The sequence below is a fragment of the Syzygium oleosum genome, unplaced genomic scaffold (assembly GCF_021117445.2).
Source record: "Syzygium oleosum isolate NSW1041296 unplaced genomic scaffold, Sole_v2.1 Sole_v2.47, whole genome shotgun sequence".
Lineage (NCBI taxonomy): Eukaryota > Viridiplantae > Streptophyta > Magnoliopsida > Myrtales > Myrtaceae > Syzygium > Syzygium oleosum.
In genome coordinates this window covers 40,731-165,290 of record NW_026607531.1, presented here as the reverse complement: position 1 = coordinate 165,290, position 124,560 = coordinate 40,731, and the positions used below count along the sequence as shown (strand labels likewise).

General features: G+C 39.3%; 10 protein-coding genes, 1 long non-coding RNA gene and 1 pseudogene across 20 annotated transcripts; 5 read left to right on the top strand and 7 right to left on the bottom strand.

The window, feature by feature from the left end:
- Nucleotides 1-9,981: 9,981 nt before the first annotated feature.
- Nucleotides 9,982-10,929, bottom strand: LOC115664645 (GDSL lipase-like; annotated as a pseudogene).
- Nucleotides 10,930-11,989: 1,060 nt separating this feature from the next.
- LOC115666261 (uncharacterized) lies at nucleotides 11,990-12,934 on the bottom strand. Its single transcript, XR_008815446.1, has 2 exons — nucleotides 12,752-12,934; nucleotides 11,990-12,603 (listed from the first exon to the last, which is right to left on the bottom strand). It is a non-coding gene; the product is annotated as an uncharacterized LOC115666261 (long non-coding RNA).
- A 2,885-nt stretch (nucleotides 12,935-15,819) lies between these two features.
- On the bottom strand, nucleotides 15,820-16,602 carry LOC130136676 (GDSL esterase/lipase 2-like). Its single transcript, XM_056306781.1, has 2 exons — nucleotides 16,387-16,602; nucleotides 15,820-16,251 (listed from the first exon to the last, which is right to left on the bottom strand). The coding sequence occupies exons 1-2, from the start codon at nucleotides 16,565-16,567 to the stop codon at nucleotides 16,007-16,009; spliced, it is 426 nt and encodes a 141-aa protein (XP_056162756.1). The 5' UTR covers nucleotides 16,568-16,602; the 3' UTR covers nucleotides 15,820-16,006.
- Nucleotides 16,603-20,862: 4,260 nt separating this feature from the next.
- Nucleotides 20,863-25,828, bottom strand: LOC115669771 (disease resistance protein RPV1-like). The gene is made up of 4 exons (XM_056306787.1): nucleotides 25,054-25,828; nucleotides 23,620-24,715; nucleotides 23,121-23,405; nucleotides 20,863-23,026 (listed from the first exon to the last, which is right to left on the bottom strand). The coding sequence occupies exons 1-4, from the start codon at nucleotides 25,809-25,811 to the stop codon at nucleotides 21,095-21,097; spliced, it is 4,071 nt and encodes a 1,356-aa protein (XP_056162762.1). The 5' UTR covers nucleotides 25,812-25,828; the 3' UTR covers nucleotides 20,863-21,094.
- Nucleotides 25,829-27,694: 1,866 nt separating this feature from the next.
- Nucleotides 27,695-62,635, bottom strand: LOC130134344 (DExH-box ATP-dependent RNA helicase DExH7, chloroplastic-like). 3 transcript variants are annotated; one of them, XM_056306752.1, is made up of 34 exons: nucleotides 62,318-62,635; nucleotides 61,758-61,863; nucleotides 61,444-61,634; nucleotides 60,902-60,955; nucleotides 59,877-60,027; nucleotides 59,406-59,797; nucleotides 57,998-58,216; nucleotides 56,025-56,136; nucleotides 55,666-55,839; nucleotides 54,266-54,345; nucleotides 52,640-52,762; nucleotides 52,376-52,462; nucleotides 50,524-50,624; nucleotides 44,220-44,277; nucleotides 43,717-43,782; nucleotides 40,882-40,964; nucleotides 40,592-40,775; nucleotides 39,492-39,638; nucleotides 39,305-39,406; nucleotides 39,063-39,215; nucleotides 37,851-37,955; nucleotides 37,287-37,427; nucleotides 37,098-37,187; nucleotides 36,952-37,008; nucleotides 36,639-36,722; nucleotides 35,821-35,919; nucleotides 35,603-35,731; nucleotides 35,128-35,198; nucleotides 34,955-35,024; nucleotides 33,345-33,437; nucleotides 31,267-31,479; nucleotides 29,994-30,086; nucleotides 29,412-29,534; nucleotides 27,695-28,318 (listed from the first exon to the last, which is right to left on the bottom strand). In XM_056306752.1, the coding sequence occupies exons 1-34, from the start codon at nucleotides 62,615-62,617 to the stop codon at nucleotides 28,244-28,246; spliced, it is 4,326 nt and encodes a 1,441-aa protein (XP_056162727.1). In that variant the 5' UTR covers nucleotides 62,618-62,635; the 3' UTR covers nucleotides 27,695-28,243. The 3 variants fall into 3 exon arrangements, with proteins under 3 accessions (XP_056162727.1, XP_056162726.1, XP_056162725.1); XM_056306751.1 differs by lacking the exons at nucleotides 27,695-28,318; nucleotides 29,412-29,534; nucleotides 29,994-30,086; ... (3 more) ...; nucleotides 35,128-35,198; nucleotides 35,603-35,731 and having other exon boundaries at nucleotides 35,758-35,919; nucleotides 60,902-60,958; XM_056306750.1 differs by lacking the exons at nucleotides 27,695-28,318; nucleotides 29,412-29,534; nucleotides 29,994-30,086; ... (3 more) ...; nucleotides 35,128-35,198; nucleotides 35,603-35,731 and having other exon boundaries at nucleotides 35,758-35,919; nucleotides 37,098-37,427; nucleotides 60,902-60,958.
- Nucleotides 62,636-63,661: 1,026 nt separating this feature from the next.
- Nucleotides 63,662-66,437, top strand: LOC115668260 (nifU-like protein 2, chloroplastic). 3 transcript variants are annotated; one of them, XM_056306705.1, is made up of 5 exons: nucleotides 63,662-63,827; nucleotides 63,933-64,044; nucleotides 64,637-64,947; nucleotides 65,931-66,128; nucleotides 66,235-66,437. In XM_056306705.1, exons 1-4 carry the CDS (start codon nucleotides 63,747-63,749, stop codon nucleotides 66,117-66,119), a joined length of 693 nt encoding a protein of 230 aa, XP_056162680.1. In that variant the 5' UTR covers nucleotides 63,662-63,746; the 3' UTR covers nucleotides 66,120-66,128; nucleotides 66,235-66,437. The 3 variants fall into 3 exon arrangements, with proteins under 3 accessions (XP_056162680.1, XP_056162679.1, XP_056162678.1); XM_056306704.1 differs by having other exon boundaries at nucleotides 66,213-66,437; XM_056306703.1 differs by lacking the exon at nucleotides 66,235-66,437 and having other exon boundaries at nucleotides 65,931-66,233.
- A 1,365-nt stretch (nucleotides 66,438-67,802) lies between these two features.
- Nucleotides 67,803-75,508, bottom strand: LOC115687977 (ribosome biogenesis protein BOP1 homolog). Of its 2 annotated transcripts, none has more exons than XM_056306761.1 (19): nucleotides 75,271-75,508; nucleotides 75,072-75,167; nucleotides 74,866-74,949; nucleotides 74,412-74,534; nucleotides 74,170-74,324; nucleotides 73,446-73,563; nucleotides 73,256-73,357; nucleotides 72,570-72,726; nucleotides 72,314-72,422; nucleotides 72,131-72,233; nucleotides 71,843-71,993; nucleotides 71,627-71,759; nucleotides 71,429-71,535; nucleotides 70,733-70,806; nucleotides 70,572-70,632; nucleotides 69,565-69,792; nucleotides 69,398-69,482; nucleotides 69,008-69,186; nucleotides 67,803-68,247 (listed from the first exon to the last, which is right to left on the bottom strand). In XM_056306761.1, exons 1-19 carry the CDS (start codon nucleotides 75,415-75,417, stop codon nucleotides 68,162-68,164), a joined length of 2,298 nt encoding a protein of 765 aa, XP_056162736.1. In that variant the 5' UTR covers nucleotides 75,418-75,508; the 3' UTR covers nucleotides 67,803-68,161. The 2 variants fall into 2 exon arrangements, with proteins under 2 accessions (XP_056162736.1, XP_056162737.1); XM_056306762.1 differs by having other exon boundaries at nucleotides 74,859-74,949; nucleotides 75,271-75,415.
- A 2,005-nt stretch (nucleotides 75,509-77,513) lies between these two features.
- Nucleotides 77,514-83,714, bottom strand: LOC130136597 (ATP phosphoribosyltransferase 2, chloroplastic-like). Its single transcript, XM_056306698.1, has 11 exons — nucleotides 83,231-83,714; nucleotides 82,953-83,012; nucleotides 82,236-82,349; nucleotides 80,941-81,006; nucleotides 80,724-80,831; nucleotides 80,497-80,580; nucleotides 79,068-79,169; nucleotides 78,857-78,970; nucleotides 78,270-78,350; nucleotides 78,023-78,142; nucleotides 77,514-77,893 (listed from the first exon to the last, which is right to left on the bottom strand). Exons 1-11 carry the CDS (start codon nucleotides 83,540-83,542, stop codon nucleotides 77,798-77,800), a joined length of 1,257 nt encoding a protein of 418 aa, XP_056162673.1. The 5' UTR covers nucleotides 83,543-83,714; the 3' UTR covers nucleotides 77,514-77,797.
- A 9,648-nt stretch (nucleotides 83,715-93,362) lies between these two features.
- Nucleotides 93,363-102,231, top strand: LOC130136685 (protein EI24 homolog). 3 transcript variants are annotated; one of them, XR_008815465.1, is made up of 12 exons: nucleotides 93,363-93,572; nucleotides 93,739-93,804; nucleotides 95,251-95,401; nucleotides 95,969-96,021; nucleotides 96,814-96,948; nucleotides 97,048-97,111; nucleotides 97,720-97,805; nucleotides 97,886-97,968; nucleotides 99,589-99,665; nucleotides 100,491-100,606; nucleotides 101,655-101,802; nucleotides 101,928-102,231. XR_008815465.1 is itself a non-coding variant. In XM_056306788.1 (12 exons), the coding sequence occupies exons 1-11, from the start codon at nucleotides 93,451-93,453 to the stop codon at nucleotides 101,719-101,721; spliced, it is 1,020 nt and encodes a 339-aa protein (XP_056162763.1). In that variant the 5' UTR covers nucleotides 93,364-93,450; the 3' UTR covers nucleotides 101,722-101,760; nucleotides 101,928-102,231. The 3 variants fall into 3 exon arrangements, 2 of the variants coding, with proteins under 2 accessions (XP_056162764.1, XP_056162763.1); XM_056306788.1 differs by having other exon boundaries at nucleotides 93,364-93,572; nucleotides 101,655-101,760; XM_056306789.1 differs by lacking the exon at nucleotides 93,739-93,804 and having other exon boundaries at nucleotides 101,655-101,760.
- Nucleotides 102,232-105,435: 3,204 nt separating this feature from the next.
- On the top strand, nucleotides 105,436-111,948 carry LOC130136687 (zinc finger transcription factor YY1-like). 2 transcript variants are annotated; one of them, XM_056306790.1, is made up of 6 exons: nucleotides 105,437-105,743; nucleotides 106,750-106,808; nucleotides 107,907-108,106; nucleotides 109,392-109,481; nucleotides 110,657-110,800; nucleotides 111,147-111,948. In XM_056306790.1, the coding sequence occupies exons 1-6, from the start codon at nucleotides 105,652-105,654 to the stop codon at nucleotides 111,687-111,689; spliced, it is 1,128 nt and encodes a 375-aa protein (XP_056162765.1). In that variant the 5' UTR covers nucleotides 105,437-105,651; the 3' UTR covers nucleotides 111,690-111,948. The 2 variants fall into 2 exon arrangements, with proteins under 2 accessions (XP_056162766.1, XP_056162765.1); XM_056306791.1 differs by lacking the exon at nucleotides 109,392-109,481 and having other exon boundaries at nucleotides 105,436-105,743.
- Nucleotides 111,949-114,580: 2,632 nt separating this feature from the next.
- LOC130134445 (transcription initiation factor TFIID subunit 7-like) lies at nucleotides 114,581-118,538 on the top strand. 2 transcript variants are annotated; one of them, XM_056306706.1, is made up of 8 exons: nucleotides 114,581-114,853; nucleotides 114,930-115,046; nucleotides 115,143-115,217; nucleotides 116,202-116,318; nucleotides 116,740-116,873; nucleotides 116,951-117,070; nucleotides 117,407-117,478; nucleotides 118,066-118,538. In XM_056306706.1, the coding sequence occupies exons 2-8, from the start codon at nucleotides 115,001-115,003 to the stop codon at nucleotides 118,225-118,227; spliced, it is 726 nt and encodes a 241-aa protein (XP_056162681.1). In that variant the 5' UTR covers nucleotides 114,581-114,853; nucleotides 114,930-115,000; the 3' UTR covers nucleotides 118,228-118,538. The 2 variants fall into 2 exon arrangements, with proteins under 2 accessions (XP_056162681.1, XP_056162682.1); XM_056306707.1 differs by lacking the exon at nucleotides 114,581-114,853 and having other exon boundaries at nucleotides 114,936-115,046; nucleotides 115,151-115,217.
- Nucleotides 118,539-121,160: 2,622 nt separating this feature from the next.
- Nucleotides 121,161-122,336, top strand: LOC130136606 (zinc finger transcription factor YY1-like). The gene has a single exon (XM_056306715.1). The coding sequence runs from the start codon at nucleotides 121,634-121,636 to the stop codon at nucleotides 121,979-121,981; it is 348 nt and encodes a 115-aa protein (XP_056162690.1). The 5' UTR covers nucleotides 121,161-121,633; the 3' UTR covers nucleotides 121,982-122,336.
- The last annotated feature ends 2,224 nt before the right edge of the window (nucleotides 122,337-124,560 follow it).

Genomic DNA, 124,560 nt, shown 5'->3' with positions numbered 1-124,560 from the left:
ACATTGGGATCAAAGACATATCTGACGCCCATCGCAATCATAATCTCCATAATATATTTTATGAGGATCAAAATGACTGCATCTTGAAAATATGAACTCATTTTTATATGGAAGTGATGTCCATGATAAGAAAACAATTAAGCAGAGACCTTGTTTTTCTCTCTATTTTGTTAGTACAGAAAGAAGCAGTGTCTTCGGATCTTTCGCTGTCTATGGTCCCTGGCCAGGCCATACAATGTGTTGTTTTGTGGTAATCTGGCCGGTCCAATAGTAACTGCACCTCAGGCCAACAACAATCGTCCTATTATGCATAAAGGTCTATCGAAATCTATCTAAGATCATCAGTACCCCAGCTCTTGGCATGATCTCGTCAAATACATGAACGTCTAAATTCCTAATGATTCACCATTTTGGTAAAGTCATGTTAGTGTTGGTGTGAGTTGTCAATTAAGACTAATTGGAGAAATTATAGGGCTGATTAGTTGCTAAAATTGTATTGCGTGATGTCCTTATTTTGACAATCAACCAGATCCTTAACCTAAGATAGTGCAAAGCCTAAAATAGTTTTTTTGGTAGTTTTTCTCTATGCAACTATATATATTTTTGTATTCATTCAGAAAAGAAATAGAGAGAAAAACTTCTGTGACATTCTGAATTTCGACCCACTTTCGGAATTTATGAAATGATATTATCATCAATGCACTTTCTGTTATATCTCACTCGGAATTGGCCATTCTTGATAATACTAACCGTTAGGGAATGGCTAGTTAGGATTTCGGTACGCACGACCCAAGAACTCGAACCTGGATCGACACTTCGACCATAAGGATTGACGAGGGGATATTTTGGGCCATTATAGGCCGATCCAAGAATGATTATGGAATAATTTAACAATGTTCTACAATTGAGTCACGGGTGATTCCGTTTAATAGTTGTATGCATTCGAACGTTCTAAAATCAATTTCTAACAATCGTGTCATTCGGAACTAATGATTGACCCTCGTAATTACATGACAACCGAAGTCATCATGGCTCGAGTAAACTTAAACGTGGATTGATATCAAATCAACTACGGGTCGACACGCGTAAACCCTAAAAGCCGCCCGTTAGTTTGAGATACACGAAAGTCGCGTTTGATCGATTTTGACCACGAATTGGAATCCGAACTTGGGTATCGAACTTTCAAGGATGTCAAAATTATTATATTAGACGATGCCACGTTAAGCTCGCTTTATTATCGGTTTGCTCAGAAATTCGCGAAAAAGGGAAATTTGGCTCGAAAATTGGAAAAGACGATTTTACCCCTGTGTGTTCTAGAGTTTATTTATTGAGTGGAAGGACATGTTGGTCTTTTTCCCCTAGTGGCCGAAAATCCTCTTGGACAACTTTGCCCTTGCCCTTTTTGGTTATCTACATAATTGCCCTTCTATAAACCTTTTTGCTAGATGCATTCCTAGCCCTTAGATCAATACTTGGGCACCAAGGATTCATCCTAGCCCTCCATTTTGAGAGATATGTTCAGCCCTCTCTCTCTCTCCTCACTTCTCCCTTGCTCTTTCTCTCTCTTCATTTTCTTTCTCTCTCCCTCCCCCCTTGACCGAGACTTACTCACCACCGCCGCCCACCACCCTTGCACCTCATGCCACCACCCTGGATCGCCGTGGATCACTGTGAGCCGCCCCCAAGATGCCGATCACGCCCGGATCGCCATTTGGGTTGTCGCCGTTCGCCAGAAATTTCAGATCTGGCCGTGACTTGTGCTGCTGGTTTTGGCTTGGTTCTTAGCTTAAATTAGTGGTAAGTAACTCCCTAAACCTTGATTAGGTTAGTAGGTTACCAATGGATAGTGTTTAGGGGTTGTTGGGTAATTTAGGGGTTATTTTAGGGGTTAATTTAGGGGTTATGGTAGATGCTGAATTAAGGATTTGTTGGTGGCTGGATTTGATGATTATATGGTTGATTTGAATGTTAAGATAGGTAGATTATGTGACTTGAGCTTCAGCATATGTTTAATGTTGCTAATTGTGCTTAATTTGGCTAATTATGATTATTTATTGGTTGTTTTAATTAAATTCATGGGTTAGTCTTGTGGCTGCGATAATCATGTGGTAGTGGCTGAGTTGGATGATTTGGACATTGATCATATGTCCCCCATTGATTCTAGATTGGTTAATGTTAATTTTAGGGCTTAATTAACATGATTATGTGCTAATTTTAATCGTACGGTTTAAATTAAATTAGGATGTGATAAAATTTGATCATATGGCTTATTAGAGATTTGAAGTTGATCGTGTGGCTTTGATTGACATCGCATGGCTAATTAGTCGATTATGTGCCGATTAAATGTTTAATGACGATCGTGTGGTGGATTAGTTGTTTAATGCTGATCGCATGGTTAATTTATTTAATCATGACTGAGTAGTTGACTATGGCTTGATCGTGTGGTTGGAATGATGATTTTATGGCCTAGAACGAAGATCGTATCGTTGAAATTGATGTTTGATACAAAAACAAGTGCGATTCATGGCATATTTATTCGTAGTAAATTGTACGTCATAAATACTTGCATTGGCTAATTAAGGAAGATTAAAATTGGTAATGCGTGGTTGTTTACGTGTATGGCCATGATGAGTTCCGTTTAAGACGAGTTCTAGACGATGCCCGGCGGAAGTTCGGATGCTGTCTGGTACCCGACTTGTCGCGGGGGGGGGGGGGGGGTTCAATCCCAGACATTGCCGATTGCGGTGGAGGCTAGATCGATACTCCTAAATGGAATGCCGTCCGGTACCTGACTTGTCGGGGGGGGGGGGGGGGTTTGATCCCGGACGTTGCCACGCCCAAAGTAGTGGGGTGATGCCTGGCTATGCCGGAAGACCGGCGGGAGTTCGGTGTGACCTATGGTGGGTCGTTAATAATCTGGACAACTTCGAGTGTTATATGCATATGGCATGCTTTGCGCTTGATTATGGGATAAAATCGTGAGGCACGGTATGGGACGGGCCGAAGTGATTTCATCTTATAATCGAGACTCGTGTGAATGATTGAGTATGTCTGGATTATTATTATTGCTGTTATGCATATTGATAGTATGCCATGGTTGTGATGCAATTCGAGACTTTGCATAGTATGTGGTACCATTGTTCGTTTGATAGGAACCTACCCTATTGGTTAGAATTGCATGATTAGGGTGCCGGAGGTACGTATTGCCCTAGTCGAGGCTTAAGCAGTTTACTTATTGAGATTTTATCTCATTCCCCGTTGTTAAACATTTCAGTCCCTCGACCTTGATTATGACTGAGCCTCCGTTACGTTTCGGGGTGCTAACGGAAACGGAGCATTGGGTGACTGAGTACCCAGTTGGTGAGGATAAGGAGTATCGGAAGTATGAGAGTACAGTTTGGGTCGATGATGGTGAGCAGTACTTGACAGCTCACAAGTATATGGCATGGTTTCTGAGGGATGGAACTCAAACTTTTGGTCCTCTCCAGGGGTTTGATATTCCCCCTGATGATGGTTTAGGAGTATGGGATCTTATGGAGATTGATCCCCCTGATGGAGCTATTGTTAATCCTGAGTCTGAATCGATGGTTACGGAACCCCGAGCGTGGTCCGAGGAGTTAGACCCTGAACCGGAGCCTTTGCCGCCTGATTCTTATAGCGAGGCATCTGACCCGACTTCCCCAGGAGCACCGCCAGGATGCTGTGGAGGTTTTTGATAGGGTTAGAAATCCCTATCTTTTTGGAGCTCCTCTTTTGAATAGAGTAATGGAGCAGATCGACCACCCTATCCCTTTTTGAGTATGCGTGGTCTGAGTTTGTGGCCTTTAGGAAGGCTTGTATATGTTATGGATGTATGTGACGTTAAGTTTATAAAATGGTTTGTTGGTTTGTTTAAATTGTCTCTCTCTATTATCCCGTTTGAATGTGTGTTTAATGGAGTGTTCGTTTTGCTTCCGCGTATATTCTCTTATTCGATGGTAAAGGGTCGGCAACGAATCCTGGGAGTCGCATTCTTAACGACCGCGGCGGAATGTTACGTGTCCGTAGGGTACGGGGCGTGACAACTTCTCTGTTCATTACGGTATCAGAGTAGAGATCCTAGGGTTTTTTGCTATGATCAGACCTCAACCAAAAAAAATTAGAAAAGGGAGGAACTAGACCTGATAAGAAACTATGGAAGAAACAACTGATATAGCGGCACACCAACAACAAGGCGAGGGTCCTTCTACAACTGCCATCCTTGATGACTTAGCGACCCGAATGACACAAGTCTTGACTCAGAATCAGACTCAAACCCACACGTCAAACAACGATTCTTCCGTTGCACAGATTGGCATTAAGTTGGACGCCACCAACTATGCCTTATGGTCCCAAGTTGTTGAGAAGTATATCTCTGGCAAAGACAAATTGGGATATATCAATGGAGAATTTCCACAGCCTCAACCGACAGATCCAACCTTTAGGAAATGGAGAACTGAAAATATAATTGTGAAGGGATGGTTGATTAATTTCATGGACCCGGCCATGATAAGCAATTTTATTCATTTTCCAACCGCAAAAATGGTATGGGATTCAATTGCTACAACTTTTTTTGATGGAACCGACACCTCTCAAGTGTATGATTTGAAAAAACGTGTGACTAGAATGAGACAAGCTGGAGGGCCCATTGAGGGCCCATTGAAACATATTATAATGGTCTTCAATATTTATGGAGAGAAATTGATTTCTGTCGCCCTAACCCGATGGAATGTCTTGCTGATAGAGAGAGGTATAACTCGACTCTTCAGAATGATAGAGTCTATATTTTTCTTGATGGGTTAGATGATCATCGGGATAAAATACAGGCTGATGTGCTTCAGATTCGACCATTCCCAACGATTGAACAAGCTTATGCTCATGTTCGAAGGGAGGATGTAAGACAAGCGGCTATGATGTCGGGCACGGAACTTACACATGCCGCTGCCATGGCCTCTAAAGGAGTCAAGACGGAATCTCAACAACCATCGACGCTCCAAATGTTCAAAACCGGTTCCTCCTCTTCGGGAGGTGGAAAGATGAATACAACCTCAAAGGCCAATGCACAATTAGAAGGAGGCTGTACACATTATGAGAACATGAAGCATACTCGTGAAACTTGTTTTAAGTTACATGGGTACCAAGAATGGTGGAAAGAACTTAAGGCACGGAAAGATGCTAATAATGGGTTGGGACGAGCTTCTTTGGTAAATGCAGAACCTCACTTATCTTGGATTCCACAAGTGGAACAGTCAAGTGATTCAACTACTCTTAATGATCAAGGTAATCGTGGCTATGCATTGCTTAGTTCTAATTAGGATAATTACAGTGGTTGGATTGTTGACTCGGGGGCAACTAATCACATGACTTTCTGTTCAATTGAATTTGTCAAGATTACTGAACCAAGAAGAAGTAGTATTGCAAATGCTAGTGGGGTTGTATACCCTGTTACAGGAGCTGGGACTGATGCTCTCTCTCCTTCTTTCTCATTATCTAATACTTTGCTGGTTCCTTCTCTCTCGAGTAAATTGATATCTGCGGGCCAAGCCACTCAAGAGCAAAATTGTGTTGCTCTAATCTATTCTACTTTTTGTCTTTTCCAGGATGTTCTCACAAAGGAGATCATTGGGCGTGGTAATAAGAGAGGGGGGTTGTACTACATGGATGATTTTAGTCCTGGTAAAGCAAACAACATGCAACACTCAACTAGTATTAGTATCAAGGAGAGACAGATTTGGCTATGACATTGTCGTTTGGGACATCTATCATTCAGTTATATGAAGTACCTATTTCTTGATTTATTTTCCAACTTACAGAATTGGGCTTTTAAATGTGAAACTTGCATTTTGGCTAAAAGTTATCGTGTACCGTTCCCAATAAGCTTGCACAAAAGTGACATTCCCTTTTACATTAATTCATTCTGATGTTTAGGGACCTTCTCTAATTACTACTGTTTTCGGAATTCGTTGGTTTGTGACATTTGTGGATGATTGCACTCGAATGACTTGGTTATGCTTGTTGAAACACAAAGATGAAGTGTTGGGTGTGTTCCGAACATATCTTAGAAACTGCTTGTGCATTATTGATTGGTGTGCATGTGCCAAATAGATACCGGGGTAATGCTGTGATCACAGCAGTACATCTATTGAATCGTATGCCTTCAAAGGTGTTGAATTTCAAGACTCCATTACAAGTCCTTTCCAACCATGTTTCTCTACCCTCTGTTTTGTTGATTCCTCCTTGAGTGTTCGGATGTGCTGCTTTTGTTCGTCTCCATAAAAATCAACATACTAAGCTTGAACCTTGCGCAATTTGTTGTGTTTTTTGGGTTATGGCACACAAAAAAAGGGATATCAATGTTACAATCCTTCTACCAAGCATACCTATGTCACCATGGACGTAACCTTCGTGGAGTCTAAAAGTTTTTTCTCGTTATCAGTATCCAATTCTTCCTCTAAGGGGGAGATACTAGTTGAGAGGTAGAATTGTTGGGATTGTGTTGTAGTACAAACTGAAATTGGACAACCTAGGAGTCTAGTGAGTGAAAAAAGTGAAGCAATGGTTACTAAGAAATATAAAACTGATATTGAGCAGCATACATATATTGAGGAGGAGACTGAGCAGGAAGCTGGGGAAATAGTAGGAACTGACATTGGTACTACACAAATTGTTGAACCCCCTCACTCTTCGGTACTCAATGACCCATCTCCTGAGAATATTCCTGAGGTAAGCTCTCCTACTACACCTTCTTCTATTGATGACTTGGATACCTCTGTCAGTTATCACTTACCTTTCAGGCATAACCGTGGAAAGCCCCCAAATCGGTACTCACCAGATTTTGAGGAAAGGAGAACAAAATATCCTATTACAAACCATGTATCAACTTGGAGATTATCAGAACCTCTCAAGGCATTTTTTACACAATGTGTCTTCAGTCCATGTTCCCAATGGAATACAAGAAGCTTTAGCAGATCCAAAGTGGATTCAATTGATAAAAGAAGAAATGGAGGCGCTACAGAAAAATAAAACATGGAATCTTGTTCCACTACCAAAAGGAAAAAAGACAATTGGGTGCAAACGGGTTTTCTCCATTAAACATAAGGCGGATGGATCTATTGAAAGATACAAGGCAAGACTTGTGACAAAGGGATATAGACAAACCTATGGCATATGCTATCAAGAGACCTTTTCCCCGACGGTGAAACTGAACACTATCAGGGTCTTGTTGTCTCTTGCTGCAAATTTAGACTGGCCATTGCACAGATTTGATGTAAATAACGCTTTTCTTCATGGCGACCTTGAGGAGATTATTTATATGGATATTCCACCAGGGTACACTGCTTCCTAAAAAATAGGGGTTGTGTGTAAGTTGCAATGTTCATTATATGGTCTAAAACAATCACCCCACGCATGGTTTGGATGATTCGGCTTGGCTATGAAGAAGTATGGTTTCTACTAGAGTAATTCAGATCATACTCTATTCTTGAAACGACAACAGGGAAAGGTAACAGCTTTAATAATCTATGTGGATGACATGAGATTAGCAACCAAGTTTGAAATGAAGAATCTTGGGGGTCTCAAGTATTTCTTAGGGATTTAAGTAGCCATATCAAAAAATGGTATATTTCTTTCTCAAAGGAAATATGTGCTAGATTTATTGTTTGAAGTGGGATTGTTAAACCGCAAGCCAGCTGATACTTCGATTGTTTAGAATCACAAGCTTGGGGAGTATCCAAATCAGGTTCCAACTAATAAGGAGAGGTATCAAAGATTAGTGGGTAAGTTAATCTATTTATCCCATACTCTTCCAGATACCGCTTATGCCGTAAGTGTAGTCAGTCAATTTATGCATTCACCTAGTGAAGATCATATGGATGCGGTAGTTCGAATTCTTCATTACTTGAAGTCTGCTCCAGCGAAAGGACTTTTGTTCTCAAAGAATAATCATCTTAATATTGAGGATTATACAGACGCAAACTGGGCAGGAAGTGTTTTTGACAAGAAGTCTACATCAGGCTACTTCACCTTCGTAGGAGGCAATCTTGTCAAGTGGAGGAGCAAGAAGCAGAAGGTAGTGGCATTATCCAGTGCTGAGGCCGAGTTCAGAGGAATGGTCAAAGGACTTTGTGAACTTCTTTGGCTTAAGAGATTGTTGACTTAGATTGGTTTTGCTCCCAATTCTGAGATGAGGTTATTTTGTGACAATAAGGCGGCCATCGATATTTCTCATAATCCAGTCCAGCATGATCGTACTAAACACATCGAGGTAGACCGACATTTCATCAAACAAAACCTTGATGTCAAGATAGTTCGATTTCCATTTGTTAAATCTGAAGACCAACTGACGGGTATACTCATGAAGGATGTCTCTAGCAAGATCTTCTACAACTCACTTGACAAGTTAGGCATTAGTGATATCTATGTACCAACTTGAGGGGGAGTGTTGGCGTAAGTTGTCAATTAAGACTAATTGGAGAAATTATAGGGCTAATTAGTTGCTAAAATTGTTTTGCGTAATGTCCTTATTTTGAGGATCAACCAGATTCTTAACCTAAGATAGTGCATAGCTTAGAATAGTTTTTTGGGTAGTTTTTTCTCTGTACAACTATATATATTTTTGTATTCATTCAGAAAAGAAATAGAGAGAAAAACTTCTATGTTCATCAGTTAGCTCGTTACACCACGTCAATAGTCTAATCTCGTCAAATACCATTTTCTAAGCATCGAGGTGGGTCCAAACTCCGTCCATCTCGACGGATGAAAAACCTGTACAGAATTTAATGGGCTGCATAATGAAATCAATTAGTATTACAGGACCCTACAATCCTCGATCTTTTTTCTTAAATGTTCTTCGCAATGAGATAAACTATTGACATTTCATTTTAAATCGTTCCTATGTTTTGTCGCCCCAAATGGAACTCAAAGCATAATTAAAATCAAGTGATGAATTGGTCTAATTAATTTTACTATCAACGCTCAAGTTACCTTTATTTCCTTAAGGGTCCAAGAAAAGTTCATGTTTGCCCGAATTTGAACAGCTCTTCTTCATTATAAAGCCCGATTATGCTTGAACTTCCATTCCATATCAATTGGGCAAACTGTTGATTGGCCCCTTCAGTCAGATGGTTGTCAAAAAATAATTATTTTTCGGGACGACAGCACAATGAATATTCTTTCACTCCTCTCTTGCTTTCGCAACTTGGATTCGCTCTATATAGATCCGAACCACAACGTGCCATTTTCGCCTCCACAAAGCCTGAAATTAATTTTAAACTAAAAGACGCTCTCACTTTTTCATTGTCTATATAAGATGTAAGCATGTTTAAGGTTAGAAAGACTAAGACTTGTATTACCGACCGTATTTCGAGGGTTTCGGATTCTATTACGGGCTGAAGCGTGGAAGTCAAAGTAGGAGTACTTGAATCCTCGTAGTTTGAGCCTCTAGCTATGTGAGAATCGAAACGAGAGCTATGTTGGGAAGCTTTGCAAGCTCATTGGCAATACTTGAGCGAGTTATGTGAGGTCGGTGGGTTTGATACAGCCAATGAAGCAATGTCAAAAAAGAAAGATCAATATTTTAGATGGATCACACGTTTGAGGTACTTATTTGGAGAGGGCTAAGAAGCCCGCCGTCTTCAAAAGAGCGATGCTAAGCAACCTAAAACTGGTCGACAAGATGGATATATTAAATGGGTTACACATTCAATACCCAATAAGAATCTGTCCCATCAATTAGTATACTAATAACATTCATAGGCCTAGGCTCGGTCCATCTTGGGGGAATGAATGGATTATCAATCTGGCCTTTAATTTAATGGGCTGCATAATGCAATCGGCGCTCTTCCTTCTTCTTTTTTTGAGTTTTCGTTGGTAATTTTTCTCCATTTCAGTTGCTTAATGTTTAACCTCATCTTAAGAACACTCATTGTGTTGTGGGCCTTTGAAATGTAGTTAGAAACATAGAACAAAGCAATAATCAATCGCATTTATTCGAACTTTTCCCAAAACTTTCAAGGAATTCAAGTTTGTCCACCTTTGAACAATGCTTGAGCTCATTTGAACATCCCTCGTTCTTTAATGGAAGTGCAACCATACATCAATCCAAAACTATGCCCCGTTATTCATATTTGACATTTGAGCTGGTTGTGGTTATTCACCAACATTTTCGAAAAAAAAAATTCAAACACCTCGTATTTGAACAATGCTTCTAGGTTGTGAGGTCTAACAACACTCAGACTCCCATTCCACATCAAGTGTGCAAATTGCTGGTTAGCCCTCTCACTTGGATGGTAGGTATCAAAGAATACGTACTTCTTGGGATGACGACATAATAAATATTCTTTCACTCCTCTCTTGCCTCCACAGGTCGAATTCGCCCTATAAGGACCTGAACCCGCAACACGCGTTTTCCGCTTCCTTAAAACCTTGATCGATTTCACATATCGAAAATAAGGACTTCTATTCAGTACACGAGCGATGTAAAAAGTACAAATCCACAAGCGGTATAGAAGGAATGATGATTAAACTAAAGCAAAATTAGGTGCACCAGAGCATAAATAACTTACCATATTTCGATGGGTATTGGATTCTCTCACTGCCTGAAGTGTAGAGGTCGAAGTAGGAGTACTCGAATCCTCGGAGTTGAGTCTCCAACTTTGTGAGAATTGAAGTAAGAGCAATGTTGTGAAGCTTGGCGAGCTTGATGGCTTCACCTGAGCAAGAACCATTTCTGGTTAATGGTCTCATACCTGGCACACACCCAAGTGGCCCTATCCCAGTCATTGCAAATTTTCTTCCTCCTACTTTATATATTCCCTGAAAAAACATTATAAATCTATTCAGTATTCATCCACTTTGAAAGATTGGTTAATGGACATAGAGTTTGGTTAATACCTTGAGCACGGTGGTGATGTTACGGTAACATCAAGCTCAAAATGGAGTGATTGGTAACAATTGAAAATTTATGAATTATATTGTATATTTGTTCATAATTCAGAGACGATTTCTATTATTATTCTAGGAAACAACGGTACTGGACTGATGACAGTTGCATTAATTACACTGATTCTCTACTTTTGTTGCCATCTTGAGATGCGACAAAACATAGGTATCACATGTCTCGTGAAGAATGCTGTTGTTGGCATGTGGTGCAGTTATTAGACTTGCCAAATTGCCACAGAACGACTACTACGCCCGGCTGGGCGAGGGACCATGGACAGTGACAGGCCAATCTTTTCCCCCCTGTTCCGTTTGATCGTGAAAGATCCCAAGAGACACTGTTTTCCTCGTGTACTAAGATAATTAAAAAGAGAAAATGTGTGTGGTTAATCGTTTCTTATTATGGACATCTGTGCATGCAAAACAGAGTGCATATTTCGAAAATGCAGTCATTTTGACCGTGATCAAAGATCATATGAAACAATTAACCACACACATTTTCTCTTTTTAATTATCTTAGTACACGAGGAAAACAGTGTCTCTTGGGATCTTTCACGATCAAACGGAACAGGGGGGAAAAGATTGGCCTGTCACTGTCCATGGTCCCTCGCCCAGCCGGGCGTAGTAGTCGTTCTGTGGCAATTTGGCAAGTCTAATAACTGCATCACATGCCAACAACAGCATTCTTCACGAGACATGTGATACCTATGTTTTGTCGCATCTCAAGATGGCAACAAAAGTAGAGAATCAGTGTAATTAATGCAACTGTCATCAGTCCAGTACCTTTGTTTCCTAGAATAATAATAGAAATCGTCTCTGAATTATGAACAAATATACAATATAATTCATAAATTTTCAATTTGTTTAATGTAATCTTTAGACTTTAACCCAATGTGCAATACGATCCTTGAACTTTTAATTTGTTTAATGTAGTCCATGAACTTTTGATACATATTCAAACTAGTCCATGAACTATATGAAAAGTTCAAAGTGAAAAAATTAAAGTTCATGGATTACTTTGCACATTGAACCCAAGTTTAAAGAACATTTGTGTCATTTTCTCTAATTTTTGCCCAATTTCGATCAATGCTTTTATATTACAAGGCCCAATGATACTTGAACTTTCGTTCCACATCAATTGGGCAAACTAGTTATTGGCCCTTTCGGTCGGTTGGTTATCGAAGAATAAGAACCTTTCGGGACGACGGCACAATGAATATTCTTTCACTCATCTCTTGCCTCTGCAACTTGGATTCGCCTTATACGGGCCCGAACCACGGCATGCCATTTTCGCCTCCCTGAACCCTGAAATTAATTTTAGAAGAAAAGATCCCTCGACTTTTCACTGTCTGTATAAATATGTAAGCATAATGAAGGTCAGAAAGACTTGTATTACTGACCATGTTTCGATGGGTTTCGGATTCTATCCCGGGCTGAAGTGTAGAAGTCAAAGTAGGAGCACTTGAATCCTTGTAGTTGAGTCTCCAGCTTCGTGAGAATTTATATGAGAGTTCTGTTGTGAAGCTTTGCGAGCTCATTGGCAATGCTCGAGTAAGAACCATTCCCGGTTGATTGTCTCGTGGATGGAATACATCAAATATTTCGCATCCCAATCATTCCAAATTTCCTCCCTTCAATTTCATAAATATCCTAAAAAAAGGAAAAATTCAAATAGTTATTGGTTAGGACAATTAGGAAAGGTTAATTTAGTCCACATTAGAGGATAAAGTTCCATATGCTTAGCCCCGGATCAAGAAGTAAACCTTCTAGGAATGTATGAATGCTCAAATGTGCTTACCTTGAGCAAGCTGGTGAATTGGTGATGTTTCCAATCACCATCCCTACATAATCTTCCATTGAATAGGACTCAAACAGAGTGAGATTGCGATAAATCGGCATCTAGGTAATCGTTGCTTCTGATGCTAATCAAATAAATAGCCTCACCTACTGTTTGCAGACGACTCAATATTTTTCTTGGATGGGACTAAGATTCTGAATAGGTATTGCTTCGCTTCAGGCCAGGCCACTAACTTAAACAAATCCTGGCTGTACTTCAGTAAAAATTACCCCTATAGACTCCGACAGAATCTGCTGGCAGAATTGCGTGTCCCAGAAATAGAAAAAACTCGGAAGTATTTAGGAATACCTTCGGATTGGGGTGAATCGAAAAAACGGATGTTTGCCTAGATATTAGCTAGAGTGAACACGAAGTTAGAAGGATGGAAGGAAAAACTGATTTCAAGGGCAGGAAAAGAGACCCTCATTAAAGCAGTAGCGCAGGCTCTCCCACAGTATGCCATGTCAGTCTTTAAAATTCCAGTTTCTATTTGCCGGAGCATTGAAAAGAGAATTGCTAATTTATGGTGGAAAATTAGTGAACGGAAATCTGGATTACACTGGAAAAAGTGGGATACACTCAAGACTAGAAAAGATAATGGAGGGCTAGGCTTTCATGACCTTACCTCGGATCTGGAAAGGCCCGGGGTCGGAGAATCCCTCCAAATTAATATCGACGGATCTTTTTCTACCAGGAACGATGGAAGGAGCTATCAGTTGCGTCTGCAGGAACTGTCACGGAGAGATGGTGGACGGCTTTGCAGAGATGGTCAGGGTGCACCCAGCCGAGCAAAGCCAAGACTTTGGCCATGATCGAAACCCTCAAATTTCTGTCAACTAGATCTGTGGTCGAAGTATCTAGCAGCTCTGGTCAGCGAGGCCATAAGCCTTCTTGCGGGGTTCGCTAACTACTTAAGCCTAGCCCCATTGCAAAAGGGAGGAGAATAGGGTCGCGGATTGGATAGCAAAATTCTCGTAGGATTGGGTCTCTTCCTCTTAATTGGTTATCGAGCCCACCGGAATCCCTGCGGGCCTTTACTTTGTTCTGATTCATGTCTTTTGTTCTCAAAACTCTTTAAGTTAATGCAATCGTTTTTTTTTTCCCGACCAAAAAAAGAAATTTCCCGACCAAAATATATATATATATATATATATATATATATAAGTAAATAGCCCCCAAAATTACTTGCTTTTTGCCTACTCATTCGCTAATCTCTTACTTAAACTTCTTCTCTAGCTTCTCAAACTGCATGCATCATGAAATTCGTCACCTAAAAACCAGCCCAAAGAAAATAACTCGAAATTATTTGAATCTCGTGTAAGAAAATAGAAGAGAGATGGCATTATTACATAAAAATCGTTCATACGTATCAATCAAAGCACTGGCTCCTCTACTCCTAAACCTGTTGATAATCTTTCAATGTAGTCCATTTAACCAATTTTGGCCTAAAAATCGATGATGTGGTAATCTAACCAGCACCGGCTGTCCTATATGGCACGGCCTGTGGCTAACCAGTGTTGAGATGGATGATCTTTGCAATTTCTTTAATATTTTAATTTTTTTTCCTTCTCTTTTTTTCTTGTTTTCCTATTCTTTCTTGTTCATCTTCCTGAAAAGAAGTTCATCGGGGTCTCGGCAATGGCCCGCTGGCGACCCTCACCACAGCCTTAGCAAGGGTCGCGGCCCTCGCTGAAGAGAGATCTCGTAATTGGTCGTATTCTCCGGCGGCATGTTCGTGATTACTGTCTCCATAAGCTCTCTTTGTTTGCTCTTCGAAGGCACCGAAGAAGAGGACAACAACAATGGCAGCTTCCATTGTGGCTCGCGGATATGTCACTTCTTTGGATGATTGTTTGACAAGTAATGTGAGGTGGGCGTGCTTGATAAAGCCAATGACGCAATGACAAAAAAATTCGTGACTAAGGCTCCGTTTGTTTCATGAAGACGAATGATTTAGAAAATATCTTCCTAAAACTTATTGCTTATATCGTTTGAAATAATTAGTCGATAAAAAATATTTTTATTATTGACAACAGTTTATAACTAAACATTTTCATGAACAATGAAAATATTTTTCGTTCTTTCACATTAATAAACTATACAAGTAATCATTTTAAAAAATATATTTTTTTTCAAAATCCTTTATTTTCTGTGAAACAATCGGAGCCTAAGACAAAATTGGCAAAAGGAGCACAAAGGCTATAGAGTTTCAAGATATAACAAAAATCAACCAATGAGAAAAATGATTAAAAGACATATTTAGCTCGTATAAACAGTAACTACAATAATATCCGCTAAATTCATGCAAACTAAATAATAATAATAAAAATAAAAATAAAAATAAAAATAATAATAGTAATAAAAATAATAAAAAATAATAATAATAAAAAGCTGCAAAGTATAACAAATCAGATAAAGGTTCCAATTTTCTGGCCCAAAAAAAAGAAGGCAAAGGTACTAATTTGAAGAGGGCTAAAAAGCCCGCCGTTTTCGGAAGAGCAACACTAAGCAACCTAAAACTAATCTACAAGATCGATATATTAAAGAGGTCGCACATTCGAACCAAATAGCAGTTTGTCTGATCAATTAGTATACTAATTTTATAGGTGATTTTAACATAAATATTGTTTCTCGGGAGATTTCATGAACTTCCTAAACGTAATAGTAGGACTGGGCTCGGTTCATCTAGGAGGAATGAAAGAATAATCAATATGACCCATAGTTTAATGGGCCGCACAACGCAATTGACTCTCTTCCCTCTTCCTTTTTCTGAGTTTTTTTAATTCTTAATTCTTTAGGACTGATTTTAAGCATAAATTTTCCGTTGGCTTATTTCCCTAAGCGATCCAAACGCCAGAAAATGAGGAAAATGTTTTTCCAGAAGATGTTTTTCGCGAAACAAACATAGCCTTAATATCAGTTCTTTATCATTTTATTTTTACCACATCTTAAGAATGTCATCATGTTTTGGCCCTTAGAATGCGTTTAAAAGCATGGAATCAAGCAATAATCAGTCTCATTTTTCGGACTTTTCCCGAAACTTATAAAGCATTCAAGTCTATTGCCATTCGAACAATACTAGGACTCATTTGAACATCCTCATTCTATATCAGAAGTGCAAACATACAATCAATCCAACATCATGCCTCGTCATTCATAGTTTGATGTTCGAGTGGGATGTGGTTATTTACCTACAATTCTAGATAATTATAAAATTTAAACACCCTCAAGTTTGAACAATGCTTCCAGGTTGTGAGTTTTGATTACACTGAGACTCCCATGCCACATTAATTGCGTAACTTGCCGGTTAGCCCTCTCACTGGGATAGTTGGCATCAAAGAACACGTACTTCTTCGGATGATGACATAATGAATATTCCTCCACTCTTCTCTTGCCTCCATAGGTCGGTCCTGCCCTATAAGGGCCTGAATCACAACACGCAGTTTTCGCTTCCTTAAAACCTAAATCAATTTCACATTTCAAAAGTAAGGACTTCCATTTAGTACACGAGCGATCTAACAATTATGAATCCATAAGTGGTATAGATAAAATGGTGATTAAGCAAAATTAAGTGCACCTGAGCAAAAATAACTAACCATATTTTGATGGATTTTTTATACTGTCACTGCCTGTGGTGTAGAAGTCGAAGTAGGAGTACTCGAATCCTTGTAGTTGAGTCTCCAGCTTTGTGAGAATTGAAGGAAGTGCAATGTTGAGAAGCTTTGCAAGTTTGTTGGCTTTGCCTGAGCAAGTTCCATTTCTGGTCAATGTTCTCATGGCTGGCACACACCCAATTGGCCCTAGTCCAATCATTGCAAATTTTCTTCCTCCTGCTTTGTATTTTCCCTGAAAAGAAAAATCAGAAAGCCAAAATCATCCCTCTTAAAATGCCATAACAATTGACAGATAGTATATGTAAGTAGAGGAGTGTGCCTTTAAGATTGCTCGGGAGATGAACTAATCGAATACACTCGGATACCACCTGACTATTAGATAAAAGGCACCCAAATAATTACGCAATCCTATACTTGTAACGCACACGGAGCTATATAACTAATAATCAACTAAGTGATATTATAGATTTTTATTGGATATCAAATCACGGCCTAGATTTATATTGGATCGCATTTCGTGTTCACTAGTCAATTTGGATTACAAACTCGTGTTTGATTATGTCATCATAATATATATATCTCTATTGAACATAAAGAATATCATGTAGTTCAAACTGTGCCATTTTCGAATATGCCAATTTACATCAGCTTTTGCATGTAAATATGTCGGGAAAAGTGTCAAAAAATCTTAAACCTTTTACATTGATGCCAATTTAATCTTAAATCTTTTTTTTTTGCCAATTCAGTTTTAAACAATTTGTCTTTGTGCCAATTCAGTCCTTTCGGCTATTTTTGGCCGGATTTTGCTGACGTAGGCGCCGGCCGGCCTACGTGGCACCGCCGGCGATGACGTGGACAACTTTAAATAATGTTTTAATATTTTTCGATTTTTAAATTTTTTAAATTTTTTTTTTTTTTTATCCTTTCTTCTTCCTCCAGCTGGCGAGCCCCGCTGGCCAATGGCGAGACTCGCCCCGCTGGCCACTGGCAAGGCTCGCCCTTGCCAGCGTTGGCGAAGGTGAGCCATGCCAGCAGCTGGGCGAGGCACGACCTCACCGGATCTGGCGAGGGTCGGGCCTCGCCTGCCATGGGTGAGGCCTGACCTCGCCAGATCCGGCGAGGGCAGGGTTGCGAGGGCTTGAGCCTCGCGCTGGGCTAGGCGAGGCGCGACCTCTCCGAATTTAGCAAGGTCGGGCCTCCCCCTTGGCCGGCAAGGCTTAATCCTCGCCAGATCCGGCGAGGGTCGAGCCTCACCGCCCTCGCCAGTGGCCGACAAGGCGGGGCTCGCCAGAGGCTGGCGAACCTCGCTGGCTTTGGCCTCCAGCCGGTTGCCGGATTGGCGACCGGCTGGAGGAAGAAGAAAGGGTAAGAAAAAAAAGAAAAAGAAAAGAAAAGAAATTAAAAATAAATAAATAAATTCGAAAAAATATTAAAATATTATTAAAATTTGTCCACATTATCGCCGGTAGTGCCACGTAGGCCGGCCGGTATCCACGTCAGCAATATCCTGCCAAAATTAGCTGAAATGACTGAATTGGCACAAAGACTAAAGGTTTAGGAGTGAATTGGCATAAAAAAAAGGTTTATGACTAAATTGACACCACTGTAAAAGGTTTAGAACTTTTCTAATACTTTTCTGCAGTTTTTTTGGTCGGTATTCTAAGTACAATTAAAAGTCCAATTCTTTCGAAATTCTTGACATGCTATTCGTATGCTGACAATCATTATCCATGAGGAGTTGTAACCTCCAAGGCCGCTGAGGCGATGGACCGTCATCTGGTATATTTGCCTTCTTTTGACATTTCAATCCATATATATTCACTTTTCTTCAACATTTAGCTGCATCTCAAGATGGCTAACACTATGCACATTTCGTCGACGAGCTTTGCTGCACTTCTCAACTATTCGTCGACGTTGACATTGCGTATCTGTCGATTTCTGCACATAGATGTCAATGTCCATAGTTGTCAACTATCCGATAACATTATTTTCATTGACCAATCTCAATATATCGATTAAGCCCTATTGCTCATCGATCACAAAGATTTATTCATTTTTTTGTGTAAACAAGTTGACACGTCACTCCCCCATCAATGGCCTTTGAGATTCACTTGTTGTTTCTTCAATCACGCCAAGCCAGACAAAGATAACTTAATTAAAAGACGCAAAAGATTACCCATGATAGAAAAATATCAAATGTGAATTTCTCTTTTATTTTTCAGTTGATGTTGGTCTATATTAGGAGAGACCGTAATGCTAAAGGGAGCTGAGTCGTGACTCGGATGAATTAGCTATGAAGTAGAGTTGCGTTTGAGTTTGAGTTCAGTCACGGTGGCTAATGAAAAAAAAATTGGACCGAGGAATCAAAACTACAAGCTATATAAATCATCAGCCAATGGATCTACTAAAGAAAATGACTCTGATTTATCCGTAGAGCCTCACACCTCATAAAAAATGTAAATGCTACTAGACCAATCATGCCAAAGATAACAATAGGCCCGTTTGGTTCAGTATTTGGCCTAGCATTGGCCAAATGCTAGTATTTGGAATGCCGAAAGCCCAAAGCTGGTCCGGACCAGCTTTGGGCTTTCGGCATTCCACAAATACTGAACCCAAATTTTTTGTCCCCAAACTACCCTCACTTATTTTGGTTTATTCCAGTTTTGCCTCTCTTGTTACTGTTCATCTTCTTCGCGAGGGAGGCCGGCGAGGGCGGTCGACACCGAATCAGGCCGGCGAGGTCGCACGACCCAGGCGACGGCCGCTTGAGGTCGTGCGACCACAGGCGGCCGTCGCCTGGGTCGTGTGACCCTAGCCGAGGGTCGCCTGGCCTTGGGCGACGGCCGGCGGCCGCAAATCTGGCTCGCCGAGGGTTGCCTGACCTCGGGCAACGGCCACCGGCGCCAGATCTAGCTTGCCGGAAGGCCGGCTCTGGCTAAGGGTAAGGTAGGTTTTTTTTTTTAAATAAAAAAGATAATTCCCAAAGCCCTTTTGCAAAATAAAATTTACCAAACATTACTTGGCTCAAAGTAGCTTTACAAATGATTTTTTTACCAAACGCCACTTGCATTTCTCCAAGGGGCTTTAACCTAAAGGTATTTGCATTCCCCAAAGTAGCATTTCAAAAGCTGAACCAAACGGGCCCTATATGGATTACATTCGGATCTAACAAAAGAACTGAGTCCTGCAATCTGTAAACAAGCAGGCATTGTACTGTAGGCTCATATGGGATTATGTGCACAATTGCATTTGCGCCCAGTGTGCTTGGGGAGACGCGGCTTCACTTCATATGCTTGAGAGACGACACGAGAACCTTAACTTTGCAATCAACATCGAGTTCCGATGATATGCTTAAATCGGATGCATCGACCTCCGGACTGCCATGGATCATAATGTCAAAGACTCCTTGGGCAAGTAGAAACATTGATGAGCATCATAATTGCCATGTTAAAAGGCAAAAGAGTTTGCAAGAAACGGCTTGCTTAACTTAATATAATTGCCATGTGAAGCGAATTATATGGAAGTAAGCTTCCCTCTGAAAAAAGGATTAAAGAGTGCAGTAGCATGTTAAACCTTGAATTCCAAGGGGGCCATATGAGAATTTAGAAACCTAGTGCGTTGATAGAGAAAATGATCCAGAGTGGAATGATTTCAGATATCGATTCATTAGTAAAAAAATTTCTCCTACTTTTGAATTACCGAAGCAAGTACTTTATGTAAGAATCGAAGCGGACCCCTCGTTATATGGTCCACTTAAGATATAATACTGGCTTGCCTGAGTTTGTGGTGACAAGTTGTGAATACTGTGATTCCAGGTTCTATCTGGGGAAAGTATCTTATTACTAAATCCCATAGCACTAATTTGCCATCTTTCTTAGCGTGCATAGAGTTGAGTTGCGCTGAGTCACTAGTTACATGATGGCAGGATTGGTCCAGAAATGGCAATTGCCATCAAACAGAATTGTTTCTGCTTCGATTCTCCTTAAAGCTCTTATATGAAATAACAATCAATCGACTCTTCATTAGTAGTCAAAACTCGTAGTAAGAGAAAACTTGACTTGAGGACTGCATGACGTGCACTTCGCGATCAGTTATCCAGATTATGCTGGAACTAGAATCAGAGATACAAAATAAATCCTGAGAAGAGTTTGTACTGGGCTTAAACATCGAGTACGGTAATTATTGAGATAATCTATTTGATAGAGTCTGCATAAGTTGCATTGATGAAATTAAACAAGGAATTAACATAGACTACGGGAGATCATGCTGTGACTATCCTATTTACTTTATAGTGTCATAACCTCAGAATCATATAGCTGCAAAGAGAAATCACTACGCTGCTAAGTGCTGATAGATACACTGATAGATATAAGTAGGTTCATACATTGAGCTCTCAACTCCATCACTGTGCTTATATATGACGAAACTGCAAGAGAAAAACTCCCACGAACCAGTGAGAAAGGAAAGGAAACGTAATCTTATTAGCACCTCAGAACTTACATACAGTAAAATTATTTCATTACGTTAACAAACCTGTTGCATCTATAGCTGAACAAACATGGAGGACACTATCGTTTAAAAAGAAAGAAAGAACAAAAGAAAACAACATTCGAGTTCTTTATTCTTGCCTATTTTCCTGCACAAACAGCTTACCATTGCTTAATTTGAAGAAAATAAAGCAGAGCCATTCCTAAAAACAATTATCTCCTTTGATGGATCTGAGGATCCCAAGACCTACAATTTCACGTATCTTTTCACAATCTTCAATGTACAGAGATTTCAGGCTTTTGAAGTTCGATAGGTCTGGCAACTTTTCGACAGATTTGCAGCCAATAATTCTCAAGTTCTCCAAGGACTCTAACTGGTCAAGGCCTTCAATGTCAGTTATCTTCTCGCAACTCTCGATCTCCAAGTCCTTCAGCTTCTTCAAGTTTGACAAGTCTGGTAGTCTCTCCAAGGATCTGCACTCCGAAATCTGCAATTCCTCCAGGGATTCCAATCTGTCAAGCCCTCCAATATCCTTGATCTTATCACAATTCTTAATTTCCAGAATTTTCATCCTTTTCAAGTTTGACAAATCAGGTAAACTCCCAATGGATCTGCATTCGGATATCTGCAGCTCTTCCAATGACTCCAATTTATCAAGTCCTTGGATCTCGAGCAACTTCTCACAGTCTCGCAGCTTAAATTCTTTCAGCTTCTTCAAGTTTGAGAGATTGGGTAATCTGTCGAGGGACTCACAGTTACGTAGAACCAAGCGTCTCAGGGATTCCAACCGTTCAAGGCCATCAAGCTTTTTCAATTTGCAGTATATCACATCGAAAACTTGAAGCGACTCCAACCCTTCAAGGCCCTGAATCTCTGATATAGCCGAGTGAAGGAGCTCCAACTCTGACAGATTTCTCAAGTGTGAAAGATCAGGAACAATCGTCATAGACTTGCAGTTGCCTATATAGAGTGTAGATAAACTAGAGGGAAGTTGAATGAAGGATTGCAGATCCACACAGGACAATACCAGTTTCTTGAGTCGATCAAGTGAACCCAGGTTATCCGGTAAGGTAGTGATTTTCGAGAGGGACAGCTGCAATGTCTCCAATTTGGATAACATTCCAAGCCACAAAGGGTTAGGATCTTCAACCAGCTTGGTTGGGTCGTTGGTGGGAAATCCCTGCAGATGAGAGCCGTCGGACAAATACAAATGCCTCAAATTAATCAGATTGGAGAGATCTGGGATTTTCTCCATTGACTGAGAACTAACTCGTAGATTAACCAAGCTACTAGGAAGCTCTGGAAGCCCTTTAAGCTCTTTGCATAACTCCAAATCAAGGGTCTGCAGCTGAGAGAGTCCGCAAATAGTTTCGGGTAAACTACAAATGCGATTATCTGATAAGCTTAGGATTCTAAGATTTGCAAGTTCCCCTATATCACTAGGAATGTCACCCTCCAGGTTGCAACCCTTGGCATATATCTCCTCAAGCTTTTCCAGCATCCCAATAACAACTGGTATTTGCTCTATGTAACTTCCCTCGACTTTCAACACTTTCAAGTTTTTCAGATTGCTAATCGAATCGGGCAACTCAGTTATCCCTGTGCTGGATAGATCCAGCTCGACCAATGACTCTAGTTGGCCTATGGTGTCTGGAAGTTTGTTTATTGACCTGCAACCTTTCAGAGATAAGCGCTCAAGTTTTACTAGCGCTCCGATAGAGTCTGGAAGATGAGTGATTTTTGCATTATCTAATGCAAGGTATGTGAGAGATTCCAGCTGGCTGATTGAGCTCCTAATTTGGGTCAATGACTTGCAATCACGGGCACTGAGAGTTTCAAGCTTCTTCATACCTCCAGGCATGATGAAAATTTCTTGTACAGAGGTTCCATCAACAATGAGCTCTGTCAAAGCTTCCATGGATCCCAACTTTTCAGGCAACTCTTGGATTGAATGGCAGTCCTTCATGTTTAATAAAACAAGATGCTTTAAGCCACCAATGGATGCATCAATTCCCACTAAACTTTCACAGCCTTCAAGAATCAATATCTCGAGAGCTTCATAGGGAGAAAAATCAGGGTTCCTATATAAGCATGTACATCCCGTAAGATTAAGAACCTTTAGGTTCTTTGACATCTGCAAGGATAGCAACAGCAAGAGCAATAAATACATAGGTATACTGAAATATTAACCTTGAATAAGATCATGGGAGTCGCAAAGCATGTCCTACCTTGAGTTGATGCCAGCCCTCCCAGTATTCGCTGATCTTGCTCCAAGAGAGATCAAGTATGACTAGATTTACCAGATAAAAGTTTGTAGGCAAGAAATTTGAAGGGCAATAATGCCAACAAAGCCACCTTAACTGTGGAAGAAGATTTTCAAAGTTACCAGCAAGGTTCACGCCATTGACCTGGAGGAACCTTAAGTTTGATAGACATGCAAAGTCAACTCGAGTGAAATAATACTGTGAGTTGCTATCAAACTTAAGACAGAGGGCTTCAACCATTTCAGTACCCTACAAATGCAACACAAAACGGAATAAGGACAAAAGCCACGATAACTCTACAGTATAGATCAGCACAATAGCTTGTTCCTACTTTGGAGCAATTTAAGGAGGCCATTGGTAATAGCTCGTAACAGCATTTGACATCATGCAAGTAACGTGTGTAAGCCCCTAGAAGTGAATGGTTATTTACTTATGGCAATGGTCAACAAGGAAACTTTTTTACCTTCTGATTTATTAATGTCTGCAATGCTTCCTCATGGTTCCATAATCTACTGCGCTTCCTGAATTCCATGCTACTTTCTTGTCGAACAATTTCTCGACCGAGGTCTCTAAGCTGGTCGTGCATCCACAGCTTATTGTCATCACCAATCTTTATCATAGACATGAGACGAAGGACTTCAATACCTTCCTCTGGGAAATAATGAGCATCATCCCATAAGTGAACTACAATTCTCTTGTCAAATCCAATGAACAAACATGCTATGTCAAGAAAGATCTGCTTCTGCCAGTGATCTAGAGCATCGTAGCTTATCCTCAACTTTTTCCCAACTTCATCGCGAGGTACTTTTTCCAACTTTTTCAATGTGTCCTCCCAGACTTTTTTTATTTTGCCGGACAGAAATGAACCTATGGTCTCAAGAGCTAAAGGAAGACCTCCAGTGATGTCGACCACCTTATTCGAGTAAGCCAAATAATCATCAGGAGGCCAGTCCCTTCTGAATGCATGCCTACTGAAAAGTTGAATGGACTGATCTTCATCCATCCTTTCCAGTTCATATGCCCAATCCACTTCAGGCACATTGAGCACATCTTTGTTTCTGGTTGTAACAATGATCCTACTACCTGGACCAAACCAATTGCGCTTTCCCGCGAGCGCATTTAACTGAGCTCTCTTGTCAATATCGTCAAGAAGGATAAGGACTTCCTTACCGGAGAATCTCTCTTTGATTGTGTTGATGCCTTCATCAACATTAGTAATTTCTGGACCCTTCTTTTTAAGGATGTGTGAGATCAGTTGATTCTGCAAAAATTCGAGACCCCTGTTCTGTGATGTTTCTCTTACATCTGCTAGAAAGCTACAGTACTCAAAATGACTTGAAAGCTGGTTAAACACAACCTTGGCAAGAGTGGTCTTTCCAATGCCACCCATTCCATGAATCCCAATGATCCTTACATCATTGGAACCCACATTCAGCATCCTCATGAGTCTATCCACGTGATCATCGATCGCAACTAACTGGTCAGTTACATTCAAATGGTGCACCTTCAGGCTAACCAGAACTTTTCGAACTATTAACTCTATGAGTTTTCCTTCATGCCTGCATTTTGTGGATAGTTGACGGCAAGAGAGATGAGAATACTCCAATAAGAAAGATCATCAAATTAAGGCAAACAGAATTTCAGAGAATGATTTATGCCATTCTAGTCCATCCAGTCACTTAACAGTAAGATGAGGTTAAAAGCTCTAGTTTGACACAAAGAAAATGACAATTTCAATAAACATGAGTCGAGACTGAAATTCTGGTTGTACTTCTTTTTGGCGGATTCCCCAATTTTGTTTTGTGTCCGTCATTAAGAGAACAAAACTAGAATTCCTATTCCAAATAAAATTCACAAGTAATGAAATAAATTAGCATCAAGGGCCTGAGAAAGTTACCCATTAGTGTCCTTTTCTAACTCCCAGCCTTTGATCTTTCCAACCTCCTTCAGAGCCTCTTCCCATTGGTGCACAAGATTGGGCTTATTCTTCTTCTTGTGTTGACGGAGGGCTTCTAAATATGGTCCCTTGTTCAGCTTTACTTCTGACGGATCCGCATCATAGAATATGGGCAGAATTTCCAGCCCAGTTAGTTTACTGCATTCCACCATCTGTGCCAACTCGCGCAGACACCATTCACTCTGTGCATAGTCTTTAGAGAAGATGGGTATGCATATCTTTGAGTTGTTGATTGCTTGGAGTAGCCAGCTGATCCTCCCTCCAACTGGGAGCTCATCATTGTCTCTGAAAGCACGGATTCCGGCATCCATAAGCCCGTGATAGAGGCAATCCACGAACCCTTTGCGTGTATTTGGGCCTCTGAAGCTTAAGAAAACTTCATACTCGACACCCGGTAAATCTGCAGAGCTATAAGATTCTAGATCCGAGCTTTCCCCTGTATCTGAATAACTGCTTTGCGGTCTTTTTCTCCGATAAGAATTTTCATGAAACCTGGTGCTCCAATCAAATTTCTTTTGCGAAAATTGTGCTGGAAGAGCACGAAGAGTTTCCCGGATGCCTACCTTCAGAGTTCTACGATTAGATCTCTGAAGAGCTTTCCTGGGAGTAAATGGATAATGAATACCAGAATTAGCAATGAGGTGTCTACTAGATACTTGATTTGGGGTCGGAAGATTTAAAATTGTTTTGCACATCATGATGAAGATGCACCAGAACAAAAACCAGGGAGGAGAAGTTTTTGATCCTTATATGAACAGGCCAAATGAATGATAGGTTTGAAGGAGTTCTCAGCTGAGGCTGCTGAGCCCCCTTATATAGCTTTCCAAAGCCTTGTTTCAATTGGTCACACCACCAGAAGTCAAATTTTCTATCTTGATCACCGTCACAACACGGTCTTGACCTTCCGGACCAATGACAGAGATCCGTGGGGACGAAGTTTTAGAATTTCTAACAGTCAGCCCATCGGGCGGCTGCGCCTCCAATGACATTTCTTAAACTTTTCCTCCAAATCTCTTGACAAAATTTCCCTCACAATGTCGGTCTCGAAAATGAAATTGGCTTATCCATTTGCACAGTCACCAAACAAAGTACAAAAAGTAGGATCTCTACAGCAAAACCTTTTTGCGCCCCTTTAACAACCTGCAGAAAAAAAAGCCTGCCCCAGAATCTGTTGAACTGATACGCAACATGACTTTCTTTTACTTTCCCGGAATCTACCTTGCAATACACCATATGGGATTTGACTTTGAGAGAGAGAGAGAGAGAGAGAGAGAGAGAGAGAACAAATGTTTACTTTTATCCCATGATTGCTCGTTCAAACCAACTACTTCAGCCAAACCCCACCGTCCTTTCCTAAATTATTGTGCTGGAAATTTCACGTGCCATGTTCATGAATGCTACAAACAATGCAATTTTCTCGGACAGCTCAGATACTCGGGACACAATTAAAATTCACTTCTTTCTTTGAGAAAGCAATAAAACAAATGTCTCCCCAACCATCCGAAAGCAAAACATCTCTCAACCGTATGCCAAGAAAGGGAAACTTCGCTTCAAATGCTTCCGACGTGGGAACAGCATGGGCGTTAAAATAGAATATCCTCGGAATCCTTCGACTTCGCATCACTTTACAAATCACGTCACTGCAAACGAAATGAAGTGGGTCCAAACGAAGAGCCAAATCCCAAGAAGCAATCCCGCAATCAAATGAAAGAATGAGGCCGGCGCTGGAGGATCCGGGAATTTTCCCGTAAACCGTCGCGAACTTCCGGACTCGGACGGCTCCCCCCGTGCTCGAGCTGGAGTGGAGTACGGGGGGTAAGCGCTGCTGGAATTTCAGCTGCTTGGAAGCGCGTTGCCATTGCCGGTTGCAAGACGAAGGAAAGCTCAACGCAAAGACCGACCGAGGAAGGGGGAAAATAAAAGAAAAATCGAGGAAATTCCAATCTATATATATGTGTGTGTGTATTTATATGACATTTAGAAAGGATTGAATTTAGGATTAAAATATTTCGAGATTTGAATATTTTTTTGGGAAGGTTAATAGATTGCAATTAGGAAACACGTGAGAGATTATAGAGAATTGTAATTCGCGCATTTGCTTGCAAATTCAGTACTTGCAAAATAAATATTTTACGGTATTTAGAATCCTTCAAACGTAAAATACTTTCTGTAATACTATAGGTCATGACTAACACCAAAGAATTTAATGCATGTGGCATTGCATTGCATCGTCGATTTCGTACAAATCATCAATCGCTGGATCGAGTAAAGAAAAGAGCAATTGAAGAAAAACTCCTAGGCATCAAAATGGTCGAAAGAGGCCACGCCATGGCGGAAATAGCGGCTGTCTTCTCAATGACAATCACGGGTGCGTAATGCATATTGACTTTGGTAATTTATGAGCTGAAACTGTGCAATGTTTACCATATTTTCGGTTCCAAATCATGTTACGTTAGGACTATATTGAAAACTCCTCAATAGAATATTTAGCTGCTATTTCATAAGGACAAGAATTTTATTGGATGACAATATAAACGAATTCAAATAAAGAAAATCAGAAAAGAAAGACTTCGTTCGAAGATTGATATAACCTTAACACTTCAATTGACTGATATAGCGATATAGCATGCACAGATACTTTAGAAATACCAACATTTTTCTTAGAACTCTGATTTATTCCTACAGCCTCACCTTCAACAAAGGAAAAAAAAGCGAAGCCTATTAGACCAATCATGCCGGCGATAACATATTGGTTACATTCAGATCTACAAAAGACTAGAGTCCTGTAATTTGTAGCCGCGTAGGCATCGTACTGTAGGCTCATGGTATTATGTGCACAATCACATCTGTGGTGAGTGTGCTTGGGGAGACGCATCTTCACTTCACATGCTTGAAAAACGACATGGAAACCTTAACTTCGCCCTCAACATCGAGCTCCAATGATATGCTTACATCAGATGCATCGACCTCCAAACTGCACGGATCATAATGTCAGGAAGCCACAGGCAAGTAGCAACATCGTCAAGAATCATAATCGTGAACATCACACTACAGGTTGGAACTGACATTTTGGCATATAATATGCCCAATTGTGAACAGGAGAAGACTGCTGAGATGCCATTTCAAAGTTTCAGTTTACAGACGTTTGCTCCTGTAGCAACAAATGAATGATGGAGCTGACGACTTCATTGCTAGCAGACGTATCCTGAAAAACATAGAACTGCATCAGCACGATGTGTATGACCAAGTGCAAGAATAAAGAAGTATAGATCAGAAGGATACTCTACAATCTGCATCTATGCACATCTAACGAAACTGCATAGTAGATTCTGAGCACAAAATATGTATATGCTTGCAACTAATTCTTGCAATTCACGTGAAGAAAATGTATGATGCTCGTATGTCCATGTCTCTAGTGAAACGTATTCAGCTTTAAAGAAAGCAATAAAGGTCATTTCTTCCGACTTTTGGTGCAATAGACCAAAAATGAGTGCTGTCCAAATTTTGCTGCGGACATCATTGCACAGGTTTCTTGTGCAATGATTTAACTGTGTAACAGCCAATCTGAATACATCATATGAACAGTAAAGTGGTTGATGCTATACAAGGCAAATGACGTCCACTTTGTCACGGTCAGCAGCAGGATAAGCTTCCAAATTCAGACAAAACTCAATTTGAATCAAAGCCCTGGTCTGTATAGGCTATCTCCTAAAATGAGCTAAAGAGTTGAAAAAGTCGATGCATCCGTATGGTCTGGCCTACAACTTCACACTGAACTCTTGCGTTTAAGAATAATGATGAGCTTATCAGATTGTTGAGGAAAAGGACTAAGCAATGAGTAAAAAGGAATAAGCAATAATTCCATCTTTGGCATTATTGCCCCGAGAAAAAAGAGGTTTGTATTCGACCAAAAAAAAAAAAAAGAGAGAGGTTTGTGGCAAACTACGGAATTACTATTATCAATTGTACTTAAGTAGTGTGGTATCCAGTTGCTTACTTTTTCAGTTGATACCTCATTATTTATTTTGGAACTCACTAAATCTTGTTTGAGCATGCTTTGAAACATGAGAATTTTGGATAGACTTCACCAATTTAGAAGCATAAGTGAACATTCCACAAAGATAAACTCCTTCAAAGGCAGTGAAGGTAATGACTTGGAAAGTGGTGACTTAAATTGAAATTAAAGGATTCACTCAATCAGATCAGATGACATCAAAAGAGTACTAATCTTCATAGACATATACATCAACTTCAAAGTACTCCATAATTTCAGATGAAAGGGAAACAAACAGCAGTACCTCGGGATTTCTGATCAGCGACTTCAACACAGAATGAAGCATCAATCGAAGTTCCTTGAATATGACAGCTGTTTGAGCCGGTGCCATCAGTTTCAACCATCCATCGATGATAAGGACTCCGGACTGAAACAACCAAGCATCACAAGCACTTAACGTGAAGAAAAATTACCGAAAAATGGAGAAATTCTCGACAGGTTGGAACTGTATGAGTTTTTCACATGAAAAGTTACATCACGGAATACTACAAGTCAATCCCAAAAGTTACCATGGACAACATTTTTACAAAACAGTAAAAATCCATCAGGCATGTTCAACGAGTGTAATTTTGCTATTCGAGGAGACATAGGACATTGATTACAGGCGCACATGCACCCATCAACATGGACACACTATCTCCTCTTGGTTCATCTTATCACTACTGAATCCTGGTGAACTAAAAGTGGGTTACTGTCAATATTAACCAGATCTTTTATGTGTCTTCTTTCTGAAAGAAAATGGAGAGGGGAGATTCTGATGTATTTCCTGCTTCCTAGTTTACAAATACATGCAAATATTCAGAGAGAAATTCAACAAGAAGACTACCTTATGCTGAATATCAATGGATCCCCCAAAAAGCAAAATCGAGTAAGGCGAAACAATGGTCGTATCCCGCAGAAATACCTTGCCGGTTTCTACCTGAAAAATGACATTGTAGTCATCAAATTAGCTAATAACAAGAAGGCACCGAATATTTGTTTCTTCTATACAGAATTGGAGTTCAACAAGGCAAAAGTGTCAGCTTGACGTGACCCATAAAGCATATCTCACTGCCTACAGTGTTCTAGAGCTCAAACAAAAGTTTAGACATGTATACCACTTGTGAAACGAACTGGTTGTCACAGAACTAATTTCATATCTACAAAAGTACTGACCTCCCTACACTCTTCAAGAATACGTGCTTTACCATGAATGTGTGAATTACTTGACCCGATTATAATGAAAACCCAGATAAACTCCAGGTTTCAAAAGTTGGATCTATCATTCTCAATTCAAGAAAGAGCACTCTATATCAGCTTACGCTTATTAGACATATAAAAGCTTTACGCACTAACCAGAGAAACAAACTGAGCAAACTGTCCATCATGACACTGTTATTCTATAAGGTTTATGGCAAACCTGAGCATTGCCAACACAGAAACTGAGTCTTGTGACATCTAAAACTCCAGGACCTAATTTAGGTATCAGATTATGTGCTGCCAGAAAGTACTGCTAGACAAATTGAATTCCTTAGAGTTAATATATAACTATTTATCTGACCAATAATACTAAATTCTAGCTAGATCAGCGTGCCCAAAAAAAATTTGCAGTCTTCCTCACCGAAGTATGCATGTAGATCAGGAACTTAGTGCATTTCGAGGTTGGAGGCAACTTTTTGAGCTCTTTCTACCAGCCTTTCCCAATAAAGATTTTAACAATTACGATTTCCTTACTGTGACCCCCTCTTGAACCCCTTTTTCGACATGGACTGAACTAGATCATGTGTACATCTCCCATTGAAGATAATGAATGTTCAGTGTTTCATGACCAAACCTCGCCAGTTATCCAATAATTCATATCAATATAGAAAAAGAATGAGCTAATGTTTCTTATGATCCTAATTTTAATGGCTTAACGATAATAGAGAATAGCCAGGGGAGAAAAAACAGGGAAAAGGTTGACAATAAGACTAAGAGGCGGAGGTCAGAAGAAAGAAAAAAATGGTATCAACAAGTCATAGAGCTGAGCTTGGAAAAGATTTGTATAATTTGGGGAACAAATACAAAAGTAGAAGATTAAGAAAACATCGATGCAATTAATTAGCTAGAACTTCACAAACCTTCTCAAGAAAGACCAGAAATGGGTACTGAAATGATCTAAGGTTACTGTTGATGGACGTATGATGTATGTAAACTTCCCTTCTTCCATCATACCAGGCTAGACTACCCTTGGACGACAGACCAGCCGACTGTTTAAGATTGCTGAGAGCTGCCCCAGCCATTCCTACCTCGGTGGCTGCCACATTGGGGTACAGACCTGCACATAGAATTGCCTACAAAGATAACATAAATTAATAAAGTACCATGATATCATCAGACTGAAAAACATATGGTCTAGAGTCTGTGAATAATAAAAAGCTTTCGATGTAACATATGAACCGGAAAACCGAACTCGTATAAAAATGTCTCCAACCTAATAATAAAAAAAGAGCCAAATGTTACTTCAACCCATTCAACCACTTGAACACAAATTGATATAATACCGACATAAAGGAAAATGTTGACTTAATGATTCCAAATGTTCTTCCTTCTTCCAAGAAAGAGGTATGTTGCATTCATCTCTCAAAATGGAATTTCATTCAAATAAGAAGGTTGCATGAATCCGCCAATGTGAGCAGCCACATTTTCATGATGAGCATTAACTAGGTATAAAAAGCATAGGTGCAAAGAGTTTTGACAAAGCTTAAGGAATATGGAAACAGCATAATCAACACAAGGCAGCTTAACACTGGCATCTAACTGAAATATGGTTATTGAAATCAAGGTCTACACTTATTCAAGCATTGACATACATTATTTCTCTCAATGTCCAAAGTAAACATGAAGCTCATCTGTCAAGGAGATGTTCTGTGCATCACCATGTCTCTAGCAGTCAAGTCATTAATTAAACCATGGATGAACCATCCCTAATCTTCAGCTTGGTGAACAGCCCTTTATTTCTTTTGATGTTGCTCCAACTGGTTGGTGGGATGGTTTTCATATGTTCTACTCAAGGGGATGGTTCCTCCCTACTTCTCTACAGTTCTAAAACTTTACTAACGTTAAATTAAGTGCCCAACACTGTAAAATTTTATTGTGTTAGAGGTTCTGAAGAAGATTGGCACTGATCAGTGTTGTCTCTAAAGAAGTTGGATTAAAAACCACGTTTACTTTACTCTTTTACATTTCTCTTGATTGATATGTCAAAAGTACTTATGGATGAGAGATTTAAATCCTAGCTATATGAATTTGACTTCAGATAAATCCACAGTATGCATAGTGAAATGTATGGCGAATTTGATCAACTTGCAGGCAATAATGCTCCAAGTTCCTTTCTTTCACGTTATCTAGCCTCACTGAGATATTCAAAACCATGACTGTTGTGCTTGACTTCTAATGGAAAGCTAGGTATATATTTAACCTCAACTTCCTATAATTAGCGGCCAAACTAGGTGGGATGATATTTCACTTCTAGCAATTAGTTAGCTTGATCTTATGATTGTGCTGTCATCAGAACATTTGGTCCCAATGAAGACAGACGATCCTAACTGGAATCATTCTTTTGTAAACTAGACTAGACCGGCCAATTCAACTGGCAGCCAGAAGTAATTCCTGTCTGGTTGAGTAATTCAACCATTATAACCCACTTAAAGTGGTTCCATGACTTAAAAAATGTTGTCAGGGCCCCTCTTCATTGATTTCAATGATTGTAGAACTTCTTCCATCCAACACTAGCCATGAATTAGTCCGTTGCTGGCGCAAGGTGAGGGATTTACTAGGTTGAAACTTGAATTTTGAAAAGAAGAGACTTAGACATGAGTGAGAGAAAAACAAAGAGTTGCAGGATTCAACAAGGAGTATTGCTTAAATGTAACGTAGATTGTCAGAACGTGATGATTTTGACTATGTATGATCTGAAAAAAGAAAATTGAGAAGAAAAAAGATAATGAAATTTGACGATAGGAAAAAGGAGTCAAAGCTTTTGAGGAAAAATCGTTTTGTCACTCAACCATTGATTGCTGCTTAAGGTGCATTTACTAGTATATGGTGTCGTCAACAGTGGAATACATGTCAAACCAGTTCAATCGGCCTCAATTTGAAATTATAACTAGAACTGAAATTGCATGCCAAATTCAACTGAAAGAAATATTTTTCTTACCTTTACAACTGATGAATGATGCGAGTGCCTATTGAAAGGCTGTGATAAATCAGAAAGCCAACTGTCAAGATTTTCCTTCTTTCTTTGCATAACCTGAGCCACATAATCATGTCACTGTTAGAACTTATATAAAGATGGTTCCTTCATTATGATATAATGCACCTTTTACCACCTAATGTATAAAAGACTTGAAGCTAAATTCACCGTGAGCACACCATAAGACTTATAATGAACAAGTTCCGATATAGTAGTAAGTTAGGACTATATATGAAAATTCTCCTAAGGGAAACCATAGGTTAAACGAGTAAAAAACCCTTAATAGTGGAAGACGATGTACATTTTCTGGCAAGAAAATCCTACGTGAACCTAGCCAATGAGACACAGGGAAAGTGGTGAGGGAAGGACACAACAAATCCAGCCAGGTCAGATTTAATTGGTGGGTGTTTTTCTTTTTTTTTTTTGGGGAGGGGGGGGGTTGCCCTAAATTTTTGTGGTTGGATGATCTGCCCATCCATATGTCCTTCAAGTCTATCCACCTCACTGGATCCACAATCCATCTTAAAGGACATATTGCGCATGCATGCGTGCCCTTCCTTTTTTTAATCTTTTGCATTGGTTTTTATCTGGACTCCCATTGTTGGATGAGAAGAATAATAAGATTACACTAGAAACTAACGTGAGCTCCAATGTCCCATTTCATTTCAGTAAAAAAGTTATGCTTTTGGCATAAGAAAAATTATAGTTTGAATTTCGAATTAAGAAAGTAAATCTTCATGCTATTTGCACTATTTTTCTTCTAAGATCTGATTTGTCATTGAGCACACTGATGATAAAGTGATCTGCTGCACATAAAAACAACCCATTATCCATAGGTGACACCATTTGAGAGATAGACTTCTGTTCAAAACTTAATATTTTGGATATCTTAGAGTCAATTATATACTCTTTCATTTAATCACAAAGAGAAATAAATAAGTAAAGGACTAAATATAATTCTCTACAGATACATGACATTCTCCAAACTAAATACCTTGACCAATTCTGTCGTTGCTGTATTTACTCCTTTACCAAGATTAACAAAGAAACAAAATTAAACATTTTCTGTTATTTTGAGTAGCTAGGTGTCAATTATGATTCTTTAATTATATCACCAAGAGAAATTGTTAAGTAAAGGACTAAAGATGATTCTCTACAGTTACATGATATGGTCCAAGCTACCATAGCATAAGTCATGTATCAATTTTGTGGTAGCTGTAATATTTTTTTAATAAGAGAAAAATGGAAATATTGCGAAAATGGTGATATTTCTGATAAACAATTTCTAACTTCACTATAGCATTAAATCTGATCTATAAAATCACCTATGATAACATTAATTTAATGTAAAATGGTTGTATTATGAAACAACGGTTACAGCTGCTTTAGAATGTAAGGATAACAATGCTTACAGCTACCCGATAATGTAAAAATATCGATCATTGAACATCTCATATTAGCATCCTAGTTGTAAATAATGTACTCCAACTTACTTTAAAATGCGCAATAGTTTAATGAAGATAATGTATAATATACAGATCGGCTAGTGCATTAACTGCAGGTAGAACATCCACCTGGTAATTCTTGGGAAAACTGATAAGCCCAATATCTGCTAGCAGAGTTCCAAACTGTACTCTCATGTCCCTACAGATTAGTACCTCCATCAGAAAATCAGACGCGAAAAAAGAAAAGTAGGTGTTGGACCGGTTGGCTTACTACCAACATGAAAAGTTAAGAAGACATTCACCTTATCATGAACATAACTGGACTGCTCAAAAAGTATGAATTGCAAAACTGTTGAGCAGCTTTGACTCCTTTCTGCAGAAACAACATTGGTACAAGTATTGAAGAGCATGCTTTGGATAGACATGGTTTTGTTTGAAAACTACATGTATTATATTAACAGCAGAGAATTCCTTCATTTACCGAATTTCAATTTGCAAAACAAAGGGAAATTGCAAAAAACGAAAAGTAACTGGAAAATAAAGTCTCCTAGGTACCATCGAGCATGCGAATCCCAACTTACAAAACAAACTTACATGCAGGAGATATTCAAAGGGATAAAAGAAAGAAAGAAAGAAATGAGAACATAAAAGGAGAAAACACAGTACGACCCCATAATCAGCGTCCCGAACAGGCATTACCACTACTTATCATGAAATTCATAAGTCCTGGTTTTGGAGAGCTATTTGAAGACCTAATTAAAGAAAAAGCCAGCAAACCTCATTAAGAACTTTTTCCCATTTCTTGTACACAACCATCATTAATAGATGGTCGGACTGCCGGTCACCCTCATTTAGATCCGTCTTATCAGTCAGCAAAGCCAGTTTTGCCCTTTCAACGATGTGCTTCTGGAGATGAAAATACAATGTGGTCATGGACTTGCCCAAGTTCATGCACAAAGACATAAAACAGAATATAAAAGAAATTTGGAACAAACCTCATCCTTTGGGTACACAAATGGGGATTTATAGCTCAAAAAAGCCGATATTGAAAGAATGGGCGACAAGCAGCCAAAAATTGCACCATAAAGCATCATCTGGAATTTGAATGAAAAATGAAAATTCTTTAGCAAAGTTACCAATGAAACATATAAAATGACACAACCAAGCTTCATCAGCAAAGTCAGGATCTCCCTGCCAACACCTCACCATATATGAAATTTGAGAAAATAGGCTATTTGGAGGAGACAGATCATAATTATAAGAAACTGCAAAGTGGAACGAAATATACTGTGGGCATTGATAAAGCATATCCTAGGCTGCAATAATGAATTGGTCTAGAAAGAGATGATGTGTTTGTACACTCACGTTGTTTATCTAGTCAATAGAACACTTTACCAATTCAGCTTCTGTGATCAAGATAAATCAGATTGAAATTGTTCCTGAATTATTGTATTCCTTTGTTCCACTCTATTTTGTCAGAATAACTTCCAAAGCATTGCCAGATAGATCCCGATAATAAAAGACTTTCCCATTAGGGGTATGTCTCAATCCATCAACAAAATTGAAACAAATAGGAATCAAGGTACTTGTCCCCTAATAAGATCAGTTTTACAGTGTAAGGCAAATTTGCACATTTTACTTTCTATTGGTATAAAGACTTACTAGTAGACATGCCTATTTTTTTTCTCATGACATGAGAAGAAGTGGACAAGCTTAACATTTCAGTAACACTCTGGAGTAAAAAAAGCTACGATTTGTACTTCCGATGTACAAACTTGGACACACAGAGTATAAGTGTTGAATTCGTTCAAACCTTCCCTATTAGAACGTCAACTGGAAGTTTTGCAAGATGATATCCGAGAGGAGTCAACTCTTCATTCCCTTCCAATGCACCAACCTATAAAAATAAAGTAATAAATAAATTTGCAGGGATACCATAATTTACAAAATACCTGAAGTCAAAATTAATGGTATAATAGTGAATATCTCTTTATGAGTATGATACCCCATCAAATGATTCTGCTAACATCATCTTTCTGGCAAGTTTTAAGGTAAAATACAAACTCTCCTTATGGTTTATTCAGAACCAACACTTATAAATTATATTCCTGATGGTCATTAAGTACCTCATACAACAATGAAATTGCTGAAGTCATAGCCTCTTCTCTTGGAGGTTCTAAGGCCTGCAAAGCAGAAAAATTGAACAAAGTAAACTAATATCATTACAAAATAAGAGGAAAAAGACACTTGATCGAGAATCAACACTAATTACCTTGAACAGGAAGGGTTTTATGTAACCCAGAGAAAGTAGCTTGATCTGTAAACATAACTCTACCAAGGGCATTCGAAGCATCTCAGGAGCCTTCCAGCATAAAACAATCAAGTGAACACAAAAAAAACAAATAGAATTGACTGTCCAAGCAAATAGAAAACTATCAGAAATTAATTCGACAGTAAACACCTGAAAAGGCCGCATTAGCTTCTCAAATCTATGATGTGTATATAAGCAGAAGCACGTTCCTGGTTTCACACGCCCAGCTCTTCCTCGCCGCTGTTTTGAATTTGCTTGAGATATCCAATCTTCTACCATGCTAGTTAATTTCTATACAAAAAGAATCAAGCCACTGTAACAAGTCAATAAACTCCTCAAAAGTTACAGTTTCTCCAATTATCGTGACCCGCGCCGTTAGGTATCAACTATACCCAAAACTTTTTACAAGCATAGACTACATAAAATTTAGTCAAACAAAGGTGCACGGATGGATTAGCATATGAACATTCACACTTTACAGAACAAGATTACAAGCTCATTTTACTTCACCGACAAGTGAGCCACAAACAAAAGGTAATTTTCAAGCAATAAGATTATGAAAATAGCAGGTGTTCACATATGAATAAAGGTATTCTAAGCATGCCAACTGCTGCATTATTGAGGATCTGCCACGAATAGTAAACCATCTTGCACTACGCTCTACATGTTTGCAATGCAATGCAAATTATAATAGAAGAGGAGTGCAGCACCAACCTTTTGTGGGTTATACCGATTTTCCTTGTGCTTTCCACTGTCAATGACATAAACAACATCATCGATTGTTATACTTGTCTCTGCTATATTTGTAGCTACAATGACCTATGAAAATATGATAGAAGAACTTAAGTCATAAAAATAACCAATATATCATCAACATGAGAAACAATTCTCTTCCAAGTATGATAAAAGAAATGACTTAAGATTCCTTCTTTCCAGAGAAAGCAAATGGTAAGACAACTTCTTTGTTTTTTCTGAAAATAAGGGCGAAATGTATTCCTGGCATCTGCCAAGCACATATGCAGCCTTTTTCTTCCGGAACTTTTGGACCAATCTAACTTCATGATAAGCAGCATCTACTGTCTAACCTTCTAACTCCACCTCATTACAGAAGTTTCACTCAATTAAAATCCTTATTTCCAAGTCATTTTGGTACAGAACATCTATATTGCCATGTCTCCTGTAAAAAACATGTGTAAATTTCTTAAATCCGCTTGGACAGATATAAGGAAATACATGAACAGAAGTCTTTGATATTATTACTTCAATGGATTCATCTAGAAACCACTGTCGATGGAGTCATTTCCTTACGAGTGGTCTTAAGACCAAGGCCCTGTACATGTCCAGGCTAATTAACCCGCAACCCCCCACCCCCCGAAAAAAAAAACAAAAGAAAAAGAGGTGGAGTTTCGAGACCACTTGGGTAAAAACGCCGGTGTATGGTATAAAATTCCTACTTTAAATGTCATACAAGGTCTTCTCGCTTATTTCATCTGCCTGATAAGTCATTGTCTCCCAGGAATTCCATGCCCATTTGGATAACTACGTCCAATATATGATAACATGTCAAAAGAAAAAATTCTAACAACCCCTTTAATGCATTTTCTATTCTATCTTCACAGTGGCAAAAATGAGTGTCAATTTAATCTCTTGCTTCAATCAACAAATCTACAAAACTTGATGTACTGCAACTACTCATTACACAGGAATATCATGGGTAAGATGCAGAATCAAATGATTAGACAGGAAAACTTTTCCCTTCTCCAAGTATCTACTTTTCATCATGTATATCTGTTATTGAGCAAGCCATTATCAAGTGCATCGCCATTCGAAAAACAAGAAAAGTGATTTTATGCTCAGAATCAAGGTGTACCACAGTCAGAAGAGTGCTTAATCTCAGGAACTGGGAAAATTATAACAGAAGCATACCTTGCGTATATTTGCAGGAGGCTGTGAAAAAGGTTTCTTTTGGTCATTTGGTGCCAAAGATGAATGTAAAGGAAGAATCCAATCAGATGATGGCCCACTAAAACGATAAGAGGCAGTCAACTTATCAACTAGCTGATGAATTTCATAGACTCCCTGTGTATGTGGTGAAAGAGGAGTATTACAGTTTTTTCAAAATGAAAACATCACAAAACCAAGTTTCCACAGTTATTGAAGCAACTTACGGGTAAAAAAATCAGTATTGCTCCCTCACCACAAGTTTCATCAACATGACACACCAAGTCTTCAAGAAGATCATAGTCAATGATATCCTCATTTAATTTTCTCTGTATAGAAGGTTGTGAAGTTGGATAATAGTAAGTGGTAAGAAAAGTAATCCATTATTGATAAGTGGATTCTATAAACATTTACCAAGTTCAAGCGAGTTTGCTCGCTATAAGCTTGGTAATTACTTGGCTCATAATATGGATTCAGACAGTCTTCTGACAGCTGAGAATCATCACCCCATGCAGACAAGACAAGATTCTTCTTCCCTCGATGGTTGTCCACATGACCTCTCTGAAATGAAAGCAGATCCATGACAATTAGGAAAAAAAAAAAAGGCTCTGCACGATGTACAGATAACACCCAAGTTTCCAAAACGTAGGTTGATGTATAAGGAAGAAATTCCAGTAATGAGATTTTCAATATCCTTGAAAAGCAGATGGTAAAAGAAAAAAGGAATTATGCAGGAAAGAAAGAACAAAATTCAAACACTAAGTTATTTTCCAGGCAAAAATAAAAACCGATGATGGTTGTTCAACCATACAGGCAGCCTAAATAATTGGCTAATGATGAACGACAATGCCATGCATATATACAGCTTAGCAGATCAAGAAAATCAAGCCCATGGATTCTGACAGAAAAATTACTATGTAATCATGTTTCCTACCATAATTGCTTATCCACATTCTTACTTGTGCATTATTCGAATGCATTAAATTCAACAATAACAAAACATGTACAGCTAAACGCATTCACCTTGTCCGGAAACAGAACATATGTTACAGCTAGTGCTTGTTCTCTCTAAATGGAGAGGGCATGCAGCTAGCCATAGATGTCTACCTTTTAGCAGAGAGGGCATTCACTTTACAGCCATTGTTTGAACATTATTTCAAATCTTTAATAAGTACCGGAGGTGCCAACATAGAACTAGAACCCTAAGTGTACGAAACTTTAAATGGTGAAAATGACAAACAAAGTTTGTTTGATAGTAGCCATCAATTGAATACCGAATGCAATCAACTTTTCAGTGAACACAGAAAGCAAATATATTCGGTAGAAATAGTGCTGCTCATATTCCAATACTACCGAAAGCCCTCCAGTCGAGAGACTTAAGTAGCTTCTTCTTGAAAGCATTCGGTGATCTTTTTTGAACCTAATCTTTCTTAATAGAAAACATTCTCGATCTTATTCAGGGCAGAACGTCGAAAATTTCAACACAGAAGTTGCACGTTTCACTACTAGGATACCTTGTCTTTAGAGGATGTTTCCCATCTTATAGAAGCTGGAGAATCTGAAGCAAGACGATACTCAAGTGTTTCATGTATATCCTCCAGAAAGTATGTTTTCACAGGATGTGTCCGGCCTTGTGCTGTTATTACAGGGCAGTTACCAAAGTACCTTGAGAACAAAGCTGAATCAACTGTTGCGGACCTGGTAAAGGAAAATAAAGCAGATGCTAGGGGTTACCCGAAGCTCGTCAATCATCAAAAATGAATTAGTTCAGAATGATGTTGTCCAATTTAAGAGGTCAACTTACATTAGAATTACTTTCAGCACCTGCCCGTTGTGAGCAGACTGTCTCTCAAGAAGATTCTTCAAGACAATAAGTAGAAAGTCACCCTGTCATGGGGAAGAAACTGGTCAACGTTTTCCAGGCCATATCCCTCATTCCAGCAGTACAAAGAAAATGCTAAAGTTACACAGACAGAGATTCGACAACAAGGAAGTTAACATAATTGTCAGAGGAAAGGGGATCAAATAAACATATTTGTTAACTGTGTGATCCCGTCATTTGTTATTCACACCATAAGAAAAGTTTTCCCACTTCATTTACTATTCACACCATAATAAAAGATTTCCCATTTCATCCTCGTTAGGCCACAACTTTACGGGCAACTCCTATTACTCACACTACCCCAATCTTTAATATTTCAACCTCTCGTGCTTCCTCTTATGCAAGGGTGTCTTCAATGTATATATCAATGTGCCTGGTTAGTCAGATGCGCAATGTCTAGGTACAGGGAACCAGTCAAAGAGGCCAAAACTTGCCTTCGCATATTCAGATAAGACTATGCAACAACAGAAAAGAATGTGTTTTAAGAAAATAAGGATCATTGCCCTTCTTACTTTCATCTCACTCAAATTTGTCCATTTCACTTCTCTTGTCAAATGTTTGAAACAATTGAATGTCCATTTAAATCGCCTAATCAAACTACTCTTTGTTCGTAAGAACCACTAAAGTACTTCATGTCATTCTCCATTAGAGCAACAAGCTGATGGGAGGTCCAACTAATCTGCAAATATGTATCTCTTAATATGGCCTTAGACAGGAAACTAAGGTACTATAGGATATTATATGAAAGAAAAGGAGATTGTAATTCTACCCCTCACCAATGCCGACAATGGCATTTGGAAATCTAGATGTATCCCTTAATTTTGGAGGAAAGCTCAAAAATCAAATGAACCGAAACTTAGAATGTACAATAGCATGACCTAAATTGACAACTATTTTGGTTGAAATTTAACATGAAAGCTGCCATTACAGCGACTCAGAAGAGTAGAAGGCATCATGACAAAGCTCCAAATTCAGAAGAATGCACTTAAAGAATAAAATCAGATCATACAGTTTAAGTGCAAAGAACAACTAAAAGTACTACAAATCTCATTCACCATTGGACAGGAAAACTTATAGTCACAAATATGAATAGAGTGATTAAAAAAATAGACAGAAAGATGCATGGATTGACAGACAACAAATAGATTGGCCAATCAATCCTCTTCCAAGCAGAAAGGAAACTCACATAGAAGGAAACCAATTAAACAAGATCAATGATAAAGTTCCAAATCTACTAGGCTAAGTTCTAACTGGGTTAGGACAAGCATCCTAACATAGCTAACAAAGTCAAAACAATTTAGTAACTCTGCGAGGACACCTGATTTGCATCATGAACAGATGCATTACTCCACCTGCACTAAGCTTAAGATATTCTGTAGAGGGAGATCACATGTATATAAGTCCATTTTTGATATAGAATACTTTACCGCCCCCTATCACATGCAAACTGGACAGAGAACAACACATGGAATAGAAGAACAGGGAGCCACATGCAAAACAACCATAAAGCAAACCTCCCTCCAAAGAATGTTACAAATCCAACCTAAAAATTTAAGCTATTAGGTGGAGGGAGCAGGTATATTTAAGGCCATTGTAGACCTTATATACAAGCAATGTCGATAGTTTAATAGTGTCAATACATTAATATTTGGAACATCTACTTCTCTATTATTTACCCACAACGGAGAAATCTTGAACTTGAGATCGCAATGTTAGATTCATCCAATTAACCCACATCATCATTAACTTCAATTAACTACAAGATGATAACTTTTGTCCGCATATGCTTAGTGCTTCACCACAACCATATCTACTCGTTTATTTTGCTCCCTTCCATGTAAACTTTCTTCCAATCAATTATTTCTATTATCGAAATTCTTTCTTCTCAAGCATGATAACGTCAGTGACTTGAAGATCTCATAATCATTCTAAAAAATAAAGGTTCCCCTTAAGCAGATGATGACTAAAGAATACGAACATATTTATTAATTAGACAGCGGATTTTCAATGAGGAATAAGAATAAAATGCAGGCCTGCAGGGTATTAAGATAAGAATTTAACTAATTGGTCTTTTGCCAAAAATTTCCAGTCCATGATTTTTCAACAGCACAGAGATCCCTCAGCGGCACCTTCTTCTTGTAACGAGAACACTCTAAAGGATTGAACTAATATGGCATTAAAAAAGAGTAGATTGAATTTCGTTTACGTCTGTTCAACTCAACTCGATGGAAACGAAGAAAAACCCCCACCTTATGATTTTAAATTAATCACACAAGAGTATTTTGCAATTAGGGTGTTAGAAGATTCACCCAAAAGCTTAAGCTAGTAGGTAGAGGAAAACTATATGAATATAAGGCCCTTAGAAACCCCATAGACAAGCGATGTAGGATACCATGTGCAAAACCAGATACGGAACATGTGCAGTTCACAAACAGGGGCTGCACAGGCAAAAGAAACTTAGAGAAAAACTAGGCTCAGAAACCATATTAGAAAGTCCAATCCAAAAATCTAAGCCAATAGGTGGAGGGATAGACTACATGAATATAAGGTTCATAGAATCCCCACAGGTAAGCGATGTGGGACCCTTTAATAGATGAAAACCGTTAGAAACATGAGGATAGACGAAACAGGGGATCCCATTTTGTTAGTTTGTTAATGCTCAGGATCCTAGATGAAAACCGTTAGAAACAGCATATTAGATCATACAGACACAATCTCATTAACACGATACAGGCTGTGAAATTGTTACCAACTCACCAACAATGACCGCTCATGCACTTCATCAACTATCACGTGGGTAATGCCGGTCAAGTTTTTGTCTCCCTGTAAATCAAAAAAAGAAATGAGGAAACAATCAGATAGAATCAGGAGAATATCCTGATGACATCTTTCAATTAAAAAACTTCTTATTCATAAAAGAGCATCAAGGGTGCCTCCTAGTACAAAGCTCTAATCCCTATGAATTTTCCTTACACCTAATAAGCTCTTCAAGTACACTGTCATATTCCGATCAAAAAAAAAAAGTACACTGTCATATGGTAAACAATTGCCGTTCAAAAGCTTAAGTTGTCAAAAAAGAGGCCCATAATACATATAAATCATGTTTCTTAACATCTCCAAGTACACAAATGTGCAGTGTCAAAGGCTGTTTAAAAAACATGCTTCATCAACCAAAGTACATGATTGCACACATAATAGCTAGCTGCACAGCTCCTTACCATACAAACTACATATATGAAATTAATGATTAGACAACTTACAGAAATGCTCCTTAGAAGAATTCCTGTCGTGCAGAAAAGAAGCTTTGTCTTTTCATTCCTGAAATATTCGTGAACAATAACCATTGTTAGAATTATGATAATAAGGGTAGAATTGTAATATTGTGTTTAGAGGGGTTTACGTTATGTTAAGTATATATATATTGTAATCCCTCATTAAAACATAATGAGAAACATCTTTATCATCTCAAACATGGTATCAGAGCCGGTTGAGAAACCCTAATTTACCGCCATTGGCGGAACCTTAACTCTCCGGCGAAACCCTAATTCTCCGGCGAACCTCGACTCTCCGGCGAACCCAGACCGGCGACTCAGTCCGGCGAACCCAGACCGGCGACTCAGTCCGGTGAACCCAGATCTGGTGGCTCACACTCAGTCTGGCGAACCCAGATCGACGACTCCCATCAAGTCCTGTCGCTTCTGTTGGTGACTTCCCAGATCTACTTCTGTTGACGACTTCCCAGATCGCGGAACCCAGGTCAGCGATCTTGCTTGCATAGAGACCCGGCGGTCTCGCTCTCTTGCGCCAATCTCCGTCGGCCCCATTGAAGGTTCAGCTGAGCACTACCATGCTCTGCTCTTCGAACCCAGTTGAAGCCGCCACTGTTCGTCGTTTGTTCGCACGATGAAGGTGAACAGTATTTTTTTTTTTAAAAAAAAAATCGAAAAAAAAAAAAAAAAAATTTATGTTACTCAGTGCAGCGACGTTCACTGCACGGTGGATGCAGTAGTTTCAAGTGGTCATTCTTCGATTTTGACTTGATGGATATATGAATTTTCCATCGGTCATTGTGACTAGTTTTGATCCGGTTGAACCCTCAAAGTGATGATTATATTTGGCTGGTTGTGTTGTTGGAGACTCTGGTGATTATATTTGGCTGGCTGTGTTGTTGGAGACTCTGTTCTTCAGGTTGACTACTTGTTTTCTTACGACATTATTTGTGGGTTCAATCGTATCTTCCAGTTACTGATGGCTGCTGTTGCTGGAACTTCTGCTAGTTTGCCACATTTACAATTGACTTCTGTAAAGTTTGATGGTACTAATTATGCATCATGGTCTAAAGCTGTTGAAGTTTATCTTACTGCTACCAAACAACGCGATTATCTTACGTCTACGGCCCCATCAGATCAAAGTAAGGTAGCTGATTGGATTGCTGGTGATGCATTGATTCGTACATTGTTATGGAATAGTATGGATTCCAAAATTAGTCCCCATTTTATTCAGTGTAATACTGCTAAGGAGGTTTGGGATAAATGTGCTTTACTATATTCTGGCCAAAATAACATGACACGGGTTTGTGATACATGGGAGGCACTATTTGACCTTAAGCGTGGAGATCAGTCATTGACTGAATATTATGCTCGTTTCACGACACTATGTCGACAGCTGGATACTTATCTTCCCGCTTCAGATGATGCAGCCACTCTTGTCAAGAGACAAGAGGATCTTCGGGTTATTCTGTTTCTAAAGGCGTTGGGACCTGACTATTCTTCACTACGTCAACAAATTACTTCTCAGAGCTCTCTTCCTTCAGTGGATGAGGTTTTCTCTCAAGCTCTTCGTTCGACACCTACTGAGAAGATGTCCGCCACAACTTTGGAGACAAGTGCTATGGTTTCTCATAGCACTAGCGGACGTGGAACCCGGGGTCGTGGTTATAGGGGTCGTGGACGAGGTTTTGTTCCGATTGGTGGTCGTGGTGGTCGTGATGGTGGTATTGGTGGCCGTGGCTCTCGCTATTGCAACCATTGTCAGAAAAATGGACATACCGAGGCTTATTGCTATACTCTTCATCCTGAGCTTCGACCTACTGTTGCTGCCTATGTTGATTCTCCGGCATTGACTTCATCAGAATCTCCTATTGCGTATGGTACAGGTGATACTGTTACTCTGTCACGAACTGAGTATGATACGTGGCTTCGTTCTCAACAGGTGACAGGCTCTTCAGCTCCTACTGCAACTCTGGCACAGACCACCAAAGGTAGTTCATCTTGTTTACTGTCTACACTATCTGACTCCTGGGTTATAGACTCTGGAGCCACTCATCATATATCTGGTAACCATAAGCTACTGTCTTACTTTCAGTCCACATCTTCTGAAGTGTCTAATTCTGTTACATTAGCTGATGGTTCACAATCTCATGTTTCTGGTACTGGAGTTGCTCGTTTAAGTCCTTCTCTCTCACTGTCTTCTGTCTTACACCTCAAATCTCCCTATAATTTGATTTCTGTTAGTTCATTGACTAAGGAACTGAACTGTTCGATCCACCTTTTCTTCGTCTCGTTGTGTTTTTCGGGATCCGAGGATTTGGACGGATGATTGGTGGGGACATGAATCAAATGGCACATACTATCTTGACAAGGAAATAATGGGCTGCTGCGGTGTGAAGCGCACATTCTACGATGTGTATCGAATGCATTGTCGTGCTGGTCATCCACCACCGAACATTCTTCGACGTTTATTTCCTAAGTCTGAGTCTGTGAGTACTTTTCAATGTGAAGCTTGTCAGTTTGGTAAACATCATAGGACTTCTTTTCCTTCTCGTTTTCAGAGTCGTGTGTCTAGTCCATTTGAGTTAGTTCACTCAGATGTTTGGGGTCCGTGTCGTGTTTCTGATACTTCTGGTTTTAGATACTTTGTTACATTCGTGGATGATTTTTCTCGAATGACATGGTTGTTCTTAATAAAAGATCGTACTGAGATTTTTCATTGCTTTCGCCTATTTTACTTTGAAGTATTGAATCAGTATAATGCATCTGTTCAAACTTTGCGATCAGATAATGCTAAAGAATATCTTGCCTCCTCTACTGGTTTTCGATCTTTTCTTGAATCTCATGGTATTCTTCATCAAACATCGTGTTCGTACACCCCACAGCAAAATGGTGTAGCCGAACGCAAAAATCGTCATCTTCTTGATGTTGCTCGTTGTCTTATGTTTCATATGCATCTTCCTAAACTTTTTTGGGGCCATGCTGTCCTTACAGCATGTTACTTGATTAATCGACTTCCAACCTCTGTTCTTCAAGGGCAGACACCATTTTCTGTTTTACATCCCAACCTTCCTCCCTTTGCTTTACCTTTACGTGTCTTCGGTTGCATTTGCTTTGTTCATCGTCTTTCTCCGGGTCTTGATAAATTAGATTCTCGTGCCGAGAAATGTGTCTTTGTAGGGTATTCTCGAACTCAAAAGGGCTATAAATGCTATAGTCCTACTCGTCGTCGTCTGTTTGTGTCAGCTGATGTGACTTTCTTTGAGGATCAAGCCTATTATGAAACTCAATCAGATCCTCCGGTGACTACTGAGGGTGGCGAGTGTGTCCTCCCAGCACTTCCTCCCCTCTCTGTACCTCCAGCACCATCAACTGGATTTCAATTTGCCGAGCGCACATATCATAGACGTGCTACAGCTCCTCCCACGGGAGTACCGGTCCCACAAACATCTGATTCATCTGTCCCTTCATCAGTTGCGCCACCATCCTCTGATCCTGATCCACCCATTGCTCTTCGGAAAGGTACACGTTCTTGTGTTGGTCGTCCTGTAGATCGCTATGCTCACTTTTCTAACCTTTCTTCTTGTCTTCGTACTCATCATCCCATATCCAATTTTTTATCATATGCTCGTTTGTCTCCTACCTTTTCTACCTTTGTCTCGTCCTTGTCCACTATTTCTGTGCCCAGTAATGTTGCTGAAGCTCTTGCTCATCCTGGATGGCGACAAGCCATGGAAGATGAAATGAAGGCTCTTCTTGAGAATCGTACTTGGCAGCTCACATCATTACCTCTAGGCAAACAACCCGTTGGTTGTCGTTGGGTTTTCACTGTTGAGGTTCATCCTGATGGTTCTCTCGATCGATTGAAAGCTCGGTTAGTTGCCAAAGGATATACTCAGACATATGGTATTGATTATGATGATACTTTCTCACCTGTCGCCAAAATTCCATCTGTTCGTGTTCTTATTTCCCTAGCCGCACAATTTGGTTGGCATCTTCATCAATTGGATGTCAAAAATGCCTTCTTACATGGTGATTTGGCTGAAGAAGTCTATATGGAGCAACCACCTGGGTTTGTTGCTCAGGGGGAGAATCTGGTATGTCGTTTACGTAAGGCCTTATATGGACTCAAACAGTCTCCTCGTGCTTGGTTTGGTAAATTCAACGATGCGATTATCAAGTTTGGGTTAAAACAATGTCAAGTAGATCATTCGGTGTTTAGTTCTGTTTCCTCAGTGGTTGTGTTCTTACGGTGGTATATGTGGATGATATTATTATCACTGGTAGTGATTCTGTTGGTATTCAACAACTTAAGCAGTTTTTGCAAACAGAATTTAATACTAAAGATCTGGGACGTCTACGATATTTTCTTGGAATTGAAGTTGCCTACTCACAGGCAGGCATCAATTTATCACAACGAAAATATGTGATTGATATTCTTAATGAGGTTGGATTTCTTGGAGCAAAACCAGTTGATACACCTATGGAACCTAATGTGAAACTTGATGCAGAAAATGGAGAACTGTTACATGATCCAGCGAAATATCGAAGATTCGTGGGTAAGTTGAATTACCTTACTGTTACAAGGCCTGATATATCCTTTGCTGTGAGTGTAGTGAGTCAATTTATGAGTTCCCTCGTACTACTCACTTTGGAATCTTTATCTTGCGAATTATTAAGTACTTGAAAGGAACACCGGGTAAAGGACTACTTTTCAAGAATTATGGTCATCCCGAAAACTACGGGATACTACGACGCTGAGGGCTGGATGTCCCTTGCGATAGGAGATCTACATCAGGGTATTGCGTATTTCTTGGAGGTAATTTAGTTTCCTGGAAAAGTAAGAAACAACATGTGGTTTCCCGGTCGAGTGCTGAAGCAGAATATAGAGCTATGGCACATGTGACAGGTGAATTGATCTGGTTGAGGATGTTATTATCAGAAATTGGTGTGTCAACATCAGATCCATCAACATTATATTGTGATAATCAATCAGCCATCCATATTGCGAACAATCCTGTCTTCCATGAGCGAACCAAACATATTGAGGTTGATTGTCACTTTATACGAGAGAAGGTCCAGAAGGGGGAAATCATTCTTCAACATGCAAGGACAGAGGATCAACTGGCAGATATTTTTACAAAATCCTTACGAGGGAATAGAGTGGATTTTTTATGTAACAAGTTGGGACTACTTGATATCTACGTCCCAACTTGAGGGGGAGTGTTAGAATTATGATAATAAGGGTAGAATTGTAATATTGTGTTTAGAGGGGTTTACGTTATGTTAAGTATATATATATTGTAATCCCTCATTAAAACATAATGAGAAACATCTTTATCGTCTCAAACAACCATCAATCACTGAAGTCGAATAAAACGAAAATGACCATAAGGAACCTATCCCGCAGCTTGATTCAGAAATAAACATGCCAAGAAATGCAGATTCGCTGGCACTTGGTTAAGCCAATTAAACTACTACATCCTAAAGGACTGGATCTACGGTTACATCCCTGGGCCTGTTCATCCTGAAACAAACAAGAGCATTGAAGGCCCTTTTCTTCCACAACTGAGTTTCAATCAATGCTTCCCTCAAAGTCAAACCGATTATTAGTTCGCGCAAATTACATTGCTAAAAATAAAATTATATAAAATCAATTAAAGCTCGAATGGAGGGAGGCTAAGGTCCCCAGCAGTGTGGGGGCTTGCTTTTCCTAAAAACTGAGCATGAGGATAGATGCGTACAATGTAGCAGATCCTCTTCATTACAGAAGTTTCAGCCCCATGCATAGACTGCATCACTTCCACTCAGTGAAATATTTCTCAATTAGATAAAAGGAGATAGGCGAACTAACATGCTGAGTGTTAAAGTGAGGGAGGAAATTTGCATATTCTCCTCCACTCGGGAATCTCCAATTTAGTTTCTTCATTATTGTTTCATTTTCAGTTTCCTTTAAGTTCTTAATGCCCTAATGCTTCATTTACCTATCCTATTGACTACTCCTCCCTATTTTAATGCCAACCAATGTGATTTCTCTTCATCAAAAGTGGTCATTTAACATTAAATAGCTATTTATCATGATAATTTCTTGCTGTCAATGGTACAGCATCGAAGGTTTAATTCCAAAAGAAATGAGCAAGTAAAAAGATAGCAGAAAATCTCATATTGAAACGAAATTCGGTACCGGTGAATGATCAACAAAGCATTACCAGTTGACCTCCCCCACAAGAACCTTAAATTAAATTCGTATTTACTTAGTAGGCTAAGGGAAGGAGATAAAGAATAAACATTATACCGAGCGCTATCAAGCCTAACTTGATAACCAATTAAAGAGCCCTTGGAACCAGGGGAACCTTCACATCGCTCATCAGCAACCCTTTCAGCTACAGAAATAGCCTACAATGAGAAATCAGAACAAAAGTGACTTCTCCACAGCGCTCCACTATGTGCTAAGTTTAGAAATGCAAATAAAATTTGATGACAGGAATAAAAACGAACAAAAGTGACTTCTCCACCTAGGTATTTGCTATTAATTTGCAGTTAAGATGAAAGTAAACGAGCTAATGCTTAACTAAGTAGTGCTGGGGTAGAAGACAAGATTTTAGAAGTATAAAGACACAGAATGAATACCAAAGGCTGAATGCTGAAAGAAGCATGATAAAAGGTATGTTTCTACTACTTCCCATTCTAGCCCCTTCAGGGTCCTTGTACATAGAAGAATACATTAGGACATCTAGTGGAACATTGTTAAGTCCAGTACGCGAGATAAAGATAGGTCAGATCAACACTAACATTAGCCAAGAGAAATTGATCTATTGAATCCTGAGTCCAACCTGCAAGCTTTATCACTTTAAATTAGGGGCCACATACTACAGATATCATGAGGCATGAGATTAGGAACAGGGTATGCTGCATGTAAAGAGCACAGCATGTAAGGAATAGCCTTTGGTTCGTTAACTAGGTTCGGAGGTACTTTTTGAAAAATAGTTGGGCAATTCCCTCTGTGTCAGAGGAACTTAACAGTTTTGTGTATTTATATTTGCTTTAAAGTTACAAGGTGCAGTTTAATCAAATAAAGGAGGCCACCACTCATTGAACTTGCTTCCAACAAATCCAAAATCTTAAATTAGGTCAAAAGAATGTTCTAAAATAAGCTATAAACATTAGTTGTCGTCTTTTTATACGACTTATTCACATTTACGACTCAATCATATGAGACAGAATCATTTGAAGGGTTAATCAAAGAGTCAAATCGAGTACCATGATTATAACACTGCCAATTCGAATTGCTCAATTTTGACAACATTGATGTGGAATACTGGGGTATGAGGAAGGAAGTGTTATGAGGAGAAGGAATGGTTCGGAGCAAAGAGGATAAGAGGAGATGAGAGAGTTGTATTTATGAGTTGGAATGGAGCTTACGATCACTCCGGTGAGGATGCAGCAGGAGTGACTGCGAGGGATAGCACAAGCATCTTGTTAGCTGGAGATTGCAAGAGAATACATCTGCAGATGAAGAAGTAAATCAGGCTTAAGCAATCAACATCAGAACGGAGCTAAAGGGAGGATGAAAATCGAAGTGAAAGGATTATTCGGAAATATTTATACTCACTGCGAAAGGGGAAATGAAGATTATTTGAAAGATAGATGTCCATCATTCAGCAATCAACAAATACAGATACAGAAAATTAAAGAAGCAAAATTTTATGTTGGAAAAACAAAGCAAATACATGTGCTCATCAGGTTGCTACTAATTGTAGGACAAGGATGTACTCCTTGAATTGGGTTTCCGACCCCCAACATCCTTCTTCTTTGAAGAAGATGACGCCAAAGGCTTTTCTGCCATAGTTGGGATGTAAACTGCTGGGTTTTTGCTCTTTCATAATAAAAGTGTATTCCCTTGTGCCCCAAACTTTTAACAAAGAAATCACCACTCCTCTACACATGGACAATCTATCAATGCTTGAAAGTTTAAGCACTGACCTCACGACTCAGCTTCAATGAATGGTGTTAAGAAACCACAGCAACCATAATAACAATGGAGCAGGCATAGAGATAAAGGGAAACCACTAATGAAGCAAACATTAATAATCTATTCTCCTGTTAATAATTGCAAGGTCACCAAGTTGAAGAAATTCTAAACTTACCGCTATTCTTCTTGGCTGTGTGCATATGATGTTACAACATCCACCACATCCTGATTCAATCATGTCATCCAATATATATTGGGGAACCTACAATAAAGGCCATTTGAAAGCACATAAGGAAATGCCCGTCAAAGATCACATCACCGCTTGAGAATAATATGGTAAAAATCAGATTCAATCAAGCACGTCACAATCCATCCACAATCATGTTTTTTAAATCATCAGAAAGCAGACAATCTTTCAGAAAACTAGTATAACTTTCACCTGAGTTGTCTTGCCAGAACCTGTTTCCCCACAAACAACAAGAACATTGTTCTCCTTCAGCAGTTGCAGAATCTCATTCTTTGAAGCAGCAATAGGCAGCGCAGCTCTAGCTCTCAGCATTTCCTAAATGATACAACAACACTGTTTATGTCTACTGAAGTTTTACTAATTGAAGAAAGGGAAATCAGTTGAGGTTTTGCTATTGGATAATCAACAAGAAAGATTGCAAGGTCTCAGTGTCAAAACATGTATATGAAAAACATTGCAACTCTTTTTATGACATGTTCATATTTTCCTGCACATGCTCACTTATATGTTAATTTCCTAGCTTCTTGTGATATCAAGCCAACGATGTGCAAAGTGAGTTACGCCAGCCAGTTTATTGGTTGAACCAGGAACCAGACCGAGATCTAGACCTCAAAGCAGTTATGGTCAGAAACAGGGTTGTGATCCAGGCAGTATGACAGATCAACTAAACCAAGAACCTCTTTAGCCCTGTTTATCAGAGAAGAAATGCAAAAAATAAAAATAAAAAATAGCAATAGCAGTGGGGACTATTCAAACCAATAACAGTACTAGAACCATAGTGCCACTATCCAGCAATGCGTCACTTTCACTAAGGTCTCAATTAACTTAATAGATGACCAACAAGAATGTGAAGCGAATACATCAGAAGCCTTATGAATGGCTTGTATGAGAGCATTCCCTGTTCTTTACAGGTCTTCTGCTCTCCATGTTTTTACTTGACTCTCTGTTTTTTCTCTCAATTTTTTTTCTTTTGATGATTTCACTCAATTAATTGAAGACAGTTTCTTCGAATTCTCTTTCTCAAAATAGAGTTCTGATGGAGCTCATGAAAGTGGGATAAATATAATGGAGCAGAAGTTCCGAGCACCTGGAGGGAGAGATTAAGATTCTTTTCGAGAGCTAGTTTTTTTTATGGGACAATGGGCTGACAAGTCCCGTGGGTGGGAGAGAGAAAGATGGCAAAGAAATCATATTAAAATAAGAAGCAAGAAAGCTAAAATCCAAAAAAGAACTTTCCCTGGTATTTAACGCTGCAACCCGGCAATAGCTAAACCTCTCCGATTTTGAAAACAAACAATAAAATGGTCCAATACCATCATCGCAAAACCTTTGGAAAATTTCTGTATTCTGCCTTCTCAAATAATATATCAACAAGTCAAAGCCGCCATAGATCCTACTTCCACTTAAAACAGCAGGTAATTTCTATGACAGATGACTTCTCGCAAATCCTAAAGGATTAATGACCTGGGTGCAAAAACTGTTCGCTCCAAGTATGTGAGAACATTTTTACATGCAAATCAAACTTTTAACTAGGAAAAGGAAAAGTGAACAACTAAGAAGCCAGTCCTGAATTCGTCCTCTGAAAAGGCAATCAATTCCACAGAAAACAATAGATTTGAACCATGAAACTGATACGCACTATGAAACTTGCAGTCCTCATGATTGATTTTACAGATGATACCCATAATTAGTTGAGATGAAGATGATAAGTGGACAGGCACAATATTATTGAAAAATAGGGTGCAGAACTGCAGATATAAATATTTCGGACCAGATCAACGTTTGCATAAGAGTAAATAAGATAAACAATCTACTGACCTTGTATTTCTGCATTTTCTTTCGACTCTCGTGTTGCTTTCTCAGGTAAGAACTCTCTGCTTCTTTAGAGAGCTCTACTCCTGTAAATCGATAAAGTTAGACCATATTAAATATCTCTCCCATGCTCTTCTCCAGTCATTGTGATCCCACTTTTTCATGAGATAACAAATGAAAGCATTGATGTATGCTTTGTCATGACAAGATAAGATCACTAAAATAGCACCTGCTTTTCTATGCATAGAAGTCCGTGGCACCAAAATTCTCTAAGGCCGATTAGCTACATCCTTTATTGTGAATTATCAGTAGCACTAGTTACAAGTAAACAACCGCCCATCCAAAATCCAGAAATTCAAGACATGCACAGATACATTGAAATGCTAGTACCTAATCAGATATTCTCGGCCCATCCGCAATCTAAAGGTTCAAATATGCTCAGACGTACGGACATGCTAGTACTTAGATTAGATGATCTTAGCGATCCGCTTTAGCCACCTTGACATATAACTATCATACTCTTAAAACAAACTTTCATAGAAATTGAATGGAATAATCATAGGTTATGTTTCTTTTCTCCTCTGGGCCTATCCTGCCAAATTTGCATTAAATTGGAAGCAGGGAAGTTGGAGGAGTTCTCACAAAGAAGAATATGAAGATATAAGGGTAGTTATCATACAAGGAACTCAGCATCCTTTCTATTCTAAATGTCCCAAAATCAAATGTGTTAAAAGACGACTAATACATCATGTGGCAGGTCAAGCAGTTCAAATTCTCGCATCATCATCAGTTCTACACAAAATAAATACAATCGTCAATCTTAAAATCTCAAAATTGTGTCCGGCACAAAAGGCCAAAGCACTATGGCAGAAGGGAACGGTTCTTTTTCCCATGTGAAAAACATGTAGCTTTAACTTGTATTATTGCCACCACAACTGACAAAAAGACAAAAGGACCCAAATACAGAAGGAAAGACATGCATATACAAAATCATGCTCCAATAATTTCTATGACCAATCCAAGGTGAACTTGAAAAGTCGAATGACGTCTGTATGAACATTGGCTGATAAAACTACTCCAACCCAGATGAAACAACTGGTAGGTAGTGAAAAACGTAAAAAAGAGCTGGACTTGGCTTGGGCCAGTGTTCAATTCAAGAGAACGTGTTCATGCCAATTTGTTTTGAAAAATCATAAAGTGCAAAGAAGAAAAGGCTGTAAACAACAAGTTCCATCAAGTTGCCAAACAACATTAGAACATGAGAAGACAACAATGGAATAAATATGTGGGAATGGGTGGAAGGGTGCCGAAAAAGGAACTCATTAGCATACCAACTAAGAGAAAATGCAGTTGACAATGCACATTTAACACAGAAGTAGACTACTGAACGCACAAGAGGAACATACTTTGAGTATCTTCATCGCCATGCGCACTTCTGTTTTCTTTAGCATGAGGCTCTTGAGACTTTTCCTTGAGTGATCTATCAGTGACATCCGCCACTTCACTTGATCTCAACAATGAGTTTACAAAATCAGCCCTTCTATCTTCCTCACTAGCTTCATTGTTAATTGCTGGTTCCCCTGCATAATTTAAGATGTCAATACAACAAGTATTGCTGGTGAAAACAACAGTTACGAACATCCTGATTTCAAATGGGATTGCCCAGTATCATAGGTGTGCTGATATAGCTCATTATGCACAACAGAATATAATCCAAAAGACTTAGTCTTCAAACAGAAACAACTTAGAATGGAGAAACGCTGACCTTCCTTCCACTGCAGAACAAGCGAGGCATAAGGCTCTATGATTATAAGATGAACAGGAATATCCGGAAACATGTGACGGAGCGCGTAGGCTGCAGCTTTATTTTGCCCATCCTGTCAAAAGTTTGAAAGAGGTTATACAAGCAAAGAGCAGCACAATTATTTACATGATCTAAAAGCTCTTTCTGCAAGAGAATAGGACCTTGGGTCAAAATAAGAATATGATTGAATCACTAAAACAGGCTTCCAATAGCATCAAAGCAGACACTAGATGAATCAACCAATGCTGGAGGAAAGAACATATAAGATGATGCAAATAACGTATAGGCAAGAGGTTGCTATCGGAACCCAATGTCCCTCTGTCACAGTATTAGAGTTCAACCGCTAGGGCATCAATGACATTCAGGACAGCAGGTACACTATCAGATGAATCAACATAGCTCCTTATATGCTATATTGAAAGACGAGCACCACTCAAACCAGCTAGCTATTTCTTAAATCCCGATACCGACTATAACATATAAGGTTTTCTTATCTGATTTTAAGATCATGCAAGATTAGAAATAAAAGGATGAGCGTGGCCCTCCAAAACTTAACGTAGATCCCACAAACAAAAGAATTCTCTGTTTTTGAGAATTGACTCTTCTCGATGAACCTATTCTAGGTAAATGGCTTCTGAGTTTCTCTCAGGAAAGAAATTCTCTCTGGGTAAGCATGATTAGCGCCACATACAGCTCTATTTTTAGTGGTTGGCGCAAAAACCAATGTGAACTCTCCGCGAGGGAATGATCTTTCCGAACATATCAGGAAGGTATGAGATTCTTTCAGCGGTGGATCAAATTCCAGATAGGTGAATGCATGTACAGTTTATTTCATCTCCATTGTTTGGTGCAGCAACTCTCCTCTTTGATCTAGGCTTCCTTCTCTCTTCTCCATCGCTAATGATTAGAAAATGTGATGATTTCCGACATTTAGAGTGTCAGTTCTGGATCCATCACACGGGCTCCTATTTTTGGCAGTAAGTTTACTGATTGGTTATGTTTCTTCCTTCCTCTCTGCCCTTTACAATATCAAACTTGGCGGTTCAGGAGAAAACAAGCATCTTGGGTGTCTCTCCAGCAAAGTCTTCTAGGTTAAAGCAGCACACCAGCATTTTCATGACTAAAGAAATAAACTCACATGAGAGCAGACATATCTAGAAATAAGCCAAATCCGCATACTTGGCTAGTTTCCCCAGCCAAAGTGAAAGTTTGGGAAAGTAATTGCATGAATGCACCTCAACATACTCATCTCAAGACAAGAATATGCATGTACAAGAGAATAAGTAGGGAGACAGTCAAAGACAGAGAGACAGATTGAGGTGGAGAAAACGGCAAAGGCACAATAAGTTAATGAAGGAAGGGTCCAGATGGTGGACCAAAAAAGTTCAATGATTCTTAATAACTAGATAGACAAGTGAAGCTGGTTTCAAAATAAGTTCGATGATCCAACAAAAAAAATTTAAAAAAGTTCATGTGGATTTTTACTTTTTTATTTTTTGTTATTATGTTTATCCAGTTTTAAGATAAAGAAGGCAAAGGAAATGAACAAGTGTGCAACAAAGATAAGACATAGTAAATAACATCAGCTGATGAAAGAAGGAAAAAAGGCAAATCAAGGAACAAATCGCTCAATAAAGCCCCAGGAGCGGTTCATGCTGCAGAAGGATTTAAGTGTTTTTCTTTCTTTGTTTTTGGTTCTTTGAGCTAGGCAGGTATTGAGAGGGAGGGTCAAAATTGAACTCGAGATCCCCTGGAACTTTGTAAAAGTGGAGCACCAATTAGACCAAGGCCCCATTCCACATACCAGCCTTTTTTTTTCTTTTACTTTTTAAGGGAAAGCCACTCCTTTAATGGGCTCACACACAGTACCTTAGCCAAATATAATATCCCCACACAAAGAGGCAGGAGTGTAAGTGACCAGGAAAAATGCATACCTCTGCTGATTCCAAAACTTCATCCTGGTTAGGAAGCTGAAAAGTAACTAGTCCTCCAGCTTTTCTGCTTTTGCCTCTACCGCTGGCTTTACGGACCACACTGACAGCATAAGAAAATGCTTTTGATTCGCCAAGTACTTTATTAAACTTCGGTGCTTCCCACCCTGATTTTTGACATAGTTGATGCAACACAGCTTTTGGTATTTTTGGTGGGTCCCCCTGACAAAATCTTGTCTACATCAAAATTTGCAAAATAACTGAGAGACAAAGTTGAACCAAAACTCTATCATTGCCTAAGGACCAAGGAGCCAACTTGTTTCATGTAAAAAATCTCAACAATAGGACAGCCGCAAATTCAATGAATTAACTCTACTACGCATGATAGAGTACATATCCATCCAAGAATGAGTAATTCCTTCTCATTAAAGTAACGTATACTTCTTTCTCTAATTACCCAGAGAATGAACCTCTAGAAGCAAGTTCCTAGCCAGCAGGCTTTACAACTGCCCAAAGCTACTACTAGTTGCTACAACAACAACTGAACCTTCTCCTGCAAAATGGGATCGACGCACAAATTTCTTCGAGTCATAACACTATCTGGTAGCACACCCTCCCACAGATCCATACACAAATATCCTCTGTTGATAAAGAATACCCAATCGTCGCATCTAACAATGACCAACAGAAAGATACTCTTCATCACAACCATTGCAAAGAAAATCATATCACAAGACAATGTCCCTGACTACAATCATCAGTATCCAACCTAGAAAAAAATAAACAGCACCATAAAGTAAAGCAGCATTTGTGGACACCAATTAGATCACGTTTTATCCCGTCAATCATCAAGCCACCCTATATCAGACATTGCACTTCTTTTTAATCACAATTCGAAAACCCCAGCCTATAATATCATCAACAAGTTATAAGCTAAACTATAGGCAAACATCAATTAGATTTTTCTGTTCTTAAGATGATACTAAGAATCGATATCTATAATGTGTAAAAGTGAAGACAATGCAAGCAAGCAGAAACACTTAAGAGTTGAGTTCAAAATTGTTGTTCCATTGATTTGCTCTTGATGCACTCAGTGATCAGTCAAGCTAGTTCATCTGGAATATGACAAAAAAGCCAGAAGGAGAAATTTTTTATGGTGAAACTCATAGTATTAACAAAATATCAGTGCACTTAAACATCAGATCTGAAGCTATCAAGAATTTCAAGCAAGCTTTTTAACTTCATTTTTGTTCGAGTTGGAAATAATGTTCATCTCGGAAGTTTATCTGTTCCTAGTGAGCTACATCATGAAATAATACATTTTCCGTACGATAGATAGCAAATTCATCACTTGATAAGGAATTTTGTAGCCTTTACGTAGCACCACAAACAAACCACAATCCGGCATTACCTTTCTCCAGATACCCTCCAAATTCTTTTCACTGCATAGTTCTCTCATTCTTTCTTTCTTTTGTAGTCTCAAAACTTCCGAAGCAACCAGTTCATCCGCCGGTGCATCATCTGAGAATAGCCCGCCAAGCTCTACTTCCCCTGATTCTCCTTCTATTGTGTTCTCTTCACGGATAGGTAGAGTAGGGAGGGTAGGTGTCTGAAGAGAATCTTGGGGACCCAGGGAAGCCGCCCTCCCGTCAACTTCGGTAACATCCACATGTGCAGACGAAGAAGACGAAAGACTGATATCTCTTGATTCTGTCTCCAGGTGCTCTGAGGGAAGAGAACCGGTCACATTCTCAGAAGCATGTTTGTAAGCAAAGTCCAGTGCCAACATGTCCTCAGATAATCCTGCTTTTAATGGTCAAGAGAACACAATTATTACAACAAAATCAGAAAAGAAGACGAATCGTAAAAGCAATAAACGGACCTAGAGCAGACAACTCTTGCTTGAGGTTACGGATAATTAAGCCCGCCTTTTCCTGGCTGCTCTTATCTCTCTTTTCTTTGGCTCTTGAAGCTTCCAAGCGAGCAGCATGGTACTCTCTGGCAATGTCATCATAGGACCTTGGTTCGCGTATCTATAGATTTCCAAAGAAAAACAAATGTAAAGATAACAAAAAGTAAGCATTGCCCAAAACGACAGTCAATCTGAAACTCCTGGCACTTAATAAAAACTTCTCAACTCAGTACCATCTAATCCTTAAATCAGCTCCTTGTTTGTAAAGATACTAAAATGTCACAAGCATGGCCAGAAATGACTTTGTAATCTGAAACATCTAGCATTCAATCAAAACTTCAAAAAACAGACAGCAACTCACAAGCAATGAACATCTATATCATGAAGATGACAAGTGAAACTAGCAGGAGAAAACACATATAAGTACAAAATTATCTTGTCGAAACTGTGAAAACATATGCATTACATAATTGAGAACCTCTGAAGGTCTCAACAAACATTTCAGATCATGACAGCAACGTATTAGCGGTGCCTTAAACACAAAGATTTCATCAGAGCAAAAGAGCCTTTAAAAGAGATTTGACTGAAAACTTTTTGGATAGTGGAAACAGGCATGTGGATGTAAAATGAATAGATTGACACTGTAGATGCTTTGTCCTATATTTGAGCTCCTTTTCATTTGTTTTCTTGAGTTCTTCTTGTACTTGGGTTTGGACCCCTTGGTGCCTTGTAATTAAATTAATTTCCCCAGAAAAATATCTAGTTTTTCCCCGATAAAATATTTAGTATGCAGGATGGCAAGAAAGCAAAAGAAAACACCCCCCGAATATCACATCAATTCGCTCACGAGTATCTCATTTCCTTGAGTTTTTAATACTCAAAAGTTGTCTAAGCATAGTTGATAATTTGATCAGCATTAATATTCAATGGTAAAAAAAAGCAATTTAAACTGCATTATAAGATAAAACAATTAGAGCTACAAAGCAAATACAAACCTTTTGCAAAGGACCTCCATCAGCCACATGATCTTCCCAGGTATCAGAACTATCCTGCTGATGCAATACAGCATTAAGAAACAAAAATAAAAAGGTTATGACAGCCAAAAAAACCTGTGAAGATAACATAGAAAAGTAAACACGTGTAACTCCATAATTTCGGCAGGGGAAAACTAAAATTTGAAACATTGTCATCCACCACCAAATAACAAGGCCAGGGGTGATTGATTCGCAAGTGGCTCGATTCCATGGCAGAGACTAGAACCACACCTGCCAGTTAGAAACCAGCCAATACACTCGGCCAATCCACAGATGTACTTGGAAAAGAACTAGATAGTAGCAGCACCACATGTAAAAGAAATAATCCAATTTGAGAGGTATACAAGAAAAAATTTCAAATTCAACATCAAAAGTGATTAAGCTGTTTTGACTTAATTTTTTTTCTAATTACCAGAGAATAGAAAAAATCAATAAAAATATATACACATCGATTAAGCAAAATGCAAAAAATAACGAAATTTTCAAATTATACTCGAACCTACCTCTTCCTGCTGTTCCACATATCGTTTAATCCAATCTGCTTGTGATGATTTGTGGGAATCCAGACTCTCATTGTCCCAACTGCCCTTAAGCTTCACAGAATACTTGGCAGCGTCCTCATCAACCTTCGAAGACGGGCCCACTGAAGGCGCCCAATCTTCCCGCGCGGATACAAGGACGTTGACGGATCCTCCTAACAGATAATACACAGTGCAGCATTCGGTCATACAGGATCTAGCTCGCCCATGCTGTACCACAGACTCGATCTACTAAAAAATTCCACAAGCTATGAGTTCATTGGTCATGTTATATTTACCTGTACTGGTAAGTGAAGAGACCCCACTGGAGAATTTCAGAGGAAGCTCGTTCCCAGGCAAATTCAAGCATAACCAATCAAGAGCAGCCTCAAACGTGGCATTACCCTGCCCAATTTGCAAAAAGGATAAGAAATTCATAAACCTCTGCGCTGCACTAAACTATTAGAATTCAAAACATCGCACTGTTGCATTGGAACAACTACTCTGGCAACTCTTTAAATACGAAAGAAAAGGTTGGGCAAAAAATTTCTGAAAAAGAATAGGTATTAGGTTGTCTCTAAACAGCAACTGAGAAGCGTAGGATGAAGACTTTTGTCTTCGAACAACCACTGTAGTACATTTTAAGAAACGTAGACTAACATAGTAGTAACCTGAGCCTTCTAAATCCTATACATACGAGAGACCATTTCAATCTCTTCTCTTTCACTTTGGCAATCGCATATATCGACAAAACTCCCGACCAGAAAGGAAAATTCCTATAGCAACTGGATCATCAGGACACATCCTCTCGACTATATACGGCGAAACCGAAATAACATTTGCGGAATTCACATCGAACCTTGAGAGCGGAGAGCGCCCGTTCAATCTGATCATTGGAGAAGCCCTCGCAGGAGAGCTTCTCGTAAGCGGACTTGAGTCGCTTGGCCTTCTGGGCATCGGAGAGGGGACCGCCGTCGCCGGCGGGAGCGGCAGGCTCGGCCGATCGGCCGGAGGCGTTGTTGAGGAGGAGGCGGCGGAGGCGGCTCTCGTTCTCGGCCGATAGCTGGAGCTTCGGACCGGCGGCGGAGTAGGAGGAGGAGGGTGGTTTGGCGGCGGCGGTGGTAGTTTTCTGCGGCTGCTTCTTCTTCTTCGGAGGCATTTTTTCAACTGGTTTTTCTCCTTCGCTCTCGGAGAATGGAGCGAGGGAGGAAAGCTTATATAGGTTCTATACGGCCGAAACGGCGTAGGACTACCTTTGCGTGAATTACACATTAGCCCCTACATTTTTCACCTGATTTTCATTTTGACCCTCCATTTTGGTTTTCTTGGCGAATTATCAATTTGTGCGCCACCTCACGGCGTAATTTTACTTGGAAATTTTTTTTAATTTCAGTTCAATCGGTTTCGTGTATTTTTCTTGTTAATAAAAATTGATTATCGAGATGGGCAAAATAAAGTAATATAAATATGTCGTTTGCAAGTCGCAAGATCAGATGGTCGATAAAGTCGGAATTGATTATAGGGATAGAACGAGATGAAAAGTATGAAATTTCGAAAATCAATTCGAATGGAGAGCCAAAAATGAAGGTAATATAATCCATGGGACAATTCATACGAATGTACTTTTAATCTAGACGAAACATCTCAAAAAAATAATAGATTATGTCTATTATGATATAATTCTTTAATTTTTTTGTCACACTGATATAAACCTGTGAGTTTCGAGACACACAAAACGGCATGGAGTATCAATGGTATAATGATCAAGATAAAGAAATTTTTAGTAATATTAATCCTTCACTATAGGGGGCGATCAAATTAGAAAAGAAAAACATAAAAATTAAAAGTCATCAGCCAAAACATGTTTTTTGGCCGGAAAAATCATAAACCAAATTCGCTTACTTCTTGTTCTGTCATTTTATGTCTTCACATTTTGTCTTCCATTTTTGCAAAGTGGTCCTCCAAGATGCTGTCTTTGTCGTTTCCTGCCCTGCCCTGATCTCCCACAAAAAAATCGGAACTTTTTTCCCCTTACCTAATTCTTTTCCCTTTCTTTGCAGCCAGCCGAAATAACACGAAGAACAGAGAAAAGTCGCAAGAGGCAAACATAGCTCCTAGACAGAGGGAGGTTGAGGCAGAGGTTGAGGCAGAGAGCGCGTGTTCGATTTCGACTACGATTCCTCCTCCTCCTCCTTCTTCTTCTGCGTGATCGGGCTTGCCCGTTTCGACGTTGGACGGGAACTTTGCCTCGGCGCTCGCTCGTTGCCTTGCCCGACGGGGAAAAAAAAATGCAAACCGTGGTGGCGAACCGGCCCTGCTGCAAGTTCCACCGAAACCCAGAACCGCCATCTTCTTCGTCGGCCGCCAAGGTCTCGCCTTTTCTTCGGCTCTTGCTCTTGCTCTTAGTATATGATTGTGGGTAATTTTTTGTTGCTTCTGCCCCGTTTTGCTAATCGGGTTTTCGAATTCGGCAGAGCTCGAGCTTCCTTGGAGCTCATGTATCGCTTCTGAAGGGGATTGGTCCGTTGCCGCGGGCGTCGTGCCGCTTCGTGCGGGTTCGGACTGCGGCTCCGATGCGGAGACGAGGTAAGACGAGAAGCACTCTGTAGTGAGGTCGTGTGTATTTGCCTGGATTTATCGTACTTGCTCCTACTGCTTGGGTGTACAGCTAGTTGATTACGGAAACAAGTGTGTCCAATAGTAGCAAGAAAATTCTGTACCATCTTATTGAATGTCGGAATCTTCAGGTTATATCGTTTCTTGGTTACATTGGGTTGGGTTGGGTTGGGTTAGCCATCTCTTTCACTGCATAAGAGTGAGAGGAGAGAGAACTTTGAGGTTTGTTTCCTCTTGGGTAAGTGAAGAAAGACCTTGTTAAGGTCTATCGGTTACTTGGACATACCAGTGAGTCTTCTACTATGGTTCTGCCAACCCAAACTTCTGTGCACATCTCTTCTTATCTTCCTCTGGCAATCTTTGAGAGGTATCTTCTGGAATTGATAGCTACAATAGGAGCCATCCCACTCAATGTTTAAACATACTTTCCCCTAATTGGCTCCCGATTTAACCCAAGCAGCATCCTGTTCCTGTTTCTTCATCTGGGGCACTCTTTTTTCGGGGAATAAAGATTGTAATTTCTGTGGATTTTGCTCAGTGTTCCTCCTTTCTTGACTTGTAGTTGTGAAGGCTGTCGCTACGCCCGAGTCAATGGTGGAACTTCCGCTGACAGCAGAGAATGTTGAGAGTGTGCTTGATGAAATCCGACCCTATCTAATTTCTGATGGGGGTAATGTTGCATTGCATGAGATTGATGGCAATGTTGTAAGGTTGAAGTTACAAGGAGCATGTGGTTCTTGTCCAAGTTCTGTAATGACAATGAAGATGGGCATTGAGCGTCGTCTGATGGAGAAAATTCCCGAAATCGTTGCAGTGGAACCAATAGCCGATGAAGAAGCTGGCCTTGAGATGAATGAGGAAAACATAGAGAAGGTAAGTAAGATATTGCAGCAAATATATGTTGCTTGGTATCATTAACGCTTTTGTCCTTTTCCCCTACTGTTGGGACTGATTTTCTAGGATATTTCTCCTTAAAGAATTTCTTTTTGTTAACTGCTTCAAGGTCTCTAATTAGGTACCTCTACTTGCTTCTTTTTTTAACAAATTGGTTTGGATATTTTTAGTAATGGTGGTATTGGATTTCTATGCTCTCAAGTAATGATTGGCTTGTACTTTTTCTTTCCTGCTAAGCTTGATTTCTGTCCTTATCTTTCCCTTGCTAATGATGAATGCTCAGCATGTGGTACTCCTCAACTTTAGGAAACCTTCACCAGTTGAGAATTAATTGCTGACCTCTTTTTCAGTTAAGCCCGACTACATTGCCAACTAGGTCTCCTGGAATTAGTTTGGATATTTTAACTAATGATAGGTTTGGATCCTTGGGCTCTCAACTCAAGTAATGGTGTGTTTGTCCTTTACCTTTCCTGCTAAGTTTGATCTGTCTTTCTATTTACCCCTTAGCATCAGGTTCAGGTCCTCGAGTCCACAAAGAGCTCGCAAGTTGAGGATCTATTAGTGACCTGCCCAACTGTACTGCAAATAACTCAAAAGTATTGAATCTCGGTCTACACAAATGTAGTGTAGGAAAGACATGTGTGCAACTCATGCACTAAAATTTGGAACTTACCAAAAGAACAGAGACTGTCATCGAAAGGAGTTAACATTTTTTTTTTTTTTTTGGTCAGAAAAGGAGTAAACAAGTTGAGATTTGCATTTTTTCAGAGATTCTCTTTATCCTGGGACTGAACTCACACACTTGTTTGCCATAACATTCCTGACCTTGTCTGTCCATCCGTCTGTCTCAAATTGCATTTGCTTGAACAAGCCCCGGGTCACTTAGGCAACCCCATTAAGATATCCTTATGCGCGTGACCTGGAAATCTGCTGGCTAACATGTTATTGCTTGATTATTTCAGGTTCTTGAAGAGATAAGGCCATACCTTGTTGGTGCAGCTGGCGGATCACTTGAGCTAGTGGCCATTGAAGAACCAATAGTTAAAGTTAGAATAACTGGTCCTGCGGCTGGGGTCATGACTGTTCGAGTTGCTGTCACGCAGAAACTACGAGAGAAAATTCCAGCCATTGCAGCTGTCCAACTTCTGTAATGTCATTGGGTAATGAAGGGTGTAATGCATTTAAGGTCTGATCAGTGCAGTAAATTGTGTACAGTTTTGAGAAGTCCTCTAATTTTGAAGCAGAGATAATTCGTCATTGATGTAGCTTTTCCCACCTTGAGCTGCAGCAGTGGTTGAAGCTCTGCATCCTACTTCATAATTGTATGCCAGGCTGCACACAAGTTCGAAAGGTCGATCTATTCGGGAATTTTCTCGAGTTATTAAATAATAATAAAAAAACAGCGAGATTATGGAAGGAAATATTCTCACATTTATTCTTACTGCAATACTCATTGTGGAATTGATCAACGGCATTGGTAGAATTCATGGGGTTTAACAGAATACACGTACATATTTTACCTTGATGAGTTAACAGGAAGTACTAAAATCGTAACAATATTCGATGGGATTCTTTAACAACTTTACATGATAACTTTCATGTTTTAGTTAAATAAGAAATATTTCTGGAATTTCAACAGTGCTTATCTTGATTTAGTTTACTTTTACAGGCCAACATAATAGTTGCAGTAGGGTATATAATAGAATTAAAGGTTGGTTGTAGAGTTTTTCCTCTGCTTTTCCCGCTTTGGAACTGAATCTCCTGTATCCCGGTTGTTATGCTGGAGTCTCTCTCCCTTACCTTTTGTTGGTCTTCGATTCTTTCATCATTGTTCTTTATTTGATTGGTAGACCCATCAAATGGGTGGATCGGGTTGGGTTGAATCATTTTCGACCTAAATAAACCCATTTAATCTGTTTTGACCCATTTTCATGAAATGCAAATTTAGTGATCCATATTCGACCCGACCCGATCCATATTGTCAGAACATTTTCATATTTAACCCAATTAATAAAACTCATACCCAAACTAATGCAAGAGTGTAGAGTGAGCGAGTACGAAATCGAGTGAGGCCGAGAGAGAATGAAGAGAGAATCGTAAAAGTAAGTTAAGTTCAAATTAGTTGTAAACCATTTAATACTCATATTATGTTGGGCTTTATCATCCTAAATCCATTTATTGAATATAACTAACCCATATAACAACTCAGCCGATCATATATGAGTTAAGAAATGATTCTACTACTCATTTTGACAGCCACATTAATTTGGTAATAGAGCCGGTTTCGTGGGAAACTAATTGCTACCCAACATTCTATAATTCAAATTCCTGTGTCGAATTTGCTTTCTGATTTTTGGGAGGAGAAGCAGGTTTTGTGTGTCGACCTAAGCCCAGCTCGACTTTTGCCAACTCGCACTCGCACGTACACCGGACTAAGTCATTCAAGTCAGCCATTTGCTACCCATATTAATCCAAATCTCTAATACTCTACCGTGTTGCTCCTCGCCTAATTACAAGCACGATCAACTGATTAGCGCACCAAATTGCCAACCGCAGCTATTCCAAGCCAATGGGGTCTCGATAAAAATTGTTTCATGTGGCCTTAAGGAAGACAAATAAAAACAAGACTGATGATGATCTCTGATCACATCCTAAAGTTTTCAACTCCAAACATGTCAATTTTCATAAGAGTGGTAATTGCCTCTAAAACGATTTGATGGCAACTACATCAATCATAAGTGTCTACCATCCGTTCTTATCTTTCTGCGCCGTGAAATCCGCATCAACAAATGCATTCATCATATATGTATGGAGAAAACTTAACTCCCAAGATGTCAGCAAAAGCATTCTCTAACTTTCCTTCAAAATACATAAACAAAACAATTGCGAGTTTTACGGAATACATTCAATTAACCACATACAAGGCAAAATTGAGGGGAAAATTTATCTAACCGATAACTCTTATGATTCTTTACCAGATTAATGCTCAGAACCTATCTAGCGTATGCAGAATAACAAAATTAATCAAGAGCTTATAAGAAAAGGCTGCTGGACGGCCTTCGCATCGCCATTTTGGTTTCAATTTATATCGCCATGCAGCATGACTCAGCATCATCCTTCTAGAGCACAGCTCCGTTTAATCGTCGCGTTCAAGTATGCAGAAATCAAAGGATCGTTTCTCAAGAGTCATCTTTTAGTGACAGTAAAGTCGGACCACCGAATCAGCACCAGATGTGAACAACCAAGGTTGCCGTGGATGGAATTTGCAATCCATCACCCCTGCCGATTAGAAGAATAATAAATAAGTAACAATATACCCAGAGGTCAGTTTCTTATCTGCATGGCAAAGCTAGTTAGCTTGTAATTAGATGTGCAGACAACGACAGTGTTAGAGTAGAGGGGACCTGTCCCAGCATAAATGTTTCAAACCACTTGGTTATAAGATAGGAATATGGCCCTGAGGCAGGATGCAATTTTCATATGTAACAAAATGGGTTCCAAACATACGTTTTCTCCCCCATTATAAGGTTTACGCAAGAATCTCAGACACAAATATCAGAACAACTTAATTAAATCACTAATAAAAAAAGGTCAGTGCTCTTTTAATCTGCTTCCTGATGCACCGTCCACGTTTATCCAAACTTTGATCTGCTGCCAAGTATCTTGGACAGAGAGACTGCATAGGTTTCACGTAGCCCCAGGCTCTAGCCTCACCTTAATGATGATTTTGTCGACAACAGAATAAATGAATGGTGACGTCTAGAAAATCTTATGGCCAGAGCTGCTTTAAGACTTTGTCAACAAAGGAAGAAGCTCTTGCATTACCCTAAGCCGAGTGACATCAGCAAAATTGTGGACCTTTTAGTGTCCCCAAGCTATTTTATAAAAACTCACTCATCCTTGACATGATATCCTTCCTAACACTTACCCCGCCCCCCCCCAACAAAAACCCCCTAAAGAAAAACTTCATGAAGCTAGGGATACGTATTCCTCCTCAGTGTCAATAATTTTCTGCATAGAAAAGAGTACAAACACTCACCTCTTCCATTTGAGCTTACATGCCCTCGGAGAATTTCCAAGGGAACAATGAGAGGGTTCTGGTTGAAATCTGAATAAACCATGCCATGGAACACATAGGCTGTGCAATCATCAGAACAAGATGCAAAAAGGGGGTATGAGCGATGGAAGGCCACATTTGTAATGTCCTTCGAATGACACCTGACAATCAGAACAAACATCAGAACAAACAAGTAACAAGCTGAAATCTACCAGACTATATATACATGCAAACATTAAATTTTCTACCCAGAAAAGGCAATCGTGTAACTACAAACAACCAACTCAGTTTGATCAGCTACACTTCCCCATAACGAAAATTCATCCAATTCTCACAACTTTTAAATTGTCACAAAAATAATAGCAAACTTACTGGAGTGTTTTGTAAGGTTGAGACGAAAGGTCCATATCAAACCAACAGAGTTTTCCCTCTCTGCTTCCAACAATTAAATTATCCCCTGCAAGGGAAGACAACTAAGAATTACGGGGATCTAGAAATCAACAAGGAAGAGAACACTAACATCAGATTTTCAAACATACCTTGAGGATGAATTGCAATTGAGGAAACTTCACGAAGTCCAGTCTCAAGCTTTTTAATGAGTTTCTGCTTCAAGAGGTCATACACGCGAACATTCTTCTTAGTTGAAACAAAGAAGATGGATCGAGAAGGATGAAAAACTGATGAAACTGGAAGACCGTGCAACTTGAATGGGATCTTCTGAGTAATCTTCTTTGACAACTGGTGTATTAAGATTGCTCTTGATTCACGTGAGGAAAGTTAAAGGAAACTACTTAGAAAAAGTGACCAAACCTACTGCAAATTAAAAAAGTAACACTCCACAAATTATAGTGATCTCGAACCAGAAAATGCAAAGAAGCAAATAAAAGTTCTTACTTATGTTGTTTGGGAAGTCAACTGACAAATAATTTTCGCCTAGGACAATACTAAAAGAAGACGGAAGCTCATGGCCAAAAGATGCTTCTACCAAAATAACAGGAAGAGAAGATGACAAGTCAAACTACCACATTAAACATACACAGGTCTGTCTACAACGGTCTCAATTGTGTCACAGGCTTATAGAGCAAGGATTGTGAGTGTGGCAGTGTCATTAGATCTCTTGTAACAAGAAAAAGTTGGGGGCCATCATTTCCTCTTACCATTTATTGGCTGATACAGAAAGAGAGAAAAAGGAGAGAATTTGAAGAAGAGTCTATCATCTCTGTGATTACTCAAAGCTGTTTCAAAACCTTAGACCTTTAGTATTGTACAAAATTACTCATGGATGCAAATACTCTGGTTGACATTGATTCTTGTCTTGCAAACAACGCCCTATTTTGTTTCTACCATCGTTTTCCCCACATACCTTCTAGAAAAAAGTTTACCTACTACTACAACAACTGATGTTCTGGGTTCTTTCATGTAAGCCGCACTATTAATGCTGCACATATATATCTAAATGCTGGAAGTATTCACTTCTCTTCAAACGATGGATTCAACTACCCCTCAAAGAGACACATCATCATAAAGCACTAAACCACAAGGATATCTGCAGGCGTCACTGTGGATAAATAGTCTCCTTTGCGATGCCATTCAACTGAGGTCACGGTCTGCACAAACCCAAGAAATCAGCACCCATGGCTTTAGTGAAAAGGCCTTGAGATAACAACTTGAGCACAAAAGAAATTGAAAAAAATTCTAAAAGGGTACCTTGAAATGTCTTAACCTGATTGCCTCATGCTTGTGCCTATCATCTTGAAGCCAGCTCACCAAGGGCTGCTCATCTATGCACAACCATATATCCAACAAAGTTAAAATCAACTTCCAACGAAACTTTAAACAAATTTGATGTAGGAAGATGAGTTCCAAAATAATGAGCCCAAATTGTTTGAGAACCAGAAGAGACTGACAATGAATGATATCTCAAAAGGATCACCACTGGGGTTTATTAAGCATTAATTGCATCACACGATTCCAAAGCAAATGACTGCTAATATTCAAACTATATTAAGTAGAATATCTATCTCCACAGCAGAGCATGTATTTACATACTGTTAAATGCAATTTCAAGTTGAGGTAGAAAACCTCTAAACAACAAACATGATCTAAGTAGGAAATGTCTAAACACAAAACAGAATGACCTATTTATAATAGGAAAAAGGAACTTATTGAATTCCCACAAATACTAATAAATAAGACTACTAATTCTTCAGAAAAGAAGAGAGAAATTTACTATAGGACACCAAGGGGATACAACTACTCGCTCAATGAGGAGAAGAATCCCAATCCAATGAGAACTCCTCATTGAATTGTGAAACCATGCTAAGCTCTATCTTCACCGACTCAAAAATGTCAGGAAACTTGTCTGATCTTCGCAATTGCATAAACATGGTAACTAAACCTTACCAGAGTCACCTGCTGTCCCAGATATTTCAACCTGGAGAAGTTCCTGAATATTTTTCTGATCTTCTTCATTACCCAGTCCTGTGTTAAGAAGTAGAACATCTTGGCCCCTGCAAAGACAAACAAGGCAAACAAACATCAACATAAACAGTGAAGCCAGGATGAGGATAGGAGATTAAACAACAAATTGCTGGAACTCACGCAGCAATTGCCAAAATTGGAAGCTCGGACAATGGATTCCAGGATACACACTGGACCGGTTCACCTATAGTCCACACCCCACGACATCTGCCAGTTTCAACCTCCCAAATGCGAACAGTTCCATCAGCAGAACCTTCACTTGCCACAATAGAAGACGAGAATGAGTCTAAAAGTCATGAAATTCAAAGAAAGAAGAATATATGAGATTACACGCACCTGAAGCAATCCACTGCCCTGAAGCTTCAGTAGAAATCGACACAACAGCACCCTCATGACCTCTGTACTCAAGATAACATGTCACTGGGTAAGGCTTAAGATCCTTCCGACTAGGTAATTTGGGCTTCAACGACTCGGGGTCAATGTTAAGCTGAGGCATTACATTGCAAAAATCAATTCATTGATGAATTTTGAATTGCAGTTGCTACTTGCTAGTAAGCACATAACCATACTCAAAGACAGCATTGGTCTCCTCTCATATCATCCAGGCCAGTCATAATGACTTACACGTTTTTTCCAAGCTCTATATGACATGTAGAGATCCATGCATCGCTCAAAAGAGTCATTAACAGCATTTTCATAAGCCGGCACACTTTTGAGAGATGTGTACCTAGATAGAAAGAGAAATAAATAATTGAGAAGCATGACAAAAAGCAGACCAGCCAAGAAAATGGGAAACATTGCATTTACCTTCTAGGAATGAATTTAGGGCGATCTTCCTCATACATAAGCTGGTAGGAATTTATCTCTTCCTGTGTGGGTATATATTCTAAAGACGGATTATAAGATTCGTCATGCCCTGGCAAAGAGGAGAGAAGAAAGGGGATCCTTCATCAGTGCTTGTGAATGACTGATTTTTTCTCAATCTTTCTAACTTCATCAAAATGAATCGGGACTTATAAAAAATAGTGGATTGACTGTTTATGAACTGTGGGAGACAGATCACCTGGTAATTTGGGTTTTGGAGCAGGGATATAGGCTAGATGCCCAGCCTTGTCTTTTGAGTTGAGATCATCTCCCCACAGGTTATAGAAACGTGGCTCTTCTTTTGGCTTGTCTAACTTAATTAATCCCTCCCGAATAGCCCTAACATACTTTGCAACCTGCATATGTTTGGTGCCCAACATGAGCCATGTTCACATGATAACAATGATAATCCAATGCAAAATGCAATGAATATTTCAGTATCCATTGGTCATAAGGTGAATTGCGAAGTAGAAAGAATATAGGCAGGTTATTGAGTGCTTCAGTTTCCCACCGCGGTGGTATATATTTGTGGCTTCCCCAGTATAGAAAAAAGACACTTAAATTGAACAGTCAACAACATATTAAGAGAAAAAAAGAAAGCAATAGTGCATTTGATAATAGAAACTTGAGTATCTGAAACTGATGTCAGCTATTAGGAATAGTAAGCAGCAATTGATAAGCATAGTTCGAAGCCAACCGCAACAAGAATAGAAGCTATCAGAATCAAGACCCCAGTAAAGGATCTTAAATGCATTTAAGAAACCAAAAGTAAAAAAGCTGCATCATTGTTACGAGCTCAGCCAGAAAGGTAGAGGAATGAGAATCAAAAGAATACTGACTACTTCCCATATGTCATGTAAATAGGGAAATGCTGAAAAGACTGACCCTTTTGGCCTCCCATTTTGAAGGAATGAAACGTCTCTTTGGTTCTGGGGCATTTGATAATGGGTGTTTTGCATCATCCCATTTGAAAAAGTCAACATAATCCTGCATTTTAGAAAGAAAAAAGTCACATTGAAGCCCCTTCAATAAGTAAAACTAGGTTTATAGCACAGTGATGACAAGTGGCACAAACCGGATATGGATCAAATCCAGCATGCGGTGCTTTTCCTTTGAGCAGTCTACGAATAAGTCTTGTTTCATCTTTGGTCAGCTCCACTACCTCATCATTGTACTCATCATTAATCTTGCGCCTGAATAGAAAATCAAATAAAAAACACATAAAATTCTATCTAAAACCAATTTATAAAAGTAACGTATAAGAGCAAACATTTTTAACTTTCTTTAAATAAATTCTAAGGAAGCTCTCAACTCAGATTAAACTGATTGGATAGAGGCAACTGGCAATGCAGAAAAGCTGACGAATCAAGCCTCAAAAATAATAAGACAATCAGGGAAAGCAATCTTATGTGAGTTGCACTCTATAAAGCAAAAGCATCTGATGATAACAAATATTAATCTGTTGGCTTTTTTCCAAAATTTAAGACTAAACAAAGTAACCAATGGAAAATTTTAAAATTTTCTCACTAAACATTAAAAGAAAAGGGATGAGAAAGGGGATCAAAATACTGGACGTTGCAAAAAACAAATAGTCAACTAGGACTAATGTCAAAGTGAGAACAACAACGCCCCATCTCCTTGATCAGTGTATAGGGACTCCATACTCTGTTAAATTGCTGAATTGACGGAAGTGACAGAAATAACAAATATGACCACAAGTTTGAGGCATATGGTACTTTCATTATTTTCCTATGAGGATCTCAATAGAGAGAAACCATTGAAAGGAAAGTTGAACTCACCAATTTTTTGAGTCATCAGCACTGGCAAGAAAAGCATCCAATTTATCTTGTCTTTCTTTCTTTTTTATCTTTTTCCCCTTTACATTGTAACCAATATGTTCCTCATCCTTATACCACTCAAGAGGAACATCACCAATCGTGTTCCGTGAAGGAACCTGTAAATTACGCGAGTGCCAATCAATTATAGGTGAGCATTGTACAATTCTAAATATGCTCAAAGCTGTCCAGAGAAGTAAGCAGACCTCATCTTCAGATGAATCACTCTCTTCAGCTCTTTGATCTGATTCAGAGATTTCACTTCCACTATCATCAATTCGGGCACGATCATTACTCGATTCGCCTTTATTGCTTGTTTTAACAGAGCCCTGCCATTAATGCCCAGCAACAGCATTACAATATGAACAAGTTCATCATAGCAGAACAGACAGAACAAAGACCTTCTTCTCTGTTTCACAACCAAAGGACAAGAAATGACATTACAAGTTCTAACCAAAACTCTAGTATTGCATTCAATTGACTCAAGAGTTTCGTCTATTATGGAACTCTACTCGAGCTTCAAAGGTGAAGTTGACTCAGAGTTTCGTCTTAGTAGTCCTTCTATGCCTCAGAACAAATACTAGATGTGCGAATAAGTTTGCTCGTCTCACTAAGAAGCATGGAATAAATCACAAATCAAAGAAGGCAATTACCATGTACCTTGTGCTCTTGTGAATCACTTTCTCCGGATTCCGACTCCTCCGACAGCTTAAATTCCTCGGAATTTCCATCTTCGGATTCATCCTATATTCACAACACCAGAAAAACGTGATGAAGCCTCCCCTGGGGGGACATAACATGCTGGTACGCAAGCAAGCACGCACAAACTGGAGCTGCACTAGAACAAAGGAGCATGCAACAGATACCTGATCAGAACTGGAACCAGTAGCGCCCTCTTCTCCGGACTCCAAGTCCTCTTCCGACAGCTCGTAATCTTCGGAATCCCCATCGTCGGAGTAATCCTACGACAGACAGACAGACCAACGCATCAATCTCGACGCACGCGAATCGACAGAGGCAAGACCGACGGAGGAACGCAAGAGCAAAAAACCAAAGGGAAAAAACCTCGTAATCGGAGCCGGAATCAACGGGCGAGCCTCCGCCGTCTAAAACCTCCGGCACGGACCGAGCTCGCGGTGCTTCTTCCTCCACTCTCTCCTCCTTCTCCTCCTCCTCCTTCTTCATCTTGTCTTTCTTACCGACCGCTCCCATCGCTGCTTCCTGAGGACAAGTGGCGCAAGCTTTGGGTGGAAGAGGCGAAGGTACAAAGAGGCTGCCGCTGCCGCTGCCGCCGCCGCCGCCGCCGCCGCCGCCGCCGACGACTGTGGAAGCAGGGGAGGAGGGGCTTAGCAGCAAGCAGCACTAGGGTTTAAGCCGGCGGAGGAACGAGGAGAAAGCGGCTCTGCGTCCGCGCCTAATACCGTTTTTGCATTGGCATTTAAATAAAACGGAAAGAAAAGGAAAATAAAAACCATAAAACATTAAAAAAAAATTGTGATTTAGGACTATTACTGCAGCCAAATGCCAAAAAAAAATTGCATTATTTTTCTTTTTTAACGCCCGGAAATTACATCATGATCTCTCGATCCCCTAACGACAAAGGAAATAAACATCTAGGTGGCCTATCTAATGCAAAACAACTACATGCATTCATGGGCTGAAGGAAAAATGCATGAATTTATATCGGACAAAAATGTCGTCTCTTTAAATGGCCCAAAAGAACGCATGGATTTTCACGACAACAAAAATACACATTATTGAGTTTTCTAACCATGCAAATTGGAAGTTGCTCAAATCGTCGATTGTTTGGTCCAATGCATAATGTGGTCCTTGAACTTTTAATTTGTGCAATGTGATCTTTGAAATTTGGTGAAATGTGCAATATCATTCATAGACTTTTAATTTGTCAAATATAATCCCTAGACTATATAAAAATATTTAAAATTGTAAAGACCACATTAAACAAATTAAAAGTTCATGGACGACATTACATGTTAAAACCAAACTTTAGGAACCATTCGAGTCATTTTCCCTTTAGAATACTAATTTTTTATTCGATTTTCAGGCAACTTGAATTTCTTTCTATTTTCCGGTAGAAGCATAACTGGCCTCGATTAAAAAAACTTAAAAACAACGCCGTCGTGGAAAACGACACCAGCTCACTTTGTCAATATGTCTGTTATGATATGTTGGTGCCGCTGGCCATGTCGAATCTCACTTCAACTTGAATGAATGCAAAATTCGAATGCAGTTATTTGTTCTTGCTCAACTCCGATTGTTTGGCGGAAAATGAATAATTTAAAAAATATTTTCCAAAAAGTGATTACTTGTATTGCTTACAAAAATGAACTAACCAAAAATATTTTCATCATTCATCAAAATGTTTAAACATAAATTACTGTCGATAATGAAAGCAATTTTTCATTATTAATTATTTTAAATAATACAAGCAATCATTTTTCAAATCATTCAATTTTTCGCGAAATAAAATCGAATATAAAATCAATATAGTTTTCGAGAGAAATGGTTAATTTTTTATCCAGTAGGATCATGCGGCCTATTACCACTAGGGAAAGCCCATCATGCGCACTGCATGGGCTTCTTCTGTAGAACAGTGGGCCAGTTGAAACTGACGGGGGAAGTCCCACATATAGTTCGCGATTAACATTTGACAACCCCGCTAATCGCAGCTATAATCGCATGATTAGCAAAAATACATGTGGTCACGGGAAAGGTTAGAGAATAGGTAAGCATATATTAACTTCACTACAGTTCTCAGATATATACGTGATACCCGAGTACGGGCTTTCGCTCATTAGGGTCACAAGTCAAGTTCCAGCTCGTCGGAAACTCGAGGTAAACTAGCCGGAGCAAAAGGGCAAAGCGGGAGAGAATTTGTCCGCCCGACGTGGTGGTGTTTTAGGATTGAAGAATCCATGTGTTATGTACTTCCGAGAAAACGCTCCTTGCCGGCACTGCCGGTTGCATCGCCATGGTTGATCTTTCCGAGGAATGTCGTTGCGAGCGGTCTGCGATTGTGCTCTGAAACCGTCGTCGACCAAAATTGATGGGTGTGAAAACATCCTTATTTGCAACACCATCGGTCGCTTATCTTCTGCCGTCTGTACAATTCGATCCTTGAAATTTTCTTCTTGTAACAGCCAAGTCGCCAAGCTCAATCCGACTCGTGTAGGCATTAGCAGCACTACCAATACTACTAAATGATCCACTTCTGTTTCGACTTGTGTAGCTATTAGCAGCACCTGTACATCTTCCAAAGAGCGTCGCGGAATCGCCATCGAAGCCAATTGTCATCAACGAATAATCACTTGCAAATAATGTCGCAAAATAAACTTTAGAATGTTCCCACACTTCCTTAGATTCTAAAACCGATCGCTATAAACCAAACAAAGAGGAAAAATAATACCTAGAGGAAAGGTAATTGCAAATCTAAAAGAACAGATACGGCAAAGCTACCAACATAACCAAGATACAACATTCCTGATGAATTCTACCCCCTCCTCCATCTTCTCCTAAAGCCGGTTCTCCAACTCGGGTGCTTCTAGTTGACCTGAGCACTGGCTACCGAGAACTAAAGCCCGAGTATGGACAGAAGCTGCTGCCATCTGGGAGTCTCTTCATCGAAAATGTAAGTCAACGGAGATATTAGAACTCCGCTACCCCCGATCTGCACGATAATTAACGAAAATTAACAGCTGCAAATATCTTCACTTCACATTAGGATGTGACCAGGGGGAAACAAAAAATCTTTGCATAAAGCAGCTGTGTATTAGCTGTTTCCAAGATTAGGACTTACTGCTCTCAACTGCTGCACAGAGCTATAGAGCGCCTTTTTAGGTATGCAAATGACTATTGCATAGTAGTCCGAAACCACTTCTCCATTGCGTTTGCAAAAGACTGGACTTACGGTAGGTCCCTGTTAGCGTATAAGTACCAGAAAATCAGAAAATCTGGAGAGTGAGAATGACATAACTAACAGCTTAAACTTCACGTCGAGCTGGGGCTGCACTTGGAGTATGAGAAAAAAGGGATCACTGCATTACCTGCAAACCAGAGAGTGATGGTTGACTAAGTACTCGCTGAGCGACTTCCTCTGCACTCCTGCCCCTCATATTCGCTGTTACCTGTAACAAGAGTTAAAACCGATTATAAAGCATTCATTTTGAGACTTGGATAAAGTAGTCAATCAAAAGTATGTATCTGCAGTATCTGACTTGTGTATAATCTAAAAGGCTTTGTATTGCACTTGCAGAATTTTCTATAATATTTCCCCCAAATTTTTATTGCAGCAATTCCCTACTTAGTTGTTGAATAAGAAAAGGTTGAACAAGTCATACTTGAAAATGAGATACGGTACGCTTATGTCCACAGAGTACTAACCATGTCATATCCGATTGACACTGCTAAATTGGCCTCAACACAAAACTTGCACTAACATAAGTCCCCCGATTAAATTTTGTTTTTTGATGAGTACACTGATATATCTTTTTTACGCAGCTCAGCAACATAGTAATGAGTGAAAGGGGGATGGCAACAGCAGGTGCAACTAAATAGTAGGTAAACTCTAATGGGAAGTATGTCTGGATGCTGGACAGGAAGTTCAGCATCATATATACAATAATCTACGCACCGTGAATTGGCCAACTGCCTTAAGATGTGCCTCCAATCTTTCAAGAATCTCGTGAATTGCGTCAAGAACACCTTCCCGTTGGACTAGTGACTTCCTACTTGCCACAAGAACAGCCTGAACGATATTCAGGCCCAGGATAGGAGAAGTTTAAAAAAGACAGAATGAAGAAACGATCATATGGCGAGCTTGCCAATGCAAACATGTTACCCACCTGGCTTTTCAACACTGTACCACCTTCAATTTCTTTTAAGTTATTTTCTTTTAATGTTGTCCCACTACTTACAAGGTCCAAAATAACATCAGCAGTCCCCATCTGGATTACCAAAGAAAAGAAAAGAAGTCAATCGTAGATCATGCAGACACAGCATCAATACTATACTGCCAATGCCATCAATTAGCATCAGTTTAATTAAATCCTTGACCTCCCCTCATGGAGATGCCATTGCAGATATCAGTGTGCCACACACCAAGATATAATGACGGTCATACACATTTTTCTATTCACCTAAATTGCAGCTTCTAAACAAATACATGAATTGAACTACAGTTGATAAGCTCATGAGGTTGCTTTCCTAATAGCTTAATCTTTGAGGGCATAAATGTATTTCAAATTCTTTTTAACAAAGGATGAAGCAAATGTCCGTAGAATTATTTCCTTCCAAGGGATAAAATTTTCAATCATTTAAAAGAGCAAAAACCTGAAATTCATGGATTAATCACATCAACTATGGTGGCTTGATGTAGGCTCAAATATACATTCTCCGGGAAAGGGAATGTACATGCATTGCCCCATAATGTGGATAGACAAAGGTCTCCATAAGCACAATGTACCAACATTTAGAATATGAAAATTAGTGGGATGTACACTAGTTCGTCCTTCCTTTCACTGCATCTACCCGTCAAGAAAGAGATGGTAGTTTCCACTCCCTCCGTTTCCTTGTTTCTCCTCTTCAATAGGAAATATTTCTCTCCCTTTCTTAGTTAATGAAGATTCTCAATGTAACTAGATTCCCAGACAACATTTTTAATCTCCAAAGTGGGGTGCATTTAGGAGTGACATACAGGGCAGCACTCCATAGACCAACCTACAAAATTAGTGGGAATCGAGATATTTGCCAATAATGTAAAAGATGTGGTAAAAAGTTGACCCCTGAAGCAGCATGAAAAGAATAACACAACCCTGCCATACCGAGCAAAAATATTTGTATTCACCAATCTGCACTTCCAGTACAGATCTTCTAACCATCTACGTAGAAAAAGAGAAGGGACTCGAATCCAGAGCCATAAGACTCTCAATGCATTTCATCGTCTTTTGATTTTCAAAACAATAATTGAAATGGTCTGAACCTTTTTCGAACAGGAAAATGAAATGGTTTAAACTTTCAGATTTTAAATTCTAGTTGAGCACACAAGATTGATCCCCCCACGACATAACTTTACCAGAATATGGGTTCCCAAACCCCTTCTCTTGAATCTCTTAAGAGAGCTTCCACAGACATATAAACTCCAGTAATAGTTTAAAGACAAAATGCGCTCAATGAAAAATTTCATCATGACAATCACAAATCATCTGCCAATACGGGTAATGAGTTGGTAAGCTAGAAAGATAACAAATAAGTGAAAGAAATTGGTATTTTTACCGCAGGAGCTGCCTCCAATGCTCCTTCACCAGTTGAAAAGCTCACATGCTTTAGTCCAATTTCTTTCATGAACTTAGGCCCCAGCTATAAAGACACAAGGGAGAAACTTCAACTTAAGCAGTTATTAAAGGGCACTCGCTCTGGCAACCCATAAGGAAATTTGCTATTGAAGGTGGACAGATGGCACAAAAAACAATGACATTTAAGATCTGAAAATGAAAACATACGTAAGAGAAACCAGTAGCAACTCTGAGCGGTTTCTCTTTAGTCCATTGGGGCATTTGTGCTAGCTCCTTCACCGAATTGATCTTCTCAAAGATCCCATATTTGGGAATCTAATAGGAGATCAAAAGAACATATCAAACACTAAAAATTTCCATAGCAATTAAACCAATTGGAAAAAATTCTATCAGTATATCAAATTGAGAGCATAAACTTTCTTACTGCGAGAGACAAACGGCAATCCCCATAATCAAGATCATCGTGAACAATAATAAGATCTTCGTTACCCTGAATAAAAGGAGCATAAGCTCTTTTAGGACAGTCTACTATGTCAAGTTAGTGTTGCGAAATTAACATTCTACGATATCATGAAGTTGAGATGAAAACACAAAAACACTACAAAAAGTTCAGAAAAAGCTCTGATATATGAAGTTGAAGCAATCAGGAAGTTTTTGTCTCTGTCCAGCATTCCTCACACGGTGATCGATAAATCATCATTCTAGGATTTCAAGTCATAGTTTCCTATCCACACGTCCAAACAAACACAAAAAATATGAACACTCTAACCACCTAAACTATCTAAAGACTTCAAAGGTACATACTGAAACTCTTCTGCTAATCCAAGCCAATTTTCTAAATTGTTTACATGGAAAAGAGTAAACAACCCAAATAGATTCATTCAACAAGTACTACAAACTCAAGCAAGGTAATATGTGATCCGCAACTAATATTGTCATCCATTCAGGTAAGATCTGTGATCCAACTTCTCCGCTGCATATTTGACACATAGGGAGTACTACCCTATCATCTACTAACTACTAATCTGCACAATTGCAGGTGATCTATATGCCAAGTCAATCTTTAATCTTTCAAGGACGACATTCTGATTATAAACAAGCTGGGGAAGGATGACATACTATTGAGGCTACAACTGCACTTTGACAAAGTCTCCTCATCTCTTTTTCACGTATCAAGGATGGCCTACACTTTCTAAAGACAACAGGAAAACTAGGATCTTCTGTCAGATGCTCACAGGGACTCTTTAAAGTTGTATTATTCAGAGAGCCACTCCTCAGTCAACTTTATTCATAGCAGTCAATGTCTAATCAGCACGCGGCATTTTCAATTTGCAGTGGGGCATCTGGTGTGACTTCAGTCTTAGCTTTTTGGCCATAGCTATTGCCCTCAGCATTTCAAGTTTAACCTTTGTTTGATACCAAACACACCTAGTCTTGAAAAATATGTGATCATTAACATTTCAAATCGAAACGACTTATTCGTAATTTTTTGGTTTTAGCATGAAAGCTTATTCCGATATTTTGGTTTTAGAGGGAAAGCAAATACGACTTTTTGTTTGATAAAGCACTCTTGATCTTCCACTTCATACAAAGCAGGGGAAAACCGTGCAATAAATTGTTTTCACAGCTTCAGAGTATAATCTTTGAATGCAGACGAAACATTAATGAAAAATGATGAGGAAAAAATCCAACCAATGATAAAACATACAGCATATTTACCTGTCCAAATTCACTAACTGTGTCAAAACCCACTATTCCAATGTCTAGATCTCCAGATAACAATTTTCTTACAATGTCCTTTGGTCGCTGAAACCAGACTTGCAAACTAGTAAGCTGCAAGATAAGTTAGCCACCAAATCAGTTAAGAACATTCTGCAGTATATAGAACTAACAACTGAAATACCAAATGTCTACAGTAAAACAAATATAAACAGTACCCTGGAGATTTTTTTAGTTTCTCTAATTACTTTTTCATGGAGAGTTTTCTATGTTATATGAATGAGAGCAAATCTATCTAAGAATAGAGAAGCGCTTGTCTAGCTCATCACCACAGAAGTACTCTAAGACACGGACCTTTTCAACCACAGCAATTGGGTGACTTGAATTGGTCATTTCTTCTTCTTGCGTTTTGCAGATATGGTTTCAGAATTACCCATCTGGTTCAAACCATCAGCACTCTGTGAAGATTACACTCTATCTTAATTAGTACATAGACCCTATTTTACATTAATGATTTTGTAAAGGGTTAGCACTCCTTGGTTCCCTGTCCACATATTTCAGATATGATGACTATAAAATCTCTCTTTCTAAACCTATCTCTACTAGTTCTTAAAATCAAAATTGAGGTCCAAGCGAATTACAATAAAGGAACTCAAAATGTCTTACCACCATGTCTATACCAATATGAGGCACACATTTTTCATGAAATTTCCATACCTGTGGAATTCCTGCAACGTACTGTCGAGGATTAACCTGCTTGACTGACAATTGGCAATCCTTCAGGAACAAAAAGTAGAAGAGGGTCAGTACGCACATAAAAAAAACAAACCACCACAAGTCCCCTAGAGCAGCATCTCAGAGATTCAAGCCACTTTTCATCGCCAAATTCAAATCCGATAACACTACGTATAGCACGTCTGTATGCATTCAACTCTCTATAAACTTCGCATTCGGAACCGATGCCTCAGCAACCAAAACCGCAATGCGATGTATACCTCGAGGAGGCCGAGAGTGTCGTCGGCCATGCGCCCTTTGCTCGGCAGACCGAGCCGGATCTCCCTCCGCTCGCCCTCCGGCCTGCCTTTGGAGGCCGCCACCGCGACCGCGACGGCGGTGGCGGCGGCCGCGGAGGACGGCAGAGAGCCGGAGCAGCAGACGATCCTCGGCAACGCGGGCGGCCTCAGGGAGGCGGCGCCGACGGACGTGCGGGCGCGGGAGGCGGAGAGAGAAGGCGCGATTGAGGACCGCGAGAGGAGCCGCCGGGAACCGCGGGACGGCGAGGCCAGCGACATCGAGACGGGCGACATTGTTGACAGCGAGGGCAGCTCCGAATGATTGATTGAGAGAGAGAGAGAGAGAGTTTCGAAGTGTGAAGATATGGAGCGCCGCCGCGCCGCCGCCGCGAGGGGAGGACGACGACGGAGAGAGAGGGAGAGTCAAAAACAACGGCAGTGTGTGTGGGGGCGGAGATCGTATGAATTTGGTCCACACGTGACGGTGTCGAGATGGTATCGCAAATTTAACCTGAATATCCGGTGGCGCTGTCCCGCGCCCACGCGGAATTTGGTCCCGCTTTGCTCAATACAAAAATGGAAAAATGACACAAAAAATCTCTTAACTTTGGCTCAATATACAATTCGATCTTTAAACTTTTAATTTATTTAATATAATCCCTAAATTTTTACCCGATGTTCAATATGATCTCTGAACTTTTAATTTATTCAGTGTGATCCCTAAATTTTTTGTACATGTTCAATATAGTCCCTAAACTTTATAAAAATGCTCAATATAATCCTTATATTAATTTAAGTTCAGGGACTGGATTGTACAGTTTCATATAGTTTTGGGACTAAATTGAACATTTACCAAAAGTTCATGGACCACATTGAACAAATTAAAAGTTCAGGGACCGTATTGAACATTAAACTAAAGTTCAGCGACTACATTTAATAAATTAAAAGTTGAGGGACTAAATTGTACATTTAATTAAAGTTCAGGAACTGTTTGTGTCATTATTCATATAAAAATCGAATTTTCTAAAAAAAATAGAAGTTCAATAAAAAAATTCTCACTAATTGCATGTTTGGAGAAAAATAATAGTAAGAAATCGGTTTCGACCCGAAATAGAACATTTCGAAAAATGAAATCAGATTATCAGACTATATAGTTAATATCGAGATTTCATACTACATTTTTATGACGGTAAAATTATTGAAAACCCAATTCCTCCATCGACCGCCATCACTGCTCCCATCTTTACCATCAATCGCCGGCTTTTGCCTTTGGCTGCCGAACTGTGTTACCAATAGTCAAACTCTACGGCCGGTCAGCAAACTTGCGATTGTCTTTGAATTCACATCAAGCATAAGGTCCGAAAACTATAACAATGAAACTGTAGCGGGTGTAAAAGGGATTTTTAGAGAGGTTTATGACAATTGACAATGTCATTCGCAAAATCAAGTATCACGAAGTCAATTATCGAATGCTAAGTACCTAGTGTTATCCTTTTAGAAGAAAATCAGAAAATATATTGTGTTTAACGAGTGGTAATTGGATTGAATGGATTGAAAAGTCTTGCTCGAGGAGTTATGTCTAGCAAATCCAACTATACGAGATGATGTATAGGATAATCCCTATTTATCAGTGTAGCATGTATTGATGATGTAAAATTTAATATATTATATATATATATATATGTAAGCATACATGTCAAGGGTGATTAGTTTTAGAATGAGCAGATTTTAGACCAAAAATTTAGAACCTACATTATAAAAATCGCTTCAGAATCGGCCTATAACCGAACCGGCTGCTTCTAGGGTTAATCGAAGAACCAACCTACTTTTTTCCCTTTCTTTTTCATTTTTTTCAAGTCAAGCAAATTTATTTTGTACTCGTAATGCAAAAAAATTTCCCATAATTAATATAAGACTCAAATAAAAACATCCAGATGAGAAAACTAAAGATGCCACATTAGCGCTTCTCTTAAAATATATAATAAAAATAAAGTCATATATCCTAAGAAAGTAATAAAATAGCCATGTTAACATTTGTTGTTGATCGAATTTGACGGAGATAACGGAATGATTTAATTGCACAAACTTGACAAGATTTAGACTTGATTGTAGTTAGTGAAAATTTTAGGATTCAGTTGCACTTTTGTAACAAGTTTTAAGATTAGTAAATTATTGCTAGTTTATAATGCGATTAGTAAATTTATAAAATAATTAAACAAGCCTAGACCCTTCCATGCCTAACCTATCACATGCCCCGAGCCTCTATGTTCGGGCTCCCACGCAGGCTCGGACAACCGTTTGTAGCGAACTCCATACATTCTTGCTTTTGATTGTACATTGAGATGGTTAATGGTTTTATAATTTTTCTTAATGCTTCTCAATCTCTCTTTGCCATCACCGCTGGCCTTTGCTCACGGAACTCTCATGCATTGTGCACTTGCTGTGCACATACCGTGCACGTCCCGTGCACGTCCCGTGCACTTTTTCTAGAAGGATTTATGGTTAAAAGGACTCCTCAAAGTGTATATGCATTAATTTTTAACCCCTAAATAAAAATAATTCTCATTAAATCGCATAGCATGTGTACACTGGATGTATTTGCATTAATAAAATTTAGTAGAATATATTTTCCTTTTCTTTTAAAAAGTATTATTAAAATTTAAAAAAGAAGAAGAGAAAAGAAAAGAAAGACAAAAAGAAAGGGAAGTTCTGGCACATCATAGATTGTCACAAAAATAGGGAGAGACAGAACGAAGGGGAGGGGAGAGAGAATTTAGAGGGGACACTCGGAGAAGAGTGGCTCCAAGATCAGAATTTTTTGGCCGGAGACATACAGCTCTCAGTTTTCTTCTTGTTCCTTCTTAGGAAGGTTCACCCACCCCTCCGCTCGCTCGGCCGACCATCTTCTCCGCCAACCACCACAGCTGCTTGCCTTCTAGCACGTTGTCGGCTGTGGATGAACACCTGAGGGAGCCGCAACCCATTTTCCGGTGATTCCCGCAGTTTGAGGCCGCCACAGTCAATCTTTTATTTCCTTGCCTTTAGTGTGCATATATACGTTTTTGATTTGCTAGAACGGCATTTTGTTTTTTATGTGTGTTTTCGGTAACATTAACATCGACAACTCGAGGTGGTGGTAGTTGTCGGGGTGACGTGACGACCAACCGGTGGTTGTCAGTGTAGGTGACTTTGTTTCGACAACTCGAGGTGGTGGCCGATGGCTGGGGAAGGAAACCCCGGCGAAGGAGTCTCGGTGAAGAAAGAACGTGAAATTAGTTTTTTGGTTAATTTCATTATATCTTAGTGTTAATTTTATTCTAGACTTAGTATAAAAAATAGAAAAAAAATGTGAAAACCTTTGAAAATTGCCCCCAAAAAATTGAACAAGCCATTAGAGCTTTACAATAAGGTTTTTGATTCTTTCAGTACATTTGGGATCGGCCATAAGCGAGCTTGAGCTTGCCGAGCCTCGCCAAATCCGGCTATTAATTTGACAAGTAAAGCAATTTTAGTAAATTATTGCTAGTTTTAATGAGATTAGTAAATTTATAAGAGGGAATTAGTGTATACCTTCCTTTTTAATATTACAACATTACCGGTATTGTTTCTCAAACTTGCTATAAAATAATTAAACAAGCTTAGACCCCATCCATGCCTAACCTGTCATTCTCCCCGAGCCTCTGCGCTCGGGCTCCCGCCCATCGGGCATATCATTTTGACATGAAATAATTGATAATCTCAAATTGGCGAAACTCATTTCCTACTACTAGTAGCCCCTAAAAAATCATTAAAACCTATATATCTAGTAGTCTCTCAAAATCAACCAGTATTTACCTATGCAGCATATTGCCAATTGACCCATGTTTTTGAAAAAAAAAAAAATGCAAAGAAGGTCACTTTCTTAAAAGATCTGAAATGCAGGCTTTTAGTTATAAATGTCGGAAACAACCATCAGTCACTGCACATTTTAGCTCCTCGAGACATCATGCAAATGAAGAATCAAGGGTCAAAACCAATGTAACTAAATGAATATAAGAACTCCATTTGGTTATTACAGGGACCACATTGTACATTGTACCAAAGTTTAGAGATTATGTGTGTTATTATCCGAATGTAGAAACATCCAAAATTCAACAAACGTGTGACTGTCTTGCTTCTTGCGTGATGTAAGTTGCTTTTGAAAAGGGTGATAACAATACCGACAATTATGTTTATAATTGCAAACCCTGGGTAGGCTAACGGAGATCCATTGAAGGCAGCAACAGTAGCCCAATCCAGGGCAAAGGAGCCAATACCGAGACCACTACGTCCGGAGCCAATTATTTGCGCTGTGACTGAGTCCTTCCATATCCAACATACAAAGGATATGGCAGTTATGGATGGAAACAGATAGTTTGGAAGCTGGCAAAGCAAGATCCTGATAATTCTTGGTATTATGTTCTTCTATCAAACATTTATTCCGGTACTAGCCACTGGCAAGAAGCCCTAAATGTGCAAAAGATGATGAAGGATAAGAAAGTGCAAAAAGTAGCAGCTTATAGTTGGGGAGAAGTGGATAACAAGCTGCATAGATGCACGACCGCGTAGATAAGTTGAATAGAGAATAAATTAATTACATTCTTGCTTTTGATTGTACATTGAGATGGTTAATGGTTTTATAATTTTTCTCAATGCTTCTCAATCTCTCTTTGCCATCCCCTGGCCTTTGCTCACGGAACTCTCATGCACCGTGCACATGCTGTGCATGTTCCGTGCACTATTTCTAGAAAGTCTTATGGTAGGATGTATATACTCAAAGCAAATACCATTAATTTAGTGATTTACTGTGTCTGAATATCCACTTCGTGGAATTGAACTATGTATTGTAGGATCCTAAGACTTGTAAAGAAAAATTATGTAACACGTATATTATTTTTATGAAATTCAATAAATATGTCTTGAGGTCGAGTTTAAAATCTCGATATATACTTTCACAAAGATCAAACTGTGTTCAATCTATATGACACTATAATCTTATTGATCTTAAGAAGATCATTGTCTTGGGAAAATCCTAGCTTAATAATATCTTAGGCGAATCCGGCGTTTCTTTACCTTTTATTATAGTACGGTGAGATTCTAGAATCTCAATCGGCATTTTAGCAGCAAATAGTTCCTTGTAGATATGGCTAGAACCGATGGTTTTCTCCAACTATTAACTACTGCTAGCTAGATTAATCTGGTATGGTTTTTTTTTTATACCCATTTCGAGCAGGGAAATTTTGCCACTCGATCGAAGGCATGTTCATGCTGAGACCTGTGTTGCCAATTTTCATTGTGGGCGAATTACATTAAATTCATTATTTTTCAGATTATTTGAACAAAGACGACAGCCATACCAGATTCGCGTGTGCCGGTATTTAGTTGAAGTATGTATTTGGTGCATCAGAATGCTCCCGTGGCAATGCTTTTGAGGTCCTCATTTCATTATTGATTGGTGATATGCCTGAAAACAGCCGGTTCTCTTATCACATATCTTTGTGGAGAAGATGGACACATTCTCCTGTGCTTGTGAATCGTGTTACGGCACGGTGGTGTCCGAGCAGCTGTCGAGTCTGTTATCAAGGGGATGCTTGACTAAATTGCCAAATTGTCAATCTATACTCACCAATGCTTCATCCCTCTTCAATCTCCAAGTGAATGTTGGACCAAATTGCCTATGATATGTTTCTTTCCTAGTCAAAAATCAATCCATACTCAACATGCATCATCCTACCCTCTATTTATAAGAATCAATTAGAGTTTCTTGCCCATATTTATTTCCATCCAAAAGATATCTGTCAAGTTTAAGAATCAATCAAATCAATTTTACCACTCGGCATTTTAATTAAGCGATTTCAGCCATGGGCTTGGGCCAAAGTTTAATGCTCTCGTGGGCTCAGTCTAGCTTATTAATTAAGTTCCGAACCACCCGTTCAAGCCTATCCGCCGCCAATCTAATTTAAATGCACTATATGAGCCTATTACCACAAATGCCCCTAAAATTTATATGCAGTTTAATTATTATTTTTTTGCTAGGCGCCGCGATTGACCTCTAATTTTTTTATGTGATAAATAGCTAAGTAGATCGCCAAAATTTAAGTGTCAACGGCCGCTGATGTCCAGCAAAATTCACATTTTTTTCCTAACTTTTCTAAATACGGATGACCTTTTAAATTTCGACAGCAAAATTCATGTATTTATTGTAATTTTTCCAATAATTACGTGAGAAAATTCCATGATCAGTATAATAGGATCTAAAAATGACGATACTGTGAGTTTAAATTAATTGTTCTACTGATGAGAATGCTTTCACATTGTAATCGGATCATTTATGCTACAAGATTTTATCAAAGGTATCTCGTTTAATATGAATATTTTACTATTTCGTACTATCCAATTAAAAATCAAAAGATCATAATATTTTCGTCGAGTGATCTGATATCACGTGCTCCATATAAATTATACGTTATGTCATATCATTAATTAACCGTTAAAAATATGAAATTAGTTAAAACTCGAATAATTTTTATTCGATTAAAATATGACATGCATTTGATACGTGTATTTTTTTTAGGTAAGTTCAATAAATACGCGGGAGATGAAAATTTTGTCGATAATGGCATATGTACAAACGTTTTTTCGTTCAATATTTTACTGACAGAGCCTCATCTTACCACGACATGCATAAATGTATGGGATGAATCCATGAACTTTGATATACAATGGCGTTCCTAAACTTTGAGTTTGTTCATTATGGTCCCCGAACTTTATCTCAATATGCAATGTGGCCCATGAAATTTAAATTTATTTAATATGGCCTATGAAGTTTTGATACATGTTCAAATATTGTTTAATGTTGTCATTTCATTAATTCAAGTTCATGGACAATATTGGATAATCTAGAGACCAAATTTAACATGTACAAAAAGTTCAAGAGACTATGACGAATAATTTGAAAGTTCAGAGACGACAATGAATATTGGGTTAAATTTCAGAGACTATATTGAACAAATTTAAAGTATATGAATCACATTGCATATTGAATCAATAGACACGTGGGCACGGAAGGCAAAGAGAGAAGGTGCAATTGAGGATGGCAAGAAGGTGCAAAGAGAGAAGATATGGGGTGCCACCGCTAGTGGAGAACGACGGCGGAGAGAGAGAGAGTAAAAAAATGCTCTTTTGATTCAACTTTCTAAATGTTACTTAGGAGAATGCAAATACCTTTAAGTTAAAATCTCTTGGGGAAGTGCAAGTGGTGTTTGATAAAAAAATCATTTGTAAAGTTACTTTGGGCCAAGTAGTGTTTGGTAAAAAAATTTTTTGCAAAAGGACTTTGGGAATTATCTTTTTTATTAAAAAAAAAAACCTACCCTACTCTTTGCCGGAGCCGGCGAAGGCCTATAGCTGTCGGCAGCTGTCACCCAAGGTTGGGCGACCCTCCGCGAGTTAGATTTGCCGTCGGCGATCGTTGCCCGAGGCCAGGCGACCCTCGCCCTCGGCGAGGCTCGCGTGATGTAGGCGGCTGTCTCCTGGGTCACGTGACTCAGGCGGCCGTCGCTTGGGTCATGCGACTCAGGCGGCCGTCGCCTGGGTAGCGTGGCCTCAGGCGACGGCCACCTGAGGGCCCGTTTGGTTCAACTTTCCGAATGCTACTTAGGAAAATGCAAATACCTTTAGATTAAAGTCCCTTGGGGAAATGCAAGTGGCGTTTGGTAAAAAATCATTTGTAAATCTACTTTGGCTAAAGTAGTGTTTGGTAAATTTTTTTTTGCAAAAGGGCTTTGGGAATTATCTTTTTTATTAAAAAAAAACCTGCCTTACCCTTCACCGGAGCCGGCGAAGGCCCACTGCTACCGGCGAGCTAAATCTGGAGCTGACGACCGTTGCCCGAGGTTGGGCGACCCTCGACGAGCTATGTTTGCCGCCGACGGCCGTCGCCCGAGGTCAGGCGACCCTCGACGAGGGTCGCGCGACCTAGGCGGCAAATGGCCTCGCGCGACCCAGTTCGGCGGCGCTTGGGCAGTCGCGCGACCTCAGGCGACTGTCGCCTGGGTTGTGCGACCTCGCCGGCCTCTTGTCGGCCCGATCCGGTGTTGGCCGCCCTCACTGGCCGCCTCATGATGAAGATGAATAGTACCAAGAGGGGCAAAATCGAAATAAGCCAAAATAAGTGAGAGTAGTTTGGGGACAAAAAAATTTAAGTTCAGCATTTGTCCAAAGCTAGGCCAAAAGTTGAACTAAACGGTTCAGCATTTTGGGAAGGAGCTTTCGAGGCCGAAAGCTCCTTCCCAAAGCTTAACCAAACGGGGCCAAAGAGGGGGAGCTTGTGTGCGTGTGTGGTGGAAGCTGAGAAATGTCACTTTTGTCCTTGCGTGCAACTGCAGCGAATGTCACGCTTGACCTGAATATCCCGTGGTATACGTGTCTCGTTTGGTCCATTCGCTAAATCCAACTCCACCGACAAATTGGATTTTAATTCCCACTAATTTCATGCTTGAGAAAAATAAAGAGTACTGATTTGGATTCCGTGATATAGTGATATAGATTACTTAACTAACTAGGGTTGTACTATTTTACATTTTAATAAGATTTTGATAACTACATCACCCAATTCCACCACCAACCGGTGGCGGCTAGCCGCCACTGCCACTGGTTGCCAGATTTCGTCGTTAGCCCTCGGACTTTGTTGCCCATGGCCGGACTCCTCCGCTGGTCATGGGACTTTGTTATAGAAAATCAAATTCCCACAGTATATTGCGGAAATTAACTGTTAGCTGTCAATGCCCGATTGCCGTTCGCCGTCACTAACGAGAAATATTCTCTCATTGAAAATCAAATTTTCTTATGATCCACAAACTATTTGTTGACACCTATTATCGCGGGGAGGTCGCGACACTGTTGTAAAGAAGATTAGTTGGAATGGAAATCCATTTGAGAATTCACCGTCTTGGAACCAAATGAAGCCTCATAAGCTATACTAGCTTTGCATGGCACGGGCACCGTTCTTACCATATAACATAGGGAAAATTCCAAATCAGTATCTAAAGTGTAGCCATTTTCTCAAAAAAGGGTCCAAAGTGGACATAATGTCAAATAAAGGCATGAAGTACTCAATCAGTTTCAAATAGGAGCCCAAAGTGCCCAATTAGTCTCAAATAAGGGCATGGGTTCGCCAGCCGGTCAAATGCTCACCGGCTGGCGAGCACGTTACTATTCCGGCGACTGGAACAAGGATAGTTTTGTCTTTTTCTTTTTTTCCTTTTTCTGTTTTTTCCTTTTCCTTTTCCTTTTCCTTTTCTTTTTTTTTTTTCTCTTTTCCCTCCGCCAGCCATAGCCGGGGCGGGCAGAGGTTGCCGGCCTTAGGTGGAGGCTGCCCTCGCCTGACGCCGGCGAAGGAAACCCAGGGCCGCCCTCGCCGGGGGTGGGCGAGGGCGACCCTCGCCAGATCCGGCTAGAGCAAGGGTTGCTGTCGCCGGATCTGGCGAGGGTCGCCCTCGCTCGCCTAGCCTAGGCGAACTGGCCTCCGCCTGAGGCCGGCAATCTCCGCTGGCCTCGGCTACGGCCGACAGAGGGAAAAGAGAAAAAAAAACAAAAAAGGAAAAGGAAAAGAAAAAAACAGAAAGGAAAAAAAGAAAAAGATAAAACTATCCTTATTTCGATCGCCGGAACAGTAACGTGCTCGCCGGTCGCTAAGCATTTGACCGGCCGGCGAATCCAGGCCCTTATTTGAAATTAATTGGGCACTTCGAGTCTCTATTTAAGACTGATTGGGCACTTCAAACTCTTATTTGACACTATATCCACTTTGGACCCTTTTTTAAAATAATGGACTTACTTTGAGTGCTGATTTGGAATTTTCCTTATAACATATATAAGCAATAATTGACACATCACATCATTATTTGACATTTGAAAATCAAGAATTAATTATAAGTTGGATAATTTTCATTCGAATGTAATACGATGCGTGCTTCGTACATGCATATTTTCGTAAGTCCTACAGATAATCACGTATACGCAGGTGTTTTTTTTTTTATTCTTCTGTAGAAATACGAGTATTTTACCTTACACGACACGCATAAATGTATATTCCGAAATTCGGGTAATACGAGGGACTGGCATTCCTTCCGGTCGAAGTCCCTCACTGTTTCTCGAGCTCCAAGCAAACCTCGATCGCCCCCATGGAGTCCGCGAAGCCATGGACGGAGGGCGCGAGGTTGAAGACGAAGGCAGCGTTGCGCCTCTGGTTCGCTGGATTCGCGGACGCGTGCTGCCTCCACCGAGTCGTCTCCCTCTGCCTCAAGTATACCTTCCTTCCTTCTTCGTCTTTTGGCTCGTCGTTGCGGCTCTTCCGAGCTTCGCTGCTTCTCGATTGGCGTTTCTGGTTTTCCCCGGGAAATTATGGAGGAATTTGAAACTGACCCGAATGGGTTTTTCTTTTTTCGGTTGAATTCGCGCTTTGGTGGTAGGTCGAAGAAGCTTTCGATCAGGACCGGGCAGTGTTTTCTCTTGAACGGCTTCATATTCCTCGGGAGGTACTTGCTGGGTCTCTGGGAATCCTGCTTTATCAGATGAATTTGGCTTCATGTTTGACTGGGATGCCGTTTTTAGAAGTTGGGTACTACGCGGTCTCTCTGTTCAGTTGAATTTGCGATTTTGGGTTTTTTTGAGACTGTCGTTGGTGGTCTATATGTTAGAGATCAAGGAGATCAGAAGCTATGTTAGCTTGAAAGCACTTATCTTTAGTTCATTACCTCAGGACTGTGGCGTCCGTTGATTTGTCTGCAAAGCTGTGCCTTTTATGTTTCGGTCATTTCATGTCCCAGTGCCATCGGTTGGAAGATCCTTACCCGTTTGATGAAATTTTCTTAGGGGACTTCCTTTCTTTTTCATTGTTCTGAATGCAGTCAGGAAATTATAAATCAGAATGAAGTGTACTTATTCTCCAGGCATGGATGATGGTGATATTCGAACGAACTCTTTAAGCTATTGTAATTCTTTTGTGAATTGTGATGAGGTCGGTGCTGTTGCGCAAGCGGTTGTCTGTTGTGGTTCTCTCTTCCTTTTGATAGAAGTTTCTTTGGCTTCGCTTGAAATTTGTGCCTGAGGGAAAGGAGGAAAATTTCAGTGAAACTCATGATAATGGGACCACTGGAAGTACCTGTTTGTACTTAATGTTAATGAAGAGAGGGGTTCTGGTTCTCGTGGAGCACTGCCCTCCTGTCCATCCAAGTCAATTGCCACATGAGAAGTGTTATAATTTTATAAGAAAATAACTCATAATACTTGGCACGCTTTATGAGGTTATTGGCATGGTTGGCTTGTTTGCATCATCCTTTGGAGCAGCTAAAAGTTTCTCCACTGAATTAGGGTATAGTCTTGCTATGAAAGAAGGAGGGGTAAGATTGTAGGAAGACTAATCGTGGGTGTGTTGGAAACTCTTAATAAACATAATGAACGTAGCGAATTGTTAATGGGCTAAGATTTTAGGCTAACATTTGATGAAAGGACTAATTCTTTTACTATCAATTAATTTTTTTAGCAATTGCTGTTTCTCTTAAAAACTCATTTTTTTGGTGCATGAGGCAAACTTGAGCTAGAAAGGTGTAGGTAGCGCTATGAAGTGGACGACTGGAACAGTGAAAATATATATGTTTAGCTGGAAGAGCTAAAAACCTAGCATCATCTTTAGTTAGGAAACATGTGCAAAGCATGTGTTGATATTAGTTCCAAAAACTAGTTGACTCATGCTGTGAAGTGTTTTCATGGTGTTTTCATTGCATTCAGTTGTAGTTATTTTCTAGATTGTTATAATCAGTTGAATCTCTTGATTAATGTATGCGAATAACAGCTGTAATTTGTAACAATTGATATTTTTGATAGATTTTGTTTCTCAACTCTTCTAGCAATGCTCTTCCACTTCGTTCTTCAAAATTCTACATGCCGTATGTGTGAAGAAAATAATTTTGATATATTTGCAGCATCTTTGTCTTAAAATCGCTTGTCATCCCTACACTTCAGTGGATATTGCCCGAGAACTGCTCTCAGATTACTTCTCAAGATTCTTGTCCTTCTTCCAGTGTTTTGAATCTCTACTCCTTCCTACGTTTTGGACTCGTACAATTATTTTATGTAAGTATGCTCATGCCACTTGCAGTTTTTTACTTACTAAACAGATCTGCTGTTTTATGGCCTTGTGTTGGCAGGGCAGCGGACACTACCCAAAGCTATAGTGTTTTGTGGAAAAAAGGGTCGTTTGCTGTCCTTATCTGTTGCATAACTTTTGATTTCTTCCTAGCTTAGCACTCAAAGTTAATCACATTTTAGATGTTGAGTATGGATTGATTTTTGAGTAGGAAAGAAACAAATTATAAGTAATAGAATTTATTGTTTGATTTCTAGGATCCTAAGCTTGGGAAATAGTCTCGAGAGATATATAGGGCATGGAAAGTACCCTACTGACCCCTGAAAGTGCTCAATTTAAAGAGTAGTGTTATTTATTTAATTGGTGTAACCTTTGTACAGAAAAAAACTCAAGATAAGATTTTAAGATAGGTGAGTTAGCATCAGGTTTACAGAGACTCAAAGAATGGCAGGCATATCACAATAATGAGAAAGTTAATGTTTTATGTTATGAAATTTCTTATAATCTCTTATGGATTAATTAATTCTTACCTGGATGTTTTTTTTTTTTGACAGGTTTTCTGGTTCTACCCGTTGTACATATTTAGCTTCATTTTGAGCACTATATGGTATTGCCCTCACTTTCACCAAAATTTCATTCTACACTAGTTATTTTACGTCTTTTTACTCTGGTAGTCTTGTTTGTTTGATTTATGGGAATTTTCCATGAAGTAAGGATAACTTAGGCATCGTGACTAGGAAAGAAAATACTGTAAACATGTGCATATGGCCTTTCTTGTAACTTAAAAGGCAGGAGTCAACATGTTATTCTGTTATCAATGGAAACAAGGAGAAAGAAAAGATTCCTGTGATAATTTGTGGGTAAACTTGACCTAGTGCATTTCCTATTGTAACTGATGTCTTAATATTGAAAGCTAGCAAAAGCAACACGTCTTTTGTTTAGTCGATGCAAGAAAAACAAGGAATGTAAAGCTGTTCATAACTAGAAAGGTTAAAGAGACTTAATAGAATTCTTGGTGCTTGATTAGCCTTGTTGTTATGGGGATAAAATTGGTCCAGGGGAAGAAGGTGCTCCTGATGGATGCATTTCATAACCATCTTTTGTGAGGTGGTCATTGAGAGATTTAATAAATGGTCCGCTTTTATTGCTTGCATCCTAGGCCATGATAAACATGTGTCCCAGATATCAGTTTATCTGGTTGTAACTCAGTTTTGCTTTCTCGGTGTCAGTTCGCAATAAGGAGGTTTCTAGATCTACCGCTTCACTCTTACTGTGCTGTCTACACTTCTAAATTCTTTAGGACATAGAATCTTTTGTTGATTATTGTGCAATCTTTCCTAGTACTTATGATATAGGTCATGGATGAAATCTAAGATTTTGGTGGAAGATGTGAATGCAGGTACAGTGACATAGCTAAACATGGATTTGCTGCTTTGGAAGGATCTCGCTCTATATTAGAGCAACCCTCAAGCCAAAATGAGGCAGTGGCCTCGGAAAGTAAGATTGAAACAGAAAAACTAGTTGATCTTGGAGGGTATAGAACTAAACACGGTTGACTATTCTTATACTTGGCTACGGAAGTTGGCCTTTGGTATTAGTTTATCTGAAGCTAATGTGGTTTCATTTTCCTTAGGGTGATGATCGGAATTGGAGAGCAGGTGTATTCAATACTGCTTCTGACCTTCTTCTTCCTAGAGGTGAAATAAAGTCTAGATTTAATCTTGATAAGCTACATCATGGGTTAAAAAGCATTTTAATTGGACTTTGAACTATTCTAGTGATCAAACACGTTTTATAACCCACAGGTGTTGAATAGAGTGAAAGGTTTTGTTAATTGCTCAAGTGTAGTAGAATTTGACGAGGTGCCTGATTCCTGTGATGTGTACGTGTTCACAAACATCGCAGCCCAAGTGTTTACACCATTGTGGCTCCTCATGCAATGTTAGTAGAATGTTTTCCCAATAATGAGCAATTTCTGTTTTAAAGGCCCATGTCGTTGATTTATGAGGGAATCACCATAATGAAATCGGTCATGTAGATGCGATTGGAGGGGAGACTGCCCGATCTTTCACCTCTTCCATGCCTAATAAGATGAAATGTCTTAGCTATATGACTATACTGAAACTGTGATTCCAAAATAAGTCTTTTGAATGCTAGACCTTATATATTCTCTTGTTTTAAGCAGTTTTATGGGGATCTATTTTCTGCTGCTTTGTTGCCTTAACAACCGCATCTTTCAGTTTCTTTTCATACACCATTTGTATGAATGCCTGACAAGCTGAGAAGTTGTTACTGCACCTTGCAGGTTTATGCTCTAGGATTTGTTCCCTATATTGGAAAGCCGCTTAATTTTTTGCTGCTCTCCTGGATGTATGCTTATTACTGTTTCGAGTATGTAATCCTCTCAATGTATTTAATTGGGTTACACATTCTGCTCGCATTTTTCCTTCTTTTTATATGGAACTTTGTAGGTACAAATGGAACTTTACTGAAGTTAGTCTGGACAAGAGGCTGGACTTTTTTGAATCCAATTGGGCATTCTTTGCTGGCTTTGGTAATGCAACTTCTGATCATGATACTTAATATGATCCATTGCGGCCTCAGTGTGTGTGTGTGTGTGTGTGGGGTGTGCGTGTGTGAATGCAACTTCTGATCATGATACTTAATATGATCCATCGCGGCCTCAGTGCGCGCGCGCGCAAATGCAATTTCTGATCATGATACTTAATATGATCCATTGCGGCCTCAGTGTGTGTGTGTGTGTCAAAAACTTATTCACCATGGTTTATGTGGGATCCACAAATCCAAGAGTATCTGCAGTGGCTTTTTATTGTTTCTTGCTCCTGCAATGGATGTGCTAATTTTTTTTATGGCGTACACGCACATGGGGGTTAGAAAAATATGCTATTTCTTATGTTACACACTTTTTCATCATCGTCTTGACATTATCTACATATGAATAGAAAAGTAGTTTCATATGCTTTCTTTTAATAGCAAAGGATGTGCTGATATATCTGACACAAGTAATAAAAGTGAATGTTTGAGTATAATCCCTAAATAATGCTCTTTTCATGTCCTTTGTATGGTTTCTTTTTTCCCAGAAATAGTCTATAGGAGACTGGCAGTCAAGTTTGGTGATCTGCATGGAAAAGTATGAAATGTAAACTGGAGCCTAGAACTTGAGTCAAGGGACTACTGGTTGAAGTTAAGTGATAATATGAAGAGTTGACTTTAATGATGCTCTTCTATTTTATCTGGAAGAGAAGGATTAGATTAGCTTGATCTTCCTAAATTACTGATTTACGAAATTTTATTAATCTGATGGGAGCTGGTAAAGATATGTCATTCTAAACTATGATATTCTATCTACAAAGACAATACAAGAAAATTAGCATACAGTTCTTCAACTTGTATGCTATCATAGTTTAAAATTGACTTTATTGCTCTGAGGTAACTTATATTTAGAATGAGTTAATAGATTTTTCTAATGTTGACTAAATAGAATATGTCCTGTTTGAATAAGCGAGATGAGCTTTCCTATTGTAAGGAGTCATTTTGATCACTACATTGGATTACCTTTTCCGTATCAGCTTTAAGAATTTCATATGAAATGACAAACTGGGTTATGTTTATCTACAGAGAGTTCAATTGAATTTTGTATACCTGTTAGGTAAAATTGAAACAATCGCAAGAAACTAAAACTGGGTCAAAGTTTGTCTTCTTAAATTTGTCAACTTGCGGTGAATGTTAAATTATGTGGCTTGTAAAAAAAACACATGCATTGTTGATCTCTTATAACAGACTTTTTGAGTCACGGCATGCTTGTCCCTCGTTTTGACTGAATCTTCTAAATCAACGTGCGGGTTATAATGGTGTCTCCCAGCATATCATGTTGGAAAATGGTTCATATGTTTCTTTGAAGCACATATGATTCTTTTTTCTTCCAGAGATGGCATTATATTTAGTGTTATTATGTTTTAATTCCATGTGGAGATTCAACGCCTATGTACTTCTAGGAGAATGTTAAAATGAGATTTAATTTCAAGGCATAATCTAATTCTGATTGGGAGCTAGTGAGCCACTTTATTTGCTGGTTGTGAGCATGTCTAAAATGCAGTTTACTCGGTGGCAAGTCAATCTATTTATTCAATAGATTTGCTTAAATTCCTTACAGGAAACCCCTGCGTTCTGGCTATTTTCTTTTTCTCACCTCTAGTGGGATATGGTGTCATGGCTATACTTTTTCCACTGGTATGTCTTTGCCTTTTCCTCTATTGCCTTTAATGTGTGCATATAATGCTAGAAGCATTTATAATAGTTAAAGCTCTTTTTGTTTGCTGGTTGATTAAAAATTTAGTCAATTTTCAGCAATTGTCTCGAGCACTTGTGATGTAGTTTCATTTTAAGTGTGAAATGATATACTCACACTTTATTTCAAACCCCTGGTCAAGTCTTTTCCTTAGTTAACAAATTTCTGCCCCTAAATTCGTGCTTATCATCCGCTTTGGCTGTTCGCTGCTAAACATCTATATAATTCTTTATCCGAATCATGCTTAACTCAGGTCTAGCTGCGCTAGATCAGCATTAATTGTAAAATTTCCTAAATGGTGCTTATGTGCTATAATAGATGTCATAAATGCTGAATTGGACTCCAAGTTTAAAGCTTTGTCTCATTAACATGGAAACATAATAAATTTAAAGTAGGTCAGAGACCAAAAAACATACAAGAAGATAGCAAACCCTTATGTTTCCCTGGGCAAGCAGCCTGTTGATGCTGCTAGATATCAGAATAGGCGTTCCAGCATCTGAAGGAAAGTAGATATGCTGGTATTCTGTCATTGAACCGATTGTACAGAGGAGTGCGGCCACATATTCTTCTTAGGCATCCCATTTAGTGTAGAGTATGTACTTCAACATTTAGTTGTTTTATTGTCTTCAGAAGAAATTGCCAAATCAGCAGATGACACATGGTTCTTCATACTTTTCTTTAATATAACCGTGCTTACTTCTCTTTGCTGAATGATCAGATTGGTTTGATTCATTCGCATTCTCTATACTAATAAATGCGTCTTTCAGTTTGTGTTGACAGCTACCAGCTCAAGGGCTGAGCAAGCTATATTTTCTGAAAGAAGAAAGCAGAGAGATGCTGGATTCGGAAGGCTTCCAATATTTTATGTAGCCAATACTTTGTCGTAAGATTCCTCTGTGTCTATTCAATTTCTTAGACAAGCAGCACCTTTTTTTTTGGGTATGACGTGAGTATGGATTTTAGCAGCAATAGGATATCCAGATTTGGATGAATTACCTTCACTTATCGATTGCTTTGCAACTGTGAACATAACGGCAATTCTTGGCTGTTCAATTTGACAATCTTATAATTGAAACTTAAGTCTCCGCCTAGGTTTTGTGTATCATTTTATCTCTGTGGATGTTTGCTGTTGATCTTGTGAGACACATTTAGGAAGTTTTTATCATTTTCTACTGTAGTTTCATGACATTGTAGAGATAGTAGTACTAGAACTCTCTTGATGCTTAGAGAATTGTATTTTGGCTTGACAAAGTAGCTAATGCTGTTTCAAATGCTGACAATGCTAAAAACAGCAACCAAGTGTTATCCCACCAATCTGGATTGGGTACGTGGATCCACTTACATTCTCTCTGTTTCATGCTAATTTTTCAATTGAGATCCAAATATTCAAAATCTTTATGTCGAGTCTACTTCCATATGTTTTAAAATCTCTCCTCATCCCTTTTAAATCTACATCCCTATGATAGAACCGCATCTAAACACTGTTGTTCTTCATTGTGGGACCCACCTCAGAAGAACTTGTCATCTTATTTCTAGTTGAGGCCACACAAACTTTTCCTCGAAAGCCTTTCCTTTTTTTTTTTAAAATGCTTTTCAGTCTTTAGTGCCCCCGCATTGATCTAAGTAGTCATATCTGCTATCCCTATCTCGCGCACATGTTGGGAATATTTTCAAGTGATATTTCATGCGAAAAAGCATTCTTGGCCTTGCACGCATGTTTTAGGGTGATATTATGCAGAATTGTTTTAAGTACAGTATGATCCAGCTTAATTTTTTCTGTGAAACAGTGTAGAATAAGGATATGGGGTTGATCTAAATATTATCAAATTCCTTGTCAGGATTTGGTGATTTTGCGGATACATTGACATGTCCTGTATCTCTACTTTAAATCTTCGCGATGCTACTATTTATGTTTCACTCTAATTCTGTAGGATGTGGGTCTTGGGTCTTTTCTCTTCGGAATCTCGGGAGCAAGTACGAGAAAAGAAGATGCACTAGAAAGCTTTGATCACTGCAGACATAATTGTAGCCTGCAAGGTACTTGCTTATTACCCATGAACCCTCTCAGCTCTTGCACAGGTGATTCATTAACAAAGTTATCTGGTCATGACGGTGGTTATGGTGTTGTTATTGCTCTATTTTGATTCAATAGACTGCGCCCTACAACGATATATGTTGACAGTAACACGTGTGCTTCCGTACAGGAGGTCAAGGTATCGACAATCATCTGACGCATCTGATGCTAAGAAGTCTGTACATATTCATTACAAAATCCTGCAGCATAACATTTCCATGAAAGGCATATTTGTTAATGAACCGGGTGGTCCACAACGACGCTGTTGTGTTCGTCTGCTATTAACAAGTTTGTAAAGCACTCATCTGTAAATTCTTGCCGACACGTGAAATTCCCTGGTGAAGGTCGACATGTTGACTCTTACTTTTCATCCTTTGAATTGTACATAGCAACATATCTTTGTTAAGTTGCAATAGACTGTACAGCTTTTCTAATTTTGTCCTGATTTCGTGGTACTATTTGCTGGAAGGATCCTCAGTATCTGTGCTCTAGTTGGTGTAAAAGGCGGTTCCCCTTGTATTTGTACCTGGTGAGAAATTGATCACCAGTTGATCTAACGCTTAGGGAAGCTAGCATAGAAAGAACTCCATCATACATATGAAATACCAAAGGAAGCAATGCAGAATTCTGATGTAGATTGTCCGTGACTAGTAAAATAGTAATTTGTAACTAGCGGTAGTAATATGGGGGAGGTTATGCGGCGTTAAAGCCGTCGCCGGGACGCTTGGCGAGCATTTCCGACGTTTCCCATGACCCACATGTACCTTTAGCTCAAGAAAGAAAATTACACCGCCCTCAAAGACTAAAATCCCTACACCTTAGTCCCCAAGACAAACGAGGCCCCTCTTTCTCTGTCACACTCTCTCCTTGCAAAAGTCTTGGTTGTCGTGTGTCCTCAATGGATCTTGTCGATGGTGCAGAATCAGATGAGCAGAGGGATGCCCTCGTGTGCGTGGTTCAGAGCTCAAGGTGGCGTCGAGCTCTTCAATGGCGAGGCGTGACACCGTTGTCAAGCGCTCGTGGTAGAGAATGACAAAGATTAAGTCATGAGAGAGAGAGAGAGAGAGAGAGAGAGAGAGAGAGAGAGAGAGAGAGAGAGAGAGAGATAGGCGTGAGATCAAGCTGAGATGGCGGCGGCTTCGGTTTGGAGTGGGCAAAGCGGCGGCGGCGGCGGCTTCGCGGAGGCAGCCGCTGTGGTGTAGACGTGTTGATGGGTGCCAAAGTGGTGAGGGAGAGAGAAGGAAGCGTGGTTGGGTAAGAAAGAAATGCTACTTTTTTTTACACTAGCGCGGCTCGATAGCAGCGTAATCTCTCCCCAGTAAAATTGAAGCCACGGGCCAATCGTTGAGCCAGTAATATCTTAGTAACTTATCGATAAACATTTGGATTTACCAATTTCCAATTAATCAGTAACTTTATCAAACTTTCATTTCATTTTCACCATTGACTAACAAAATTTACCAGTATTATTCATTTGAAGCTGCACAAAGTAACTCACAACCACATTTGCCAATTTGCAGTTTGGTTTGTACGACCATTGAAATTTACCGGTGAATATTGGAACCGACCAATATTGATTACATCAAGCTGCTGTATACGTTTGAGGGAGTTTTACCAACATGTAGTTACTAACAATTGAGTCTACTAACGAGTATCGAATTTACCCTCGTATCATTGATATTAAGCTACTTACTGTAATATATTCGAAAAAAGTTACCCAACACTCTGATTTGCCAATTTGTACTTGACTAGCAATTGACATTCTTTCACCTTCCAGAACTTTAGTTGCATGTTGCTTGATCTGATTTTGCAACTTACCAACTCAAACATTAGCTTAACAATCAACCATTGTTTAGTAAATTTTACAACCCGCCGAATATCAGTTTTCGGCCGCTGCGAGTGCGCTCTTATCCTCCACAAGAGGCGCGCGGAATCGCCCCCAGCCCCGAGCGATACAACAGCATCCTTTACACCAGCAGCATTCCCTCGCTTGTCGCTGGTTTTTATTTTCGAGCGAACAATTTTGAGAAAAATTGGCAAGGGGTTTTAGCATTTCTGAAAGGTTCCGGGGTTACGATGAACTTTTTTCTTCCGAAATCGCCAACCACAATTTTTTTTTTCAGATTCCGGCCCTGCCCTGGCCTGGCCGCTGCTCATCTCCTCCAAGGTTGTAGATCCGGGTCGCCGGTGAAGCTCCGCCCGAGGTCGTGCGAGGCCGGTTGATGATGGCGGAGAATCAAATTCCTAATCAAAAGACTATATCAAGAATTACTAACCAAACGCTATTTGCTTTGAGCAAATACATTTTAAGCCAATCAACTATGGGGAAAGACGAAAGAAAATGAAACCGAGTGGTTAACGACTTGATTTCGATACGATACATTTCTTGTTAAATCACGGATCTCCTGTTCAAAATAACCTTAGGCCACCATTGCCAGCAATGCATGTGAACGGAATAATTAATGTCCCAAGGTGGCCTTTAATGGAATCGGAAAATTTAGACATTATGTACCTACTTATCTTTCTATCCTATAAAGCAAGTTGTCGAATTTGGCGTCGTACGCGTATTTACGAAAATGTCCATGTTTTTCCTATCATTCATTATTTTGTTCGAATCCTTTATTAATGTAAATCAAACTATCATCACCCGTAGAAACGATCGAAATAGTTAGAAAAAGGGAAAAATGACACTATAAGTGTCATAACATTCGTACGATACTCACTTTAGTACCAAAACTTTTTGCCAGATCATTTAAGTACCAAATCAGAGAAAAAACGATCATCTATGTGTTTTTTGTGGTTTTTATGAAAAAAAAATATCCGACATGGAAGACGAGTGACCTTTCTATACCTAAACGACGTCGCACCCCTCAAATGGAATAACTCTGTCATTAAGACAAATCCCTCTCTCTATAGACTTGGAATCTCCCTCTCTGTGTTGATTGAGAATCTCTCTCTTGTCGTTGTTTGCACTCTCGCTCGCTTGCTCGCGCGCTGTCTCTCTCTCTCTCTCACTAGTGACTCAATCAATCGACGGCATCCTCTCTTACTCACTCACTCAATCGGCGCAAGGAAAAAAAATTAAGGCTCGGTGCTTGAAGGAAAAAAAAAATTAGGGCATGATGTTAGAGGAAGGAATGACACAACAGGGAAAAGGTGAGTGATTTGGTGGTAATACTCTACTTTCTTCTTGGCTTTGTTGGCACGAACTTGAGCCGCTTGTGGTTACTCTCTTCTCCATCGCTAGATTCAGCTCTTAATTTTGCCCTTAAATCATCGGTCTGAATTAGGGTTTGGAGTAAAGGGAGAAATTGAACGATCTATCCTCGAATTCCCATTAAATCTAGGGCTTTTCATGCGCAGCGGCATGGTTTTAGGGCTTTTTCCGTTGAATTTTGGCTAGATTTCTGGCAACTTCGTCCGTCGGAAAAAATGGTAAAACATTACAACGTCGCATTTTCGGTATCCCAAATCGAAGTTGACAGTGGTACTAAAGTGATTCGCCGATAATTTCCGGCATAAATTGGGTGAAAGTTATGGCACCCGCAATATCTTTTGCCTAAAAAAAAATACAAACCACTTGTCCACTAATTCAAAAAATATATAACTCAATCGCATATTAACTATTTAAATTTCACAATTTTAATGGTTACTGGGCTCCTCCGGTGAACAAACCAACCTTAAGCTTTCCGACAGTCTCTCTCTCTCTCTCTCTATCTCTTCCCTTAATTCGCGTCGATGTCGTCGTCGTCGTCCCGATCGCGATTTTCCCGAAACCCTAGTTCTTGAACTGCTCGGATTTCGATTGGTGATATGGAGGTGTAGCGAAGCGACGGAGCGAGCGCAATCCGAAGATGGAGTCCCATTACGCCCACCACAACAGCATCTTCGACCGGCGCCCCTTCCTCAAGGCCAAGACCCCCGCCGTCAAGTGGGTCAAGCAATGGTATACTCGCTCTCCTTCTCTCGCTCTGTCATCGTTTGATGATTTGGGTGCTCTCTTTTTCAATCGATCTGCGGTTTTTGAGGCCCAATTTGTGATTTTTTTTGGTCGCTTGGATTGTGCTGCCTGGAAGGAGGATTTGGGATTTGTGCTGTTCTACGTACTCGTCGTAGGAATTTGGCGGTAAATCTCGTGCGGTATTGTCGAATTATCGATTTCGTTATATAGGCCGTGTAGTGAGCATGAATCTCGAGTTCCTGGGTCAATCTGAGTGAGGTGGCAGGTGAAAAAATTTCGGATTTTAGTTGTTGCTTCCGTGACTTGGGAATGATTGTTCGGGCCGGGGAAAGTTGTCTAGCAATTTGGTGAGAGAGAGTTGGAAAGAGCTCTCTTTTGCAACGTTTAATGTCTGAGGACTATATTGCTCGTGTTATGTAGATTATGCATATGGTTATTTCAGTTATCGAATATTCTTAATGATTGAGTTTGGATCATTGCTCTGCATTTTGTAAACTCTTGATGTAAGTTTTGTTTTCATGTATGGGTCTGTCGACTTGCCACTTTTGGCGGAATGGAGTTTTTTTAAAGTCCCGCAGGGATTTTCATGCCAACGGACGAAAGTGCTTTTGTACTTCTATGTAGTCCAGGCGTTCATCATCGGATTGAATCTTTTTTATGCTATATGTTTCAATCCTCGCAGATGTGTATGAAAATATTAACCTATTGGCATTGAGAGTCATAGCATTAGAAGTGTCTAATTGGATTCTTATTAAGCTTGGCTTCTCGAGTTTGCTTGTTTTACGAGGGATTCCTTTTACAAATTTCTAACTGTTAATCACGTGGTTGGCGGTGGGTGGATTGAGTTTAGTACCACAAGTTTTTTTGACAAAAATTGAAGGCCTTTTCTTTTTGTGCCCTTTTATTGTATGTTGATGGTTCTGAATGCTGCATTTTACCACCTTATTGTGTGAATTGAGCTTTATATATGACGTAGTGCATTTCTTCTTAGGGTGCCACAAGATGTTGTAGCGACTGGCGGGAAGTGCTATCTCTTGAAATGGGTTTCAGGTGACTTGCACTGCATTTGAAACTTTTAATGTCTGAATTTTTTTTTATTAACCCGTTATAATTTGGAATGGCAGTGGGATTGGCTTTCTTAATAGTTTTAAGGCATTCAATAAGCCATATTAAATTTCCTGACCTGTTGAAAGTAATTTTTTTTTTATGTTATAGAAATTTGAGGTGATTTTAAATGTTAATATTTATATGTTTCTAGAAATTGTGGGTGTTGAGTGTACGAAAGAAGTGTCATGTTTAATGTGGAAAGCCAAAAGCCGAATTAAAACTCCTTTGTCAAAAGGTAGGCAGAAACATGGGATGTTTGGGGAAATCACTAATTCAGATGAGGCGTAAAAGGACCAAGCTGGCTTCAAGTAACTGGAAGAATAGGTGTACGTGAATATTCAATTTTCTTCACTGAGGATTCTTTGCAGGGTACATGTTGGTTCCACGAGATTTGCTAATTGCATTTAAATGTTAATGTAGTTGAAAATTTTCTCCAATATCATAGTAACCAGTAGTTAAGTCCGGTTTGTTTACTCCTATAAGCTGGCTTAGTTTCATGGAGGCTGTCGTGATGGTAACTGTGGAGTTACCTTGTAGAGTTCTTGAATGAGAATATGCCTTTTTTTTTCTTTGTGTGGTTTACTGGAAGATGGGGAAAGAAACTCATGAATTTTCAATTGAGCATTACTAGACGAATCTCTTTGCTGATAAGCCATCCATGGCAATTGGATCTGGAAGCAGGTGGTTTATTTGCAACTAAAGCTTGTCTGTTTTTTGGATAGCTACTTTAGGGAAGTTCTTGGAAATGGGGCCATTATTAAATCAATGGGAAGTTTTTGGAGCTCTAGTTTTATGCTCGAATTTCATTAGACAATTTGAAGTTCATCAAAACTCTGCATTGATTATATACTCTCTAATTAGAGTGTTCCTCTCCTTTCTCTTTTTCACTTGTGTTTCCTTCTTTATTTCTCTTTTGTGTAGCTTAAGTATACCTCCTTATTCTGAAATCGTTTCTTTTTTTTTGCATTACCATTACTTACAAAAAAAGAACGAAAAGAACTTTTAAGCATGGGCTCAAGTTTCTTTATGTCTCACATGTAGAGAGCACGTTGAAGGCCTTGAATGAGAAGGAAAAGGAGCCAAAGGAGCCAGAACCAGAGCCAGAGCCAACTACTGAAGTACTTTTCCTCTGCAGCTATGAAGGATGTGGAAAAACCTTTATTGATGCTGGTGCTTTGAGAAAGCATTCTCACATCCATGGAGAAAGACAGTATGTGTGTCACTATGAGGGATGCGGAAAGGTAGCATGCCTTGTGTTTTGTGCTTGATCATCTTATATCATCTCAATGTTGTTATTTTTTTCCTCTATTTAGCTAATGTCTACCTGTTATCTTAGATTTTATTGTCTTTTCAGGGACAGTCAATAATATTGTGTGATATTTTAACCATATGGTGGTGACTGCAGAATGGCTTGGATAATATTTTAAGCAATTACGATGTGACTTCTCTCATAGTTTTTGTTTCAATTGCCAGCATGCATTTTACTAATTTTAATGGCTCTCAACTTTAGTTTATACACGGCCTTACGGAGATTACTTAAAAAATAAAAAAAAACCTGGGGCTTGCCCTGTCTGCTGTTTATTTAATTTTTATGAACAACTTTAAGCTTACTTGTTGATATTGCCACATAGGTGCATTGGAAGATCAATCCGCAGTCATAGTTCTGGTTGGCTTGGCGGTAAATAGGTTTAAATTACGTGTTTGAAATCAAATGTCATCTATGGATCCAAATGCCTGATATTCGGGGTTTATGACTAATGTGTAAGATTGATGCATGTGATTTTGTCTGAGTGCCGAGGGGCCTTCAGTCAATTGTCAATTGATCAGTTTTGCCATTTTACTAACTCTTAGGTCGTGTCTGATGGACCTTGCCAGGGATGTCCAGCTGTCCACTAGCTCTCTCTGTCTCTGTCTCTGTCTCTCTCTATCTCTCTGTCTCTCTGTCTCTCTCTCTCTCTCTCTCTCACGTGCGCGCACATGCACAAAAACGGCACCCTTTCGTTGGTTGCTGACCAGAGCAAAGATCAGCCACTGGTCAGCGACCACCAATGCTAACTGTGACTGGTAGCGGACAAGAGATGGGTTAGCAACTAGTTTCCAGCATCTGGTTTTTTGGGTTGGTCTCCCTTCACTTAATAATTTTTGTTTTTTGAGTTAAATTTCAGTTCACGTGCAGCTTTTCTGTCTTATTCCCTGTTTGTCCATTCCCTTTGCGGTTCTTTGGGGTTAAAGTATCCAACATCACTTGTTCCTGGGTTTGTTTGGCCTTATATTGATGTTTTGTCTCTTTACCCAGTAATTTAAGTTTATGGATTGGACCTTCTACCTGAACTTACAAAATATGAAAATCGTTTCTCTGCCAGCCTTGCAGGCATATCCTTATCAATTGCTAATGAACTCTCAAAGTTTTAGACGGAGTGTTTGTTGGTAGTTGTTTGTGTTTTGTTTTGTGGTCAAAAGTTATTTTCCTTTTTTGTCTCCTTAGGTATGCACTGCATGCTGATTGTTCCTTTGCTTGTATTGCAGAAATTTTTGGATAGTTCGAAATTAAAAAGGCACTTTCTTATTCACACTGGGGAAAGAGATTTTGTATGTCCTTATGAAGGCTGTGGTAAGGTGGTCAATCAATCTGCCCCCCCTGAATCTAATTTCTAGGCTTTGCTGGGTTTGTTTATCTTTATTCACTTGTTGGCATTTATTTTTTGTATGAGATGGTGTCTCAATTTTCTATAGTGGTGTAGCCAGAATTGTAGTTCCCAACTAGGTCCTGACTAGAATTCTATAGGGCTAAGACTGAGTAAGAGATTTTTACTCCTCTGAGATGGTTTAATCCTCTTTCCATTACTTGTTGAGAATCATCTGACCCAAAAATATAGAAGTTGACAATCATATTGAGGTTGGTTTGTTATTATATCAAGATGCACGAATTATTTTAAGCAATTTTTCGCTCTTGTACTTTGACACGTTTTCTAATCAAGTCCCTGAATATTTAATTTGTTAAGTTAAAATCTACCATCACAAAATTTCTAATCAAGTCTCCTGACACTGAATCCAATCTAATTCAACTAACATGTTCATTTAATGATGACAGTGTGTATACATGTGTGGAAAAATTTGACCAATGTAAACAATGTCAGGGTATGATGTGGATAAAGTTTAGCCCATGTGGACAACTGCGTGGATATCCACATTGGTAAGATTTTGTCCACGTCACACTACAAAGTCGTTTGATGGCCACGTCAGTTGGATTTGGCCAAATGTGCTGTCAGAGGAATTTCATTAGATAATTTATGAAAGTAGAAGCGGAAGAACTAGATTAAACGGATTAAAAGTGCAGGGAATTGATTAGAGAAAGCATGAAGTTACAAGGATGAAAAGTAGAATTTTTTTAATTTTAAATACTCTATTTAGTATAGTAAGTGCTGATATATTTTGTAGTCCACTTTCATAACTTATTCACTGCGACTCTAATTCCTTTCTTGCTTTCCTTTCTACATCATAAGTTTGACTGATCTGATTGTGAGGATTTAGATCATAATCGGTTACAGATAATAATTTAGTACTTAAAACCAAAAGACATTTAACACCTAAGAATTTTGTGAGTAATCGGCATAAGAAAGGCTAATTTTTCATGCAGGATATTGACCTGTTGACATGAATAATTAGCACACTGGTGGATGTGATAAACAATATGCTGTAATTCAATCTACCTATTCTGGACATGCCACATATGCTTGTAGTTATTATTTGTTTGGACCACTTGTTATTTGATAGTTCACTTGTTATTTCAGGCATTTTCCCTGGATTTCAACCTGAGGTCCCACATGAAAACACACTCTCAAGAGAACTATCATATTTGCCCATACTCGGATTGTGGAAAGAGATATGCTCACGAGTACAAGCTTAAGAACCACATTGCATCGCAGCATGAAAAGGTTGGTCTTGCTTTCTGAATATTGTGTTACTACTGAAATGAAGGATGCTTGGGGAGCCAGGCATCTGAGCAGTTTGAGATTGGGTTCCACATTATGATTTTCAGTTTCTACGCCATGTGTAATACATGATTATTGCCTGAGTCGCTAAGTTGATTAGTTAAGCACGATTCAAAAGGAAATTAACTTGCAAAGTGGGAGTTCTTCATTTTTCTGATAAATATTGGTCAACTTGGAAACATTGGGAAATCTAGGTTTTGATTACATGCTAGGGGCTATTTTAGTTCTGACTGTCATTGATTTAATTGACTTTGAATCTGTGACTTTGACTTTCTACCTAATTCCACAGAATGCGGCAGTTGAGGTGACGAAGTACACACCACCTCCAGAGAAGATCACTACTAAGGCTTCTAAGCCTTCCAGCGGAGCTTATGGGTCGGCATCATCTGACCGCCCTTATGCTTGTCCGTATGAAACGTGTGACAAGGCTTATATTCATGAGTACAAGCTCAAACTTCACTTGAGAAGAGAGCATCCCGAGTACATGGCTGATGAGAATGCTGAGAATGCCACACGCAATGTAGATCATGAAATGGACGAAGCTAGTGATCAAGATAACTACAGCAGAAAGCGCGCCAACGGGAAAAGCCAGAAACAAAGCAGACAGAAACCGAACTTGAAGACGCCCCCAGCAAAGTCCGCTAAGAGGAAGGGTGCCGCCAGCCCTACTCCCGTAGCTTTGAATGTGGTGAAGAAACCGTGGCCAGTTAAAGAAGATATATACGAGGAAGAAGATAGTGAAGAGACGGAAGAGGACCAAGAGAATGTGGAGGGATGGAGATATGCAGAAAACAACGAGGACGACGATGAAGAGACCGAGTATGAAGACTAGCGAGCTATCTGCAGCAACATATGTATTTAAGAGGAAGGATTGGGTTGATGAAGGGACAAGGATTTCAAGATTAGACCTGGAGGATGCTGCCATTAGCTCCACTGTGAAGCTTGATTGCTCTTTCTCTCCATTACTCGCGGTTCCTTAATGAGCCGCATTCATGTGTCAAAACAAATCTGCAGCAGCATTGTTGTTGGAATTTTTCGACTTAAATGGATAGTTATAGATCCCTAATCATGAAACCCATCTAATGGCCAAACTGAACTTATGTCCATCAGCAAAAATCGTTTTTGTAGACGGTCCAAGGGGTAGTTCTAAATTAAATGAAAGCAAGGGTGGATTTCGTATTGAGAGTATAGGGAATAAAGGTGCTATCATTTCAATAAAAGAATGGGTATTTGCTCTACTCTGAAATTTGTTCGACACCGGTTCTTAAATTTGAAACTAGATACGGCCCTCTAAGTTCTGAATCAAATGAAAGCTAGGGTTATGGTACTCTTCCAAGAACAATAAGTTGAAAGACAATACAAGGGCATGCTATTATCTATAGTAAGCATTTCATGGACAAAATTAGGTATATGTATTCATTGCCAAATTCGTGCTCATTAACCAATTTTCTCAATCTTCTTCTGGAAACATAAGGAAAACTCCCATTATAATGGACTTAGAATCAAGATCTCCATGTCCATGCAACGCATATGTTTTTCAAAATTTTAGTAAGCCAAAAATATTTGCACGGTGAATTGTCCTTTAAGCACAATATGTTGCTTAAACTAAATTGATCTCTAATTAGAAGAATTTTACATAAATATAGCTAAAACGTATCACTTTGAAATATAATCTACTTTAGGGACGAAGCGGAGCGCGCGAGCACATAAATAGTTGGAATAAGTTTAAGGATTTCCGACTTAGATGGGTCACTTGCCCGGCTTAGCCCTATCCAATCCAACCCAAACTATGTAACACGATTCAAAACCTCCGAGAAGACTTGAACAGGGGAGATGCCATTGGACTAGTATGTTCTCGGCTTGTTTCGTCTCTAAGTACTCGGTTGTAAGATGCCTTGCATAAGATAATGCTGCAAAGCTGTGGCTTTCAAAAGCGCAAGAATTGAAAAAAAAAAATAGTTTACCCATTCTCTCTTATGCACTCTACGTTTGGTCATTTTAAAATATTTTTTTTAGGTAGTAGTAACTTTTTAATTTTTTTAATTTTTGGATGATCAATATTTTATCAATTCATAAAACAATTCACCCACTCTGTGACATAGACTTCTTTTGGTCATTTTAAATATTTTTTTATTTAACAATGGTGAATTTTTTATCGTCCAGAAGAAGATTGAGAAAATTGGTTAATGCGCATGAATTTGGCAATGAATAAATCAAGGTCGAGGTCAAGCAATGCAACGCAACGGCAAGTGGCACGCATGACTTGCGAGCCCCCTCTTGTTCACTTACTTCTGGGGGTCCACCTCGTCCTTCACGCGTTTTGAGGTCGGCTTTTTTCGCCTCTCTTCCCTAAAGGTATGGTAGTTTCTCCGATTTTTGGATTACTTCGTGTTGAGCATAACTTGTAAAAGCTTGATTTTGATTCCGTTGCCTACTGTTGTTGTTCTTAATGAAGTTCTTGAGCGAGACGGATTGAGAGTGTGTTGTTATCAGATTCAGACGTATTGTTGCTGATTCGCTTTGCTCAAATCGGTTCTATATTTTCAATTGCTTATGTGCTTTGCTTGGTATTTCCTGTATTGGTAAGAAAGGATGACCCCAAAACTAACGCAAATTCTGGGGAAGTTCGTCTTTTTCAGTGGGCTTTTGGTGCATGAGTAGTTGTGGAAGATAGAGAACCGTGCTCCACATTAAATTTCACCTCATGTAGAGTGAAACATATGCTGCAAGCTCCACATTAAATTTCACCGCATGAGGTACCCTCTTGCATATAGAACTGAATATGGTGTTATGAGGTGACCAAATATATACAGGCCTGTGGAACCTTGGAGAAATATTAACTTTTTCTTGTACCAGAGATATATGAACTTGATGAACTCGAAATGATACATGCTTGAGATTGAGACATGAAAATTTGCTTCAGGGTCGTGTATTTTGTAATACGGAATACATGTTCATTATGTATTCCAGTCGTTAGTCTTGTTATGAAATGACTTTCTTCTCATCAAATTCCCCTAGCAGTGGAAGATTTTTGCAGGGGCTTTCTAGTAAGATAGCCACGGTAATGTTTGTAGGGGTTTTCGTGTAAGAATAAAGAAAATGACTCCCTAGTTTCGTTTGCAAATGAATTTTACCTTCCTGAATGAATCAAATTACACGGCCACAACCCAATCGTCCCAAAAAAATCCACACTTGGTGGTTAAATAGTGACAGAGCAACGTACAATAATGTCTTGCAACGTTTTAGAGACAGAGCGAGCACCCGCACATTACGTTCCTTCCCTAGCTATTACAAGAAGCACAAGTTGACTATTAGGAAGCAGACTAAACTCTCTTCTAATCAAATTTGTACGAGATGAGATATCATAATAGTTGTGTGCAAGCTACGATCGAATTTGTAGGATGTGATTTTTTATTTCTATAAATGTTAATATGTATCTTTTACATTGCTCTCGACGCGAAAATATAAAAGTTACGATCATTGTTTCTTTTTTTCAATTTTTAAAATTTAAAAATTAAAAACCTTAATTTGGTCACACCAAAGAACTTTGCAAATATATGTTTACCAAACAGTCAAGTATTTTCCCAATGCCCTTTTTAGTTATATAGTTTACCAAACAATCTAATATTTTTCTAAAATTTTTTAGGCTAAAGACCTTTGCATATGGCAAAAGGCTTTTTCCAAATGCTGAACCAAAGAGGACTTGATCTGCTCCCAAAGTGTCTGAACTAAAGTGAGACAGTCAGACTCCACAGTTAACACACGTGTGCCCTTTTCCTTCTCCCCACTCGGAGGCGAACTTCAAACCCTCAATTACTGCTAGGGTTTCAGCATGCAGTGCTGATCGCGCCTTCACCTCTCGAGCGAACCCACCCATCAGCACTCCGGATGCGTCTCTGCACACTCCGGCGATCGCTCCGGTAGAAGTTCCGGCAACGAAAGCACCATCAACGCCGATTTTTAAGCAAACCCAAAGCCGGCGGAATCCATTTGAAGGTTGAGTTTTGATTTTCCGGCTGAGCGAACCTTCTGATTCGAGCACCAAGATTTAAAATTTTTCATGCTTTTCAAGTGTTTCGGACACAACTCCTTGTGGGTCTGGCATTTTAGCTCGGAAAATGGCTGCGTTCCTCTCTTTTCCAAATGAACCAGAGCACTTCAGCCACTACCTCAAGGTTGGGTGTATCAGGTAAGTCACTCTTGTAGTTTAGAAGCCATCGATCTATGCTGGTGAGACCTTCTCTCTTTATCCGCATGCGTAGATTTTGGTCTGACCGTACTTCAGTTGTCCAGGGACAGAGTAGGAACAGGTGTTCTGCTGTTTCTGGGCTTGTTCTGCACAAAGGGCACATCGGGTCAGGTAAAGCTCTTCGTCTGAATGAATTTTCCTTCGTAGGGAGTGCATTTTGGCATAGATTCCACATGAAAATTCTGATTTTGGGTAGGGACTGCAAATTCCGCACTTTTGCACCGCAAAGTTCTAGGCTTTTGGTAAGAGGACGATGCTTGTTTATGAGCAGATTATACCCACTTTTGACTGAATAGGTTCCAGACTTTGCTGCTGTCCATACTATTCTGTCTTCCTCTCCTGTGGATGGGATGGGGATCGCCAGTATTTCATTAGCGATTCTATCTTCAAACATGTTTTGGATTTTTTCTTCCTTCCATGAGTAGTTGTGTTTGTCTATCAACTCGGTAACAAGCTGAGGATCCTCTCGATTAGTAGGTCCTGTAATTATGCCCTGCTTCAACCATTTATCTTCCCGGATTCTAATTGATTCTCCATTGCCTACTGACCATTGAACTGAGACTGATATTACATCCCTTCCAATTAGCTGCCTCATTCTTTTATGCTGAAGCTAGCCTCATGCTATCAACATTCACCATCCTTAGATATGACTTTTTGATTAATACCATGTTTCTAAGTCATTGTATTAACTCTCTTAATAAACAACCTTTTCCTATTTCCCCTGCTTTCTTGCTTCTTCCTTTTTTTTTCACTATTCCCTTTGGTATCAAGGACTGTGGTGGAGCTATACTGCTTTGGAGTAGTTCTTGAACTTTTGCTGATCTACTTTTTAAGTTTAGATTAATTAGCTGCCCTTTTTGTGTGTTTAGGCATGGAGGAACAGTTCATTCTCAGGGTTCCGCCTTCTGTACCTTGAACATATGGCTCCTAAATTTTAGCTGCCTCTTTCTTCTATCCTTAATCTTGCCTAATGCTGCAACGTTCACCTTCCAAAATATGACTCTTTGGTTAATACCGTGTAATCAGAGAAGTTGTAGTTCTTTCAACATTTGCTTATCTACTTGGACTAATTTACTGGCCTTTTTGTGTGTTTAGGCATGGAGGAACAGTTCATTCTCAGGGTTCCACCTTCTGTTGCTGAGCGAATAGAACTACTATTGAATGAAGATGCATCTACTTCTGATGACAAGGTGTTAGATTTATCTTTCTCTGGTATGAAACCTGTATCATCCGTGTCTATTAAAAAAACTACAAGCATATATGAAAAATGAAGCCCCCTAGAATAGACAAGATGTGTAGTTGTATCTCTTATCGTTAACTATCTGGCAAGGCTCTCGATTAGGATTATAAGCTTATCTAGGAATAACTCTTCTTGAAAGGAAGGCGTATTCTATCTGTGGATTCTGACATTCCAAATGGAGATTCTTTCCTTTCTTGGATGTTTGGCTGGATCCGGATGGACGTCTCATTATATTGACATAATTGGAATACTAGTGGTTATACTTTTTCCAGTTAGGCGTAGTTTGTTCTATTCAGTCATTATCATCGTGTCATATTGCATAAGGTTTTACATCCTATGAAGGCTTTGCATATTTTGGTTGCAAGTTTATCTTTTAATTCCTTCTCTTGGCAGAGGATGGGAGGACTGGAACTTTTGTCGTTGGAAATGACCATTTCACTGCCTCTCTGATGGATCTACCAACTGTTGTGGAGTCTTACAAGACCTATGATGATACTAATCTGATTAAAACTGCAGACATTGGTCAGGTGAAGGGCTCTTTTTAAGAGTTTCCGCACTGTTACTTCATTTGTGAACCTTTTTCTTAACGGTAACTCATGTACAGATGATAATGGTCAGAGAACCAGGAGATCCTTCCCCAGATGTGGTGGAGTACAGACATGGTCTGACTCCTCCTATGAGGGATGCACGCAAGAGAAGATTCCGTAGAGAACCTGACCTAAATGTAATTACCACCTCAGTCTTCTTTGAGCATGTATCTATTTTTCCTTCTACTTGGGGGAGTGGAGGGAAGGGGAACTTGATTAGGAATGGTAGGTTAGATATAGGGTCTGCTATCTAGTGGTGAATTGCATTGTAAAACATAAAGTATCTGCTAAAGCTGAGGACATAACATTAGTAGAATTGACTGCATCACTGAAGTGGAAGCGTTGCCTGACATGAGACATACTAATAAATCTAAGTTAAAGTAACTGGTTCATGTGTGTTGAAGGCAATATCAGGTACGTATAGGTTGTAGATTCTAGATGTATAATCACCTCATCTTCTTTACTTGCTACAGCCTGAGCTTGTGCAGCGTGTTGAAAAGGATCTGTTGAACATCATGGCTGGTGGGACAGCAGAAAATGCTGATATCCTTTGATGCTAATTATCTATTTCTTGATGTTATAAAAAAACTCATATCTATTCCTTGATTATAGTAGTAGGCATATCAGCATCTGCTTGCTAATTAACTCATATCTGTTGCTTAGGTCCGTTAATATTGGTTTTTGGAGTGCCTTGTGTGCTTCAAGCAAGGCTTCATCACGTTGATTGAGGCATCTAAGTTGTTGAATCGACAATCCCTAAAATAAGGTCAAGGGATGAATTGGTAATGCATATTAAGTGCAGATATTTTATCTCTCTTTTAGGTTATGGGACAATTAGCATGTGAACCGTCTTTATTGCACAGATAGCAACTGCCATCTTGGATTCTTCTTCTTTGTTTTTTTGGGGTGGTATCTGCGGATGTGCATCTAGCTTCTATCAGCTTGGTTGAGGCATCTACGTTGTCCAATTGATGATCACAGTAGTAAGGTCAACAAATGAATTTATGCATATTAAGTAGAGAAACTACGGTTCTCTTTTGGCCTCTTACGGCACATTTAGCATGTGAACCCACTTTATTTGGCAGATGGCACCTGCCATTGTTTGATTTTTCCTTGACATGGTGCCATACATGTGGACATGGCTGAGCAAGAGGAAGACGGAGATGAAAATTCCCGCAAACCAGGCAGGAAGACTGCTCCTAAGCCCACTGCAAAACCCAAAGTGCCAGAGGCTGAGACTAATGCGGCAGAACCTGAAAGAAGTGATTCTGATGAATCTGACGAATCGGGCTAATTTAAATATTTCTGTTTTCTCTTGCTAGATAGTGAGGTCTCAACTAGTTCTGAGAGAGGTGGGACTGTTCGCAGCGACATATATAGTTACCGCAGAATGGTGGCTGTCCCCTTGTTCATTGCTATTACATCAAACTAGTTATACAAATGTTGGGGGATGGGCATCTCGTGGTAATTATGGCATGTTAGGCTCCAAGTCTGTTCGCCTATGGTGTTACGTAGAAATGTAATTATCTTGAATATATTGACTATTTCTTTATATTTCGATTGCCTGTAATGGATAAAAGAAACATCTTGTTCTTTCTTTACTAAGTTGTTCGTCGACGGAGTTTTTTGGCGTTCCTTCCTTCTCTTCTCTCTTCTCTCTTCCTTTCTTTCTTCCTTCTTCGGCGGGGGTTCCAGATGAAGAATTCGCTCAGGAAGTTGCGAGGGTTCGGAATCCACAACCACAAGCACGTCGGTGCCAGGGACAGGCGGGATCTTTGATGCCTTTCTCAATTGGACGAGCTCGCTCAGGCTTCTCAGGTACCCCGCCTCTCCCTCTCTCTCTGTGTGCGTGCACTCATGAGTAGCTTTTGGCGGCCGCAAGAATCTGGAATGAAGTAGAGGGCAAAACATGTGGCGGTGCGGTTCGGTTTAGGTTGGCGAGCATGTTGTTGCGGTCTCGCGGCGCAGCGTTTGCGATGAATGTTGTTCTATTCGGAGCCGGCTGATTTCGCCATTGCTTGTGAAGACGGCCGTAATTGGGATGCTTGGTTTTGCTTGCATCGAGCCTATTTGTTTTGAGTATCTGGTGTTTCGTCTCAAATTTCTTGGTTCGGTTTGGCTCTGTCTCTCTGTCTCTGTCTTTGTCTCTGTCTGTCTCTCTCTCTCACGTGCATGCACATGCACAAAAACGGCACCCTTTCGCTGGTTGCTGACCAGAGCAAAGATCAGCCACTGGTCAGCAACCACCAATGCAAACCGTGACTGGTAGCGGACTAGAGATTGGTTAGCAACTAGTTTCCACATCTGGTTTTTTGCGTTGGTCTCCCTTCACTTAATAATTTTTGTTTTTTGAGTTAAATTTCAGTTCACGTGCAGCTGTTCTGTCTTATTCCCTGTTTGTCCATTCCCTTTGCGGTTCTTTGGGGTTAAAGTATCCAACATCACTTGTTCCTGGGTTTGTTTGCCCTTATATTGATGTTTTGTCTCTTTACCCTTATATTGATGTTTTGTCTCTTTACCCAGTAATTTAAGTTTATGGATTGGACCTTCTGCTTGAACTTACAAAATATGAAAATCGTTTCTCTGCCAGCCTTGCAGGCATATCCTTATCAATTGCTAATGAACTCTCAAAGTTTTAGACGGAATGTTTGTTGGTAGTTGTTGTGTTTTGTTTTGTGTTCAAAAGTTATTTTCCTTTTTTGTCTCCTTAGGTATGCACTGCATGCTGATTGTTCCTTTGCTTGTATTGCAGAAATTTTTGGATAGTTCGAAATTAAAAAGGCACTTTCTTATTCACACTGGGGAAAGAGATTTTGTATGTCCTTATGAAGGCTGTGGTAAGGTGGTCAATCAATCTGCCCCCCCTGAATCTAATTTCTAGGCTTTGCTGGGTTTGTTTATCTTTATTCACTTGTTGGCATTTATTTTTTGTATGAGATGGTGTCTCAATTTTCTATAGTGGTGTAGCCAGAATTGTAGTTCCCAACTAGGTCCTGACTAGAATTCTATAGGGCTAAGACTGAGTAAGAGATTTTTACTCCTCTGAGATAGTTTAATCCTCTTTCCATTACTTGTTGAGAATCATCTGACCCAAAAACATAGAAGTTAACAATCATATTGAGGTTGGTTTGTTATTATATCAAGATGCACGAATTATTTTAAGCAATTTTTCGCTCTTGTACTTTCACACGTTTTCTAATCCAGTCCCTGAATATTTAATTTGTTAAGTTAAAATCTACCATCACAAAATTTCTAATCAAGTCTCCTGACACTGAATCCAATCTAATTCAACTAACATGTTCTTTTAATGATGACAGTGTGTATACGTGTGTGGAAAAATTTAACCAATGTAAACAATGTCAGGGTATGATGTGGATAAAGTTTAGCCCATGTGGACAACCGCGTGGACATCCACATTGGTAAGATTTTGTCCACGTCACACTACAAAGTCGTCTGATGGCCACGTCAGTTGGATTTGACCGAATGTGGTGTCAGAGGAATTTCATTAGATAATTTATGAAAGTAGAAGCGGAAGGATTAGATTAAACAAATTAAAAGTGCAGGGAATTGATTGGAGAAAGCGTGAAATTACAAGGATGAAAAGTAGAATTGTTTTAATTTTAAATCCTCTATTTAGTATAGTAAGTGCTGATATATTTTGTAGTCCGCTTTCCTAACTTATTCACTACCACTCTAATTCCTTTCTTGCTTTCCTTTCTACATCATAAGTTTCACTGATCTGATTGTGAGTATTAAGATCATAATTGGTTACAGGTAATAATTTAGTACTTAAAACCAAATGACATTTAACACCTGAGAATTTTGTGAGTAAGCGGCATAAGAAAGGCTAATTTTTCATACAGGATATTGACCTGTTGACATGAATAATTAGCACACTGGTGGATGTGATAAACAACATGCTGTAATTCAATCTACGTATTCTGGACATGCCACAGTTATTATTTGTTTGGACCACTTGTTATTTGACAGTTCACTTGTTATTTCAGGCATTTTCCCTGGATTTCAACCTGAGGTCCCACATGAAAACACACTCTCAAGAGAACTATCATATTTGCCCATACTCAGATTGTGGAAAGAGATATGCTCACGAGTACAAGCTTAAGAACCACATTGCATCGCAGCATGAAAAGGATGGTATTGCTTTCTTATTATTGTGTTACTACTGAAATGAAGGATGCTTGGAAAGCCAGGCATCTGAGCAGTTTGAGATTGGGTTCCACATATCCTATTATGATTTTCAGTTTCAAAGCCATGTGTGATACATGATTATTGCCCAAGTCGCTAAGTTGATTAGTTAAGCACGATCCAAAAGGAAATTAACTTGCAAAGTGGGAGTTCTTCATTTTTCTGATAAATATTGGTCAACTTGGAAACATTGGGAAATCTAAGTTTTGATTACTATGCTAGGGGCTACTTTAGTTCTAAGTGTCATTGATTTAATTGACTTTGAATCTGTGACTATGACTTTCTACCTAATTCCACAGAATGCGGCAGTTGAGGTGACGAAGTACACACCACCTCCGGAGAAGATCACTACTAAAGCTTCTAAGCCTTCCAGCTGAGCTTATGGGTCGGCATCATCTGACCGCCCTTATGCTTGTCCATATGAGACGTGTGACAAGGCTTATATTCATGAGTACAAGCTCAAACTTCACTTGAGAAGAGAGCATCCCGAGTACATGGCTGATGAGAATGCTGAGAATGCCACACGCAATGCAGATCATGAAATGGACGAAGCTAGTGATCAAGAAAATTACAGCAGAAAGCGCACCAACGGGAAAAGCCAGAAACAGAGCAGACAGAAACTGAACTTGAAGACCCCCCCAGCAAAGTCCGCTAAGAGGAAGGGTGCCGCCAGCCCTACTCCCGTAGCTTTGAATGTGATGAAGAAACCGTGGCCAGTTAAAGAAGACATATACGAGGAAGAAGATAGTGAAGAGACGGAAGAGGACCAAGAGAATGTGGAGGGATGGAGATATGCAGAAAACAACGAGGAGGACGATGAAGAGACCGAGTATGAAGACTAGCGAGCTTTCTGCAGCAACATATGTATTTAGAGGAAGGATGGGTTTATGAGGAGACGAGGATATCAAGATTAGACCTAGAGGATGCTGCCATTAGCTCCACTGTGAAGCTCGATTGCACTCTCTCTCCATTACTCGCGGTTCCTCAATGAGCCGCATTCATGTGTCATAACAAATCTGCAGCAGCATTGTCGTAGGCATTTTTCGACTTAAATGGATAGTGCATAGAACCCTAATTATGAAACCCAGCTAACGGCCAAACTGAGATTGTGTCCATCAGCAAAAATTGTTTTCGTAGACGGTCAAGGGGATTGTTCTGAATCAAATGAAAGCAAGGGAGGATTTCGTATTGGGAGTACAGCGAATAATGGTGCTATCTTTTAAAAATGCAATGGGTAGTTGCTGTACTCTGAAATTTGTTGGACACCGGTTCAAAACTTTAAAACTAGATACTATCCTCTAAGTTCCGAGTCAAATGAAAGGGAGGGTTATGGTACTCTTCCAAGAACAATTAGTTGAAAAACAATAGGACGACATGCTATTATCTGTAGCAACCATTTCATAGACAAAATTAGCTATATATATTCATGGCCAAATTCATGCTAATTAACTATTTCTCTTAATCTTCTTCTGGTAAAACAAGGGAAAGTCGCATTATAACGAACTTAGAATCAAGATCTCCGTGTCCTGGCAACGTATATGTTTTTCAAAACTTAAGTTAATTAAAGATATTTGAACATCAAATTGTTTTTTAAGCACAATATATCGAGTAAAATAAGTGTTCTAATTAGAAGCATTTTACTCAATTTAGCTGAAACATTCAGTTTGAAATATGGTTTAATGAGCGCACATGTAAGTAATTGGAATAAGTCCTAGGGTTTCTAGCTGAATTTATCCTTTTGACTCGCATGATGAGATGAACCCCCACCTGGCCCAATCCAACCCAGCCCAAGTAACATGATTCAAAACCTCCAAGAGGACTTGTACTGGGTTGATACCACTCGACCAACAAGTTCTCGGCTTGTTTTGTCCAAGTACTAGGGCAATCTTGTAAGGTGTCTTGCCTAAGATAATGTTGCACAATGTTGGCTTTCAAAAGTGCAAGAATTATTTACCCAATCTCTGACACAGACTTCGTTCGGTCATTTTAAAACATTTTTCTTCGGTAGTGGTAATTTTTTAATTATTTTTCTTTTTTATGACCAATGGTCATTCTTTTCTTAATTAATAAAGCAATAGACCATTTCTCTGACATAGACATCTTTTGGTCATTTCAAAACATTTTTCTTCGGCAGCGGTCATTTTTTTAATTATTTTTCTTATTTGATGACCAATGATCATTCTTTTCTTAATTCATAAAACAATAGAACCTTTCTTTGACATGGACATCTTTTGGTCATTTGAAAATATTTTTCTTCGGCAGCGGTCATTTTTTTTAAATTTTTTCCTTTTTGATGACCAATGATCATTCTTTTCTTAATTCACAAAGCAATTGACCCTTTATTTGACAGTGACATCTTTTGGTCATTTCAAAATATTTCTTTTTCGGCAGAGGTCATTTTTTTAATTATTTTTCCTTTTTTGACGACCAATGGTCATTCTTTTCTTAATTCATAAAGCGATAGACCCTTTCTCTAATGTCTTGGCGGCAGTCATTTTTTTAAATTATTTTTCTTTTTTTGACAACCAATGGTCATTTTTTTCTTAATTCATAAAGCAATAGACCCTTTTTCTGATGTCTTGGCGGCAGCCATTTTTTTAATTATTTTTCTTTTTTTGACGATCAATGGTCATCTTTTCTTAATTCATAAAGCAATAGACCCTTTCTCTGACATAGGCAACTTTTGGTCATTTCAAAACATCTTTCTTCGGCAGCAGTCATTTTTTTTTAATTATTTTTCTTTTTTGACGACCAATGGTCATTCTTTTCTTAATTCATAAAGCAATTGACCCTTTAGACATCTTTTGGTCATTTCAAAACATTTTTCTTCGGCAATGGTCATTTTTTAATTATTTTTATTTTTTGATGACCAATGGTCATTTTTTTTATTAATTCATAAAGCAATAGACCCGTTCTATGACATAGACACATTTTGGTCATTTTAAAACATTTTTCTTTGTTGGCTGTCTTTTTAGTTATTTGTCTTTTTTTACTACCAATGGTCATTATTTCATAAAACAATTCACCCATTCTCCGGCATAAATATTATGAAATTGCCAATTTTTGATAGTTTGCTTTTTATATAATATATCTTGGCTTATTTTATAAGCAACCGTTGAGCAAATGGGGTCTATTAAATCACCAAGGTTGGATGGTTTTCAACTTTTCAAGCATTATTTTACAAGAAATTCTGGGATGTGGTCGGAGATGACATAGTCAACTTGGCAGGTGTGGCTCTTCAAACCGGACAAATTCCATCGGATTTGGCACTGACATATGCGGTTCTTTTTGCTCGAAAATCTATAGGCCAACACAGACTAAAAGGTGCTGGCAAACCTAATCGAACTGAGCGCAAGAGGTTTAATTCGGGATGAGGATGGCAGGTTGTTTTACTGGCTTGTCGATGCAGTGAATAGAGAAG

Excerpts from the sequence above, each read along its gene's own strand:
- LOC130136687 (XM_056306790.1), top strand. The coding sequence starts at position 105,652 with ATGGAGTCCCATTACGCCCACCACAACAGCATCTTCGACCGGCGCCCC. Across the intron at positions 105,744-106,749 it reads GTCAAGTGGGTCAAGCAATG|GGTGCCACAAGATGTTGTAG; the intron begins GTATACTCGCTC and ends ATTTCTTCTTAG. Across the intron at positions 110,801-111,146 it reads TTGCATCGCAGCATGAAAAG|AATGCGGCAGTTGAGGTGAC; the intron begins GTTGGTCTTGCT and ends CTAATTCCACAG.
- LOC115687977 (XM_056306761.1), bottom strand. The coding sequence starts at position 75,417 with ATGGGAGCGGTCGGTAAGAAAGACAAGATGAAGAAGGAGGAGGAGGAG. Across the intron at positions 71,994-72,130 it reads ATAGAGCTTGGAAAAAACGT|CTTAACATTGACCCCGAGTC; the intron begins GTAAGTCATTAT and ends GTAATGCCTCAG. Across the intron at positions 68,248-69,007 it reads TGTAAGCTCAAATGGAAGAG|GGGTGATGGATTGCAAATTC; the intron begins GTGAGTGTTTGT and ends TCTAATCGGCAG.
- LOC115669771 (XM_056306787.1), bottom strand. The coding sequence starts at position 25,811 with ATGATGTGCAAAACAATTTTAAATCTTCCGACCCCAAATCAAGTATCT. Across the intron at positions 23,406-23,619 it reads AGACATTAATAAATCAGAAG|GGTACTGAAATGGTTGAAGC; the intron begins GTAAAAAAGTTT and ends TTGCATTTGTAG. Across the intron at positions 23,027-23,120 it reads AGGGCTGGCATCAACTCAAG|ATGTCAAAGAACCTAAAGGT; the intron begins GTAGGACATGCT and ends CTATCCTTGCAG.
- LOC130134344 (XM_056306752.1), bottom strand. The coding sequence starts at position 62,617 with ATGCCTCCGAAGAAGAAGAAGCAGCCGCAGAAAACTACCACCGCCGCC. Across the intron at positions 37,428-37,850 it reads ATCGGTATAACCCACAAAAG|AAATTAACTAGCATGGTAGA; the intron begins GTTGGTGCTGCA and ends CTTTTTGTATAG. Across the intron at positions 36,723-36,951 it reads CAATTTCATTGTTGTATGAG|GTTGGTGCATTGGAAGGGAA; the intron begins GTACTTAATGAC and ends TTATTTTTATAG.
- LOC130136676 (XM_056306781.1), bottom strand. The coding sequence starts at position 16,567 with ATGAGAACATTGACCAGAAATGGAACTTGCTCAGGCAAAGCCAACAAA. Across the intron at positions 16,252-16,386 it reads AAAAAATCCATCAAAATATG|GTTTTAAGGAAGCGAAAACT; the intron begins GTTAGTTATTTT and ends AAATTGATTTAG.
- LOC130136597 (XM_056306698.1), bottom strand. The coding sequence starts at position 83,542 with ATGTCGCCCGTCTCGATGTCGCTGGCCTCGCCGTCCCGCGGTTCCCGG. Across the intron at positions 81,007-82,235 it reads CAGTTAGTGAATTTGGACAG|GGTAACGAAGATCTTATTAT; the intron begins GTAAATATGCTG and ends CCTTTTATTCAG. Across the intron at positions 78,143-78,269 it reads CATCACTCTCTGGTTTGCAG|GGACCTACCGTAAGTCCAGT; the intron begins GTAATGCAGTGA and ends ATACGCTAACAG.
- LOC130134445 (XM_056306706.1), top strand. The coding sequence starts at position 115,001 with ATGAACCAGAGCACTTCAGCCACTACCTCAAGGTTGGGTGTATCAG. Across the intron at positions 116,874-116,950 it reads AAACTGCAGACATTGGTCAG|ATGATAATGGTCAGAGAACC; the intron begins GTGAAGGGCTCT and ends ACTCATGTACAG. Across the intron at positions 117,071-117,406 it reads GTAGAGAACCTGACCTAAAT|CCTGAGCTTGTGCAGCGTGT; the intron begins GTAATTACCACC and ends TACTTGCTACAG.
- LOC130136685 (XM_056306788.1), top strand. The coding sequence starts at position 93,451 with ATGGAGTCCGCGAAGCCATGGACGGAGGGCGCGAGGTTGAAGACGAAG. Across the intron at positions 93,805-95,250 it reads GGCTTCATATTCCTCGGGAG|CATCTTTGTCTTAAAATCGC; the intron begins GTACTTGCTGGG and ends ATATATTTGCAG. Across the intron at positions 97,806-97,885 it reads TATGCTTATTACTGTTTCGA|GTACAAATGGAACTTTACTG; the intron begins GTATGTAATCCT and ends GGAACTTTGTAG.
- LOC115668260 (XM_056306705.1), top strand. The coding sequence starts at position 63,747 with ATGCAAACCGTGGTGGCGAACCGGCCCTGCTGCAAGTTCCACCGAAAC. Across the intron at positions 63,828-63,932 it reads CTTCTTCGTCGGCCGCCAAG|AGCTCGAGCTTCCTTGGAGC; the intron begins GTCTCGCCTTTT and ends CGAATTCGGCAG. Across the intron at positions 64,045-64,636 it reads GGCTCCGATGCGGAGACGAG|TTGTGAAGGCTGTCGCTACG; the intron begins GTAAGACGAGAA and ends CTTGACTTGTAG.
- LOC130136606 (XM_056306715.1), top strand. The coding sequence starts at position 121,634 with ATGGCTGATGAGAATGCTGAGAATGCCACACGCAATGCAGATCATGAA.